This window comes from Ornithorhynchus anatinus, chromosome 12, assembly GCF_004115215.2.
Source record: "Ornithorhynchus anatinus isolate Pmale09 chromosome 12, mOrnAna1.pri.v4, whole genome shotgun sequence".
Lineage (NCBI taxonomy): Eukaryota > Metazoa > Chordata > Mammalia > Monotremata > Ornithorhynchidae > Ornithorhynchus > Ornithorhynchus anatinus.
Window position 1 is genome coordinate 28867624 of NC_041739.1, and position 143466 is coordinate 29011089.

Consider the following 143466-nt stretch of genomic DNA (forward strand, 5'->3'; position numbering starts at 1 on the left):
CAGTGGAAAGAGCACGGGCTTTGGAGTCAGAGGTCATGGGTTCGAATCCCGGCTCTGCCACTGGTCAGCTGTGTGACTGTGGGCAAGTCACTTCACTGCTCTGAGCCTCAGTTACCTCATCTGTAAAATGGGGATTAAGACTGTGAGCCCCACGTGGGACAACCTGATTCCCCTGTGTCTACCCCAGCGCTTAGAACAGTGCTCTGCACATAGTAAGCGCTTAACGAATACCAACATTTTTATTATTATTACACAGTACAGTGCTGTGCATACAGTAAGCACTCAGTAAATACGATCGATAGTTATTACTTTGTTGACATCTATTCACGATTTTCAGCCCTCTCAGTCAGTCTTTTGGCATCTTCCTGCAATTTATTTCCCTTATCATAGTGTTCCACCACACAGAAGAAGGGCTCTGTGGCATCTGCAGACTTGAAGATTTCACTCTGCCTTCATTCTTCCAAATCATTGATAAGTAAACTAACTAAAACTGTTCTTGGGTGACTCTACTAGTTACAGTTTTCACCCAGAAAAGAGTCTGTTCATACCTACTCTTTGTTTTCTCTTGGCATTCTGTCATTCACCCCTTTTTCTATATATTCAAGTTTCCAGGCTCATACTGTACTCTCTCTCTCTCTCTCTCTCTCTCTATTTATATATATGTATGGTATTGGTTAAGCACTTACTATGTGACAGGCACGATACTAAGCACTAGGGGAGATACAAGATAATTGGGTTGGACACAGTCCCTATCCCGCAAGGGGTTCACAGTCTTAACCCCCATTTTACAGGTAAGGTAACTGACACACAGTTAAGTCCTTTTGTTTATTGTGAAGGCATTTGTGGATACATGAATGAAGGCAAAAATGTTCAATAATTAGTCTTTCCATTTAGAAAAGAAAATTATCCATTTAGACACCAGGGGTGAAAAGATGGACCCCAGGCTAAATCCTATTAGGAGACAAGCCAACTTGGGCCAGTGAAGACTACTAAAGTTCCAGAAATTTAAGCAATTTTAAGTAATAATAATAATTGTGGTCTAATAATAATAATGATAATAATTATGGTTTTTGTTAAGTGCTTACTCTGTGCCAGACACTAAGCGCTGGGGTGGAAACGAGCAAATTGTGTGGACACAGGCCCTGTCCCACAGGGGGCTCATAGTTTCAATCGCCATTTTAAAGATGAAGCAACTGAGGCCCAGAGAAGTGAAGTGATTTGCCCAAGGTCACACAGCAGACAAGTGGCAGAGCTGGGATTAGAACCCATGACCTTCTGACTCCCAGACCCGTGATCTATCCACTACGCCATGTTGCTTCTTCACAGAACAATTAAAGGGTAAATGAGAGTACAACCCATGCAATTTCCAATTGGCACTGCCATTTGCTTTTTAGGCTGCTTCAGATTCCCTTAAATGGCTTTTCAGTAAATCTTCCACAACAACTTCTCACCTGTAAGCAATTCTGTGGTTCTTACTTCTAACAGTTTTAAGCTCCTCTCTTCTTTCTAAGGGAACAAACAATTGGCTCGCCTTGCCCTGTTGGGAAACAAACAATCAAACGGACGACGGTACTAAGTCAGAAAAGGGTTGACAGCTGGTTCTGTGATGTGCAGAAATCATGTATCCTACTCACAGTTAAAGTTGAGCTCTGCAGGGAGGAATGCATTAGGTTTGATCTTGGTGCCCAATTGCAACAGAATCAGAAAAAGCCCAGTCTCATGACAGCTTTCCATGTCCCATTTAACAAAGAGCAACTGGACTTGAGTGAGAAGCATCTGGTTTAGGAATTTGTTAGGCGTAGTGCTAAGTGAAATGGAGCTGTCTTCAAATATTAGAAAACGCAGACTGCGTGTAGTGTATAAATAAAAGTGTAAACAGAGAAGACAAGCACTTAAAAGCATTCCTATTGGGTCTGTCTTTCCTTTCTAAACACTGTACTGAGTGAAATGAATAATGTGAGTCAAATGATGTTCATTTCTGTACTTGGGATTTCACTGCTTTTTCTACTAATTTCAACGTGTTTTCACCCTAGCAAGGTGCAGGCCTAGTCAGTTTCAAAGTTGTTTCTCTGTAGGCAACTGCAACGTTCCTCTCAGCTACTGGCATTGGGTTGCCGGAAGAATCCAGTGTTTAGAAGGATAAGTCTCTTAAAGAGATCTTTTCGTATTCCATGGCAATGACTCTAAGTAAACTGGATCCAAAGTGGGTAATTCTGAAATTTTCCTTCTCTGTTTAAAGCTGTCTGGAGAACCGGGTTTCCTGGGGATGTGCAGACAAGGGTTAAGCTTTTCCTGCTGAAGGAAGGTGGGTGATGACTCCATTGTTTTTCTGTCAGTGAAAAAGGTTGAAGACTCTTCAACATCATTTAAGTAAAGCGAACTTTGCAGTTGGAATACTTTGAACAGGAAAATCGTGCCATGTAACTGGCAATCGAGTGACTAATACTGTACTTGGGAAATTTTTTCTTAGTCATAGCAGGAAGGGGTGGGGGGTGTGTTTTAAGAAAAGAGCAAAGAAAACTGAAAATGCACTGCTCTAGACAAGGTCTAAATTATGTGCTGTATTTTCAGTAATTTAATGTTTGGATGCTATTAGGGCTACTTCCCCTATAATCTTTGTAGAAGCTCAATTTGGGGAATAAAACATTACCTTGGCTTCATTCTCCCCCCGCCCCCCATCATTTAAAGGTTTTCAACAAAAATACTGAGTCACTTTTGAACTTTTTACTGAGTTGCAGTAAAAGTTGGTGAGCTAAATTTAATCTGTTTACGAAATATTTTGACTGGAGGATCAAGGGTGCCCTAGACCAGACCGCTGTGATCCCCACGGCCCTAGGTTTTCTTTTTCTTTTTTTAATGGTATTTGTTAAACACTTACTCTGTGCCAGGTACTCTTTTAAGTACTGGGGTAGATACAAAGTAATCCTGTTGGACACACTCCAGGTCTTAATCCCCCTTTTATAGATGAAGTAACTGAGGCACAGAGAATTTAAGTGAATTGCCCAAAGTCACACAGCAGAGGAGTAGCAGAGTAGGAATTAGAACTCAGGTCCTTCCAACTCCCAGGCCTATACTTTATCCACTAGGCCACGCTGCTCCTCAAGAAAACTGTAGCAAAGAGACAGTATTTGAGCATCTGTTATTTGTGGCCAAACAAAACATTTTTTTTTACCAAATATTTTACATCATCATCTTCTCTTTTGTTCATTTGTTCACGGTTTTAAAAATACTAGTTAATACTATCATTAAGTAAAATTGATATTTTGAGCTCTGTTTGGAGAATAAATGCTTGGGCTAGGAAGTAGTGACATTACTGTTTTTTTGATGTGTTTTTTTCAAAAATGTCTTCATTTTCTTCTTATATTGCTGCTGTTCCTGTGTAATGCTTTTTGCCTTACTGCTTTTACCTAGAAGTCTGTGGATTATTCTTTTCATCTATGCGCTCTTTCTTTCTCATCCCAGAACTTTCATTCTTCCTGTATTTTACTGGTTTCAAGATTCCTATGTCAGGATGCCTGAAATCACAATAATTGCTGTTGTGTTTTTTTTTAATGTAAAGATTTCATCATCTAATTAGATTGTTCTGAAAGTAGTTCACTTTTCAAGTTCGAGCAGGAAAAGTAAATAAAATGTCCCATTTTCAAATTCCAAATACGAACAGCAGTTAAATTCTCAAGAATTGCCCAAGTAGTTTTTTCCATGCTGATGTTGTCTATGAAAATAAACATTTGACTGGCTTGTTTAGTTGTTTTCATTTATCTAAAATAGTGTAGGTTTAGGTGGTTGGGTAAGAGGATGTATCTGTCTCCTGCCTTCGTTCCTTTATCTCTCTGTCCCTCAACCCCTTTATTCATCTAAAGTACTTCTTTACTTCTCTTTCATTGGTGTGAAGCATCAAGAGTATCAGGATTTCTGCTATCTTTTAATTTAAATAGGAATTAGATTTCTTTCTTTAATATGTACAAAACTTAGAGGCAATAAAGATTTGAGTCCGTGAAGAGCCATAAACATTAGCCATCGTGGAGGAACTTGGAGTTTTTGATGACAGAGAGCCCAAGTTGAAGATGATAGCAGGCTTGGGGCTGGGAGGACCTAGATTTTAATCACGGCTCCACCACCTGCCTGCTGAGAGACATCGGGTAGGTCCCTTAACTTCTCCGCGCCTCAGTTCTCTCATCTGTAAAATGGATATTCAATACCTGTTCTCCCTTCTTCTTAGATGGTGAGCGCCATATGAGACAGGGCTGTTTCTGACCTGATTATCTTGTACCAACCCCAGCCCTTTGTATAATACTTGGAACGTAGTATGTGCTTAACAATTATTATTATTATCAATTTGGTGAGGGATGAGATAAGAGAGATTGAGAAGAAAGCACTGCTCAGTTTTTGTTATAAACTTAGAGTGCAAAGAGATAATTAGGGAAAGATGAGGTGGAATGACAAAATTAAAGCTATAGATTAGGGAGTTACGAGCGTACAACTGATATCTAAAATGAAATAGCAAATATCAAGTGTAGAAAGAGAAAGAATGACAGGAGGAAGAGAACCCTGCAAACAGTAATAATATACTTCACACAGCTACACATCTTAAAAAAATCAGGATCTGCCCCAGTGACTTCTATTTAAATGAACTAGTCAGGTCTCATGGAATGGAGAGAGTGACACTTTTTTTTAATGGTATTTGTTAAGTGCTTACTATGGGCCAGGCACTGTACTAAGCGCTGGGGTAGATACAGGCTAATCAGGTCGGACACAATCCCATGTCCCACATGGGGCTCCCAGTCTCAGTCTCCATTTTCCAGGTGAGGTAACTGAGGCACAGGGAAGTTGAGTGACTTGCCCTAGGTCACACAGTAGACAAGTGGCAGTGGCAGGATTAGAACCCAGGACCTTCTGACTCCCTGGCCACGCTCCATCCACTAGTCGACACTGCTTCTCATTTTTATTGCCCAGATGGATTCCTTGCTTGCCAAAATTGTTCTCAACCAAAAAGTATTCTTATTTAAATCACCAGTTGTAAATATTTTTCGTACTCCCTCAGTTCACTGGCTCATCATTTCTCCATTTAACATGTGTCAAGTCAGGGGAAGCCTCTGTACTCTACACACGCTAGCAAGGAATTGGAATTCTAGAGCCCAACTCCCAAATTCAGCTTCTCATAATTGGCTTTGGCTATAGATTTCCAATTGAAAATAAACTCAGATGAGCAAAGGGCATGTTTGCAGTCGGTGTTGGAGTAAGAGAACATCAGCCCACAAAGAAACAGTTGGGGGTTCAACCCTGAAGGGTCAGCCGAGAAGTTTGAAGGAAGAATTCCTCTCGGTTTATATGACAGTCTCTAGAAAACTCTTCTCATCCTTTAGAAAGAAACTTTGGCAAGGGGGTTGCGATTTCTGGGAGGAAATAGCATGACATTTTAGTTAGGCAAATAGAAGTGATGCTGTGGTGCTGGAATAAATGGAAGGATTACAAAAATAGATGATTTCAAAAATAGAAGGGGGCAAGAGTGTGAGAATCCATTGGATTTCCTGTGGTTAACATGTCCTACCCCTCTTCTGTACTTACGGTGATATCTCAAAAGAGCCAATAAGAGAAAAAAGAAGCAGGCAAGCAAAGGTACCAAAGCCAGCCCGCTGCAGCTTAAAGGCAGTTGAAAAATACTGCTAGTAAAGGCTACTTATACCAGACTCGGACTGCCAAAGTCCTCTTGTCTCTCACTGCTGCAAGATGTGATAGGCAATTCGAAATTGAAGTCCCAGGAACTTTAACCAGAATTTTCACTCCTAGCAAAGCTAGAAAATGGGAATGCTCCACTCATGAAAAAAACAAAAACAAAACAAAAATCATGGCTTTAAATTTTATAGACTTTATCAATAAATCAAACAAATCAATCATATTTATTGAGCGCTTACTGTGTACAGAACACTGTTCTAAGCGCTTGAGAGAGTTCAATATAACAGAAATACATGGAATAAATGAACCAATAGAGAAGAAGTGTGGCCTAGTGGATAGACCACAGGCCTGGGAGTAAAAAGGGCCTGAGTTCCAATCCCACCTCCACTACTTGTCTTCTGGGTGACCTTGGGCAAGTCACTTAACTTCTCTGTGCCTCAGTTACCTCATCTGTAAAATGGGGATTAAGACTGTGAGCCCCATGTGGGACATGGACTGTATCTAACCTGATTAGCTTTTATCTACCCCAGTGCTTAGTATAGTTGTGGCACATAGTAAGTGCTTAACAAATACCTTTAAAAACAAGCAAAAAGCAATATACCAGTATACCTTAAGTGCTACAGGTGGTCGTTGGGGTGATAGGTTTAGGAAGATGAGACAGACACTAAAATCTCAAACTAGGGACCCCCTCCGCCCCCCACCTCCCCGGAGGAGGACACCACAAAGTGATCCAGAAATAAACAGGGACACAGACACAAACATATTTACACCACACAAAGATGAACACACTGGGAAAAAAAAACAACTGTAGAGAAAATGACACAAAAGTCCAGGGCCAGAGGAGGGCAGTGGTAGAGAAAGAACATGAGGAGAAAGACAGAGGAGGAAATCAGCTAGGGAAGAGGAAAATGCCTTCCTAATGACTTCAACATCAAGACATATCCGCTACTGAATAGTACTTTAGCAAGGGATGAAAGCAATAAGGAATCCAATACAAAAGATGTTTTCCCCATATCCCTACAATTAAAGTCTCTAAAATTCTATCATCACCTCAGTCATTCGAGTGACTCAAGTGTCGTTGAGGGAATGGAGAACTGTATTTCTATGATAAATGTAGGTGCAGTATGTTGATACAGTCCTACGGGGGGTGTTTCCAAAATGCCTGCGATACCTGGAAATAGTAATGTACTTCAAAACCAGGCCTTTTTTGCCAGCACCTTCAGAAAGCACATGCGGTCGTCTTTCTTCATTTTAAAATCCACATGCAAAAACGGTTCCCAGCGTTGCCCAAAGCATAGCTGCCGTTCCAGAAGACCCTTCCCCCACTCGAGGAGGGAGAGGGGAAGTCAAGTTTGCATCAGAGCACAGCCTGCATGTGGAAACACAGCATGGCCTAGCTTCTTCCTGAGCTTTTAAGGAGAGCCTCGGGGTTGTGGGGAGGGACAGCTGGAGGAGCTAAATGTGGAAGCCAACTCCCGGTCGGCTGGTTTCCTGGCTGCCTGATACAGACCAGGCCGAGAACTGCAGTGAGAGAGCCTGGGCCTAGAAAACAGCCCTCAGCCAGGCTGTGGTTTACTATCGGCCAAGCACCGTGCTAAGCGCTGGGGTAAGTATAAGGTAATCAAGTCCCAGATGAGGCTCACAGTCTCAGTAGGAGAGACATCAGGTATTGAATCCCCATTTTGCAGATGAGGAAACTGAGGCACAGGGAAACAAAGTGAGTTGCCTAAGGGTCACACAGCCGCTAGGTAACAATCCAGTAAGAGAGAGTGTTGGAATTAAAGAGATCACCTGCCGAAGGATACTGCTGCTTTGGCCGAGACTATTTCTGATACTACTGAGTGATACTACTGATAATAGTGAGTGAAAACGGGACTGGTGTAAGCAAAGCCCTCCCGAAAGGGGTTGGCAATTGAAGGGATCCACCACTTGTCAGATGTGTGTCTTTGGGCAAGTCAATTAACTTCTCTGTGCCTCAGTTCCCTCATCTGTAAAATGGGGATGAAGACTGTGAGCCTCACATGGGACAACCAGGTTACCTTCTATCTACTCCAGCGCTTTGAACAGCGCTTGGCACATAGTAAGTGCATAACAAATACCATTATCATTATCTCTTTGCCTCTGCTTAATAATAATAATGTTGGTATTTGTTAAGCGCTTACTATGTGCAGAGCACTGTTCTAAGCGCTGGGGTAGACATAGGGGAATCAGGTTGTCCCACGTGGGGCTCACAGTCTTAATCCCCATTTTACAGATGAGGTAACTGAGGCCCAGAGAAGTTAAGTGACTTGCCCACAGTCACACAGTGACAAGTGGCAGAGCTGGGATTTGAACTCATGACCTCTGACTCCAAAGCCTGTGAGCTTTCCACTGAGCCACGCTGCTTCTCATTGAGAGCTTGCCTTGTACAGAGCCTGGTTTTAAACGCTTATAAGAGTTCAATACAATAGAGTTGTCAGAAATGAACCTTCCCCAAAAGGAGCTTACAGTCCGGAGGGAAAGAGAGACATTAAATGTCAGACAGGGGAAGTGGTAGAATGCAAGGATAAGTACTTAGGAGCAGCATGGTCTAGTGGATAGAGCACAGGCCTGGGAGTCAGAATGTCATGGGTTCTAATCCCCGCTCTGCCGCTTGTCTGCTGTGTGACCTTGGGCAAGCCACTTTGCTTCTCTGTGCCTCAGTTACCTCATTTGGAAAATGGGGATTGAGACTGTGAGCCTTATATGGGACCGGGACTTTTTCTAACCTGATTTGCTTGTATCCACCCCGGTGCTTAGAACAGCGCCTGGCACCCAGTAAGCACTTAAATACCATCATAATTATTATTAAATGCTGTGGGGCTGGTGGAATGATTGATTTTAATTAGTCCCACAGAGAGTTTGAATTGGTTTTGAGAATTAAGAGTTTATCGGTCAACGTATTTATGGAGCGCTTACTGTGGGCAGAGCACTGTACTAAGCGCTTGGAAAGTACAATTTGGCAACAGAGACAATCCCTACCCAACAACGGGCTCATGATTTGCTGGTGGAAGCCCAAATCTCCTCTGCAAACAATAGACCACCACTCCATCTTCGAAGCCCAAGTTAAATCATATCTCCTCCAAGAGACCTTCCCCGACTAAACCCCAACTTCCTATTTTTGCCCTCCCGCCTGTTGCCTATGTACTTCGGACTGTACCCCTTAAGTGCTTTGATTTTTCACCCCACTCCCAGGGCACTAATGTACCTATCCATCTGTAATTTATTTGAGTGTTTGTCTCGCCCTCTACTCTGTAAACCGTCTACCTACTCAAATCCGTAGCACGGTTTTCTTCAAACAGAAACCCCTCAGTAAGTACCACTGATTGGTTAGGTGATGGCTAGCAGGGAAATACCACATGGAAAAATCTAACTGAAATTCTGTAGAATGAGAGAGGATGGGGCTACATCAGGCATGCAACTTTAATAACCCTAAGGAGTGAGAAGATGCTGCAGAAGTTATGGTAGAGAATGTAGGCACACGGTGAATATAGGAATGAACAAAAGTCTTCAACAAGGTATCCAAGATTTTTTGAAAGATGGTATTTGTTAAGCGCTCTGTGCCACACCGGGGTAATAATAATAATAACAATGGTATTTGTTAAGCGCTTCCTAGGTGCCTAGCACTGTTCTAAGCACTGGGGTAGATAGAAGGTAGTCAGGTTGTCACACGTGGTGGCTCACAATCTTAGTCCCCATTTTACAGATAAGGCCCAGAGAAGTAAGGTGACTTGCCCAGACTCACACAGCAGCTAAGTGGCAGAGGCCGGATTAGAACCCACGTCCTCTGACTCTCAAGCCCCCGCTCTTTCTACTACGCCACGCTGCTTGGACCCAATAAATCCATTCTATTTATTGAGCACTTACTGTGTGCAAAGGGAGGGTACGACACAACAGTATTACAGACGACATTTCCTGCCATGTTCTCTTCGGGAGACTCCTTCCATTTCCATCCCAGTCACTGCTGTTGGCCAACGAAATGTGTCATGGCTTGGGGTTATTGTGTATTACCAGGGATGACTGTGCTTTGCACCCAGCGAGGCCTCAATAAAAACGATTAATGAAAATAATCATTCAATTGGCTATGAATATTAGCGCAGCTCTATCCCCTGTATCCTAACTTCTGAGGGGCAAATGTGGACTTAAATATCCATCCAACCCCAATCATTTCTTTTTTTTCCGGGAAAAGGTATTGGCTTTTCCAGTGGTATTTACTCTAATGGTTTTTCAGTGGTATTTAGAGCGCTTACCCAGTGCAGCGCACTGTACTGAGCGCCCGGGAGAGTACAAACAGAGTTGTTAGACGCGTTGCCCGTCCACAGCGAGATTACGGTCTCGGGGCAGGGGAGACGGACATTAGTTGAGGTGACAGTGAGGCGATGAGGAGACTTTGCAGGGGTGCAGTTGAGTCTCAGTGGGGCTGCGGGGTGCGGTGTAATCATTCAATAGTATTTATTGAGCGCTTACTATGTGCAGAGCACTGTACTAAGCACTTTGCACTGTAACAGTCGAAGCCCGGCTCCTCAGGGAGCGGATTTACCTCAGAAAAAATGAGCATTTGAGGCCTGGGTGGACGGGGCCCTGGGTATCTCTGCGGGGCCAATGGGCACGACAACTGCACCGGACGGAAACCCAACGAGGACACTTCCCCCCTTCAAAGCCCCTCCTGAGAGCCCACCTCCTCCAGGAGGCCTTCCCAGACTGAGCCCCCCCTTTTCCCTCTGCTCCTCCTCCCTCCCCAGAGCATGGGGGCATATATTGTTCTGTTTATTTTATGAGTGTGGTGCATCTCTCTCTACTCCTATTGATGCATATAAAGAGAAGCAGCGTGGCTCAGTGGAAAGAGGCCGGGCTTGGGAGTCGGAGGTCGTGGGTTCCAATCCCAGTTCCGCTGCTTGCCGGCTGTGTGACTTTGGGCGAGTCACTTCACTTCTCTGGGCCTCAGTGACCTCATCTGCAGCGTGGCTCAATGGCAAGAGCCCGGGCTTGGGAGTCATAGGTCATGGGTTCGAATCTCAGCTCTGCCACTTGTCAGTTGGGGGACCGTGGGCAAGTCACTTCACTTCTTAGAGAAGCAGCGTGGCTCAGTGGAAAGAGCCCGGGCTTGGGAGCTAGATGTCATGGGTTCGAATCCCGCCCCTGTCACCTGTCAGCTGTGTGACTGTGGGCAAGTCACTGTACTTCTCTGTGCCTCAGTTCCCTCATCTGTAAAACGGGGATGAAGACTGTGAGCTTCATGTGGGACAACCTGATTACCCTGTATCTACCCCAGCGCTTAGAACAGTGCTCTGCATATAGTCAGCGCTTAACAAATACCAACATTATCATTATTATTATTATTCTTGGTGCTTCAGTGACCTCATCTGTCAAATGGGCATGAAGACTGTGAACCCCACGGGGGCCAACCTGATGACCCTGTATCACCTCCAGCACTTAGAAGAGTGCTCTGCACATAGTAAGTGCTTAACAGATACCACCATTATTATTATTATTATTAAAATGGGGATGAAAACTGTAAGCCCCACGGGGGACAACCTGATCACCTTGCATCCCCCAGCGCTTAAAACAGTGCTCTGCACATAGTAAGCGCTTAACCAATACCAACATTATTATTATTATTGCCCTGTATCTCCCCCAGCGCTTAGAACAGTGCTCTGCACATAGTAAGCGCTTAACAAATACCAACGTTATTATTACTACCCTGTATCTCCCCCAGCGCTTACAACAGTGCCCTGCACATAGTAAGTGCTTAACCAATACCAACATTATTCTTATTACCCTGTACTTCCCCCAGCGCTTAGAACAGTGCTCTGCACATAGTAAGCGCTTAACAAATACCAACATTATTATTAAAATGGGGGATGAAAACTGCAAGCCCCACGTGGGACAACCTGATCACCTTGCATCCCCCAGCGCTTAGAACAGGGCTTTGCACATAGTAAGTGCTTAACGAATATTCATTCATTCAATAGTATTTATTGAGCGCTTACTATGTGCAGAGCCCTGTACTAAGCGCTTGGAATGGACAAATCGGCAACTGATAGAGACAGTCCCTGCCCACTGACGGGCTGACAGTCTAATCGGGAGAGACGGACAGACAAGAACAATAGCAATAAATAGAATCAAGATAAATACCATTATTATTATCATTATTATTATTATTCTATCGCTGCCCTGGCTGCCTACTGAAAAGAGCCCGGGCTTTGGAGTCAGAGGTCATGGGTTCGAATCCCGGCTCTGCCCTTTGTCAGCTGGGTGACTGCGGGCCGGTGGCTTCACTTCTCTGGGCCTCAGTTCCCTCATCTGCAAAATGGGGATGAAGCCCGGGAGCCTCCCGTGGGACCACCTGATTCCCCTGTGTCTCCCCCAGCGCTTAGAACAGCGCTCCGCACCTAGGAAGCGCTTAACAGATATCCACAGTATCACTATTATTACTGGTCTTGTCGCCCGTCCCGTCCCTGCTAGACTGTGAGCCCGTGGTTGGGTAAGGGCGGTCTCTCTCGGTGGCCTAGAGCGGTGCTCCGCGTTCGGGAAATACGACTGAATGAATGAATGAATGAATGAAACCGGCGGGGGGAGGGCCTATCGCGACAGACTATCGCGACAGACTATCGCGACAGACTATCGCGGGGGGGGTATATCGCGACGGTCTATCGCGATAGTCCTCTGTGCTCAGGGGGCTGACAGGCCCCGCCCCCCCCCCCGGGCCCCGCGGCTGCTCACTAGCGCCCCACGCGGCGCAATCCCCAACGGCCGCGCCGGCCCGCGGTCGGCGCCGCGGGTCATTTCGGGCAAGTGGGCGGGGCCGGGTGACGTCAGAGAGCCGCGCACGCGCGGAGAGGGGGCGGAGCTTCGGGGGAGGGGGATGGAGAGAGGGCGGAGCCTGGGGGGGAAGGGAAAGGGGGCGGAGCCTCGGGGGTGGGGGGGGGAAAGGGGCGGGGCCTCCGAAGGTGGGGGAGAAAGGGGAGGGGCTTCTGAGGGCGGAGGGGAGGGAGAGGGGGCAGGGCCTGGGGGGCGGGGGGGAGAAAGGGGCGGAGCCTCGGGTGGGGAGGAGCCTCTGCAGGAGGGAGGAGGGAAAGGGGGCGGAGCCTCGGAGGGTGGGGGGGAAAGGGGCGGGGTCTCGAGGGCGGGGGAGGGAAAGGGGCGGAGCCTCGGAGGATGGGGGGAAGGGGCGGGGCCTCGAGGGCGGGGGAGGGAAAAGGGGCGGAGCCTCGGAGGGTGGGGGGAAAGGGGCGGGGCCTCGAGGGTGGGGAGGGAAAGGGGGCGGAGCTTCGGAGGGTGGGGGAAAGGGGCGGGGTCTCGAGGGCGGGCGAGGGAAAAGGGGCGGAGCCTCGGAGGGTGGGGAGAAAGGGGCGGAGCCTCGAGGGCGGGGAGGGGCCTCTGCAGGCAGAGGGGAGGGAGAGGGGGCAGGGCCTCGGAGGGTGGGGAGAGAAAGGGGCGGAGGGGAAAAGGGGCGGAGCCTCGGAGGGTGGGGGGGAAAGGGGCGGAGCCTCGGAGGGTGGGGGGAGGGAGAGCCCGCTCTCTGCCCTCCCCCCCTTTCCCTCCCCGCGTTGCGCGGGGGCCACGGGCGCCCGCAACTGTCAAAGTGCGAGCAGAGACTGAGCGATGGAGGCCGGGGGGGAAGGGAAGGGGAGGGGAGGGAAGGGGAGGGGAGGGGGGGCGGCGCTGCCTGTTGTCCCGGGGAGGGCGGGAGGTGGGGGCGCAGGTGCGGGGGAGGGAGGGAGGGAGGGAGGGGCGGCTTTGACAGGCCCCGCTCCCCGCCCCCCGCCCCCCGGCCCGGGAGGAGGCGCGCGCCTTCGGCGCTGCGGGGGGAGGGGAGAGGGAGGGGGCGGGGCGGAGCGTGGGGGGCGACCATCGCGGGCCGGGCCGGGCCGAGCTGGGGGCTGTGTCGTAGCCGCCGCCGGAGCTCGGGCCGCTCTGTCTGGACGTCTCCCCTCGGAGCCGCGGGTGGGGTCCGGCCCCTCCCCCCCCCCTTGGGCGGACACGGCAGGTAGGAAGGACCGGCCGCTGCCGGGGGGCTCCTCGTTGTCTGCTCCCTCCGGGAACGGGACCCCCGGCCAAGGGCCCCGGCGGACGGGCGGACAATAACCGGCGCTCTTCCCCGGACCCCCGGACCCCCGGACCCCCGGACCCCCGGACGGAAAGACGGACAGGCAGCCGCCCCGAAGCCCCGCATGGCCGCCCGGCCCGGCCCGGTCCGGCCCGGCAGGTTGCGCCGGCCGCCCCGCGGCCTCCCCGAGGGGTCCGCCTGCCTGCCTGTCTGTCTGTCTGTCTGTCTGTCTGTCTGTCTTCTCTCTCAACAAAACAAAAACAGAAAACAGACCCCCGCCCCCCCCCCCCCCCCCGGCCTCCCCTTTACACGCACATCACCCGCCTCCAGAAACCGCCAGGCCCCTGTCTCTTTCCTCCGCCCCACCGTCTGAAATCCCCCGGCCTCCCTTCCCTTTTTTCTTTTTTTTCCCTTCCCATTTTTCTTTTTTTCCCCCTTCTCTTTCCTCTTCTTTCCCCCGCCTTCCCTTTCCATTTTTCTTCCCCCCCCCTTTCCTCCCCTTCCCTTTCCCTTCCTATTTTCCTTCCCCCCCTCCCCTTTCCTCTTCCTCCCTTTCCCTTCCCATTTTTCTTTTTTTGCCCCCCTTCCCTTCCCTCTTCTTTCTCCCCTCCCCTTTCCTCCCCTTCCCATTTTTCTTCCCCCCCTTCCCTTCCCTCTTCTTTCCCCCCTCCCCTTTCCTCCCCTTCCCTTTCCCTTCCCATTTTTCTTTTTTCCCCCCTTCCCTCTTCTTCCCCCCCATTCCCCTTTCCTCCCCTTCCCTTTCTTTTACCCATTTTTCTTCCCCCCCTTCCTTCTTTTCCCCCTTTCCTCCCCTTCCCCTTCCCATTTTTATTTTTTTCCCCTCCTTCCCTTCCCTCTTTTTCCCCTTTCCTCCCCTTCCTTTTCGCTTCCCCTTTTTCTCCCCCCCCTTCCTTTCCCTCTTTTTCCCCTTTCCCTTCCCATTTTTCTTTTTTTTCCCCCTTCCCTTCCCTGTTTTTCCCCTTTCCTCCCCTTTCCCTTCCCCTTCCCGGCGGGATGCGGGGATGATTGTCCCGTGGGGTTGGCGGGGGGCAGCTGGCAGAGGTGCGGGGCTTCCTCGGCCGAGGCCGCTTTGTCGGAGGGAGAAGAAGAAGAAGAAGAAGAAAAGGTTTTCTCCTCTGGGGCGTCACGGTTTTTATCCCAACCCAGGATGGTGGGGGGGCGACTGGCGTTGTCAGGAGCCGAGGAGAGGCTTCCTTGTCCCTCCCCTCCCCTCCGGAGGTTCTCGTCGTGTTTTTCTGCCCCCCTCCCCGGCGATGCTGGGCAGCCTTCGAAGGGGTTAAATTTCCAAATTAAATTTCCAATCGTCGATGAGGTGGCCGCGATCAGTGGGTGGGATCAGCTTTGCCCTCCTTTATGGTCCCTGTTGGCCTGCGGCGGTGGTCCCGGCTAGTCCGGGAGCCTGTCAGACCCGGTGGGCCGGACCGTGTTGCTTAGGGTGCCGGTGGACAAAAGTACGCTTTTAAAGAAAAGAATAAGGAACCACTCATTTTATGGGGGTCTCGGAGGACTTACTGTGTGCTGAGCGCTGGGGTGGGTTCCTAGTCGGGCCTGGTACTGTGCCCGTCCCACCGGGCTAAGCGAAATAAGAGGGGCTTGAAGCCGTCCTAGCCGGGATCCGGCCGGTTAAATCGCTCCCTGCTCTTTGCCCCTTGATAGTAGATCTGTTATTGACCACGTAAATGCAGAAACGGAAGGGTTCCTTCCCAGGGGTGCGGGGATGTTGACAGATTTAGGTCCCGGGGAGAAGCGGTGACCAAAATCGCACCCCCGCCCCTGATCTCTCTGCTTTTAATTTGTGTTTTTCTGTTTTGAATCAAGTTCACACCCGCTTGTTCTTCCCTGTTGTATCTGCTTGTAGGGTACGGTCAAGTTGTATTTAGAGTAGTTGGAGAGTCGTCGCTCTACATGTTTGTACATCAGAACGGAAGAGGGCCTGAAAAGCAGTTGAGAGATTTGGAAAAATTCATCCCCGGACTCGTTTACACAAGCCCGGGGACGAGATGTTTGCTGGGACGCAGCTATTTGACTTGGGATATTGAAAGGAAGAGGAGGCAGCAATCAGAACTAAGTTCTTCGGCTTAAGACGGTCTTCCCCGGGACATTCATTTGTCATGAGGGGAAACCCAGAGGATGCACTTCCATCGTTGGATTCGGGATTTCGGTTGCTAAATTATGTGGTGGGCTCTGGGAATTTCAGTAACTCTGGAATTTTAACTTCTTATCCGTCATTGAAATCGGTAAGCCCTAGCTCCCTCGGTTCAGGACAAAAATGGTTTTACTGTTGGTTTATGTGACTGACCGGCAGACCTTCAAGGAGTACCTAGGAAGCCCGTCTTCCGGTTAGTGGCTGTGTCCACTGGTTGCAGAACTTGGTCAGAACCTTTCTCCTTGCCCTCACGTGTTTGCCCAAAATGAGCCATCTAATTAATCTCCAGTTCCTGCCAGCCACACCCATCTGGTTATTGCTGTTTCCCATGGAGCTTAGGCTCAGACCCCCTGCATTTTGGAACGGCTTCAAGATTCCCTAACTCCCGTCTCCTCAATTTTGAAACTCCACCCAGTCAATCAGTGGAAGTCGAGTGCCTGATGAATACCAAGCGCTGTGCTAAGCCCTTGGCCAGAGTACATCAGAAGCTAGAAAGGTGCTTTCGTTCATGTCCCGAAACTCGGGTTCTTCTCTTACCTGTCATTTATTTTAAAGCGACCTCTCCACTCAATCGTAAATAGGGGCAGGGATCATGTCCAATAACTAATGCCGCCTCCCAGGCACTTGATATAGTGCTCTGCTCCGAGAAGGCGCTCCCTAAAAACTTCCTTGGGCTGTGAAGTTGGACTGGGACTTTCAGAAGAGCAGTAATGGGGTTGTATTCCTGCCCCGCGCTTAAGGAAGCCAGTGGCTCTCTAGCACCGTGGGGTTGGGGATCAGGGGGTGGAGAAGGCTGGAATCCCTGATGTGGTTTGGGGTGGCTAGCCAAAGGTGCGAGTCTCTCCCATGAGACATAGTTTTGGCAGGGCTCATTTTGGGTTTCCTTTGACCAGTCAGGGGCCTCAGGGGCCAGAGGCACATACGTGTGTGATGACAGGAAGCTTGGGGAGGGATGTGTATGTCACAAATGCTGCTGAGCCTTGTTAGGGCCGAATGACCTAGTAACCCGTAGCTAGCTATTTCTGCATTTCTTTAGACCCCTGCCATAACTCCTTGAAAAGCCCCCTGTAATCATTTTTATCCGTTACTTGATTAATGGTCGGGCCGAATGTGAGACATTTTGATTCTCTAACGGTGACTATTGCAGTTCAAGCGTGGTCTGTCATACGTGAATTTTTTAGATTGGTTACGAATACTTTCTCAGGAGCTGAACGGCAGTCACACAGCCAGAAAAGTGAACCGTGCCCTGTGAGGAAAGGTATTCAAATTTTGAGAGAAAAGGGACGACTGATAGAGCGACGGTCTCAATTAGCCGTATTCGGGTGAGATGCAGGAGTGTGAGCGAAATCCCCATGTTTGTTCAAGTGGTATTCAGGATGATGTCATCAACACATGAATGCTGTGATGCGTGGACCTGCATATATTCACAATGAAAACCCTGTTCTACATCTTATGAATCGACGTAGTCACTTTAACAAGTAACAATTGATTCGCAGTTATTAAACGTTTATTAAATGACCCATAGAAATGTAGAACCAATGGGAGCCGCAGACGCCACAACCTGAGCCCGATGGACCTCTCCTAAATGACTCCGTTATCATTTGCTCTTCTCCCCATTTCTGAAGGGCTACTCGAGGTGGGACGTGGCGAGAGAGGGGAAAGAGAATGGCTCTCTGAAGTAAGATTATAGTGCAGGGCCTAGACCCTCCATCCGGGAAGATTCATTCCCGTTACGAATCCAAGACGAATGAAGGGATAAAGGTAATTGAAACTAAACAGATTTCACGTTCAGCAGTCACCGAGTTCGAACACTTCTGTGGCCCTCAAAGATGTCCAGAATGGTAATTTCCACTGCAGCGTGTTAGTTGGATGAAAGACTTCCTTCAATTGTTCTCGATTGTCTCTAGAACAGGGCCCGACCATCAGGCGGTGTCTTAAGTTGTTTTGCACTGGAGAGCATGACCCCGCTCACATGTCCCTTTGCCTGCTGCTTTTTTTAGTCAAGTTGCCCAAGCCGGGAACGTGCGTGCCTGAGTTGATGAGATCCACAATCTGTATCCCTAACTCTGAGCAAAACACCCTTTAGCCTCCTACGCTGGTGCTTCCTCTCTGGCTTCTGCCTTTGTGGCTCTCACAGCTACGGGTGTTGGTAGTAGTAGCAGTAATATTTCCTCAGTGCCTGCTGTGGGCAAAGCGCTGGGTTGGGAAGAAATCCCGGGTGAGAAACTCAGTCCCTGGCTCACAGTCTCAAAATAATTATAATTGTGGTATTTGTGAAGCGCTTACTCCGGGCCAAGCAGTGTTACTAAGAGCTGGGACGGATCCGAGAGAGTCGAAATGGAGGAGGGGGGAGGGTCGTGAGGAGTTGGGGGGTTCCTGCGGGCAACCCGATTCATCGTTCATGGGTGGGAAGTCCCGCGAGGAGGCTGCTGCGGTCACCGAGCGAGTCGGGGGCGGAGGCAGGGCAAGGAGCAGGAGCTCTGAGGCAGGGGAACCCCGCTCGCCAGCCAAGTCGGCTCATATTCAGCCATATTTAGAGCGTCTACTGTGCGCAGAGCACTGTTACTGGTGCAGAGCCCTGAACTGGGCACGTGCTAAGTGCAGAGCACTGTACTAAGCACCTCTACTGCTTCCTCTTTCAAGCTCCTCACTTCCCTTCCCACCGCCCCCCAGGAGTGACTGCCGTGGACTGGAGGGCCAATCTGGTATTCGTCTCTTCTGCCAAATGCTTGGAACAGTTAGTTGTGCTGATCGATACTCAGGTGTTTTGGGGTTTTTTGTTTTTGTTTTGTTTTTTGGACATTTCCCTAGCTGTTGAAAAACTAATGTTTTAAAAATTAAGCATACAGTCCTGTCAGAAGAAGGATAGGAATCTTTTGTTCGCACCTTTCTCAAACAGATTTTGCCCAGATTAGACCAATCTGGGTGTCAAACATGAATCTCTTGAGCAGGTTGTTTTATGGACAGAACTGCCAGGTTTTGAGAGAGCTTTCCCAATAGTTTGGCAAATGAACAAAACCTTTCCATTTAAGCGGAAAGTATATATTAAAAAAGTCAAGTTAGCTGTATAAGTACCTAACTTATTTTCTTATTGAAGTAGTGGATCTGGTTTTTTTTCCCCCTAAATTTTGTTGAAATCAAATAATGTAGAATAGTATCTTAGCATGCCCTGTGAAGGACTGGGAAGGATGGAGGTTTCCCAGTTGAATCAGCCTAATGGGATATTTGCTCAGTTCCCTTTTTTTTGTATCTCACTTGTTCTGACACATTCAATTGTCTTCAGAAAAACTCTGAGCCCTAAGGTATCTGACAGCCATCGAAAAAGCTTGAGACTTAATGGGAATATAGGAAAACATTATTTTAACAAATAGATTCCACGGGAATATAGGAAAACATTATTTTAACAAATAGATTTACGGAGACAAATTTCTTCACCTCTGAATGAAAAGGCAGTCGTCTGCATGAAAAGAGCATACGTCTCTAAAATATTTAATGTATTGTGGCGAGTCTCTGGAAGTGAATCACTGTCTCATCCACACACCTAAGACCTAATTCGTTTTAGATCCTGAGTTCCCATTGATGCAAATCTCCAGGAAACCAAAATATGAAGGTCATTTTGAAAAATAGCTTGTTCTTTCTCTCATTTAGTAATATTTAGTAGATTGATGGTTATGCAAACCTTTATTATCCGAGGTGAAATGTATAGTGGAGAGTGAAACAGTGTGAGATGAAATAGTATGCGTCGTCCAAGGCTGTTCACCCGGACCTGCCTTTTACTAGCACCTCAGAGTTGCAACTTATTTAGATTTCCTTAATGCTAATTCATGACCTGTATTTTCCATCTTTCCAAAGAGAATGAGCAAGCAACGTTCTTACCATTCTTCGATAGCCAGGCTTCCAGCTCCCAAGACTTCCCTCGAGTCTAACTTCCCTTGGTTAATGAGACTTTACTGCACTTAATGGCAGAGAGAGATGCAAAGGAGAAGAAAATGTAGTAGGGGGAGGGAGGGAGAGAAAGAGACAGGATGGTGATCAGGGAGCTAAACTGAGGACAGAGGAAGAAGCAGCACTTCTTAAAACTTTGTTTGGCCTACTGCCTCCTGCCTTTTGATATTTTCACATGATTTAGTTTTGGGCAGGCCAAGTTTAATTTCCTTCGACCCAAAATGTGTCCCTTTGCCCTCCCAGATAACTTTTAAAAAATTCATCTAGCTGATGCTCTGCTAAGTGGCCTGGCCTGGGTCTCTTCTGCTTCGCCTCAGCCCCCTGGGGAGTTTGGTGGTGGGAAGATATGAAAGTAGAGAACAGAAATGGCTTACTGGGTTCAGAGCTCAGCTGGAAGGAAGGACGGGGTTTGATTATGGTTCAGCACTGCAAAATATGAGTGAAATTTCTAAGCACATTCCCCCTTTCTCCACGCCAGCGTGCCCCTTTGGCTGGGGGTTATTTTCAGGCTGGATCTGCGGTGGTGGTGGACGGCAGTGCGAGTTAGTGGAAAGAGCAAGGACGTAGGAGTCGGGGGATCTGGGTACTAATCCCAGCTCTGCCATTTTGCCTGTTGTGTGACCTTGGGCAAGTCACATAATTTCCCTCTGCCTTAGTTTCCTCATCTGTAAAATGGGGATTCAATACCTGTTCCTCCTCCCGCATAGACTGTTGAACCCCCCCCCCCCCCCGCCCATATGGGGCAGGGTCAATGCTTGACCTGATTATCTTGTATCTACCCAGCGTTTAGTAGAGTGCTTGGCACATATAAGTGCTCAACAAATGCCACAGTGATTGTTATGATGAAGAGGATTATTAAAAATAGTGGAGAGGAGAGATGATGAAGGGATAGTCATGGCCTGGAGCAAATTGTCCCTTTGACTCAACCATTAAAGGGCCTTGCTGCCTGGCAATTCTAAAAACTCTCTCTCCTTGCGCCGGGACCTGATAGGAAGTGCTTTGGGGTATTAGTCTTCTCCACCCAAGCGGTTGCCATCTTGGTACAAGCTCTGATCATATAGCAACTAGACTATTGTATCAGCCTCCTCATTGGTCTCCTAACCTCTAGCCTCTTGTTCTGCCTCCACTCTGTCCGGCTGAAGCAGCGTTGCTCAGTGGAAAGAGCATGGGCTTTGGAGTCAGGGCTCATGAGTTCGAATCCCAGCTCTGCCACTTGTCGGTTGTGTGACTGTGGGCAAGTCACTTAACTTCTCTGTGCCTCAGTTCCCTCATCTGTAAAATGGGGATGAAGACTGTGAGCCCCACGTGGGACAACCTGATTCCCCTATGTCTACCCCAGCGCTTGAGAAGCAGCGTGGCTCACTGGAAAGAGCACGGGCTTTGGAGTCAGAGGTCATGGGTTCAAACCCCGGCTCTGCCACTTGCCAGCTGTGTGACTTTGGGCAAGTCACTTAACTTCTCGGTGCCTCAGTTCCCTCATCTGTAAAATGGGGATTAAGACTGTGAGCCCCACGTGGGACAACCTGATTCCCCTGTGTCTACCCCAGCGCTTAGAACAGTGCTCGGCACATAGTAAGCGCTTAACAAATCCCAACATTATTATTATTAGAACAGTGCTCGGCACATAGTAAGCACTTAACAAATACCAACATTATTATCATCTTCTTGGAAAGTCTTTGTGCGTTTCTCCTCTCCTCAAAACCTTCCCCTAGCTTCCTGTGCCCCTCTGACTTCAACACACCTCACCACCGACTTTAGCTTGCCCCCCACCCCAACATACCTTTCTCCCCTTAGTCCCCAATTTGCTCTCTTCCATCCTTTCAAGCTGTCTTTTGAAATGTACTTTGCTGTTGATTTTCCAGCCTCTGGGCCCTCAGGACTCATGCCCCTGGCTTGAGACTCCTTCCCTCCTTCCCTCCTTCCCTCCTTATTGAACAGCTTTCAGTTCCCCACCGCTTTCCTCACTGTTCAAAACCAAGCCTTCCCCACTCAATTCCCAGCATCCTAAGTCATATAAACCCCACAGCCATTTATAGCACTTAGGAACTTCTTATGAACCCATCCTTTTGAATGTATGTGTACTCAACTGAACATTTGCTTATTTATTTGACTATTTGTAAATATTATAAACTCAATTGTATTTAAGTACTTATATGTGCCAAACCCTGGAGAAGATGCAAGATAATCAGGTCAGACACAATCGCTGCCCCACATGGGGATGCACATTTGTTTCCCCTGTGAGAATGTAAGCTCCCTGTAGGTAAGGAACATTTCATTTTTTGTTTGTGCATCATCATCAGTGGTGTTAATTGAGCGCTTACTCTATGCAGAGCACTGTACTAGGCGCTTGGGAAAGCACAGTACACAGAGTTGGTAGACATGATCCCCGCCCATAATGAGCTTACAGTTTAAAGATGAGCTCCTCAAGTGCTTAGTTTGTGCATTGACCCAGTGGGTGCTCAATTCATTCATTAAATCATATTTATTGAGCACTTACTGTGTGCGGAGCACTGTACTAAGCACTTGGGAGGGTATAGTACAGCAATAAACAGGCACATTCCCTGCCTACAATGAGCTTACAGTCTGCGAGGGGACGGGGGGAACGACGGGGGTGGGTGGGGACGACGGATGGATGGGGACATTCATGTAAATAAATTACAGATATGTACATAAGTGCTGTAAAAACTACTACTTAATTGTATAGATACTGAAGGTGCATTATTGTTAAGCTTTTTGTACTGTAGAGTACTAGGTTTGGGTTGATTTTCTGTGGGTTTACTTGATAGTTTTTCATTAATGTGAAATAGGCGTTATTGCATAAGTTAGTAAATACTGCATGACTTATTGCCTAAGTTAGAGAAGCACCGTGGCCTAGTAGAGAAGCAGCATGGCCTAGTGGAAAGAGGAGGGGCCTTGGAGTTAGAAGACCCGAGTTCAGATTCCAACTCTGCCACTTATCTGCTGTGTGAACTTGGGCAAATCACTTAACGTCTCTGCGTCAGTTCCCTCATCTACAGAAGGGGGATTCAATCGCTGTTTTCCTACTTAGACTGTGAGCCCCGTGTAGGACCTGATTATCCATCCGGTCTCTACTCCAGGGCCTAGTACAATGCTTGGCACATAGTAAGGACTTAACAAATACAACTGTTTTTATTCAATGTGGATTTCTTTCTCTTTTTTAGTTTAGTAAGGTTATTCAGGTATCAGTTTTCACTGTTCAGTAGAGCCCTGCTGCTGGTCCCTTGGAAAGAGCATTGTTCAGAGTTTCGGGCAACATGGGATCTAGTACTGGATCTGACCGGAACTAGTACATGTAATCAAAAACCATGTACGCGCATGAAGTCAACACCTGCACTGCTGCCCCTCCTATTGGCCTGTTGCACTTCGTGCCTCAGCTGAAACCCAACTCTGGCAAGGACAGAAGAATGCAAGTGACCCGATGCAAACCCCTGGCATTATTATCAGTTTCTCTGTGCAGTTTCTTGGCCCTGAAACTTTAACACTGAGACTCATTTGTCACTCTGAGGGGAGGATTTTAGAAAGCTTAAAAAAAACACACAAAGGCTGAACCTCCAATAGGAATATTGTTTCCTTCCCTCATCCCTTCTCCTGCAATTTTATAAAATAATTGTAATTAATAATCGTTAAGTTGATATACTGTGTAATGATTTCCTACCAGTGCATTTGTGGTTAAAGCAGCGTGGCTCAGTGGAAAGAGCACGGGCTTTGGAGTCAGGGCTCATGAGTTCAAATCCCAGCTCTGCCACTTGTCGGCTGTGTGACTGTGGGCAAGTCACTTAACTTCTCTGTGCCTCAGTTCCCTCATCTGTAAAATGGGGATTAAGACTGTGAGCCCCACGTGGGACAACCTGATTCCCCTATGTCTACCCCAGCGCTTAGAACAGTGCTCGGCACATAGTAAGCGCTTAACAAATACCAACATTATTATTATTATTATTAAAGGAAGAGTGACGGTGTAGAAAGCTCGAGTAGTGCTTTTATGGCAATTTCTCATAAACATGGTGGATTAATAAGCAACTCCCAGTAAGTTCTAATATTTATGAATGTGTTAAGGTTGAATAACCTGGCATTAAATTTATTTTTGTAGGATTTTCTGAATTCTAAATTACAGAACAGCAAGGTTTTTAGAGGCAATAATTTCAATGAATTTAGGATCTGTGGTGGATAATGGCGAGAAGAACATAACCGAATGTAATAAATCGCAAATGATCGAGGCAGTCCATAAATCGAAAGCAATCAAGAGCATCTAAGTCTTGATACTGTAAGGGCTTTTTATACTATAAATCAAATCCAGTGAATTCCTCCTTACTGTGTGTTGAAACTTTTTTTTTAATTTTTGAATCCTAAATTGTACGTGGTAGAGATCACAGGTGGTCAAGTTCATGTGTAATTACAGTGCTAGTAATATGTTAGGGAATTAACTAATTGGGATATTCATTAAGCACTACCTATGTGCCTAAGATCCCACAGGTGTATTATCCCTACTCTGCAGATGAGGAAATTAGGGCTCAGAGAGGTTAAGTGACTTGTCCTAGGTCGTCCGGCAATTCAGTAATTGCTGATTAGAACCCGGTCTTCTGACTGCCAGTCTCATATGTTCCACTAGACCACAATCTCTAGTTAGTCTCTGGCAAATATGTTGAAAACCCCATAGAAAATGCTATACAGTTCTTCAGAAATAATAGTTTGAGAGGAAGAATGCTATTCTGATGCCAGTTTTGGGCTAATGGTAAAGTAAACCAGTGAGCCCCCCGAGGGGAAGAAAGGGCCCTCAAGACCACCAGCTCCCAGATTTAAGAGCTGGGAGCAGTGTGGCCTAGTGAAAAGATCAGGGGCTTGGGAACCAGAGGACCTGGGTTCTAATCCCGGCTCCACCACTTGTCCATTGTGTGACCTGGGGCAAGTGACAAACCTTCTCTGTGCCTCAGTTCCCTCATCTGCAAAAATGGGAATCCAGTTCCTTTCTATCTCCTACTTACTCTGGGAGCCCCACTTGGGGCCTGATTATCCTCTATCTACCCCAGCACTTAGTACAGTGCTTGACATGGAGTAAGCACTTAATGTCAAGCACAGAGTAAGCGCTTCATTCAGTACTCTTATTATTATTAGAAGGTGAGAAGAGAGAGTGTTTTTTCCTCTTGGACGAATGCAAGGATGTGAGGGTCCTTAAGCGAATATGCAGTGATGGGGCAGAACGCTGTTTGGGAGAATGTGTTTTACTGTTGCAAAGGCAGTCAGTCAGCGGTATTTCTTGAGTGCCTACTGTGTGCAGAGCACTGTACTAAACACTTGGGAGAGCACAGTAAAATAGAGCGGTGGCGAGATTATTTTCTGGTAGAGTCTTTAGAATTAATTGAATGGACTTGCGCTTACTAGGGAATATCTTTAGGCAGTGGAAGAAGTGCGGTCAGTAAAAATAGTAACAGTATTTTAATATTGTTCTCCTCTGCTCAGAGCACCCAAAAAACACTCTGGGCAGAGCAGAATGTCACATCGGGGCAGGGGAGTCATTGAGAATTCATAGGTTCAAAGTAATCAGAGAAACACTTATTCATCCATTAGGCGATGAACGTGTGGAATTCATTATCATGGGATACTGTGAAGGTAGGAAATCACAGTACGTTCCAGATGGGTATGGATAAATGCATGAATGAGTGGTCCGTAATGGATTACTAGAAGAGAAGCTGCGTGGCCTAATGGAAAGAACACGGGCCTGGGAGTGAGAGGATTGGGGTCTAATCTCGGTGCCTCCATTTGCTCTGTAACCTTGGATGAGTTACTTGACTTCTCTGTACCAAGTTACCTCACCTGTAAAATGGGGATTAAAACTGAGTCCCATGTGGGACATTGATTCTATCTCTCCTAATTGCCTTGGGTCCACTCCTGTGTTTAGCACAGTCCCTGGCACAGAGTAAGCACTTAAAGAAATATCATTTAAAAAAAACATAAAAAAGTTAGGGATGTTAGCTAGTGTTTCCCTAAATCAATCTACCGATGGTATGTTTGGAGCACTTACTGTATGCAGAGCACTGAACTGAGATCTTGGGAGAATACAATACCATAGAGTTGGTGGGCACACTCCCTCCCCCCAAAGAGCTTATTTTCTAGAGGAGGAGACAGACATTAAAATAAATTCTGGATATGGACAAAAGTGCCATGTAGCTGAGGGTGGGGTGAAGATCAGGTGCTTACAAGGTACAGATCCCGGGTTATAGGTGATGTAGAAGGAAGGGCAAACTGGGGAAAGGAGGGCTTAGTCAGGGAAGGCCTCTTGGAGGAGATGTGATTTTTAACAAGGCTGCTTGGGGGTCGCCTAACTAGGTACTCACCTCCCCTAACCCTCCCAGGGTACCACTTGTGTCTATGTCTTTATGCTCTCTTCCTTCCTCCTAATTGCAAATTATTTTAGTGTCTGTCTCCCCAGCTAAACTGTAAGCCCCTTGAGAGCAGGGGACACCTGGTATGCTTCTGCTGTCCTCTCCCAAACACTTAGTACAGTGCTTGGCACGTAGTAGATGCTCAGTAAATCAGTCTTATTGATTGACTGAACTGGGGGTCCAGAAGGTGGCCCCAGTGTTGTACATCCAGATTGGAATGTTAATTATTACGATCTATTAATCGGTGGTATTTATTGAGCGCTTACTCTATGCTGAGCATCGTGTTGAGTACTTGGGAGAGTACAGTATAACAGAGTTGGCAGACACGTTCCCTGCGCATAATGAGATTTCAGTCTAGAGGGATAATTTAAATAAATTATGATTATGTGCACAAGTATGGTGGGGCTAAGGGAGGGGTGATTAAAGGGAGCAAATCCAAGTGAAAGGGTGATGCAGAGGGGAGTGGGAGAAGAGGAAATGAGGGCTTGGAGGAGATGTGCCTTCAGTAAGGCTTGGAGGGTTTAAATTAATCAGCCCATGGTATTTTTGGAGCAACTCACTGGGTGCAGAGCACTGGACCAGGTGCTATTAAATGGCGTAGCCGCAGGCCACCTACCGCTGCCGGAGCCAGAATCCTGGGCTAGAATTAGTCTGACCATAAGGTGGTGAAGCCATTTAACCCGTATCTAGGGCAGGATCGGTGATAGAGCACTGTACTAAGCATTTGCGAGCACAGAGTAGCCTTAGTAAGATCCAATCCCCGCCTTCAAGGAGGTAGTCTAGTGACAGTGACAGACAGCAACCCAAATGCAGGCGTATCCTAGGCTCTCACAATATTTACAACCAAGAGATACACATAACACTTTGCTGACATACCTCTGACGTACCCGGGATTTGTAAACTTCGCCTCCTGGGTTACGTCTGATGATGGCAGACGGCGAATCCCCTCCCCGTCCCCCCGTGTTCCCTGTGTGCTGAGCCGTGGGGTGCCCTGAATGCTCCTTTCAGCGGCTGCTATAGCAACCACCAGCCCCGCTGCACCTTCCCTCCCATCTGCCTCCCAGCCTCTGACATACCTCCCCGCTCACCCGCCAGGATTGAGAAGCAGAGTCCCAGGTGAACGAGGTAAGTGGCGAGGAGGGGACCGTGTACGTCGTGGCTGCTTGGGTTAGACTGGTGGAGTTTTGATGGCTCAGGTCAGGCCTTAAGACAACGGGGAGGGGGAACTGAAAAGCAGCACCAGAGACTAGGGGAAGCATCAGGGAGTTCCCCGGGTGGAGATTCAGAAGGGTCTTACTGCAGGGGCTGGGCTGAGGCCTTGGGGTCAGTGGGAGTTTTGAGAGCACGTGCCCCTAGGCAGGAAGGTCCGAATTTGCCTCTGCCCGCCTAGAGTGCCGGGCACAGAGGGACCCAGCCCTCAGGGAGGGCGATGCCACTCACCGCCCCACCCTACTGTCTGCCTGCCCAAAGGGAAAGAGCCCAAGACGGAGAGTCAGAGGACCTAGGTCCTACAGCCTGCTGGGTGACCTTGGGCAAGTCACTTCAGTGCCTCAGTTTCCGCATCTGTAAAATGGAGATTAAATCCCTGTTATCCTTTCCCCTTAGACTCTGAGCCCCACAAGGGGCAAGGGATTGTGTCCGATCTAATCACCCTGATTCTACCCCAGCTCTTAAGCACAGTGCTTAGCACGTAGTAATTGCCGAAATATCTCTCCTTCCCCCTCCCACATGCTAGGCAATATGTTCACCTAAGCAGTATCAGCAGAGTCACTGAGCTGTTGGATAACTGCCTCAGTTTATGATTAGGTTGTTGAATCTCTTCGGTTTTTGCGGAATGATACAGGCTTGATTAGTTTTGAGTGGATTTGTTTTTAGAGTTTGTCATAGATAAATTTAACGTGGTGTGCTGAGGTTTACTTTAATTGATTAAATATTTTAGTCATGTTTAATACTGCAGTGTGTAGCACATAGAGAGGAATTTCATATTTTTCTGGAGGTTCTGGAACAGAGCCTAATTTATGACACACGCGTCATGATACAGCCATTTGTGACTCAACTCTGTTTTTCAGGGAACACAATTGGGCCGTATGGCTTTAGCCAATACAGTTCAAACAACGAACGGAAGGCCTCGGTCTCAAAGCCTTTGAGTTTTTGTGATTATTGATTGAATTTCCATTGTTGTGGGCTGCTGGCTACTTAGGTGCTTCTTGTGGGTGAGGGGGGGAACTGACAGTTGATGACAGAGGAAAGGTGAAGGAACCAGATTCAAATCAGTGGTATGCGTTGAGGGCTTCTTTCGGTCTTATTTATTGAGTGCCTTCTGTATTTTAAAGCACTGTACAAAGAGCTTGAAAGAGTACAGTATGACAATAAACAGACACATTCCCTGCCCACAACGAGTAAGCGCTTGGGAAAGAACTATACAACAGAATTGGTGGATACGATCCCTGCCTACAAGGAACGTACAGTCTACAGAGGGAGGCAGGTGGTAAATTGCGGATAGGGGAAATAATAGAGTACGAGGATATTTTAATGTGTCATGGGCCCGGGGTGGGTATCGACATCCTCAAAGGGTACCCAGCCAAGTGCAGAGTCAGTTCAGAGGAAAGCATGGCGAGGGGAAAAGAAGGAAGACCTCTTTGGGAAGATGTGATTTAAGGTGGGTTTTGAAAGCAGGGAGAGTGAGGGGGGCGGGGAGAGGAGTTCCAGGTCCAAGAGAGGAGGAGGGCAAGGGGGCGGTGGCAAGATAGATGAGATTGGGTTTCAGAGAGTAGGTTGGCATCAGAGGTGTGGAGTGTAGGGGTTGTAGGCAGAGGTCATTGAAGTCAGGTAGAGGAAGAGCCGATTGAGTGTTTGCAGGCAGGTCAGAGGTGAAAACTGTAGGATGAGCCAAAAAGGATGGGAAATCCAAAAGAGTCATAAAGACACAATGCTCCCGCCAGGTTCCAGAGGTGCCTCCACACCTCTCCCTCTCTGCAAGCAGAGTCCCTCTCCATCCAGTGCCCTGCGAGGGCAGAGGGAAGGGAAACCTTTCACCTATCAGTCGGTCGGCCTCCATTTCTCCCCCAGCCCAGACCCTTTGGCAAGACCCAGCTGAGTCTTGCCATTTCTCCCTCCCCACCTCCCCTCTTTCCACACTTTCCCAAGAGGTGAGCTGTCCCAGGTGGAACCCTTCATTCTAGCCCTTTAAACTGCTGTTCCTGCTGCTGCCGTGCTTCCTCCCTCCCACTACTCACCGCTTGCAGCCCTCTTCCCCCACCTGATCAGGGCCACGGGAATGAAGGCTTCACCAGATTGGAGTGGCGGTGGTTTGGGAACCGCTGGCCCCTCCTCTCATCCTACTACAGTCAGTACCTGGCCCACTCTGGGAAAAGTGGGAAAAGTTTTCCACCACAGTGGTAAAACGGGCCACAAGCCAGGGAATGGGCAGGAGCAGAGCTGAGATGGGGGAGGCAGTAGCTGAGATGGTTGTCGTAGCAGCAGCTAAGGGGTGAGTAGTAAAGAAAGGCCCCACGCAGCATAACTCAGCTCCGGGGAAAGCAGGGAAACCCGATAAACTCAGGAATAGGGAGAGGAGAAGAGGATGAAGGAGGGGGAGGTGTGGAATGGGATTTATTGGCAGTGATTAGATGTGATGTCACGGCTGGAGCTCATGAAACCCGAGGAACCTCTGCTCACAGTGTTGCGCGTATTTCCCGAGTGTCTTGTGTGATGCTCAGATCCTAGGGCGTACTTTTATTTGCTGCTTGCACGGTTCTCCTTAAGGACCTTCATTCATTGAATTCAGTGGTATTTATTGAGTCCTTTCTGCATGCAGAGCATTGTACTAAGCACTTAGGAAAGTACAATACAACAATAAACACACATACCCTGCCCGCAAGGAGCATAGTCTAGAGAGGGGGAGACAGACATCATTACAAATAACTAAATTACATATATACATAGTGCTGTGGGGCTGGGAGGGGGGAAGAGCAAAGGGAGCAAGTCAGGGTTATGCGGAAAGGAGTGGGAGAAGAGGAAAGCGGTGGGAGGCTTAGTCTGGGAAGGCCTCTAGGAGGAGAGAACTGGATATTCGGCCCACAGCACTTAAGTACATATTCCTACAATCTCTCATTCCCCCATCAGCAATTTCTTTTAACGTCTGACTCTGTAGCAGCGTGGCTCAGTGGAAAGAGCCCGGGCTTTGGAGTCAGAGATCGTGAGTTCGAATCCCAGCTCTGCCACTTGTCAGCTGTGTGACTGTGGGCAAGTCACTTCACTTCTCTGTGCCTCAGTTACCTCATTTGTAAAATGGGGATTAAGACTGTGAGCCCCACGTGGGACAACCTGAATCTGTAAAATGGGGATTAAGACTGTGAGCCCCACGTGGGACAACCTGATTCCCCTGTGTCTACCCCAGCGCTTAGAACAGTGCTCGGCACATAGTAAGCGCTTAACAAATACCAACATTATTAGGCAGTGAGCTCCTTGAGGGCAACTCTACTGTATTCTTTACCAAATGCTTATGAAGCGCTCAGTAAATACCACTGGTTGATATTTGTTTTAGTAGGTAATTCAAACTATGAACCTTGCTGATCATGTTGGATGTGTTTCTGGAGAATGTTGCGAACCTCAAAAGGATGAAATGTTGAAGAAGTTACACTCCTAATTCTGCTTGAACTCTTGTTTTCATTGCATAATTTGGGCATAGGAGGATGGGAAAAATAGCAGACATTCTTCCCACAACAAGAATCTGTTGTGTTATAACAATCCTCAAGTTGGTTCAAGTAGATTGAGTTTGGAAAGAAATCGTTGTATAAAGATGTGTGGCATTGGTCTAGGTGTGTGACCGATGTCTTCGATCTTCATGTAGGACAGGGACTCTGTCCAACCTGATTGATTTGCTTCTTCTCCACCCTTTGGAACGGTGCTTGATACATAGTAAGCGCTTGACAGACTCCATCAGAAAAAAAAGTGTGATAGTGCTTTGCATTTGGGGCAACAGCCTGAATAAATTAGTCTGTTTTCAATCAAGAGTTTGGTATTGTAATCCAAATACTAATGAAAGTGAAAAGTCAGTGTTTATTAGGTATGCATTCAGCATTTAAGAGTTATAGTGATCTTTCTTCCATTTTTATGTGGACCAAGAGTTCTGAAGAGGGGAGGAAGTTATTTTGTATTACTTGCTTATTTTTGTAACTTTAAGATCCATAAGATCAAAGACCATTTCTTTTGAAAAGTTATATATTTCCTCATGCAGTACACTAAGCTTATAGGTTGTCAGTATTTTATGATGATTGTAAATTTTCAACTGCTTTGTATTAATTTCTGTTTCTGTAATGATTGCCATCAAGAGAAATCTTGATTTTGTTTTGATGGAGTGTTTAAATCCATTAAGTTTGACCAACTTTTACCTTCTTTAATTCTTGTTTTTAGGGCTCAGATAAAGTTGAAGATTTAGCTAAAACTTTCATGTAAAGAATTCTATCAAAAGTGCAATCTCAACTCTTTAAGTTTTCTTTAGAACCAAGGTTTGTTTTGATTCATGCTAAGAAAGCAGAGAGAAATGTGTATTCCAAATAGCTTTCAAATTTCTCCTTTGCTGCTCTAGATTTTTTAAACCGAAGTCAGTCAGTAGGGTTTAGTGAGTGTCTGCCGCATGCAGAGCACTGTTCTAAATACTTGGAGAGTACACTAGAGTAAATAGGTCTGGTACTTGCCCTCCAAGTGTATTCAGTGAGCAGGGAGAAACATGTTAATATAACTTGCTGAGAGGAGGAAGAAAGGAAGAGGGCTAGGCATAAATTAGTGCTACATATATGTATACATATATGTATGTAAGGGTACATATATGTATGTAAGGGCTGGGGAAGATTTTTAAATTCACAAGTGCACATTTGGGTGGTGTGGAATTGGCAGGTGGCAGGCTATAGTCTGTAAACGCTCAATAAACACGATTGAATGAAGGAATAATCTGAAGAGATTAGAAACTAATTGGGGAAGGTCTTCTGGAGGAAATGAGATTTCAGGAGGGCTTTAAAGATGGAGGGCATAGTGATCTGTTAGATTTGAAATAGGAGGGATTTTTTGTTTTATGGTATCTGTTAACCTCTTTCTATATGCCAGGCAGTGTACTAAGCGCACGGGTAGATACAAGGTAATTAAATTGGATACAGTCCATGTCCCCAGTGGGGTTCACAGTCCTAATCCCCATTTTACAGATGAGTTAACTGAGATTTGTCCAAGATCGCACAGCAGACAAGTGGTGGAGCAGGGATTAGAACCCAGATCCTTTTGACTCCCGGGCTGTGCTCTACCCATTAGGTCTCCCAAAGTTTTAGGCAGGGGGAGGTGGGCGAGCAAGAAATCTGTGCTAGGAGAGTTGGGGTACTGTGAATAGGTTCTTTTGAGAGGATCAAAGACAGTAAGCATAAGAGAGAAGAAACATAATCTAATAGAAAGAACACACGCCTGGGAGTCAGAGGACCTGGATTTTAAACCCAGCTCAACCACTTGCCTGCTGTGGGATGATGGGCGAATCACTTCATTTCTCTTTACCTCAGTTTGCTCATCTGTAAAATGGGGATTCAGTACCTGTTCTCCCACCTACTTAGACTGTGAGCCCCATGTGGGACGGGGACCGTTTCCAACCTGATTGTCTTGAATTTACACCCAAGCTTATTACAGTGCATGGCACATAGTAAGTGCTTAGCAAGTACCACACCTATCGTCGACATCATAAGTATTATCGGATAAGTAGGTGGGAGAATATTGATTGCTCTAAAGCCAAGGGCTAAAGAGTTTTGGTTTGACACAGAGAGGAATGAGTAACTGTCACCGTTGTTTTAATGAGAATTGCACATAGTGCTACCATAACATGTATTTTCAACATTTTTTTTTTGGCTGGAGCCTGATGAGGGAACTGAGAAATCTCCTTACAACACTGCAAGTCTGTTTGGGTTCAGCGGATTGCCTTAGCAAAGAAACTGCTCGCGTTTATGTGTGCAACGTTGGGGGTGGAGGTGAGCGTGAGTTTTCCTTTACGTGAGGTTTTGCCAGAACACAAACCTCATGTTCTAGAAGAACTAGGGGTCTGGGTTGGGGGGAGATGTTTGAAGGTAGCACCAAGCAGAGGTGAATGTAAACCGGGCTGGACCACGCGGTGAAACAGGTGTCGGCGTAGCCATTCTGGAAGAAATGATTTTGAAACGAACAGACCCGGGGAGAAAGCCCGTCGACTCTTTAGCAGTTGTCTCACCAGTCTCGGGTGGTGGCCGGCTGGTAGTTTCACTGGACTGGCTCTGAGATGACAGCTTGCCCCGCCAGGTGCCCGGGGCACTGAGCCTCAGTGAGGTCCAGCTGGCCAGCCCTTTGGGGATGGGCACCGAGCCCCACCAGGCTCTTGTCTGGCCCATCTGCACGCTGCTCCTGAAGGGCCTCGCAGCCAAGATGTACGTGCAGATGGTTGGAGACTCCATCGGTGAACTTATTTCTCTGCTGCCTCCCTTGCCCTCTGGGGCTATTGGGAGCAAGCTTGGAATGGGAGTCCAGAGTGGGTCCCCTGATGGCCTTATGGATCTGTTTGTGGACCGGCCTTGATGCAGCCATGGGCTGGTGGAGGCTTTCCCCTTCCTGCTTCTCCCCTTAACCCTTTGACGACCGCCTCCCCCTTTCCACCCTCCCCTCCCCCCCCCGACACACACACATACACACTCCTCTCCTCCTCTCTGCATATACCTGGGCCCTAGAGAAGTTGGAGAGAGTGGTGCTTAGGGGAGGAGGATCTCTCCTCTCGCAGTTTCTCAGTTTGCAGGCTGCAGGGTGGGAGGTAAAGCACAAACCAGCTGAGAGCATCCTGGCTAGCTGGTGGTCGTTAGCTACGTCATATAATTTCATTCCTTAGTTACATCAGTCGATCAGTCAATGGCATTTATTGAGTGCAGAGCAAGGGCCTAAGTGCTTGAGGGAGCACAATACCACAGAATTAGCAGGCACGTTCCCTGCCCCTCATGAGTGTACACTTACTATACGCCAGGCACAGTACTAAGCACTGAGACAGAAACAGATTAATCAGGTTGGACACAGTCCCTGTCCCACATGGGGCTCACAATCTTAATCCGTATTTTATAAATGAGGGAACTGAGGCTCAGAGAAGTGAAGTGATTTACCCAAGGTTGCCCAGCAGCCAGGTGGCGGAGAATCCAGGTCCTTCTAATTCCCAAGCCCACGCTCTCTTCCTTTCCCTTCAGTGGACTCTCCACAGCCTCTACTAGGTCAGGAAGGGTTCATGTCACTCTGTGCCAAGGAATCCAGGCAGTGCACACAGCCTGCAGCTCTCCGAGGTGCACATTGGACTGAGCGGCAGAGAAGTTTCATCCCAACAGATCAGGAAATGAAACCCTTAAGAAGATAAGGGGCAGAAATAGCTGGAAAGTCAAAGAGTTTTGGTTTGCTTTTAAATCCTTCATAGCCCTGCTGTTGATCCGCAGATAGAATGGTGCTTTGGGAATCAGGAGGCCTGGGTTCTAGTTCCGAGTGCTGCCTGTGGCTGGCCCAAGTGGGTGTGAAGGTTGGACATGAACTTTGCAGCATGCGGCAGCACTCCATACCCCAGTGGGAACATGGCTGGAAGGAACAAGAAAGGGTGGAGACCCTGCTTAAGGCACTGACATTATCCACAGTTCCTCTGGGAAGCGTCTCGAGCCTGAGAATTTAGGCCCAAGGCTCATCTGGCATCCCTTCTGGGAGATGCCATCATCGGTCAATCGGTGGTATTTATCGAGGGCTCACTGCAGGCAGAGCATTCTATTAAGGACTTGGGCAAGTACAGTAGAGTTGAAAGACGTGATCCCTGCCTCCAAGGATTGTACAACTTATTGGGGAGTTTACAGTCTATCAAATCAACATTACTTGTCTTTGGGCAGTTTTAAATATCTCCCTCCTGCCCCCAGTCTTCACAAACTGCTCTGTGTGAGTGATGTGGCTGCTCCAACAAGAAATTTTTTTTTTTATTTCATTCCTGCCGCAAAGCCTCCATCTACACCCACTCCCTTGGAAAACTCATTTGCTCCCACAGCTTCAACTACCCTCGCTACGTGGATCAGAGCAAGGGGTTGGAAGTCAAAGGTCATGGGTTCTAATCCTGGCTCCGCCATTTGTCAGCTGTGTGACTTTGGGCAAATCACTTAACTTCTCTGGGCCTGTTACCTCATCTGTAAAATGGGGATTAAGATTGAGAGCCCTAAATGGGACAACCTGATAATCTTGTATCTACCCCAGTGCTTAGAACAGTGCTCTGCACATAGTAAGCACTTAACAAATACCATCATTATTATTATTATTATCTACCTCACCAGTCCCTGACCTTTTTCATTCTCTCCAATCTCTCATTTACTCCTGCCTTCAGGACATCTTTATTTGAATATTCTTCAGACATCTCAAACTTAACATGTCCAAAACAGAACTCATCACCTTCCCACCCAAACCCTGTCCTTCCCCTGTCTCTCCTGTCTCTGTAGACACCACCACCTGATTCACAAGTCCTTAGCTGTGGCATTAATCTCGACTCATCTTTGTCATTCAACCCACATATTCAGTCTGTCACGAATTACCATTAGTTCTACCTCCACATCTCTAGAATCTACCCATTCCTCTCCATTCAAACTGCTACAAACTGCATCAGCCTCCTATTCCTACTATATTTATGAACATAGTATCACCATAATTAAATAACTTCACCATTTGCTTTTAACTCTTAAAAGCAAGTACCCATCAATCATCTAAAACTGGTGTAAAGAACAATTTTATACCGTTGCCTGTTTTTCCATGTCAATCAGTCAGTGGTATTTTGAATGCTTAGCATGTGTAAAGCACTGTACTAAGCACTTGGGAGAGTACAATAAAACAAAGTTGGTATCCATGTTCTTTGTTCACAGTAGCACATTTTGAAATGTTTATTAAGTGCTTATTATGTGCCAGGCATTGTTCTAAGCACTGGGGTAGATACAAGGTGATCAGGATGGGAACAGACCATGTCCCACATGGGTCTCACAATCTTAATCCCCATTTTACAGCTCAGGTAACTGAGGCAGAGAGGTTAAGTGATTTGCACAAGGTCACAGAGCAGAGAAGTTGCGGAGCCAGGATTAGAACGTAGGTCCTTCTGACATCCAGGCCTGTGCTCTAACTAACCACTAGACAGCGCATGTGAATGAAAATCATTTCAATAGTTTGAGCCAAATCACTTTGAAATCATTTTAGTTTTCTCTGCATAGTGGAAGAAGTGTTTTTGTTCCGAAAAATGTTTGGACAGAGAATGAAATGACCACACACATTTCCAAACCCACTTGTTTCTAAATTGTTGTCTTTGAGAGTGTAGTATAGAAATTTCCTAAACAAAATTGCTTTATAGTGTAGGTAGAGAAAAGAAGAGCCAGGAAACTAAAGCATATTAATGTTTAATTCATTTTTCTTTTCCCAAAAGGGGGCAGGTGACGTATGTCTGAGTTAGCTAACTGCAAAGTGTTCCTCATCTGGCAAAATTCAGATTTTAAGCACTCGAGAAAAAATTTAGAAGTTTTTCCCCAAGTGTGAGATAACAGAAAAGTCTACCGTAATTTAAAGGGAAAGGGTTTATGCTTTATTCCTCAGTCATTAAAATGTGGCATTCAACTACTGTTAACAGATTATCCAAAGAAGGCGTGTGCAGTGTAGTATTCCCGCAAGAAATACTTTTGCTCATGAAGTCAGAAGTAGAATGCTCGTTGGTGCCCTCTTTTGACATTTAAGTGTAGTTATTAATGAGACAGTGAAAAGTATCAACTTTGGCCCTTTGCGGGATATTGAACTAGTTTACAATATTTCTGTGTTCTTATAACCATTTTCTCCAAATGTTTTCTATTTTTCAGACTCCTTTGCTAACAGCATTAAGAAGAGTGGATTTTGGGATTCACCCTGTACTCAAGCTCTCTTCTTGGTGTTAAGAATTGCTAATTATCCATGAAGCTGTATTTACGTTGATGTCGGCTCCTAAAGCCCCCCAAAGGGAATGTACAGTGACATCAGCAATGGTAGACAGCGAAGGCTCTGTTTTGGTGTTTTCCAGCAACGGAGTAGAAAATCAGGAGGTTAGAAATCCAGTTTATTTAAATCGCATCTATATTTTGATATGAAAAGCTCATTACTGAACTTATTCATAACGGGGGTATTGATGTTGACTTGAGAGTATAAATATTCTGGCTCAAGTAGAATAAAGGGGAGAATTATGTAGTGAAAACTTGATTCAGTGTGTCTGTCAGGCATCAAAGCACCTATGCTCTATATTATTCAGAATGTACTTGGAGAAGAATGTCAGAGACTTAAGACTGAGGATTTAACTCCAGTCGTAATGAAACAGTGTAGTGATCGTATGATAAATTCCCTAAAGAGTAGTTTTTCAAATATAAAATTGGAGCCCTAGCTGTATAGTACAATCTAATATTTTGGGAAGGTTACTTTTAGAATTAACTTGGACTTGGTAAGTTATCTAAATATGTCTAATTTGACTGTAAGCCCCATGTGGGACAGGGACTGTGTCCAGCCTGATCGTCTTGTATCTCCTCTGGGTTTTAGTTCAGGGCTTGACACTTAGAAAGTGCTTAACAAATACCATTATCATTATTATTATTATTTTCAAAATAATTCTGTAATGCAGCAGTTGAGTTCTTACAGACCCTACATTAAGGAAAGCTTGTTCCCGAGAGCTCAGCTCTTCAGACATGGCACGTGCACAAACCGTTTCTTCCCACAGGGTGATTTACTGTATCCAAACAGGCTTGTTTGTTGGATGAACGTTCCCAATTAGGGAAGATCTTTATTATGGGAGAATTGAGTGTATTCTTGGAAGAAATCTAAGCATCTCTTCTAAATTGTTTTGTTTTCCCTTCCCTCTCCCCTTTTTCCTCCCTCCCAAGCATTCTTGTCTATTAGATGTTTCTAACTGGGGACACAGATGCTATTTAAAAAGGGGGTCATTGGATGTGACAGAAAAATCAGAGATCTTAAAGATTTGCATTTGGACTATGTAAAGTGAGCATAAATCCCACTTTTGGGGGGTAATCCTGCTGTCTCACAAAGGTAGAGTTAGAAGGCTCAAGTAACTTTCACAGCTTTATATTTCATTTGTTTCCTCCCTCTTCTGCTTTTCTCATTTCATATCTTTTCAATACTTTACAGTTGGAAAAATCTTTGGCTCTCAGCATTTGTGGTTATGTTTAAAACTTCTTGAAAGACATGTTTTTAGAACATTGAAATTTCATTAAAAAATGCAACTGACACCGTGTCCTGTAAAACTGAAGTTCTCTTTTAGTTGTGGAATTTGAGGTGGTGGCAGACTATCTACCAGCCATTTTCTTTCTGCCAGGGGAAAATATCTGTGGAGCCTTGAGGGAAAAAGATCCTTTCAAAAATGTCAGTGTTCCTGTCCTGAATTAGGACGACTGAGGCACAAAGCAAGGTTGGGAATGCAATGCTCCTGCTTAGGCAGTCTGCAACTGTGAGGCCACTGGTGTTTCTCATGGCTTCTTCACCGGCCAGTCCGAAAAGCTTTGGAGCTATTTAAAATGATGGTTTGCAGTGGCGATTATATATGACTTAGTGGCTTTGGTGGCCTAAACATCCAACTGAAAGAAATTATCATTTGCACTTGCAGGATGATGACCAGGTTTCCGAATACCCAGCGGTGATTGTGGAGCCAGTCCCGAGTGCTAGACTAGAGCAGGGATATGCAGCCCAAGTCCTAGTTTACGACGATGAGACTTATATGATGCAAGATGTGGCGGAAGAACAAGAAGTTGAAACCGAGACTGTGGAATCAGGTAGACCTGGAAAACTTTTTTTTGTCATTTGCAAGTTTCTCCTTACTGGGTGGTCACCGTTACTGTCCTCAGATGAACAGTACTAAGATAATGTGCATATTGCTTTCTTCCAAGAAGTTGAGACTGAATAGATGTGCTTGCCAACTTTCATATGCTCTTACGATATCAGTGGTATTTATCGAGTGCTTACTGTGTTCAGAGTATTGTACTAAGCACTCGAGAGAGTACAGTACAACAGAGGTGGTAGACAAGCTCCCTTCCCACACCCCTGAACCTCTTTGTGAGGGTTAAATTAGGTGACAAGGCATGGATGATATCAGAAAAAAGCAGTGAATATGATGTTCTAGTTTCAACAGTGGAGCTGTTACGTTGGTAGTTTAGGCAACAAGTTTAATATGCATAATCAGGGAATATATTCCTTGGTGAAACAGCGTGGCCTAGTGGAAATAAAAGAGGCCTGGGAATCGGAGGATCTGGGTTCTAATCCTTGCTGTGGGACCTTGGGCAAGTCACTTAAATTTTCCTACTTAATCTGTGAGCGTAATCTATCCCAGGACTTAGTACAGTGCCTAGCACATAGTAAGCGCTTAACAAATATCATTATTATATTGATCATCGTTACTGCTATTTTAATGGAGCCACTTGGGTCATTTTCTAGGATAGTCCTTTAATAACACCTTGAATTCATATAGACTTTTAAAATTCATTTTACTGTCACAACATCCCCGTGAGGTAAGAAAAGCAGGTAGTATCCCCATTTTATAGTTAAGAAAAGTTTGAAGATAGATATATAAGGAAAGATGAAACAGAAATAAAAGACATGGACAACAGTAAATACTATGGAAGCTAGCAAGATTTCCAGCTCTTCCCACCTCAGACCCATGGTCATTTCGATTCCTGTTCTCCCTCCTACTTAGACCATGACCCCCATTTCGGGGACAGGGACTGTATCTGACCTGATTTGTATGTATCTACCCCAGCGCTTTGAATAGCCCTAGACACATAGTAAGTGCTTAACAAATACCAAAGTAATAGTAATAAGAGAGGTCACAGTGTTTTAACATTTAAAAGTTATTCCTTGTTTGATTCCTTCCTGGGCTGGATCAGGGACCGATGGGAACCTCGGTAACATGGAGGTGGAGCTTCCCTCCCGCATAGTGAGTCTGGAGCTTGGGAGCTTAGGTGTTAGGAGAAGAGCAGTGAGGCCCAGGAGTCAGAGGACCTGAGTTCTAACCCTGGCTCCGCCTCATGCCTGCTGTGTGACCTTGGGTAAGTCCGTTAACTTCTCTGGGCCTCAGGTACTTCATCTGTAAAACGGGTCCAATACCTTTTCTCCTGCCTACTTTGATTGTGAGCCCTGTGTGGGACAGGAACCGTGTCTGACTTGATTAACTTGTATCTACCCTAGTGCTTAGAACAGTGCTGGACACATAGAAAGTGCTTAATAATAAAAAGGTGGTTGGTGGAGGCTAAAAAAGCTATGTGGCCTAGTGGAAAGAGCACCTGACCTGGGCGTCAGAGGACCTGAGTTCTAATCCCGGCTCCTCCACTTGCTTGATGTGTGACTTTGGACAAGTTTCTTAACTTCCTGTACCTCAGTTTTCTCATGTGTAAAATGTAGATTCAGTACCTGTTTTTCCTCTTCCTTAGGCTTTGAGCCCCTGGTTGAGCCCCACGTGACATAGGGACTGTGTCCAACCTGATTATCCTGTATCTAACCTCCTTGTCCCCCTTTGCTGAATATAATGCTTGGCACGTAATAATAGCTTGGCAAATACCACAGTCGTCTTTATTTTTAGGGCTCATGTTGCTGTTGCTAATGGAATCAAATAATGATGTATTGATTAAGTGGTGACTTTAAGCTGCAATAGCTAGTTTTATGCAAGAAAAATATCTGGCTAATTTTAGACCCCCAAAATATACCGTGACCCCAATCCTCCGAAGCCTGAAGTATCTAGATAATGGAAGACATAGTGTATTTTGGGGCCTGCATGTTTCTATTTGAATGACATTTAAGCTGCATTGCAAAACAAAAAAATGAAATAATGATTGTAATTGGGACTAGTAGAAGCCCAATAAAGTGTTGATGACTAGTTTTTTTTTTCCAAAGTTAATGAAAGAAATAGGAGGAGGAGATGCTTAACTTTGCACTTTTATAGTACTGTTTTAAACTGAGTATAGGGCGCATGCTTGGCTAGATCAGGACATCATGCTTGACTACTAAGTAGAATTCCTGGCCTCATGACTGAAGTGATTGGACGAATGGTTGACATTCCTGTGGAATGTTATTTTGGGGTATACGATGGGTCTGGCATCGCAGAAGAGATCTAAAACACAGAAATGGGCAGAGGAAATGCAGGTAACGGCCGGCTGGGGATACGGGTGAAAATAAACGGCAAAGGGTAATAAGATCCCCTATGCTAGACTGTGAACTCATTGTGGAGAGGGAATGTCACTGGTGAATATTGTACTGTACTTTCCCAAATGCTTAGTTCAGTGCCTTGCACATGGTAAGCACTCAATAAATATGATTGAATGAAGGAATGTGAAATTTCCTTGCCACCTAAATATAGGCTTGAAGTGAGAGAGGGAATCTGGAAAAGAGGTTAATAAAAGATTTGGTCAGACTTACAGGGAAAGAGGATTTTGGAAGAATTAGTGAAAACAAAAGGAGTAATTTGTGTTTTGCCATATTTCCTTCTGATGCAGAGGTGTGGATTTTAGATAGAAATGTCCAAGTGGATTAAGCAGAAGGCTCACTTTCTTTAGAATGTCTGAAAAATCTTGCCAAAATAGATTGCCCTTGAATATTCTAAAGCTGATGGGTCCTTTGCTGCTCCCTAGGAGCTGGGGTATTGGGATGCAGCAAATCACAGAGAGGTTCCTAAACTGCCTGCAACAGGTGGGAGATTTTCTTAACTCCATCTGCTTCTCCCCAGCAGTTCAGCTAAGGCCACACAACCCTATCTGAAGGATGACCAAGGGTGGCTTTACCAGTCAATAAGCTTGTGCCAGTACTGGCCCCTCCACAGTGTTCTCCGGTGTGCATTCTTTAACCCTTTACTCTGTGGCTTGAGACTTTTTTTTTGGATCACACCAAATATGGACCGAAGATCGTATAAAGACCGAAATTTTAGATTCTGACATATTCCTGCCCAAGTCTGACCAAAGTGTCTTTGACACTGGGCATTTCAGGGTCCAGCCCAACTGAACCGTAACTTAAAAACAAAACAATCAGACACCCCAAAAACAACCGTAAAGACATTGGAAGATTTGTAAAGTGAGGGCAATGCCTTTAAATATTTTCTGGTCAGACAAGGGCTTTCCAAAACCTCCTAAATACTACATCCACACCCCTCTTTTCCACCCTTCTCTTTCCACCCCTCACCCCCCACCCCGTCTCCCTGCAAACAAAGAAAATCAAAGCCCTCTTCTTCCTCCCCCAAAACATCTGGCCCTCCACAGGATGGACTTGGTAGATATTGTAATAAGAAGCTTGAGGAGCGAAAAATAGTGGTGGGCTGCAGTGCATCTGAAGACACGGGTCCTGCAAATTCCAGAATGCGTTGCAGTGCGCCACTTTTCCTGTGTTAAAGGAGCCGCTCGGCTGTTCGTGGTGGAGCGGGGTGCTTTAGAGGAGATCGGCAGGTGCAGCTTGAGTCTGGCCCAGTTGAGGCCAAGTTTTAGATGACTTTTTGCCCAGCCTGACCCAGTTCACAGGCTGATGGGATTCCAAACATGGGAGCAGGTCTAAGCCTATTTTAGGGTTCTAAGATGCCATGGAGTGTATTTTTTACATTGTGCTTCACAGATGGAATGTGGCTTCAGGTGGCAGCCAAGCAATTCTCCAGGTCCTCAAGAGAATGAGAGGGAGCAGAAGGAAGTTCTCCTTTTGCAGTTGCACAGGGAATGTGGTTTCTCTTTCTGGAGTTTTCAAGGGAGAGTATAGATTAAAATGACTAATTTCTGAGTCTTTAGGATAAAAACCGTAATCCCAAATTGTCAAGTTTTATTAACTGGAAGTAATTGGTTTGACTATCACCTGCGATTCATTCCTCCCTACTGCACCCCTCCTTCCCCCTGCCAGTTTTCTCTCAGTAGGGCAATGTTATAAAACATTTGGAACCATTTAGACTTTGGAAAGTCAGATAGAAGAGTTTGGGTAAAAGGTGATGCTTTGTGATGGCTTTTATAAATATTAACGTAACATGCTCTCAGTGTATAACTCTGCAATTAACCTCTCAGAAAAATCACTCTGAAAGTTCACCTAACCTGCTAATTCCAGTTCTGGCCCAACTATTCTCGTGTTACCGTCTAAGAATTTTAGCTAACGTAGATCAGTTTCGAGGTCAGCTAATCTGGGTCTTAATTCATTTCTATTTAAAGAGTCCAGTGCAGCCTTTAAGTGTGTTCAAGGCTGAATAAATGTGCCACTTAATTTGTTCTAAAATTAAGACGTAAATATGAATAGACGGTACACCCAGTTCTAGCATAGCACGTTTTTCCACTATGCGTTTTGGCTAGACGATGGTTAGGAAATGTTCACCTGACAATGCTTGCCTATTTGAGTACAGCTGTATTGGAAGAAGCAAATTGTGTGCATGCACATGGCTTTGGAAGAGGTGAGTACTATAGTACAGAGGTTCTTTAATGTAGGGTTTCGCATGGATGCAACCCTTACATTATAGAAGAAGTGAGTGAATTTGCTGCAGTAGAATTTAATCTGATACCTTCCTGTGGTAGGGCTGTAGTCATGTCTTGTGATGATTTTGGTAAATTAAAAGTTACAGACTGCAGTTTGAAATTATTATTTGTATTTGCGTTTAAGGAAATGAAAACAAGAGGTTCAAGATTAAGTCATCTCTTGTATGTCTTGAACGTTCCCACTGTGTTATTCAACTAGTGCTGCGTAGGATGATGGGAAGTAGAGCTTTGCTAATTATTCAAAGGATAATCTAGATAATTGGTGATAAAAGTAATAGCACAAATCTAGTTTTTAGGTAAACACAAAGCACTCTTTCTTCATAATTTCTCTGCATCAGACAATTCAAATTGACCCGAAAACTGTCAACTTGCCTTTCCACTTTCTCCTCTGTAGTCATACATTCACCAATGAAAGCTCTGCATGCTCAAATAAGAAACATTTTGTTTTTTTCCTTTTTCTTCTTTTCTTGCATTTCTAAACCCCTGTCTAGAGCGGTTGAGATGCGATGCTGGTTTAGGAATCAGGACTGAATGTTCCTTGAAAGATTCAGGTTGTTGTTCTTATTTTGGGAAGACATTATGATAGTGGCAGTTTAATTATTACTGGCAATCATGGACTGGGTGACTATAAATGTAGAAGGAGCCACTTTGGACCCAGAACTCCCTGAAACATGGCTTGTAACTGGGACTATGAAATACCTCTATCTTTATGCCAAGTTCATTTTTAGTTTAAGCCTATTATTTTATATGCTGTGATGTGGTATTCTAGGTTCTAGTGAGCATCATCAGGGTGCTATGGGACCAGTGGCAAGGGAGAATGAGTGTTCCCTCTCTGACTGCATCATGTCCCTCTTTGAGTTTTAGAGGGTAATTATTACCTCATTTTTTAAAGTAAATTTCATATTCTTTTTATCTTCGGGGAATGAACAAATCAGCTTGATAGTTTTAGCCTAACCAACGCAACTCAACAGTATGTTGCATCATCTTTCAGTTGTGCTAATTAAAGCTTTCGTAGATTCATTTGAACTGAACAGTACCACTCTTTTGAAATAGTAGTATCTGATCCTAACTACACTTTCTTGCCTTAAAATTGTAATTTGAATATTTCAACGTGCAGTTATGGAAATATCCATTTGGAAATTGAGTTTGTGTGTGATATCAAATCCTACTCTGTAAGCTTTTCATTTACTTTACCTTAGCTTTGAAAATCAGCATTCATCAATGCGTTAGAATTCCCACCACCAGAATCTTTTGCTTGGCCAGACTAGTAGGATGCCTGTTGGAGGATCCACATTAGATTCTTGCATGAGTTGGATTTTGGGTTTTAACTTCCATCATCTCCCCGCAAGTTTAGCCCAAGCCTGTCATAGGGGTTGACCACTCCAAAGCTTGAATTTTAAAGTTAGCAATTGTGGCAGAACAGACATCTTGAAGAGGATGCATTCTCTTTCAGCGGCTCTGGCTGCCCACAAAATATGCAGGGTGTCTACTTTAGCCAACATTCTCCAAAGCAAAAACCATCCATGCATTCAACCCCTTTTCTCTCATCCGTATCCTCTCAGTCCCTTCGTCTCCTTCTGCCTATCTTGCATTGGTACAGGAGGTGGATATCCGAGCTCACCCAAAGCTAACGGGGGTTGGCTTGGTGTCAGTCTGATCTAGCCCCATAGTCGCGGGACTCGTAGCTGGTGGAATTTTATCCAGTGCTCCAAATCCCACTGTTGGAGGATCTTGCTCCAGCCTAGAAAGACACTTGGGGTTTGCCAAGAGGGAACCAGCAGCTGAGGAAAAAGCCAGCTGCAGTCTCACTTCAATATTCTGAACTTTGTGCTGTTATTTAAAGCCATTCTGCTATTGTCAGTCGCCTGGGGACCGGAAGGTCCACCTCTCCATCTTCCCGTTGGCACCAAAGCCACGTTAGGGTTGGGATTGGTTACCCGAACCCCAATTCATTGTACAAACCTCCCATGGCACATTCTATGGGGAAGTCAAGTAATAGGGGATGAAGGGAGGTCGAGATTTAGGAGTGGGATGTAGTGAGCAGTGGGTGGATTTGAAAAAAAAAAAAAGGATTTCCTTGGCCCTCTTTTTTAAAAATTTTTAAATTCTATCGTCCAAACATGTATTGGCAGAATAGAAAGAAAGAGATCCAAATGTGATAACACAAGAAGCACTGTTGAAAACTTCAAGAATAAATTTGATAAACGTGGCAATATATCAAGGGAACTTTAAAAAAAATTCTCATCTGTGTGTATACTGTGCAAAATTGGGTAATATCCTTCCATTCTCATCAAAGTTGTCCTAACACGCAGTTTTGAGCAAAATGTGTAAATTGACTTAACCTTCTTTATGCAAGATGTTTTCACTTAGCCTAGGCGTATGTCACAATGCTGGTTACTCATTAGGTCTGCTGGACTACTGGAGTCTTTGTGAACAGTGCGCTTTAGAAAAACAATGACAGCCCAGGCAATTCTGCATAGCTCATTGATTCAAAAAGTAGTTTTGAAAACATTTCTTATAGCTATTAAAGATTTAAAAGATTGATAAGTTGAATCGAACCAGGAGGAGTGCCTTTTCTTCGGTCAACCAAGTATGCTTTTCTCTTATTAGACTGGGAACCACATTGTTTGATTAAAATCTGTTTGGTTTATTTTTGGAAAAGTTTAGAATTATCATCATCACATTTATTGAGCGTCACTGAGTTCAAAGCACTGTACCGAAGGCTGGTGAGAATACGAAAGAGTTAGAAAACCAGATCCCTCAAGGCTCTAAACAGTAAAGCGGACGAGATCCATCAAGTAGTGGTATTGAATGCTCTCTGTGTGCAGAGCACTGTACTAAGCACTTGGGAGGGAACAATACAACAGAAATAGGAGATCTAGTAGAATGTGTAAGATAACGGACAAACATAAGTAGTAACTTTAAGTGGTGGCATGGAAGAGCTGAGGGCATAGTTGGGAGAAGCGAGATGGGAAGATTTGAGATTGGTTGGTGATGGCTTCCTGGAGGAGCTGAGACCTTAGAAGGTCTTTGAAGATGAGAAGAGCCGTGGTCTGTTGGATATGGAGGGGGAGGGTGTGAGCACGAGGTTGGCCATTGGAGAGAGAAGAGGCAAAGTGAGTAGGTTAGGCTGACGGGAACAAAGGTTGTAAACTAGCATATAATTGAAAGAGGAACAAGGGTAAGTGGGGGAGAGAACTGATGTGACTGCAAATGGTCAGGAGTTTTTCCTTGATATGGAGTCAAATGGGCAGCTAATGGAGGCTTTTGAGGTGTGGGGAGATGGAAGCAGTACTTTTTAGATCTGGGCAACAGAGAGAAGTTTGGACTGGATAGGGGAAAAATTGGAGGCTGAGAGAACAGCAAGGTGGCTGATAAAGTAGTCAAACTGGACCAGTGCCAGCACCAGCATACCAAACATTTGAATGGATTCTGGAAATGTCGTGGAGGAAGAACTGAAAGGATTTGGTGAGAGTTGAAAATGGGAATTGAAAGAGCAGGTAGGGCTCAAGAAAATGCCCAAGTGTAGTGGACTTTGTAGACAGGAAGGATGATTGGGTTGTTGAATTTGATGGGAAAGTGAGGTTGAGGAAAGGATTCGTGAGAGGGAGATGAGTTCAATTTTAGACATCTTCAGCATGCTGGGGGTAAGGGAGCAGTGGGACATTCAGGTAGCAGTGTCCTTAAAGCCAAAGTCAATGTGAGATTGCAAAAGAGAAAGATTGCAAAAGGAGTAGGGAGATAAATTTGGAAATCATCCTCATCCATGCTGAGAAGCATGGCCTAGTGACATCAATGTGTTGCATTTCCCACCACCATATGGGTCTGGGAGTCAGAGGACTCTTGGCTCCACCACTTGTTCGTGGTGTGACCTTGGGCAAGTCACTTAACTTCTCTGTGCATCAGTTCACTCATCTGCAAAATGGGGGTTCAACACCTGTCCTCTCTCATTTGGACTGTGAGCCCCACATGGGACCTGATTGTCTTGTATCTACCCCAGTGGTTGGTACAATGCTTGACACATTGTGAGCGCTTAATACCACAATTATTATAATAATATTAGTAATAATGATTAGACGTGGTGGTTGAAGTCATGGGAGTGTAAATTGAGAAGAGAAGGGGACCCTGAATGGAGCCATAAGGCACACCGCAGGTAGGGGCTGGGAGGCAGAAGAGCTGATAAAAGCAGCTAAGCTTGCTAAGCCAGAGAGGTAAAAGGAGAACCTGGAAAGAACTATCAGAAAAAGCAAGATCAGATGGAGAGTGTTTCTAGCAGAAAGAATTGGTCCATGGTGTTATATAGCAGAAGAGAAGTCAAGCAGGATTAGCACAGAATAGAACGTTTGATTTGACAGGAAGGAGGCAATTGTGAACCTTGAAGAAGGCAGTCTCAGTGGAGTGAAAGGGGTGGAAATCCAGAATATAAGAGCAAGAGAGAAGTTGAAGGAGAGGAAATAGAGGCAGCAACTGTATAAAAGCTGTTTAGAGAATTTAGACAGGAATGGAAGGAGGAAGAGAGGGCGATAGTAGGATGGTGCGGAAGTGGGGTTTTTTTTGTTTGTTTTTTGAGATCGGAAAGACATGAGTGAGTTTGAAAGCAGAGGGGAAGGTGCCAACAGAGAGTGAGCAGTTGAGATGATGGTCAAAGAGAACAGAGTTGGGGCAAGTGTTTTGATAAGGTGGGAAGAGATGGGGTCAGAAGCGTAAATGGGGTGGCTCAATTTTGAACGCAGACAGATTTCCTCCTGAGAGATTGCCAGAAGGTTGAGGCAGTGGGGTGGGAGTGAGCTAGGTAGGTGAGTGGAGCTCATGCCTAATGGCTTCAGTTTTGTCAACAAAGAAATTGGCAAGAGTATGATAGGCAAGCAGTGAGGGAGGTATGATCACTGAGGGTTTTGAGGAGAGAGTTACAGGTCTGCAGCAGTGGATGGGGGTAGGGGGCATGGGAGTCACGAGGGAGGGGAATTAATGTATTCGAGCAGAAGAGAGGGCCCAAGTTTAGTAGGTAAGGGTGAATTTGAAGCTCCTGAAGTTGGTCCGATGCCTGGATTTCTGCCAAAAGTGCTCAGCCGTACCAGCACAGGAGCGGAGGAAGCGTGCTGTGTAGACGACTCAGGACTAGGAATTGGTGGTGTGCGTTTGACTGAAGGACAGGAGAATAAGGGAGTTGAATATGGCAGAGAGGGCAGAGTCGAGGGGGTGTTGGGTCTGGGATAAGTGGCGGGGGGTGTCTAGGGTCCGGAGGTTGCAATGCAGGTGGTGGAACAATTTGTGGAGAGGGTTGGGATGGGAGAGAAGGCAGGTGAGAAGGTTGTGTTCAAGAGACAGGGTTTAACTTTATTATGAGCTGTGATAACTTTTTGTGTTTGCTGTATCATCAGAAATCCTCCCTGTGGCACAAAAGGACTGTTTTAATTAGAAAATATTGTTGCCACAGGGAGGTAGAAGACCGTCATGAAAAATTGGGGATTTGAAAAGGAGTCCCCACCTTTGAAGAACCTGAAGGTGAAACACATTGTGCCGGAAAGAAGACAGTGCCGGTATGTTGATTTATAATTTATTCAAATTGCTTAATTTATTTACATTTAATTTCTATATAACTGTTAGAAATTACTTTTGTTTAAAAGGTGGCAATGATGCCTCCTGAATGGAGGATAAAGTACAGTTAAACTAATCTTAAGTAAAATTTTTAAAATGGAAATCCTTTCCCCTAACAATTTACTATACAGGCTTTTTTCCCCCAATATGCCTAATCTTTGTTTCTTTTTATAGATAAATAAAACTTCAGGGTGTGTCATGCCTGCACCCCCCTGAGAACCACTCCTGAGAATCTTCAAGTGTTTATTCATTCCCCAAATTTATTTTTGTGTACCGACTTGCTCCTGCATATTTATATAAAGTTTCTTCCATTTGATTATTTCATCTTCTTGAGTTGATCCTGCTCACGAGTAATCTAGAGGCAGAAATGTCTGTGGCAGTTCTGCCGTGTTCACTCTGGAATTGTTAGAATTGTAATTGCAGAGTTAGATTATTTTTTTTTCCCATTTCCCTCAGCTATCAGTCATATTATACAGAGAAGGCCTTAAGCTTAATCGTGAAACGTTATTGGCGACAAGGATGAATTCCTTAGTTTAATTCATTCAGTCGTATTTATTGAGTGCTTACTGTGTGCAGAGCGCTGTACTAAGCACTTGGGAGAGAACAGTACAACAGTAGTTTTAATACCAGTTGTCACAATGTATCAGAATCGATTTACCATCAGGAAAACCCACTCTTTGGGATGTTGCTATAAAAGCAGACATATGAAAAATGGAGGCGAGCTGTTGGTTGAGGAAGATACTCTTGTAGGTGGAATAATAACAGGTTTTAACAAATACATATGTACAAGTATAAATACATTTATACAAATATAAATGTATAACAAATACAGGCTTTAAGATCTTGGAAAGGAAGTTGGAAAAATACGGTATGGTCCATATATTTAAATAAATGAATTATGAACTTTTAATTGTGTGTGAATGTTTAATTGGATTTTTACAACTCTACAGTTTTGGAGTATTGTACTAATTTTAGTGTCTCTTTAAAATTTGGTAATATAAGGATAAAGCCTTGTGTACTATACTAGCTGTCATATCAACCGTGTGTAACGGTGCTAGATTTTTGCATTTAGTAGCAAGTGGAGCCTATATCGTATGGGTCACAGAAAATGAGGCACTGGAAGATATCTACTTTGCATTTAGGACCCGACAATCTTTGTCTCTTGGAAACAACATCTATTCTGAATGCCTGTCTTTTGTACTAGTCAGTTATTTTTCCTCTGAGGCCACTTCGGCTCAGAACCACCAATTTCATGATGATGATGATGGTGGTGATGATGTGTGTGCATGTGTGTTTTTCAAAAAGCTGGGGCAATGCAGAGAAAGGGTTGCCCCATTCAGACAAGATAAACATTTTTAAGGCCACATACCCCGGACCTCTGATTTCAGCTTGTGTGTCTGTTTTAATGTTGGGGTATTCTAGGGTTTCGCATCCTCTCCAGTGCTAACATCCCATTCCACTGTCACCCAAGCTAGAATCCAAGGAGGCTGGTAGCGGTGCCACAGCAAACTGTTCACATTTTGACAGGAAGGGTCCGTTGGGAAAACTCCCAGGCCGCTCAGGGGACTCCCACAAAGACCCCATCCAGAATCTATTGCATTTCAGTTCTGCATCAGGACAGAAAGTCATAATGCAGTGTGACCTAGTGGAAAAAGCATGGGCCTGGGAGTCAGAGGACCTGGATTCTAATTTATTCTAATCTATTCTAATTCTAATCAGGGATGTAACATTTATTAAGTTAGAGGAATTATTAATTTAGAGGATTTTGCAGCAACGTTTGTGGATATATATGTATGTATATGTGTAAATATAAATAATCCATTTGGGGATGGAAAAATTAAGACAATTTATTGGTTTGATTTCACTCCAACCTAGAATATTTAAGGCAAAAAATTGGAAGTCGTGGTTTTTTGTGTTTTTTGTTTGTATTGCCTCTTCTTTTAATGAAGAACTGAGTCCAAATTTGGGGCAGATAACATGTTAACATGACTTTGGATGTTTAAAAAAGTCTCCATTTAGAGTAGCTGAGATTTTTCTAGGAGGCTTATCCATCATTTGCTTACACTCGGTTGATAGGTGTCAACTTTTCATTGTGAATGTGGGGGTGATGAGGGATTTTAGTGAAGATTCCTGGGAAGAGACAGACCACAAAGAGCAAATTGGGCAGAAAGGCACCTTTTGGGATTTGTTTTGAGGTCATGATGTTCATGAGATGCTTCATTTCTGTGGTAACTCCAGTGCAAAACACAACGGCTGTGTGTGTGTTTTTTCACGGTGATTGCTTAGTGGACTAGTCTATGCCCAACACTCAGAAAACACATTTTCTGCTCACGATTCATATGTGGCAAAAGCAGATTGCTATTGCAAATAGCTAGGGCATTGTAAGACATTCTGTCATTAAAATCCAATAGTGCTATCATGGAAAAGCACTAAAGGAAGAGCATTTTAATGGGGGCAAACCCAATAGCTAAGGAATTCTAACTTAGCCAAAATTGCAATTCCTAAGGCAGCCATTCGTCTAGCTTGCAGCTGGTTTGTTCTCTGGTTCGGATAACATTAGCAAATGCTTTTATGACTTTTTAAAAAAATTTGTTTTAATCCCTAGCTTCCTTCCTTCTACTTAGACTGTGAGCCCCGTGTGGGACGGGAACCATGTCCAACCTGATTAACTTGTATCTACCCCAGCACTCAGAACAGTGCTTGACACATAGTAAGCACTTAACAAATAACTATTACTACTACTAATAATAATCTGTAGCTCCTGCTGCTGATTTCTGTGGCTGTCAAGTGCCAGACTTTACACTGACCAGGGAGGTGAACACAATAGCTCTGTAGCAAGTGTGTACAGGGATCAGGAGTCCCCTGGAGAAGTCTCCAAGGAGCAGGTGTTGGTGACTTCTTTATGGTACTACACAACAGACCTGGCAAGGGTTGCCTGTGGGCCACCCTCTGAGAGGGCTTTTAGGGTTCTGGGTCATCCTGATCAGAACTAAGGTGAATGGCCCCCAGACCACTCTGGACTGGCAGGGATACCCACAGGGCCCACGTGGCCACCTCCCCACATTCTTGGGGCAATTTAGTGGAGAGCAGGCCAGAGCGGCTTCCCCAGCTGTTGGCTACCAGGTGGAGAAGCTTCTGTCATCCTCCTCTCCCTCCTCCCCAGTTTTCTGTGGAAGGCTAGTATGGACCCGCTTCCACTAGCCTCACCTTTCTGCAGTGGGCCACTCTGGGCCTGGGAGTGCCAAGGCAAATCAGTTCAGCCACTGCTCCTGCTTGGGCTCTGACATTGGCTCACAGCCAAGACCACATCCATTCAATCAAAGGTATTTATTGAGTGCTTACTATGCGCGGGGCACGTAGTACTTCCCTGCCCATAATGACCTTATAGTCTAGAGACTACTTGGTCTATAGACCAAGTCTATAGTCTACTTGGATTCTATTTCCCACTGGCCCGAGACCCTTCTGTATGACCTGTTCCACCTGGACGCAGAGCCCAAGACACTTTCTTTCTTCCTCCCCATCCCCGTGCTATCAGTGTCATTCCCTGAGGAAAGGGAGAGCTGAGGTCAGTCAGAAATGAACGGAAGTAAAAATGCTTCTCAGTTCAGGTACGTGCTTTGTAATTGCTTTTACAGGTAAATTGACGCAGGCTTTTACTTTGATTTTTGATACTTTTTGTAATTTATTTTCTTCATGGTTATTGTGACTACTATTATTTTGTAAATAACTGGGAGCTCTAAGCACTTTAAGGATCGTTTGCAAAGAAAGGACATTTAAGCATTGGGAATTGGCAAAAGGGTGTCCTGCATTCTTGGGGAGGCGGTTGGCAAAGGAGCATCATTAGTGGCTACCCTGGGTATTCTTGTACCCCTGAATCCTGTTGTAAAATATAAGGAAGACCGCGTTAGAAAATATCATTTCCTTAACTTTCAGAAAACTTCTAGTAACTGTTAACCAGGATTTAGTCACTTTCCATCAGAGCCTTTGGGGCCTGACAGACAGGATTCCAACTTCCTCCTTCCTTAGGCATTCTGAATATTGAGTTCTCGATCGAGTTATTGAGTTCAGTCAATCAGTGGTATTTATGGCGTGCTTACTAAGTGCAGAGCAATGTACTAACTGCTTGGGAGAGTATACTACAACAGTATATGTAGTCACGGTTTAATTTACAGTATTGAAGAGGATAGAATGAGTGGGTGGCGAGCGGGTGTTAACTAAAGAAGGGAACCTGGATGCGTGAAGGGACTAAGAAATTTCTTTAATATTCCATTTGCTACTCTGCTTCCGTTCCCCGACCTGTGGATTGTAGTCAACAGGCCAAGTTTGCTGTCTCTGGGCTGGTATTCTGCCTCGTGAACAAATGGTTTTATACCTAATGGGAGCTGAATAAGTGTCTGATATTTTATTTCAACATTTTGTTTCTTAGTTTTTTTAGCACATTGTATCCAAAATGTGTTTCTAACTTAACTTTGGCTGTTATCACTAAACAGTGGCAAATATTTGCTCTGGTCAACAGACCTAAGCAAATATTCAGATTCATTATTTATTTCTAAACTGACACAATACTAGTCCTCAACACATTTATGAAAAGAAATGAATACATGAGTATATATGTAGGTTGATATAAAAAAGCAAACTACTGCCATATGAGCAACAGACTCTTCAGTTATATTGAGGTTATTTCCATATTTCCTCTTGGCATTTAATTAATTGAATTAAAGACCCATTGCAAAGTTCAACTTTTCCCAATACCTCTACAGTATTCCTAGACTTCTTGCCAGGATAGTGCCTTCTCATCAACTCTCATTTATGAATAATCCAGGATCTTCTCGTCCCATCTCCTGGCAGCAGAATGGAGAGGGGAAAAACATAATGGAATCAGGAATGGGGAAGGGGGGAAAGAAGAGGAGAATGAACTCTAACTCAGCATGTCTTGCCTGTAACTAGAATGCAGAGTTAAATAAGCAGAGCCATGAGAGAAGACTCAGAGCAGCCAAGGTGATGAGAAAGTGGACCACAGGGAGATTATTTGTATGTGTGGTTGGGGGGGGTGGGTGGGCAGGGGAGTGGGCCGTGGAGAGAAGGGGGGACCGGATAGGGCGATGTCTATAAGTGGAGAGGACTGAACAGAATAAAAGACGGAGAGGGATGCAGAAGATGAAGTAGTAGGAGAAGAAAAATCCAGTATTTTTAATTCGCCCACAGTCTTTTGGGACTTCAGCTACTCTGATATTTTTCAATCCAATTAGGTTGCCATGGGTCGAGAGGAAAGAGCACTTTTTTGGGAATCAGGAGACCTGAATTGTAGCCCTGGTCATGTCTGCTGGGGCTACGCCAACAGTGATGGAGTTTCCATGAAGAGAACAGTCCCAGCCAGAATCCTGGAAAAAAATACTGTCTGATGTGGACAGCAGAGAGCACAGCGACTGTCCCGATACCCTTCCCGCTGGGGTGGGTCATGGTGCAGTGGCCCAGCGTCGGCACGATGCTTCCAGCCCTTTGGCTATTAAGCGGGTCTTGTATGTAGAAAAGTTCTGTGTGTTGTGCAGTGTGCTGCACCCATGCCTGCCCGCACACCCATTGACCTCTGGGCCCCAGCGGGAGCATGACTGGCAGAAGCGAGGCACCAAGTGGAGCTGGCCGAAGAGCGCTCTAATCAGGTTCCCCGTCCCGACGTCCAGGACCGAGGGGAGGCCGTTGGTCCCGATGAGAGACTCCATCCTCAGTTGTCCTCATCCTCAATGACAAATTTATAAAATCAGAATTTTATGGTAGATAGTGTGTATTTACTATACTTGAGAAGATGGGAGATGAATGGTTTTTATTTAGGATATTTTTCGTTGAAGGGAATTGGCTAAATTAGATTTTTTTAATATAGTTTTGTATATTTGCGATTTATGACCCAGAAAACTTGAATCTATGTCAAGACCAGCAAATTTTTCTACTTTAGTACTTATTAATAAAGTACTAGTCTCCTAATTCTTAATTATGATAGGTAAGTTATTGAAAAATCATGTAAATGATCAGTTTTTCTTCTCCCTGGAACCAGTGTACACTTCCTCATTTATAATGAGGTTTTTAGAGATTGGATTATTTCGGTTAGAGCATATTTACTCTTAGGAAACCCATATCCATATGCTATCTTCCATCTCAGTTTCTTGATTAGAGCTTTCTGCTGAAAAGTGATTTTTTTTCTCTCTATGATTCCTTGGGAATCCGTAGCAAGGATCTGCAAATTCAAGCCTCCAGGTATACCTTGAACTCCATTATTCAGGGGATTTTGGTTTGAATCTAAGGTATTAAGTGCTCACTGTACACTATACTAAGTGTTTAAACACATGGATAATGAAGCCAAAAGAGCCACTTTGATTTTTTATCCAAGTAATTTTCTCATTTGGACCCAATCCATGTGATGTGTCTGTGGTTTTTGTTTTTTTTTTAAAGCAATCATTCAATTCATTTTTTCCCCTCCTAATGCTGCCTGTTTGGATGTGTACACTAGTATTAAGTGTTTGGTTGTGAGCATCATCTACAACTGTCATTTACAATTAGGTTTAGCACAGCAAGATTGAGTCTGGAGACAAGCTTAGATATTTTGCTACCGTGGCAAATTTTTGCCAAGAGTACCCCCTAGCTGGCTGATGCAGGGCATCTGGCTCTGAGTTCTCTTCCCTGCAGTCCTTAAACTGAGAGAATAAACAGATTATGGGAGGGGTTTTGCATAGGCCTGCAGAATCAGACCTCCCCACCATTCTGGAGCAAGGTTTAGTGAAGTTTGGGCTAAGCTCAAAGGACCTGAATTTCTCCCTCTACTTACGACCCACGGAGCACTGTGGGTAGGCTGTCAGAGTGACAAGTGGAGTGGAACTAAAGAACACTTAAAGTTGCTCTCTTTCTGGCTTTTTCTTCTGCTCAGTAGGACGAGGCAACATTTAAAGGTTTGTTGCCCTGCCCCAGAGTGGGTGCAGACGGGGAGCAACCTGGTTCAGGCTGCACCTGGACCCCCACTTAGGCCATTTAAAGGTCCTGGGAGAACTAGATCTGGTTGTACCTCAACTTTGCTTTTCCTTGTTAGGTTAAGGCTGGACTTGAACCAGGTCAGGTCAAGTCTTGAACATTTCGCTTATGCAGAGCTCTACACAGATACGCTTGCCGTTAGGTCTGTAGGCCCTCAACGGGCCAAATAACCAAGTTGAGATTCCAGCCATCTAGAGAGAGCTCAGAACTGCCTCAGGTGTCCCACGAATTGGACTCTTCTGGGCACTGGAGTGCCAACTCAGTGGTATGGTAACTCTGAACGGGGGGAACCGTTATTATGCTTTTGCCACTTTGGGGTCCTTTGAGTCATCAAGGCAGATTGTCGCATTGTCAAGATATACTCCATTAACCAAGGTCTCCGGAGTAATTAAAAACACCAACTTTCACATTTCAAGATGTTATAAATGATGGTAGTCTTTTTTTTAAATTGCCTAAAGGAAAACAATGACTGATTTAAAATACCAGACTGGTGCAAAATAATGTAATATTTCATTCAATGAGGGTATTTAATTTATTTTTTATTATAAGCTTCCCTGTTGCTTATTCACATCCTTACCCATTCCCAAAATGGTCTTTCAAAAGGATTAGATGTTAGCCTCATAAAATGAGTGCTTGGGTTGTCAGAAGTCAGTCAGTAAGTGAGTGGTATTCATTGAGTGCTTACTTTGTGCAGAGCACTGTACTAAGCATTTGGGAGAGCACAGTACAACAGAGTTAGCAGATATGTTCTCTGCCCAGAACAAGCTAACATCAGAAAGTGCTTCCTTAAAACAATACAAGTTCCCTTTCTTGAAGGAATGCTGACCAATTAACATAAATTCTTGGCTGGAAGAAAGTATTTGTGTTCCTTTTGCAGTTTCAGGAAATTCGAGTTCAAGTAAACCAAAATAAAGAGACTACCATCAAAAGCAATTACGTTTTCACCGTGCCGCGTTTCACTTAAGGGCAAGTTTGAAGTAAGGCTGTTTAGAGCATTGAAGACAGGTGCTGAATCCAGAAATGGAGTCACATTAGCAGTGACCTGGAAAATCATTAGTAATGTCCTCTAGACTGTGAGCTCACTGTGGGCAGGGAATGTGTTTCCACACTCTGTGGTATTGTGCCCTTCCAAGCACTTTGTACAATACTCTGTAAGCATTCAATAAATATGATTGATTCATGTGCTTTCTGGGTATAGCCATCAGTGCTGTTTATAAAATGCTTACAGTGGGCGGAACCTCTTGGGAGAGTATCATTCAACAGAATTAGGAGACCTGTTCCCTGCTTTTAACTAGCTTATAGTCTAGAGGAGGGAGAAATCTCTCACTTCCACTTCTTTCCTAAGCGCGTCCTTAAATAGAGAGAGAATCCCTTCCCTGGTACCAGCTGTGTGGGTGGACAGTGGTGAGAAGCTACTTTACACCATTTCAAAAATAGCATAATAATGCTGCTAGGTTTTACACAGTGGCAGTCCTTATGATATGCTTATTATAGGAATAATAAATATTTAATGTGTTCTAAGCTCTGAGGTATCATCAGTGCAATCAGGTCACATATAGTCCCAGTCCCGCGTGGGGCTCACAGTCTAAATTGGAGGGGGAATAGGTATTTAATTCCCATTTTACAGATGAGGAAACTGAAGCAGAGAGAAGTTAAGTGATTTTCCCAAGGTCACTCAGCAGGTCTGCTGACTCCCAGGCCCCTGCTCTAATCTACTAGGCCACACTGCCTCTCTAGCCCAATGAAACAAGAAGAGGTCCAGATGGGTATTCTAATACTTGATTTATGTATGTGGAAACAAGTTTTGCGCTCAAGCGAAGCTAAGAATAGAATCCAAGTCTCCTGACTTTTATATCATATGTTCAGTATTGGAAACACATGGACAAGGCTTGATATTAAACCAGAACTGAGTTCTTCAATCCGTGTATTCTTCGAAACAGAGTGGCCTAGTGGAAAGACCACGGGCCTGGAACTCAGAGGACTTGGGTTCTAATCCTGACTCCATCACTTGTCCACTCTGTGACCTTGGGCAAGTCACTTACTTCTCTGTGCTTCAGTTACCTCGTCTGTAAAATGGGGATTAAGACTGTGAACCCCATGTGGGGACAGGGATAGCGTCCAACCCGGTTATCTTGTGTCTGCCCCAGTACTTAGTACAGTGCCTGGTGCATAATAAGCAGTTAACAAATACCAGTGAAAAAAAATGGTAAGCACAATTGAAGCACACTCTTCTGACAGTAAGCCAGTGTCCAGGGCAGCAACCACTCAGTCTGTGTTTTTCAGCTATTGAAGACTTCCTGTTAGGGAAGAGCTCCTTCTACGTGATTATTCTTCACCTGACGTGACCATATAACTCTTCTTCTCCAAACATCTAAATGGACGTCAGAGCGTGGAGGACAAGAAATTAGGTTCAAGATCATTTCAACTGTAATGGAGGTGGAATGATGAGTCTCCCACATTCCTTTTGCTCTTCTTTTCGTCTTCTCCCCCTCCCCCCTTGCAAGCTTCTGTGAGGAAGCTATTTCGGCTAATCAAGTTAAGGAACTTGTGTGACAGGTGATGATACGCTAAAGTGGAAGAGATCTAGAGCAATGTTGACCTCCGTGAAACCAAGAACTTCTGTACAGTCATTAAGAACGGCATGCACAGGGCCACGGTACATCACGGCACCTCTGATAAAAAGGAATCCTGAGGAGATGGCAGTGTTTCAACAAGCTCCACTGGTTGCGCTTTTGGAGATAAGATTCTTTGAAACATAGAAAATCTCCAAACATGCAAATTCATGACATTTGTTCCAGCTTTTGAAAGGCACCATAGAAACCGGAACTCTAAAAAAAAAAAAATGGCAAAACACCCATGCCTGATGGCACATACAAATCTATAGGTGATTTTTACTGCCAGTGGTGCCTTTGTGAAGGCGAATATATATATAGATATATTTGTATCAGTGATATTTTGTCGCTTCTTTACTTGAACTCTGCTGTGGGTGTCTAGTCAGAGTGATTATCCAGACAAATCAAGAATTTAACAAGCGAATCATTTTCTGGGTAATTGTGTCTATGTGTAAAGATGATGTTATAGATGGAGAATATCATCTGTGCAAAGTGTGGCATAAATGATACCCCTAAGTGACTGGCAGTGACCCTCTCACCCTGGGCATACATAAAAATGGAGTTCAGTTCTCCCGTCTGCACCTTCCAGGGCACTACAGCACACCCCAGGAGCATGGAAATGAAGGCAACTGTTCTCCACTTCTCCTTTATGTTCCGCTCGAAGCAAGTATCTATTACCTTGAAACAGAGAATTGCTTTAAGATTTATGGAGGCAGTGTGGGAATGGAAATGGAGTAAGAGCAGCTCTGACTGAATCATCAGATTACATGCCTCCTTGGTATATTGCATATTTACTAAGCAGGACTTCACAAGGGGGCTGCTTCGTCACTTTGCTTTGTGTCGAGGGTAGAGGGCATATTTTCCCCTGTTCTGTTTAAGCCTGGGGAGGGACTGTTTTCATACTTAAGACTGCCTTTCTTTCACCGTGTGAGGGGCGGGATCGGTGTTATTCTCATTCGTGCCGTTGGATTTTCAATTCTCCCTGTTGGTAACGTGATGTTCCTGAAGTCGCTCTCCAAGTAAAGCTGTCCTGCTTTTGATTGTCGCACACCAGGTCGGTCTGTCCGGCACCGTTTCTTTCCGTTGTCTGGGTCATATCGTTTGAGGTTGTGCTAAGTTCAAACTTTTAAAACATTCCTTCGATCTTCTCGGTTTGAGATCAGCTCGACACCTAGCAACTACGTGGATGTGTTGCAGCCATTACTTTCTTGACATGTCCCACCTAATGCAGTTTTTAATGGCACTTAAATGCTTACTATATACCAGGCACTGTACTAAGTACCGGGATAGTTACAAGGTAGGCTGGACACTATCCCTGTCCCACATGAGGCTCGCCGACTAAATCGGAGAGGGGAGGCTTTAACCCTCATTTCACAGATGAGGTAACTGAGGCACTGAGAAGTTAAGTGCTCAGTGAAGCAGCTAGAGAAGCAGCGTGGCTCAGTGGAAAGAGCACGGGCTTTGGAGTCAGAGGTCATGGGTTCGAATCCCTGCTCGGCCACTTGTCAGCTGTGTGACTGTGGGCAAGTCACTTAACTTCTCGGTGCCTCAGTTACCTCATCTGTAAAATGGGGAATAAGACTGTGAGCCCCACGTGGGACAACCTGATTCCCCTGTGTCTACCCCAGCGCTTAGAACAGTACTCGGCACATAGTAAGCGCTTAACAAATACCAACATTATTATTAAGTGACCCGCCCAAACAGACCAAGTGGCAGAGCTGGGATTAGAACCCAGGTCCTAAAGCTCCCAGGCCCATTCTCTTTCCTCTAGGCTAGGGTCCTTCTGCAGTTATGTTGGGGTGACCTTCTCTTCTAAACCTGGAGCCAATTTGTGTTCCAGGATCTCCTGACAAGCAGTTCGATTGAAAATATGACCCATGGAACCCAAATAGAATTGTTTTTGAACCTAGAGATCATGGTTTTGATTGGCCCAGGACATTCCACTGTATTGAAGTTTGGCGATCACCCCCACTCTGCAGTACTTGACTCTAAACTGGGGCTCGATACTACATTGTTGACGTATTTTCTGTGACCTAAGGGTTGGTCTCAAGAGCGGAATTTAACAACAGCTTTGTCCAATGGAAAATCTTTAGATAAGTGGTTTTTATGGTGAAGGTGGGTACATAATTTCAGACATCTACAGGCATATACCGACAGTCCACAGTAGCCCTCCGACACGAGGCGGTTTGAAATCATTTGTGTGTCTTGCGTCATTTGTGTGCCTTGTTGCATGTGATGCTCCTGAACATAGTGATCAACCTTTAGTAGGACCTGATTGCTTTCATCTAAGGACATTCATTGATCCTCTTTTGTGGTTGAGTTGGAAGAGTCTTTTCCTTGATGTCCAGAAACGATATGGTATCCTGGAGGGTGAACCACAGTGGTGATTCAGAGAGGCAGGAAAAAATAAGCCAAGAATTTGGAATGAAAATTATGATCCAGAAGTACATTTCAGAACCTTGATGGGGATTACAGTTTTAGGAACTTGAGCTGTGACCTTAATGTAGTTTCCAACTGAAGCAGTAATTACCACCTGTCCTTAACATGAAGGGATGGGAGCAAATGAGGAAGGTGGCTTAGAGTCGGATGTGGCATCACCATGCCTGGAAACTGGAAACTAAGCTCACGCTTAGGGAGAAGATTTTGTTCCAAGAAGCAGCTATTGTGCCGGGAATCTGCAGGACAGTGTAGTTTAGAGTTTGTATTTTCTGGCCTCACTTATCCGTGTAATTTGACCGTATAAATTAGTCGGTGTAGTGACAAGATAGCCATTGCATGTCCTCCAGAATGGGCGATAAGGGGAAATTAATGCTGCCTGGAGGCTGGGAGCCAGTTACTAGGAGAAGGGCCTCAGGAGATCTGGTTGGAAGTCAAAAATAAAAGGGTGGGGTGCTTGGGAATTTCTGAAATTCAGGATTACTAGAAATAGAGTGCTTTTAAAGGCCCTGAGTACAGAGGCTCTGACCTGACAGTCTTGTCGCCATATGAATTGAGTGCTTGCTGCTACTTATTTATCTTTTTTTCTGGGCATGTAGTCCTCTATGTGTTCTATATTCCCTGCCATGGAAGAATGAGATAGCGTTTCCAAGATTAAGGGTTGACGTTCCGGCACAAGACCAGTGTAACAAGCTAATGAGCTTCGAGTCCAAAAGTTCATCTCTTCTTGTTTTCCCTTCTTTCATCTCTGCCTTCTTGTAAACAGAAATTACTTAAAATTACTGTTAAAATTACGGTTAAAATTACTGGGATGCTCATCATGTGCATATTGAAATGTATCTGAATACAGGCATACCCCACAACTCAACCTACGTGTTACTCGAAAATGAGGATGTACTGTGGGTTTCATTGTAGAGTATGTTTTCCCAGAGACTTGCATGCAGTTTGTTTGGTTCCGTCCCCTAACCAGCCTTGACGTAACCCAACCTTCTAAAGTCAGTCAGTATTACACTGTTAATTCCTTTCTTCAATGTTCCCCTTACCTATTCCCTGGGGCTTTCCTGTCTCCCTGGGTTCTAAACTTGGCAGTGGGCTCGCCTGCATCCTCTTTCCCTGCGGTCCAGGGGTTTCTTAATTTTTGGAACTTTGTTCATAGTAACAGTTGGCAGGCTCCATTGTCCCATTCTTCCCGTTCCCTTCCCTCTCCACCTCTCAGCCCCAGCCGGAAGAGGGAAGAGAGCAGAGAGGGAGGGAGAGCCTCGCCATGGCCACAGCAGTTGCCCCCATCCTGCCCAGACTGGGACCAGGAAGGGGAGGCGGAGTTACAAGCAAGAGTGGCCCGGGATGGGATCGCCCCGGCGAGAGAGGCCCTGCCGGGCACACCTAGCATAATGGGGTTGGGGAGGATCCTGATCCATTTGACGGCAGCGAGATCTCCCGCTGGTTTAGTAGCAGTGAGAGAGGTCATTTGGAATTTGGCACCAAAGGTTGTGCCTGTATGTAGAAGACTGGAGGTTCAACGGGTTTAAATAACTTACATTGGAATGGTGAGGAATTTGTAGCTGATTCTAAATCAATAGGTGCATTAATGATTAGCTTCTGAATTGCTGTGTGATCTGGAAAGTGTGGCCTGGAGGTGGGGGGGGGGGGATATACAGACAAGGAGTTAGGAGGTAAGAGTGGATAGCTTGGGAATGAAGCAAAGAATGTGAGCTGTGGTATAGCCGGTAAAATGATGGAGTCAGTTGAGGCCTTGAAATATTGCATATTTCAGGTAAAACCGCCAATAAGTGAATGGATGAACCATACCTTGGATCTCCTGAAACAGGAATCAAAAAAATTTCCCATTACTCACTCTTAATGTACCTCTGAATAACAAGAAAATCACAAGTGCAGTGTATTCGAGATAAAGCTTAAAAGGTAGTGTGTTTTAAGCCGCCCGCCCACGATGTTAAACTTGGCTTTTTGATAAGTAGCAAGTCTCTGAATTGGTTTCCAGAAGCCATGAATGCTCTAAGTATTGCAGGGACTTATTAATTTGCTTGGCAGAATACCACCGGTACTTAATTATTCTATATGATAATGATGCATTGAAGTAACATCTATTAGGAAATAGCTGCAATAATCAGATCCTGCAACTCTCAAGGGTAACTGCAAAGAAATAGAAGCTGACGTTTGGCCCAGCAAAATTATTTCAGTCAAGGTTGATTCCCAAAGGGGGGAAAAGAATATCTCCCAAGGCATTGCGTGTGTGTGTGTGTGTGTGTGTGTCTCCTCTCCCTCCCTCTCCCACCAAATATCTCCCAAAATAGGAAAATCAGAGGTAACATTTTCCAAGATTCTGAAGCATTGGAGAGAAATAACGCTTCCAAAATAGTAATTTCTGTTTTGAAGAGTGAGTCAAATTTAAGATAATTGTAAAATTAGGGGAAAATGAAAAACTTTCAGATTTTTCTCTTCTCTGAAACTGCAAATAATTGGAAGCTTAATTAAAAAAAAAACCTTTCTTTGGTCACCAATCATGACAATTAGATTAATGCCAGTATTTTGAAATGATCTACCAACCACATACTTTTTAATCCTTTTATTTTGCCAAGATCCCAAACAGTAGGATGATTAAATTATCGCACCTTATTTTCACTATGACCATTGTATGTATAATTTAAAGCTAAATGCAGTTTGAGGTCCAGGCAAAGAGAAGCAGCATGGCCTAATGGAAAGAGCATTGGTCTAGGTGTCGAAGGACCTAGGTTCTAATTCTGCCTCTGTCACTTGTCTGCTGTATTACCTTGGTTGGGCAAGTGACTTCATTTTTCTGTCCTTCAGTTACCTCATGAGGTAACTGAAATGAGGCCTAAGACCTTGAGCCCCATGTGAGACATGGACTGTGTCCAACCTGATTAATAATAATAATAATGTTGGCATTTATTAAGCGCTTACTATGTGCAGAGCACTGTTCTAAGCGCTGGGGGAGATACAGGGTAATCAGGTTGTCCTACATGAGGCTCACAGTTAATCCCCATTTTACAGATGAGGTAACTGAGGCACAGAGAAGTTAAGTGACTTGCCCACAGTCACACAGCAGACAAGTGGCAGAGCTGGGAGTCGAACCCATGACCTCTGACTCCGAAGCCCAGGCTCTTTCCACTGAGCCACGCTGCTTATCCTGTATCTACCCCGGCACTCGGTACAGTGCCTGGCACATAGTAAGTGCTTAACAAATAACTTTTTTTTTTAAAAAAAAAAAAAGCATGCTCTTAGGTCCAGAGCTGTACCCCCTACTTTTGGGAGTGATTCAAAGGATTTTTGTTCTTTAGCAAATCAGGCTCCAGATTTTGGAGTTTTTGGAACAGTTAGGGTAGCAAAATGGGTTTGTGGAGGAAGATGTGCTCTACGAGGGACTATAATAGCAAAATGAGTGATCCAGTACCTACCTTCCTCTTACCGCCCATAGCATATTTCCAAGCCCATTTTCTCTGTGCTTTCCAAATCTGAGATCAGATCAGTCTGAACAGTTTCCTGTTTAAGACCCAAATCAATCATTCAATCAGTGGTATTTGTTGAGCACTTTCTGTCAGCACTGCACTGTATTCAGTGTTTGGGAGAGCACAGTAGAGTTGGTAGACTGCAAATACTGAGGAAGATTACATGATTGGTGTAGGTGGGAAAAAAAATCAAGAATTGGAAGAGAAAAAAATACTTCAAATCTTTGGTATTTTGGTTATGTTTGCTGTGTACTTTTGCCCATTAATTGAGGGATGGCGGGTGAAATGTGAATTTGCCATTTTTACTGTATTAAATCTATAGACTCCCATAGTCTTATCTTGTGAAAATTAAGCACAGTTAACTTATACTGACGGGTAAGTCACCTGCATGTTCATGAATATGTACCCAGCCCTGTACTAAGCCCCGGGGTAGATCCAAGATAATCGGGTTGGACACAGTCCCTATCCCAAGGGCATTAAGTTTGGTGGAAAGTATTGGAATGCACCCCCTTTTTTCCTATCGAAAAAGCCGTTCGCAAATGCCAGTTTAACTGTTGAATAGTTTGTTAAGAGGGCGTATATCGGTGTTTGAGCACTGTGTGAACATAGGGTATTCCTTTTTAAGTTTTAATTGGATTTCTCTCCTTGATTTTTTTTTAAATTAAAGATTAGGTACTCAATAAATGCAATGGATTGATTAGGGTTAGAGTTGAAAACACCGAGAAATATTTCATTTGAAATTTAAAAATCCGTTTTGGCAGTGAACATGTTAAGAAAAATTTGTCATTAAGAAGCCATCCTTCTTCTGCCTTGGCAATCTCTAGAAGGTGTGGTGACTCTTTGGTGCACGTTTTTCTTTCTGGGGCTTTTGCTTTCTCACTTCTTTATGGCATAAGTGTATTAGGGTGGACCCAGTCCAGGTCTCCCATGGGGCTCACAGTCTTAAACCCATTTTACAGATGAGGAAACTGAGGCCCAGGGAAATTTAAGTGACTTGCCCAAGGTCACACAGTAGACAAGTAGGCAGAGCTGGGAGTAGAGCCCAGACCCTGTGTAAAGACGTGGACGTTCACTTGGTTTAACTGACAACCGAGGTGAGTTTCTGCTTATCTTTCGTGCGAGTGACATCATTTTTCTCGAATAAATCCAGAGCCGTCGCCCCAAGTCCCGCATGTAAATATTAAATCTGAGATCGATACTTGGAAGCCAATACCATCACGGTTGCCTCGACGCGCCACGCATTAAGGCAGAGTGGCCCGAGGAGCGTTGTGCGTGTCAGCGGGTAGCCGTGGTGAGCATTCGGGTGGATGTGTGCATCGTTGGCAGATGCTGGAAAGGAGTGGTATCCTTTCCAGCCACCTGCCGTGCAAAAGTCACAAGCGAATCTTAAAAACGAAAGCTGAAATCGGACGGGCCCCCTTTGAAGTTGAGCCCAGATTAACAGGAAGAATTCCCCCGAGGTGCCCAGTTTGAGTCACCCCACTCTGCTTCTCGGAAGGTGCCGAACCTAGGCCGAGGTGCTTCAAATCCCCCTATGGTTTTGGAAAAGGGCACAACCCAACTTGCCCTGGTCGGTGTCAAATTCGGGGCCCGTCTCCATGACGCTCGGCCCCCTCCCCGCCCTGGATTTGGGGGAGAAGGAGAGGGGTAGAAGCGGGACAGGTCCCTTAGGGTCCTTTCCAGTTCTCGACCCTGCAGAAAAGCCACGGGCAAGCAGCGTGGCTCAGTGGAAAGAGCCCGGGCTTGGGAATCAGAGGTCATGGGTTCGAATCCCGACTCTGCACTTGTCAGCTGTTTTGAACCGTGGGCAAGTCACTTAACTGCCCTGTGCCTCAGTTCCCTCATCTGTAAAATGGGGATTAAAACTGGGAGCCCCACGTGGGACCACCTGATGACCCTGTATCCCCCCCCCCAGCGCGTAGAACAGTGCTCTGCCCATAGTAAGCGCTGAACCAATACCAACATTATCGTTATTAACGTTATTATTTGCGACCCCCACCGGCCCAACTGCCCGCGCCAACCCGGTGGAACCGGCCAAGTCGTGGGGTGATTTGACAGCAGACGGTGCGTCTGCCGGAAATGAGAGTCCATCCGGCAAGACGCGTCCAAAGAGCCGGGCAACCCCGGGGACCCGCCACGAATGAGCCACGAAAAGGGGGCACGGGTTTCCCCCGCGCGTTGGGGTTCCTGGCAACGGAGACAAAGAAGAGGCCGGTGGCCGGCCTCTTTTGGAAGCCCCTTTCTCCTGCGGGAAGGTGGTGGTCGTGGTGGTGGTTTCAAACGCGGAAAGTTTAGTTCGCTTGACAAGTTCCAAAAAGAGCAACAACAACAAAAAGGCAGCCCCAGATCAAGGGGCGTGGGGTTCCGTCCCCCCATCATTTGCTTATTGCCCAAAGCGATTAAGACCCCCCAAAAGTAAAGTCTTCTCCTTTTCCGGGCAGCAGGAAGGGACCGGCAGGGTGTCCCCAAGGGGGAGAGGGGCACTAGTGGAGCGCCTGCTTCCCCCCTGCTCCGGCGGTCTGCTCCCTGGTCTGCATCGCGGGGAGAAAAGGGGGTCCTGGGCGGCAGTGTGTGTGTGCTTTTGTGTGGGTGGGTGTGATCTGCCGGGGCAGCAGCAATTGGTGTGTGTCCAGAGCGCATTGTGTGTGTGTGTGTGTAACATCTGCCAGGGGCAGCAGCAGTTGGGTGCGTGTGTGTGTGTGTAGAAGAACCTGCCAGGGGCAGCCACAATTGGTGTGTGTCCTGAGCGGCATCGTTTGGGTGTGTGTGTGGGTGTGATCTGCCAGGGGCAGCAGCAGTTGGGTGCATGTGTGTGTGCGCGTGTATAAGAACCTGCCAGGGGCAGCCGCAATTGGTGTGCATCCTGAGCGGCTCTGTGTGTGTGTGTGTGAGAGAGAGATCTGCCAGGGGAGCAGCAGTTGGGTGCATGTGTGTGTGTGTGTGTGAGAGAGAACTTCCAGGGGCAGCAGCAATTGGTGTGTGTCCTGAGCGGCAGTGTGTACGTGTGGCTGTATGTGAGATCTGCCAGGGGCAGCAGCTGTTGGGTGCATGTTTGTGTGTGTGTGTATATATAAGAACCTGCCAGGGGCAGCAGCAATTGGTGTGCATCCTGAGCAGCATCGTGTGTGTGTGTGTGTGTGTGTGTGCTCTGCCAGGGGCAGCCACAGTCAGGTGCATGTGTGTCTGTGTGTGTATAAGAACCTGCCAGGGGCAGCAGCAGCAGTTAGGTGCATGTGTGTGTGCGCTTGTATAAGAAGCTGCCAGGGGCAGCTGCAATTGGTGTGTGTCCTGAGCGCCTGTGTGTGTGTATGTGCGTGGAAGAGTTGCCTGGGGCGAGCAACAGTGTGTGTGTGTGTGTGTGTGTGAACTTCCAGGGGCAGCAGCACTTGGTGTGCGTCCTGAGTGGCATCATGTGTGTGTGTGTCTGTGTGTGTGTGTCTCTGTGTGTGTGTGTCTCTGTGTGTGTGGGTGTGCCCTGCCAGGGGCAACCGCAGTTGGGTGCATGTCTGTGTGAGAGAGAACTTCCAGGGGCAGCAGCAATTGGTGTGTGTCCTGAGCGGCATCGTGTGTGTGTGTGTGTGTGTGTGTGTGTGTGAGAAAACTGCCAGGGGCAGCAGCAGTTGGGTCCGTGTGTGTGTGTGTGTGTGTAGAAGAACCTTCCAGGGGCAGCTGAAATTGGTGTGCGTCCTGAGCGGCTGTGTGTGTGTGTGTGTCTGTGTGTATGCTTTGCCAGGGGCAGCCGCAGTTGGGTGCATGTGTGTGTGTGTCTGTGTGTATGCTTTGCCAGGGGCAGCCGCAGTTGGGTGCATGTGTGTGTGTGTGAGAGAGAGAACTTCCAGGGGCAGCAGCAATTGGTGTGTGACCTGAGCGGCATCATGGGTGTGTGTGTGAGAGAGAGAGAGAACTTCCAGGGGCAGCAGCAGTTGAGTGCATGTGTGTGTGTAGAAGAATCTAGCGGGGCAGCAGCAATTGGTGTGCGTCCTGAGCGGCTGTGTGATTGTGTGTGTGTGTGTATGCTCTGCCAGGGGCAGCCGCAGTTGGGTGCGTGTGTGTGTGTGTGAGAGACCTTCCAGGGGCAGCAGCAGAGTGCATGTGTGTGTGTGTGTGAGAGAGAACTTCCAGGGGCAGCAGCAGTTGAGTGCATGTGTGTGTGTGTGTGTGTAGAAGAACCTGCTAGGGACAGCAGCACTTGGTGTGCGTCCTGAGCGACTGTGTGTGTGTGTGTCTGTGTGCATGCCTTGCCAGGGGCAGCCACAGTCCGGTGCATGTGTGTGTGTGTGTGAGAGAGAACCTCCAAGGGCAGCAGCAGTTGAGTGCATGTGTGTGTGTGTAGAAGAACCTGCCAGGAGCAGCAGCACTTGGTGCGAGTCCTGAGCGGCTGTCTGTGTGTGTGTGTGTGTCTGTGTGCATGCTCTGCCAGGGGCAGCAGCAGTTGGGTGCATGTGCATGTGTGTGTGTGAGAAAACTTCCAGGGGCAGCAGCAGTTGGGTGCATGTGCATGTGTGTGTGTAGAAGAACCTGCCAGGAGCAGCGGCACTTGGTGTGCGTCCTGAGCGGCTGTGTGTGTGTGTGTGTGTGTGTCTGTGTGCATGCTCTGCCAGGGGCAGCAGCAGTTGGGTGCATGTGCATGTGTGTGTGTGAGAAAACTTCCAGGGGCAGCAGCAGTTGGGTGCGTGTGTGTGTGTGTGAAAACTTCCAGGGGCAGCAGCAGTTGGATGCATGTGCATGTGTAGAAGAACCTGCCAGGGGCAGCCGCACTTGGTGCGCGTCCTGAGCGGCTGTGTGTGTGTGTGTGTGTGTGTGTGTGTCTGTGTGCATGCTCTGCCAGGGGCAGCCGCAGTTGGGTGCACGTGTGTGTCTGTGTGTGTGTGTGTGTGAGAGAGAACTTCCAAGGGCAGCAGCAATTGGTGTGCGACCTGAGCGGCATCATGGGGGGGTGTGTGTGTGTGTGAGAAAGAGAGAGAGAGAACTTCCAGGGGCAGCAGCAGTTGGGTGCATGTGCGTGTGTAGAAGAACCTGCCTGGGGCAGCCGCGCTTGGTGCGCGTCCTGAGCGCGCGCGTGTGTGCGTGTGTGTGCGCGCGCGCGCGTGGAAGAGCCACCCGGGGCCGGCCAGCCACACTCTGCGCGCGGCGCGGGGGACTTCCTGCGCGAGGGGGCCGGGCGGAAGGATCGGCCGGGCCGCCGGCGGCCCCCGGGCTCGGCTTCCCCGGCGCGAGCGACGACGCGGAGGGATCGCCCGGCGCGCGCGCGTGCGAGGGCGGCGCGCGCGAGGGGGGGGGGGAGAGCGCGCGAGGGGGGGGAGAGCGCGCGCGCGCGCGCGCCGGCGGCTGCTGGTTCCGCCTCTCCTCGTCGTCGTCGTCGTCGTCGTCGTCGTCCGGCCGCCTCCGCTCGCCCCGTAAGTCAATGTGAAGCGGCGGCGGCGGCGGCGGCGCCTCCGGGCCCCGGGCCCCGGCGGAAACATGGCGACGTCCCTGCATGAGGCGCCCACCAACCAGCTGGATCTGCTCATCCGCGCCGGTGAGGACCAAGCGGCCCCCGCCGCCGCCGCCGCCGCGTCCCCCACACGCTCCCCCTCCCTCCCTCCCTCCCTCCCTCCTAAGTTTCCCGGCCGCGCGCGCGCGGGCCCGGAGGCGTCTTCCCTCCCCCCCTGCCCGACCCAAGCCATGGAGGCGGCGAAGGAGAAGCGATCACCTGACGGCGGGGCCGGGGGGGGATGGGATGGGATGGACCCGGGAAGGCGCGGCCGGGTCGGGGATTCCCGGGGCGGGGAGAGGCGAACCGGCCGCTCGGGAACCAGGAAGTGAAGGAGCCTCCGCTGTCCCCGCCTGCCACGCTGTCTGCCCCCCCCCCCTGCCCCCGGGCCGCCTCCTCCGAGGGGCCCTCCGAGCTGCGCGGCCGCGGGAGTAACGGGACCGGCCCCGTTACCTCGGCCCGGGGAACCGAGGGGGGGTGCCTGGGGCGTGCCCCCCCCCCCCCCCTCCGCCCCCGTTTTAAATCTCTTTTCAGAAACGGAGATGTCGGGCCCGCCCTAGGGCGCCCGGGGAAGGGGCGGCCTCGGGGAGGGCCCGGGTTTTCCCCTCCGTCCCGCTCCCCTTCCGTGCCCCCGTGTCCGTCGGCGGAGAGGGGCGGGCGGCCCTGCCAATGGCAGCCCCCGGGGGCTCCGGGAGGCGGGGCCCCGGCCCGCAGCGGCTCGCACAATGGACGCGGGGAATTGGAGGGAAGACCCACTGTAAACACGGAAGTGCCCGACCGCCACGACCACCACCACCACGACGCCGGTGCACAGTGTGTCGCGTCGCACCGCGGGAGGGTCGCCTCCTCCTCCTCCTCCTCCTCCTCCTCCACCACCTCCTTTTCCTCCTCCTCCTCCACCTCCTCCTCCTCTTCCTCCACTTTCTCCTCCTCTCCTCCACCTCCTCCTCCTCTACCTCCTCTTCCTCCTTCTCCTCCTCCTCTTCCTCCTCCTCCTCCTCCACCACCTCCTTTTCCTCCTCCTCCTCCACCTCCTCCTCCTCCTTCCTCCACTTTCTCCTCCTCCTCCTCCACCTCCTCTACCTCCTCCTCCTTCTCCTCCTCAACCTCCTCCTCCTTCTCTTCCTCCTCCTTTTCTTCCTCCTCCTCCTCCTTTTCTTCCTCCTCCACCTCCTCCTCCTCCACCTCCTCCTCTCCTCCACCTCCTCCTCTCCTCCACCTCCACCACCTCCCCTTCCTCCTCTCTCCTCCACCTCCACCACCTCCCCCTCCTCCTCCTCTCCTCCTCCTCTCCCTCCACCACCTCTTCCTCCTTTTCCTCCTCCTCCCCTCCTCTCCTCCACCTCTTCCTCCTCCTCTCCTCCACCACCTCCTCCTCCTCCCTCCTCCTCTTCCCCCTCCTCCTCCTCCACCACCTCCTCCTCCCTCCTCCTCTTCCCCCTCCCCTCCTCCTCCTCCTCCTCTCCTCCACCTCCTTCATCTCTTCCTCCTCCATCGCGCCACCACCGACCCCACTCCCTTTTGCCGCCGTCCCCGTCCTGTCCCCTTCCCGGTCGATGAGACTGTGAGCCCGCCATTGGGCAGGGATGGTCTCTATCTGTTGCCCAATTGTACATTCCAAGCGCTTAGTACAGGGCTCCGCACGTAGTCAGCGCTCAATCCATACTACTGAATGAATGCGGAGAAAAGGAGAAGCGCAAGGAAACAGAGTTTTTAATAACAATAATAATAATGTGGGCGGCTGTTAGGTGCTTCCCGGGTGCCCAGCACTGTCCTAAGCGCCGGGGTAGGTACCGGGCATTCAGGGTGTCCCGCACAAGGCTTCCCCCTCTTCATCCCCGTTTTACAGATGAGATCCCCGAGGCCCAGAGAAGTGAAGCGCCTTGCCCAGAGTCACCCAGCCGACAGGTGGCGGAGCCGGGATTAGAACCCATGACCTCTGACTCCTAAGGCCGGGCTCTTTCCGCCGAGCCACACTGTTTTAGGGTGGTCAGAGGAAGCACGCGGCCATCCCCAGGCCCTCGACTCTGTAATAATAGGAATTGCGGCATACGAGGCGCCGGGGTGGACGCAAGCCGGTCGGGTCGGACGCAGTCCCTGTCCCACGTGGGGCTCACAGTCTCCATCCCCGTTTTACAGGGGAGGGGACCCCGGAGCAGGGAAGCGACTTTCCCAAGGTCGCTCAGCGGAAAGGTGGAGGAGCTGGGATTAGAACTCACCACCTTCCGACTCCCGGGCCCGGGCTCCTCCCCGCCACGCCCTATGCCGCTTCCCGAGCGTGTCTGTAAAGTTCCAGCCCGTCAGTGGATTTTGAGAGGGACCATTGTGGTCTTTTCAGAGCGCTTCTGCTGTTTGACTGGGACCTGAGCAGAGAACTCACAACTCGAGCCAGTGAGGTAGATGGGCGTAGAGGGATGCCCTACTTCCAGGTGAGCAAACTGAGGCGAAAGGAGCGCCTAGGTCTCTAAGTGACAGGATAGGTTTAAAATTCAGTGACGTCCCAACGTCGGTCGTGTAGCCTCCGCGGACCCCAAGCAGCATAACTGTGCCAGGAGGAAGAGAGTCCGAGGATCTGCGTTCTAAATCTCAGCCCGGCCACTCGCCTGCCCTGTGACCTTGGACGAATCAGTTCATTTCTGTGTCTTACCTCATCTGTAAAACGGGGATCGAGGCTGGGGGACAGGGGCTGGATGCCATCTGATTATCTTGTGTCTACCCCGACGTTTAGTAAGTAGAATGCCTGGCACGTAGCGAGCGCTTAAATAGTATTCAAAAAATTGAGGTGGGAAAGATATTTTAGTTTCATATTAGTGATGCCATATCCGTTACTAACTGCGTTGTGGGGAAACGTCGGTACAGGTAACGGACTGTGCTGTCTGGCAAGATGCGCGCTTAAGGAGCTCCCTGAAGTAGCCCCTGATGAGTTGGAAAGGGAAAAGGAAAAAGACACCTAAAATTCCTTGAAAGGCCGGTGCGGGTGTTAGAAGGGTAGGAGGTGAAAAGGCGGGAAAAGTTGGAGCCAGCAAGAAGCTGTTTAGTGTCAAAAACTTTTTGAAAGAAAGTGGAGACTGAGAAGAGCCGTGATTTTTTGTTGTTGTTGTTGGAAATGTGTAGCTTCATTCATTCGGTCACATTTATTGAGTGCTTACGGGGTGCAGAGCACTGTACTAAGAGAATACTTTTCGTTAGCCTGAGCTTGGAAACAGAGATGTGTGTCCTAGAAGCAGTTACGTTTCCCGGCTTCAGGGCCTTTCATTTCAGTGACTGGGCATCAGCGTTATAATTACAACAATTGTAAGAAGGCAGTTTTAATGATAACGGTTTTCTGAAGAAGAGATCTGCGGTATTTAGAGTGTTGTATTTTTCGAAGCACTGTACTTTGGTTAATTGTTACTTCAGGACCTCTGAGAGTTAGGCATTTCACTTGCCCCCTTTCGACTGGCAGACACTCGAGCCACGGATGCTTACTGCCAAAAGGTTGAAGCAAAATTGGGGAGGTAGAGTTGAGTCTGTGACTCGTAGCCTGAATATAAATGGAAACCCTGCCGTCTGTGACCCCGTGACCTTGGGAAAGTCACTTCACTCTGCTTTGGTATTATCTCCGTCCCATAATTGGAGAAAACGCTCAAGTGAAATCCACCTACCCTCTGGGGTACTATTCGGCAGTCCAACAACTTTTCATCGAGCAACCCCAGGTGGCTAGCACCATGCGAGGGTGCAGGAATGATAAGTCAGAGACTCGGGCCTGAGGGCCATCAGATCAATTAGTAGGTCACCAACAATACAATACAAGAGAACGCCCCAGGGAGGGAAGAGCTGAGGTGGGTGTGATCCTGGGAGGAAGGGGATTGGTGGGTTGGTTGGGGTTCATTGCCGGGAAAGCTTCCTGGAAGAAGATCTGCTTGTCCTGCACGTGGTGAGCATTAACTGTTGTTGAGAGATGATTTGCAGTTAAAAGGATTAACTACCTTAAACCCTTTGATAATAACAGGGAACTTTCTCGATACCGTTTTTTTTTTTGCCTGGATACGGCTTACTTAGTCTTCCAGTTAAACCCCCTCCTTTAGAGTGGGTTGCACCTCCGAGCGTATTAAATCGAGAAAAAGCGTATTCCAGAGGAGTAGAAACTCTAAAGAAGCCGTATTCTAAATTAATGGGTGAAAACGCGATATTAAGGGTTAGAGAAAGCAGCGTGGCTAGTGGATAGAGCATGGGCCCTGGGGAGATAGACCTGGGTCCTAATCCCAGCTGCTTGCCTGCTGAGTGACCTTGGGCGAGTCACTTCAGTTCTCTGGGCCTCAGTTACCTCATCTGTGAAATGGGGATGAAGACCGTGAGTCCCCTGTGGGACACCCACCCGATCGCCTTGTGTCTACTCCAGGGCTTAGAAACAGTGCTGGCACATAGTAAGTGCTTGACAATATCATCAAAAAAAGTATGTGTATGCTTTCTAAAGATACAGTCAGTTGTATATGTGAAAGTTGTATTCCTGAAGAAACTCAGAGTGTGCTCTAGTATTTATGCCTTGCCACACACCTGCACGAAACTCTTGCTCCTGACTCTGCTCCACGTTGTTTCCAGACATACATCCATCAGGGGAAGATTGTTCCTAGTTTCTTGGTTGCATTCTCTCCAGAACACATGACGAAAACGGGTGTGGTAGAAGGACTGACACCTAGCAAGTGCCCAGAATACCTTGTTGAAAATGGAAAATCTGTTTGGAGACTTGTAATTATTAAGCTAGTGAATGTTTCCGTGCACTCTTTGTTGTTGCTATAAAATGGTCGTGCAACTGATGATTTGTAGAATTGTCTGAAATTGGAATTTTACATTTCTGAGTGTAAGATGGAACTGGGTACCCCCTTAGAGGTTGGCGGAATCCTTGTTTTAAAATTCTTTCCCTCAAGAGTATGTTCAGAGTAAATCTGTTTATGTACTGAAAGCATCTTTGTTAAATAGGTAAATGTTTTCAGGTCTTGCTCTGTTAGGGAAAAAAAAATCTAAAGAAATTCCCACTTAAGTGTCTTTCCATCGCCACATCTGTTCATGTATTGTCAGCCGCAAGTATTTATTGAACACCTGCAGAGTGTGTGTGTATACATATAGATCTATGTAGAGGGAGAGATGTATCACAGGTGAGTGTGTTTGGATTTGGTTTTAGTCTTATCAACTTGAAATCATAAGGAAGATAATGGTATTTGTTAAGCGCTTGTAAGTTCCAGGGACTGTTTCAGGCACTAGGGTAGATACAGAATGTGTGGTTCGGACACAAGACCCTATCTCACACGGGGATCAACAGTCCAAGTAGGGAGGGCGACCAGGTATTTAATCCCCATTATATAGATGAGGAAACAGGCACAGAGAAGTAAAGTGATTTTCTCATGGTCACACAGCAGCCAAATGGCTGGATTAAAATACAGATCTTCTGACTCCCGGGTCCATGCTCGCTCCACGAGACCACGCCCACATTTGAAAATGGTTTCAGGTACACCTCTGTGAACTTAAATTCTTATTTCGGTTTGGTTGTATGTCAACATTTCCATTGTTAGCCATTGACCAGTAAAATCCCAGGGAAATTAGGGTAATGAGCTGGAAATGAAGAAGAGAAAATAAAGAGTTTGGGTAAAAAGAAAAAGAAGAAGAAAGAATAGCATTGGTTTTTTGGGTTTGATTTTTTTTTTTTTTTTTTTTTTTGGTATGGTCAGTCAGTTTGTTGGTTTGTGTAACCCACTTTTCAGTCGGGGTTGCAGTATCCGAATTACACTTCATTCTAAGCCTGTGTCTCTAAACAGAGGAAGGGAAGGGCCAAACAGTTCAGAAAGGTGTAAATGAAGGCCTTCCATTTTATGCGATTCTTTTTTCCTTTTTGTTCAGATGAGTAAAATTTTAGCTTTTTCTCGAGAATGGAATATTTCCCCATCTATCGTCAATGTGCATTTTGGTAAAACAATGAAGGGAAACTCTTGATAAGCATTTTCCAATATGTATGTGTTTTTATGGTATTCGTTAAATGCTTACAAAGTGTCAAGGCACCGTACTAAGTCCTGAGGTAGGTACAGCTAAATCGGGTGGGACGGTCAGTCCCTGGCTCACAGAGGGCTCACAGTTTTAATTCATTCAATAGTATTTATTGAGCGCTTACTATGTGCAGAGCACTGTACTAAGCGCTTGGAATGAACAAGTGGGCAACAGATGATTAATTCCCATGAGGTAACTGAGACACAGAGAAGTGAAGCGACTTGCCCAGGGTCACACGGCAGACAAATGGTTGAGCCCAGGTTTGACTCTCAGGCCCGCACTTTTTCCACTAGCCCCTCCCCCTCCCCCCCCCACACCCACCCCGCTTCGTACTGTAATAGAACTTACCTCTGCAAACTCCCTTGAAACTCTCTAAAAGTTTTAAGCATTTCATGTTAACATTAGGAAGCTGTCTATCAGTATTCAATACACTTTGGAGTACTCGAACACGAGGGACTCTATAACTTTGGTTGTCTCCTCTTAAGAGTGTATCGGTTAGATTGAAGGGGCGTCTTTAATTGGAATTGACCTGCGGTTTAAGGATAGTGTTTATTTCTCGCCTAGACTTGGAAGTATAGATCTTCCACCAAGTATCACAGTAGTTGCCTCATGGCATTAAAGGATAAGCCATTGGAAATCAGGTGCTGCAGTTTAGTAATGACCTTGTAATGCTAGCTTATCCCAGGATTTCTCAATGCTGGCGAGAGTGTTGGGGCCTATCGAAGTGCCCTTGTTCCCCTTTTCAAATCCTCTCAGACTAATTTTGCCGCTAAACTTTATTTCCGAACTCAGAACAACTCGACGAACCCGTTAGATGCAGGGCCAGCTCTCTGCGTAAAGTCCGAGGTACGCCTCCGCCAGACCCGATTACCAAGTTTGGTGTTTTGTAACGGTAGGCGAGTGACAGTCTGTTATGATTCCCCCTCTTCGGCGCTGTTTGATTAGAAAGATAGCAGGGGAACAAGGAGACATTCACTAGATAGCGGGTGGTTACGCGGGCCATTTGTATTTTGGGGACTGCGATTAAAACTCTACTCTTTCTTGAATCTTTTCCCTGTTGCATCACTGTGTGCAGAGCAGGCTGTAGCAACACCAACTAGTGGTGGCTAAATGGGAAATGCTGCCCTCAGGCTCGTCATTGTGTTTGATTTGACAAGGACAGTATGGTTTATTTTTCTCCTTAACCATTTCAGATGCATTTCTAGAGAGATGCAAGGGAATGTGTGCTCCTCGATCGTGTTTTGTTTTTTCACAGGCAAAATGCTTTGTTTTCCCCCTTAAACATTCAGATAGATAACTAGGACGCTATTAGGGATCCCAACTTGCGATGAGATTAAAAAAAAAAAATCTGAGAAGCAATAGATGGCGTCATGCTAACTTTATTCACGTTTATACTGCGCAGATCCCAATTTCAGTCCATTTGAGAAGACTGTTGGCCCGCCGGGATTGAACTATGATTTGGGCAAGCGTCATTCGTCACCTTTGGTGCTACAAAGAAATAGTTAAAGCGCTCTGCGCTTCATGACAGCAGTTGTATTTCTTCTTGGTTGATTCATCCGTTTTTGTTATGAGGTGTGGCGCAACTTGGGAGAGTAGAAATAGGTTGTAATTTTTTTCTGAAAAAGCTGGTTTGGGGTTGCTCTTTAAACTGCAAGGATTATCGAGGGCTCAAGGGAATGCAGGTTATAGGTAAAATTGAAGTTTACACCTACTCCAGGCAAGTTTTCTTTAACCGTCTTGCTGAAATTCCTACCTTCGTCTCACCCTTAGAACACTTTACCGCCAGTAAATTGTGCCACGGATCGAAGTCGAGAGCGTGTATCCTCCCCTTGATCCGGAATTGGGAATCGAGTTTTCATTAAAGGTTTTATTTGTGAGCGTCTCCTGCTGGTTGGTTATTAATCTGATATTTCATCATGTTTTAAAAGCGAAGATGGGTTCAAGCGATCCTCCCGTTACTAGAGAATGAAGAGTTTTTGAATGCTTTGTTTTTAACCTCACCTTCACACCAAATTGTGTCCTTTGCTATGCAATTGCAAAGAACGGTTTATATTTTAAATCTGGTAAAATTACGAGTCCGGTGGCCCTTGTTCAATATTTTAAATACAACTCTACGGCGTATTTGATGAATCATAACGTAGGTGTGTAAGAAGCGATTTACCCTGGTAACTTGAATTACCAAAGCACAGAGAGTGAAACTTGGCAGTAGTTTACAGAAGCAATTTCATAGGTTTTTTGGGTTTTTTTAGTTTGATTTCAAATTTGTATCTCTTTTTAAAGTTGGCAACATTTTAAAAGCATTTGTATGGCATTGAGGAAACGGGGGCTATATTTTAATATAACTGCCACCGCTCTCTAAACGCACACTGAGAAATGTAACTGCTTTTAATCGTGACAGTCATTTTCCTTTCTGGATTGAGGGTGCTGTTGCAAATTCGGTGGTTTCTCTGACACCCTCCTCCCCACCAAAAAAAAAAAAAATTAAATCATGGGTTTTAAAAAAAGAAGACTGAATCCTTTGAAATTCCAATAGGAGTCCCAGTTGAATCCTCCTTAATTCACTGAAGCTGCAGATAGTGTAAGCAGGGTCACCTAAAGATAGAATTACTCAGAGGTTGGCTGCCTCTCTGGAACGATTTGACTTTGAGCAGATTTCCATAAATGGAAAGAGCAACTGGAGAGACAGAGTACCTTAGTGAGAGTGTGGTTGATGGGCAACAGGTGCTAATGAGTCACTGGATTTAAAAACGGGACCCCAAAGGGCGGGGGTGGGAGAGGTGTAGGGGGGAGGGAGGGTGAAGGATTTAGGTGCATTTGGGAATCCAGTTCAGTAGCTTCTTTTGAAACTTCGCAATTGCATTTGAAAAATATCAGGCTTTAAAGTTTGATGTTTGTAGTAAATTTGAATGTCTAAAATGTTTTTACTCAATTTTTGTAGGTGTGTTCATAGGTGAAAGGGAACCTTGCAGGTCCATTACAAAGCCCCCTGGATCAGTACCTCGGTAACTTCAGTGCTGTCAAAAAAGCAGATCCTACCAGTTAGATTTGTAACTAGGATTATATAGCTTATATCTGTAATTCTGTATACATCCATAATTTATTTATATTAATGTCTCTATCCCCTTCTGGACCGTAAGCTCATCGTGGGCAGGGAATGTGCCTACCATCCCTGTTATATTGGACTCTCCCAAGCACTTAATAGAGTGCTCTGCACACGGTAAGTGCTCAGTGAATACGATTGATTAATAGATAAACATCTGCTCTTTTCAGTCATATTTAGTGAGCGCTCACTGTATGCAAAGCACTTTATTGAGCACTTGGGGGAGTGCGATATACTAGTAAACAGACACATTCCCTGCCTACAACGAGCTTACAGTCCCCCGTGAGTGGGGCAGCCTGCTCATGAGGGCGTAGAAAAAGCCCAAAAAGCATCCTCACAGGGTCTCTCCTCAGGGAGTGGGGAACGGACAAAGAAAGAGTACTAAACCCAGCGAGGGCACGACTAGCTATTGTGACCACAGTCAGTGTGATCTTGCCCTCTTATGGGCCTCTGCTGTTTGGCAAAGGCAGTAGCCAGTTCCATCTTTGTCCTTCTCCCATCATATGTCACTGACTCTCCTACCAGTGGCTCCTGGGAGGATGCCGGGGGTGGGGGGTGGGGGGAGCTTTTGATGATTGTCCCGGGAGCTAAATGTGAACCTCGATTGGTTCTTCCCGGGCTTGTCCCCCCCACAGAAGTCCTTGGGGTGAGAGCTCTCTCCTGTCCAGAGCCTTTGGAGAAGAATCTGGTCCTGAGGACCCTAGAGTCATTTGTAGCTTGGAGCCTCCCACTGCCTCTTTTCACAAGAGGTATTTGGGTTGTGGCTAAGTGGGTGAAGCCTTGGTGCATCGGTTTCCTCCATCGGTTTTCTTTACTGGCAGATCAATCAGTGGTATTTATTGAGCACTTACCATGTGGAGAGCACTGTACTGAGCACTTGGGAGGGTAGGCTAGAACAGAATCGGTAGATCCATTCCCTGCTCACAACAAGGACGGGGCCGGGGAGACTGCTCAGGTTGAGTTCATTATCCCTGAAGTCTTTAGGCTGAAGAGTTCCCAGCAGCTGCTACAGGGAGAAGAGCCACTGAGAGAGACCCAGATGGCTCATACCTTGGCTTTGGGCAGTCCTGGACCTCCTGGGGAATGCAGGGACATCAACACCCCCTCCCGGCTCACTGCATTTAACTGACTGTGTCACAGTTTGTGGATTTGGCCCGTCACCTGTGCGCTTAAAAGCACAATGTACACGGAGGCAGGGGGACTTGGGCTTATGTCTCAGTGTTACCAAGAAAGCCGCTAGCAGCCCCTCTGGTTTTTTGTGGCACTCCAGAGTAGGTTTTACTCTTCTCACCCCTGAATTGTTAATCTGTAACAGTCTGTATTTTTTTCAGGTTTGTTTTGGCTTGAGATTCATGCAGAGTTCAAATTTCAAGGGGCTCTCTCTCTCTCTTTTTTTCTTTTTTTTGGATGGTATGTATTAAGCACTTACTATGTGCCGGGCACCTGTATTAAGCACTGGGGTAGATACAAGCTAATCTGGTTGGACACAGTTCCTGTCCCACAAAGGGCTCCAAATCCCTATTTTCACATGAGGTAACTGAGGCACAGAGGGAGTGAAATGACTTGCTCAAGGCTATACAACAGATGAGCAGCGGAGCTGGAATTAGTATGGAATTAGTACCTAGGCCGTCTGACTCCCAGGCCCCTTCTCTGTCCAGTAGGCTATGCTGCTATTTCCCTCCAGAGATTTCCTGGGAGCTAGTCAGCTGAGGCTCCCTGAAGACTTGGTCTTGGGGAATTTTGTCTTGTCACTTTTAAACCCTTACTTACCAGTAATACAGTACCGGGTTTGTTTTGGGTTTGTGTGTGGTTTTTTTTTTCTTTAACCTGAAACGGGTATGTAGGTGATTACAAATGGGTTTTGGTGTGAAAGCTGTTTGAATTTACAATGCTTGAGATCCATTTTTAATGATGTGTTTCTCTGATTCTCTCCCCCAGTGGAAGCGTCGGTTCATGGCAGCAATGTTCACTGCCCAGATAAGACTATTGAAGCCGCAGAAGCTCTCCTTCATATGGAGTCTCCTACCAGCTTGAGAGATGTCAGAAGTCCAGGTATGTGAATCACGCAGTTTATTGTTCACAGTCAAGAGGAAGAGAGTGAAAAGCAGCATCTAAACTGCTCATTTGGGAAAACTTAGATTAAAAAAAAATTAAGCTTATTTTTGTATCTCATGCACACTTGAGACTGTTAACTGCTGTTCTGTGCCCATATCTTGAATTCTCGACTAGGTTCCGCTTTGCTTATTTTCTACACCAAATTCAGTACGAATGAGTTGTAGTAAAACATCTCTCTTAACTTTAGCCAGAATAGGAATCCTGCATCTTTATTCTTCAGGCTGGGTGAGAGAAATTGGAGCATCATCTCTTATGATGGATAACCATGAGCTCCATACTTAGTGACAAAGGAAACGATTCTTGGCTCCCAAGGAGTTTTGAGTTCAGTAGGAGGAGTCACGTAGGAGTCGTCGTACGGTTTGAGTAATGGACCGAGTACTTGTCACCTCCCAAGGTTAGAAGAGTGTGAAGCGGTGCCGAACGTAGCCTTCGATGCCAAACCGAAGGGAGCTTTTTTTAGGCCAGCTGCCTATTCCAGGATGCCAGGTGATGCTCAGTGTTCCGTAACTATCAGGTTTTCCCTTGGCACCTTTTAGAGTAAGAGCCATAAGCAGATGGTAGAAAAACTATTAATATTAATGAATTCCCAAATGACCCCTTTAAAAATTAAGCCCATGACCTGCCAGACTGATTCTTAATAAAAGAAAAACCTCTCCTGAGCTTTCAGGCACTTCAATGGTTTGGGGTTTTGGTGTTGTTTTTTTTTTCTTTATCACATTCAGTTAATGGAAGTGGTGTTCTTTGCTTTTTTTCCTCATACTTTTTCTAGTGGAAGTCTTTGTTCCTCCATGTGTGTCAACGCCAGAGTTTATCCATGCTGCTATGAGGCCGGATGTCATCACAGAGACTGTGGTGGAAGTGTCAACCGAGGAATCGGAACCAATGGATGCCTCTCCAGTCCCGACTTCACCCGATAGCCATGAGCCAATGAAAAAGAAGAAAGGTAGGCTGGATTGGTGATTTAGTGGAAGCAGATGTCTTGGTTTCAGAGTTGTTCCCCTAGGGCAAAGGATGGGGAACTGTAAAAGTTCACAACCTAGCCATGTTGTGAAACCTGTGTTCTGGGGGAGTCAGATTGAGTTCAGGGAGAGTTGGTGTCACTCCAAATTGTGACATTAGTTTTATGATTAAACACTCTGTCCATTTGTACTTGAAATGCAAATCCTGGGGATTTTAGCATGAGAGAGAAAGCATTGGGATGAGATTTCCCGGGTTGGAGTCCTAAAAGAGGCTGTACAGGAAGTCAGAAGACAGCAATCCTTCCCCCAACTCCCCCCAACTGTCTTTCCCATCTGAGTTTTCCTGAGATGGCTTTCATTTTGGGGCAGTGAGGCCTCAGTAGCCTTTTCTGTCTTGTTTTTCTCAAGAACAGTATCAGACAGAGTAAGCAGTTTTCCCTGGACTCAAGTGGTGGTGATTTCTAGATGGTCAACTACGCACTTTAGGAGGAGCATTCCTCCATAGGTTATACTGTTGCAGCACACTCAGTCCCTTAATGGTTTGAAAGTTATACTTCTCCTAAAGTGCCCAGCTTACTCCCAGTGAACAAATTTAGATGCTGGGAGAATTGGGCTCCGGGACTTGTGCCTGAAATTGACTAGCTTTGTGACCTTGGGCAGGTTCTTCATTCAACTTCAATAGCAGATGGGAGGATTAGTGGTATTAATCATTAGGAGCGTGCTTAAAAAAAAAGTCTCCCCAAAATGCAATTAAAACTTTTCTCTTCCATTGTCAGAGGGGACAAATCAAATTACAAATCTTCCCCAATTCTGCCAGGGTGGACCTAGTTAACTTTCCTGATAGTGTGATGAATTGTCAATATTTCCACTGTCCACAGTTGAATCAGCATGCATTTTGGAATGGGGTTGTCTGGAAAGTTTGGCCACTTTTAAAGGTCATGAATATTTTTTCCCCTTTGGGGAATTTCCCCTCTCCCTACTCAGTAAAGAGGCTGGGGTTTCCTTGGGCAAATGGCACCTGGGGTAAAGTTTGTTTTAGCTCTTGTGTATCAATCAGTGGTATTTACTGAGCACTTACTATTTGCTGAGCACTGTACAAAGCACTTGTATCATCATTCTTCTTGAGCCTATAATCGAGGCCCCACCCCAAATCCAAGGTTTGAATCTTGTTATATTATGAATTGGTGTTGGATTTATAAGACCCTGAATTAAGCAAAGCACCTGAAGAGTGTTGTGTGGGTCAGCGGGGATCTGTGATGACACCAATGGCTAAACAGATGCTCAATATTAGCAAACACTGAAAAGAGGGAAATATTACCCAAGTAACAGTTGGTATTTTACACGATTCTTGACAGGCTGTCATGACGCCCCCAATTTTTAAAATGAAAACCCAAGTTTGGCCAGGCCTGTTCTAACAGAAACCTATGCCTGGGCCACCTCCCTTTATTGAATTATTTAATTTCAATTATCTAACAGTTCATTTTTAATCTGCCTTGGGTTGGAACAAACACAATGCCCTTTGGAGAGGGGTCAGGTGAAGACTACCTGCTCTCCTGCCCCCCGCCCCTGCAAGCCAGTTCCTAAGGAGTTGAGTCCTTATGACTTGGCTTTGCTCTCAAGGGAGCTTCTGCTCACCCCTATGTGCTCCAGACTCTGCATCAATGTGCCACTCTCACTTCCAGCATGAACAGAAGAGCCCCAGAGATGAGTGGAAGTGAAGCTGGAAGCAGGAAGGCGGGCAGATGTGGCACCACAGGGACTCCCCCCACCCCTCCCCTCTGTCCCAGCCCCGGACCACTGTGGGAGAAGCCCCGCCTATCCAGAAAGGCAGGCAGCGTGAAGACTGACAGAAGCATCACCGTGAGGCCTTGAGGTCCCGCGCCCTGGATCTTGGGGAGCCTGAAGAACGGGGCTCCCTCTCAGCAGCCGTGGCAGGAGACGCCTCACCTGCCTGCTGGACTGGGAACACAGGTGGCAGTGGACCCCCCGGGGGGCCCGGAGTCCCTTAACCCCCCCCCAGTCTCCAGGAACCACCCCCTCCTTCAGAGAGACAGGGCTTCCCCAACTGGCCCCTGAGGAGGGAGGAGGAGGAAGAGGAGGAGGAAGAAGACTATGTAGTCTAGACTGTTCAGAGGTTTTTACTTAGACTTTTTTTTTTTTTTTTTAAATGTGGAGTGAAGGCAGCATGGGCTGGTAAAGAGTGAGGATCTGGCAGTGGGAGACTTCGCTCATGGTCTTGACTCTGCCACTGGATGTTGTACGACCCGAGGCAAGTCACCCTCTTTTGCCCATTCTTCGTCTGTCAAATGGGGATAGTACCAACCCCTGCTAAATTTAGGGAAGTTTTTGGCAGGGCAAAATGAAGTGGTTTAAAGGAGTTTACACTTGAACTCTCCTAAAGCAGCAGATTGTTTTTCAGATATGCAGGTAAAACTTGAGGCAGGGATTATGCTTGTACTTTCTTCCAGTGCTTGGAACAATTTGAGTATTTAGTATGGGCCTGCACCATTGAGATCTGCTGCTGTTTCTCATGTGGAATGGCAGGAGGAATTGGTGTAGCGGGGCTGGGCTGCCTTCAGTAAGTTTCCCCTCACCCTCATCCTCAACTCTGTCCATCCCTGCTCAGGATGCTAGGACTATGATCTGGGCGGTGATCAAATGGGGTCAGGGCCATCTTGAACTGGAAGCCTGAGAACTACTGCCTAGTACTAGAAAAAGGAGAAAATGTGCAACAAAATGAGAAACTTAGGAGTATTTAATGAAAGGGTATTTATTGTGTGGGGAACATCTCAGAGAAACGGCATTAAGTTCTTGGAAGAGGATAATATTATGGATAGATGGAAGATTTAAATTCAGTACATTTAAGGAATTGAAGCTCTCTAAACCTGTGATGAGTAGGTGGTGAGGGAAGCCTAACTCTCCTGGCCCGCCTTTCTTCCTTTCCTTCTTTTAGCTCCATCTCTTTTCTGCCCCATTCTTTACACAATATTCCAAGTAGGCCAGGTCAGTCGGGTGGCTTTCTTAGTCACATCATAGTTCTTTGCCAACACGCCCTGTACTATCCCGGAAAGAGGTACTTATCGTGAGACTGCATCCTTTAATATTATGTTGATCGGTTGTTGCCCTGTGTGCACATTTAAAAAAAAGATATTTAAGTGCTTACTATGTGCCAGGCATCGTACTAAGCGCGAGGGAAGATACAAGCTCATCAGGTTGGACCCAGTCTGGGTCCCACATGGGGCTCACAGTCAATCCTCATTTTAAAGATGAGGAAGCTAGGACAGAGAGAAGTTAGGTGAAGTGTACATGGAGATGGGAGAAAGTGAGAAGACCATCGAGAAGATGTGAAAATGACGCCTTAGGGAAAGAACCCAGCTATGCAGGACGAGGGATGTCATCGTAAAGAGGGACTAAATGAATCAAGTGCCTGCTCAAGTCCCTCAACTGGAGACATGTTGAAACTTAGCCTTCTGACAATTTCATCACTCCTAACAAAAGTTTCTTTACTCCATGTACTGTGAGAACCGTACTTGTGCTGGACTCTTCTGGCAGCAACCCTTATATGCTAAAAGGTCATTGTGTAGGTGCCAGAAGCTTTGCCAAGAGATACACTAAGGAATTGCTTCAAGATTTATAAATTATGGAACTAAAAAAAGTACCCTTCAAAATCCTGGCAGAAAGAGAGACATTAGTCCGCCCTACCCTGCCTTTGTAATACAGCTAAATCAGCCCAGGCGGATGAGAGCCCACCCCTCTTTGACAGGTGGAACCCTTCCCTACCTAATCCAAATCACATTTCCTTTTGCTTTGCCTGTAGTGGAGGTCATCAGCCTCTATCTGAGTAATCTTCTTTTGGTTGAAAACCATGATTCATTTGTTCTTTAGCCTTGCCTTCTCGAGGCCAAATCACAACCAGAGAAAGGCCCCACTGAGACTTGGGGTAGAATGGCAGTGGGGCCAAGAGAGACTGGTAATGGAGGCGGGCAGGGGGCTGTGGGAGCTGAGCCAGGAAAGGAAAAGCAGGAAGGTGGGTGAGAGAACTTGGGCTGGCTGCGCCGGCACCACCCATTTCTTCCCAGCCCTGAGCAGCAGGGTGCCGACTGGTCAAATCCCTTTTTGAACCCCAACCCTTTGTCCTTTCTGGGGTTGGTTGTGTGTTTTTTTTTAAATGGTATTTAAGTACTTCCTATATGCCAGGCACTGTACTAAACTCTGGGATTAGATATAACCTAATCAGGTTGGAAACAGTCCCTGTGGGAGGCTGACAGACTAAATCCCCATTTTACAGATGAGGAAACTGAAGCACAGAGAAGTTAAGTGACTTGCCCAAGGCCCCACAGCAGACAAGTGGCAGAGCTTTATGTATTAGGTCCCAGGCCCATGCTCGGTGACTTTCAGTGTTCCAACAGCTTCCTTTTCAGCCACTGGAATCATTTCCACATCACCTCTCAGTTTGGAGGCTTCACCTAGGGGAAAGGGAGTTTGGACAGAGATGAACCCCATCTGCGTCCACTAGACTGGCTCATGTCCTCAGTCAGTCAGCATGTGTGGACGTGGTGGGCGAGAAATGCCCCCTTCCTGGATAGTCCACCTCTGAAAACGAACTGGCCTACCAGCCTTGCCTTGAAACTACCCCATCAGGAAATTGTGGAGTTCGCATTTTGGAAGGCACTGCCCATTAAGAGTCCTCTTCCTCACATCCTCACACTTCAACGCTTTAAAAAATCAAAGAAGGGTTGAAATGGCAGTTTGAGACGAGGCATTGTTTCGCAGCCCCTCCTTTGACTCGGTGGTAGAACTTGGTTTTAAATCTTGGCCTTTCTCGGGCTCAGGCATTTACACGGGTGCAGAGCCCCATGGTCCCAACCAGTTCCAGGAGTGCCCACACATAGAGGTTTGGGGAGGAAGCAAAATTGACATCCAGTATGTGGTCTAGAGATAACAGCTTCTTCCAGACCAGCACATTTAGTCCCTGCACTCTAGAAACTCTAGAGAGGCTATCAGTCATGTTTTCCTTGTGTAACACCCTGAACTTTGTTTTTCACAGTTGGCCGAAAACCCAAGAGTCAGCAGTCAACTCTTTCCAACGGGTCTCCCGAGTTAGGGGTAAAGAAGAAGCCCAGAGAAGGCAAAGGTAAGGAATGCGAGAGTAGGAGGCTTTTCTCGGTGTAAGAAAGCCATTCATTCATTTTCCATTTTTAAAAAGCGAGTCCTTCGTGCATCATTAACATTGCAGCCAGAGGATGACCCCTGCCAATTCTGCTTTTACATGCTGTGGTGAAGGCCTGGGCCTGTCCCGGTAAAGGGAATCTGACAGTAATAATAATAGTGGCACTTAAGCGCTTGACTATGAGCCATGTACTGGCGTACAGAAAGATAATCAGGTCGGACAGAGTCCCCATCCCACGTGACTCACAGTCCAAGTAGGAGGGAGCCCAAGAATTGGCAGCCCAAAGTATCAAAATCAGTAGTTCCCATCAGAACACTTTATCGGGATGTGGATGAGAGAGAGCAATTACGCCATAGTCTTTGGTGGAACCCTGAGGAGCAATATTGCCTCAGTGGAAAGAGCATGGACCTGGGAATCGGGACCTGAGTTCTAATCCTAGCTTTGCCACTTGTCCACTGTGCCACATTAGACAAGTCACTTCGCCGCTCTGCACCTCAGTTTCATCACTTATAAAAATGGGGATTCAGGATAGACCCTGAACCTGGGAGTCAGAAGGTCATGGGTTCTAATCCATCCTCCACCGCTTGTCTGCTGTGGGACTTTGGGCAAGTCACTTCACTTCTCTAGGCCTGAGTTCCCTCATCTGTAAAATGGGGATTAAGACTGTAAGCCTTATGTGGGACAGGGACTGTCCAACCTGATTTGATTGGATCCACCCCAGCATTTATTAGAGTGCCTGGCACATAGTGAGCACCTGTCAAATACCATAATTAATTAAGTCCTGTTCTCCCCCCACCTTAGACTGTGAGCCCCATGTGGGACAGGGTCAGTGTCCTATCTGATTATTTTACATCTGTCCCCGCGTTTAGTATAGTAGTTGGCACATAGTAAGGACTCGTGCATATCACTTTTTACTATCTGAAGATTAGGGAGACGATCCTCCCCTCCTTAATAGAATTATCATAGTGACCTTATGTCCAAAGTTGCTTTCCGCTGATTTTCTTAACAACTGTAGATCTCTTTCCTCAGTTGGAGGAACTGAGGCTTAGGCCCAGGCTCCCTTAGTGAGGTAATTTGATATAGAAAGTGGGAGTCTGGCCTCCCAGGTCTGTGCTTTTTGCAAAGACACCGAGGTCTCAAGTGCTTGAGTGCTTCCATAGACTAGCCCTATTTCCCTTTACACATTTTGTCAGTTGGATTTGGCACTGGATACTTTGTGTGGTGTATTTTATTTTTAGTTGTAGCATCAAAGTCTAGATGAGTCAATATAAAATACATATGCTACCATGACAGGGCAGTCATCAATATGTGGGTGCCCAATAAAACCTACATCAGCCACGGAAATGCTAATTTACTCTGCCAAGAAAGAAGCCTGAAAACAAGTTTTAATTTTACTCTGGTGACACCTCAAGAGAGGCTTTAAAGGGGTCGTCTTCTCTGGAAAGAAATGAAAAGTGCTTTAACTGTGGTGACTTAGCTTCACTAATGACCAGACCACATTTAGGAAAGGAGCCTATTGAATCTGGAGCAACTACAGACAGACAATCGTATACTTGTAGGCTCCATTCAGAATTAAAGTCTGAGAAGTTGAATGTGAACTCCTAAATACCATATTAGGGTTGATGGTTTTTCTTTCGTGGCTGGTATCTATAGTGGTTAGTACACTGTTTAGGTGATGATGATGATTGTATTTAAGTGCTTATAATGTGTCAAACAGTGTTCTAACCACTGAGGTAGATACAAGTTAATCAGGTTGGACAGTTTCTGTCCCACATGGTGTTTATAGTCGAAGTAGGAGGGAGAACAGGTATGGAATACCCTTTTTACAGTTAAAGAAACTAAGGCACAGAGAAGTTGAGTGACTTGGCCAAGGTTATAAGCAACCAGTCAGCAGATCCAGGATTAGAATTTGGACTCTGACTCCCAGGCCCATGGCTCTTTCTGATAGGCTGTGCTGCTTTTCTTTGTATAGGCACAGGACACTGCAAATTCTGTTAGAAAAACTTGTTGAAATTTCCTGTAAGTCACTACAGTGAGTTTGGTTTGGACCTTGTCTGGCAGCCGTTTTTCCACAGACAGCAAGGCCCTGTTTTCTTGAGGTCTGATTGATTTTGTGGGGCCCCACCTCGCTGAGGGGCAGCGGAGACCAGGTGATTTTTTCAGTGGCCACCATTCTGGATTCTGAGCCTGGAAAGACTCAGGACAAGATTACCCTGAATGTGTTTCCTTCTGGAGAACAAATGGGAAAAAAAAGTATTTGCCTCAAGTTTTTTTGGTGGGGGCGGGGAGGGAATTGAAGTATAATAGTTTTGTGGTTCATGTCTGGGGCTTAGAGAAACACAAGCCCTCAGGATGAGAGCAGGCATGGGGCAGCCTGGCTTTGCGTTGTGGGCTAGGAGGCATGTTTTGATTGAGGAGGCCCACTTTCACCCCTCCTGACACACCTCTGTTGCCTGGAAGATAAACCCTGGTCCCTCCCTGCTTGTGTAAAATGGGCTCCCTTTAGAAATAAGTTAAATTTGTTTAAAAAAAAAAAAATCCCCTCCCCCCCCCCCCAAAGAACTTCTCCCCATTATAGATTATTTCCACACATTTCTACGAAGCCTCCTACTTCCTCCCTTCAGCACAGTAGTCTACAGAATACCTTCGGAAGCTGCCGAGTTGATAAATTGCTGACTAAATCTAGTCATCCCGTTTAATGTCCTCAACACCTACTTCTTGTTAATGGGAATACCGTAGGCCCGTTGTGGGCAGAGAATGTGCCTGCCAACTCTGTTGTAGCAGACTCAAGTGGTCAGTACAGTGCTCAGCACACAAAAAGCACTCAATAAATAACATTGATGATGGGAGATGCCCAGTTTTGAATCGGAAGGAGAAATTGATGAAGCAAGTTAGGTGTTTAAACTTAGGTGCTCAGGTACCGAAGGATAGTAAGCGCTCAAAAAATACTATTGAATGAATGAATTAGCCAGTCTCTTGCCCGTGGACTTTTCAGATATAAACTATGGTAAGAAGCTCTCTCTAAGGAAGGAGACTGCTGAATTACCTGTGGCTGTCAGTTACTCTTGGTATCCCTGCTCTCTGACCTCCCTTCCTCCTCTCTCGCCCCGCTCCGGTCTATTCTTCACTCCGTTGCCCGGCTCATCTTCCTGCAGAAACGATCTGGGCATGTCACTCCCCTTCTTAAACAACTCCAGTGGTTGCCTATCGACCTCCGCTCCAAACAAAAACTCCTCACTCTAGGCTTCAAGGCTCTCCATCACCTTGCCCCTTCCTACCTCTCCTCCCTTCTCTCTTTCTACCGCCCACCCCGCACGCTCCACTCCTCTGCCGCCCACCTCCTCGCCGTCCCTTGGTCTCGCCTATCCCGCCGTCGACCCCTGGGTCACGTCCTCCCGTGGTCCTGGAACGCCCTCCCTCCTCACCTCCGCCAAACTGATTCTCTTTCCCTCTTCAAAACCTTACTTAAAAATCACCTCCTCCAAGAGGTGTTCCCAGACTGAGCTCCTCTTCCCCCTCTACTCCCTCTGCCATCCCCCCTTTACCTCTCCGCAGCTAAAGCCTCATTTTCCCCTTTTCCCTCTGCTCCTCCACCTCTCCCTTCCCATCCCCACAGCACTGTACCCGTCCGCTCAACTGTATATATTTTCGTTACCCCATTTATTTTGTTAATGAATTGTACATCGCCTCGATTCTATTTAGTTGCCATTGTTTTTACGAGATGTTCTTCCCCTTGACGCTGTTTAGTGCCATTGTTCTTGTCTGTCCATCTCCCCCGATTAGACTGTAAAGCCCGTCAAACGGCAGGGACTGTCTCTATCTGTTGCCGACTTGTTCATCCCAAGCGCTTAGTACAGTGCTCTGCACATAGTAAGCGCTCAATAAATACTATTGAATGAATCCCTGTTCTTAATTTCCTGGATGCTAGGTAAATCGCCTTTGACTCTAAGTATATGTTTAACATTAATCTCAATTGAGAGATTTAACTGCAAGTGTTCCAAAAAAAACCCACGTCACCATAACTACAGGTAGTGTTAATTCATTCCTTCATATTTGAGTCCTTCTGTGTGCAGAGCATTGTACTAAGCACCTGAAAAGTACAATTCAGCAACAAAGAGAGACAATCCCTGCCCACCACGGTCATGTTATACTCATGGAAGACCTGGTGGTTTATCCACAGGCACTCCTTCCTACCCATAATTTATTTTATACTCTTCCCCCCTGCTAGATTTTTAAGCTCCGTGAGGGCCAGCGATCGTGACCTGTCATTCATTTTATTGTAACTTTCCAAGTGCTCGAACGTGTTGGCCAATTCTGTTGTATTGCATGCTCCCAGGCGCTTAGTACAGTGCTCTTCACGCAGTAAGTGCTCAATAAACGTGATTGACTAGATTAGCCCAGCCCTGTCTGCATACTACAGGCAATCAGTAGTATTGGTTTTAATGTTTCCTAAATCGGTAGGTCAACCCGACGAATCCGGTATTTCTATTTGAGGGTTTCTGTCTGCATCTGCGTCAGCACCCATAACCCTCACCTTATGCTGCTTCCCTTATGCTCCCATCCTCCCTTCTTCCTCCTTCCCTAGCCCTGCTGGCCTTTCTACTGGCCCCCTGTCAGCTAGTTGTTCCCGGACATCTGGACAAGTAGTGGACCTCCAGGTGGCTGAGCCCTGCTACACCTAAGTCCTGAAGCACTAGAAATGGCTTTGGGGTGGGGGGGCAGGGAGGGACAGGAACAGGCCACACCTTAATAATAATAATAATAATGTTGGTATTTGTTAAATGCTTACTATGTGCAGAGCACTATTCTAAGCACTGGGGGAGATACAGGGTCATCAGGTTGTCCTACGTGAGGCTCATAGTCTTCATCCCCATTTTACAGATGAGGGAACTGAGGCCCAGAGAAGTTAAGTGACTTGCCCACAGTCACACAGCTGCCAAGTGGCAGAGCCAGGATTTGAACTCATGACTTCTGACTCCCAAGCCCGTGGGCCAGGACTATTTTGAGCCCTGGGAGACTTGGGGGGAGGGGGGAGAAACCCTGCCTGGCCAGAAACTGAACTCTGAAGCACTCCCCACCCCCTCTGCTTTGAGCACAACCTTGAGTTGACGTCACGATTCTGTCTTTGAAAGTTAGATTTGCTTATATTTATGAAGAGAAACTGCCTTAAGGTTTTCCGGAGGGGGCTGTGCAGTTTTTCTGGTTAACAGGTGGGAAGAGTCCCTGCAGCACCTGGGCAGGCAGGCTTGTTGCAGTCAGAGACTTGATGTTTACAGAGCATCTGCGCTGCTGTGTCCATCTGCACCGTTTAGTGGTTTTAGGTGGCAGCTTTAAAAGAACGCCTGTGTAAATGCTGGTTTTTTCCTTCTCTTTTCAAGGAAACACAACATACCTGTGGGAGTTTCTTCTAGATCTTCTCCAGGACAAAAATACCTGTCCACGGTATATCAAGTGGACACAGAGAGAGAAGGGCATATTCAAGCTCGTGGATTCGAAGGCCGTCTCCAAACTCTGGGGCAAGCACAAGAACAAACCTGACATGAATTACGAGACTATGGGCAGGGCCCTGAGGTAAGGAGTTGTGGGGTATAGCTGGATTGAGTAACGACCCCCACCCCCTCACCCTTCTGCCAAGATTTATGCCTCAGGGTCTGAAAGGGCCTTTCAAATACCTCTGACAAGCAAGCTTACCAAAAACTCTGTCAAACCAAAGGAAGAATCACAGATTATCAGGTAGGCCCCACCCTACGCTCTCACTTTAAAAAAAACCACACGAAACGGTGCCGGCTTTCCCGGCGGATTCACAAGGCGGAGCGGGCTTACGCGGAACTTTTTCTTGCAGATACTACTACCAAAGGGGGATTCTTGCCAAGGTCGAGGGGCAGAGACTCGTGTACCAATTCAAGGAGATGCCCAAGAACATAGTAGTCATAGATGACGACAAAAGCGAACCCTGCAATGAAGACTTTGCCACGGTTGCTGACGAGAAGTCATTAGAACGGGTCTCGCTGTCCGCGGAGAGCTTTTTGAAAGCCGCCTCGGCTGTACGGAGTGGAAAGAACTCGTCTCCTTTAAACTGTACCAGGACAGAAAAGGCTGTAGCCAGAGTTGTGAATATTACCTCGCCCGGACACGACGCTTCATCTCGGTCTCCCACCACCACCTCCACCTCGGTGTCGGCAACCCCAGCCCCAAGGTCAGTGCTCCTTGTCTTTGTTCCAAGACACTCCCCCCTCCACACACACACACATCACACATACTCCCTCGGGGCAGGGGGAGGCTCGTAGGGTCCTGAAGCCAGGGCCGACAAGCTGATGCTGAGCGATGGTACCAGCCCCAAGTGGGACCTTTTATGAAGCTTCAGGAATTCTGCCTTACCTGAGAGTCCCAGAGGGCCCGTAAAAAATATGCCACTAAGACAGCCATCCGGTCCGGAAGGTGGATTGACACGGAAGGAAAACAGTTAAGGTCACTGGGGAACATTCTTTCAGCAGCGTGGGGAAAAGTGGACAGAGACCGGGGCACCGTGTGCTAGAGCTCACCCTATCCAGGTGTCCCCACATTCAGCCCATCAACTGTATTATTGAGCACTTCCCTGTGCAGAACACTGTATTCTGCACTTGGGAGAATCCACTATAACAGACAGTTTCCCTGCCCACAACGAGCTTCCAGTCTAGGGAGCAGAGATGGAAGCAAGTGTGAGGAGAGACGCCCAACGTCCCGTGATTTAGCAGCGAAGTCGACCCCGAGGAGTGTTACCCGTGCCGCTCCCCAAACGGCAGCCGAGAGAACGTCATCTTTTCCCAGTAGCGGAATGAGGTCCCCCCGTGCCCTCTCCGCGAGGCGGGGGAGCGCTCACTCAGAAGAGCGAGGACCAGCTTGGGTTCTCTACCGGCAGCCTCGACTCGTTCGCCCTTCTGGTCAATGCCAAACGGTGACGTGTCCCCTTCCATCCAACAGGACGGTGCGGGTGGCGATGCAAGTGCCTGTCGTAATGACCTCCTTGGGACAGAAAATTTCCACTGTGGCGGTCCAGTCCGTCAACGCGGGGTCGCCCTTGCTCACCGGCACCAGCCCCACCGCCGCGGGCACCCCAAAGGTCGTCATTCAGACAATCCCCACCGTGCTGCCGGCCTCGGCCGAAAACGGAGACAAGATCACCATGCAGCCCGCCAAAATCATCACCATCCCGGCCACGCAACTCGCCCAGTGCCAACTGCAGACCAAGGCGGGGCTGGCGGGGTCCGGGAGCATTAACATCGTGGGGACCCCCGTGGCCGTGAGGGCCCTCACGCCCGTGTCCCTGGCCCACGGGACCCCGCTGGTGCGGCTGTCGGTGCCCGCTCAGCAGGCCCCGGCCACCCCCGCCCCGGGTCGTCGGAGCCGTCGTCAAGGGGCCGGAGGGCAAGGCGGACCCCGGGGCCCCAAAGCGGGACCACGAAGTGAAAACGTTGCAGCTGGTGCAGGAGGAGAAGCCGGCCGACGGCGGCAAGACCGTGACGCACGTGGTGGTCGTCAGCGCCCCCTCCACCATCGCCCTGCCCGTCACCATGAAGACAGAAGGAATCGTGACGTGTGACAAGTGAGCCCGGGGGCCACGGCGCGGACTTGGGGCGGGGTGGGGGGGCGAGAAGTTCTTTGTTTTTTGGTTGTTTGTTCTGTTTTTTTAACTTTTTAAATACTTATAAGAAAACAATCAGACTTACTGGACTTCAGTTACCTACCCCATGTTTCAGTGGGGAACGAACGAACTCCAGATGGAGATGCTGACAGAAAACTGCCTCTTACAGTAGAAATAACTGCACCCCCCTCCCCCCACAGGGGGAGAAATGAGGGAGGGAAGGAGGGAGGGAGGGAGGAGTCAAAGGGACCAAGCCGTTCACTACAGGATCAAGTTACACTAAGCCTTGGAACACTAATTCTCGAAGGAGGCAAGATCAAGTTTTTTCTTGGGGGGGGTTGTGGGGGGAGGGCAGGACAGGGAAGGGTGGTCTCATTGTTACAAACAGCAACTCTTGATGCATTTTAATATGCAAACCAGCAATTACTACTGTGTACGCACAGTACCCACTTAACTGGTGCTATGTGAAGATTTTTGCTAATCTAGATATTTTAGAATGTGAATTTGAAGGAGAGTCTAAAGAGACAAGAGGAGAGAGAGAGAGACCGAGGGGGGATTTTTTGTATCATACCTTTCGAGATGATTTAAAACGAAAGCCTTAGACTGATTTTCAGTTTTCTTTCTTGAAATAAGCTAATGGCTTGTTTGTGTAAAGCTTTTTTTTTTTTTTATTAAAAGAAAATTTTAAAAAATCTTGTACCTAGCACAGTATTGTTATAGACTTTACATGTAACATATTTTGTACGGTAGTTTAAGTCTGTCATAATTTCTTCATCGTGGACAAGTTAGCAGGTGGCCAGCTCTGGGCCTTTTGCTTTAACATGCCTGTCTCACTCACTTAGCCTCAGCCCTGTGCATCCATTTCAGATTCAGCTCTACCCTGTCACTTGGAAGTTCACGCTAAGCATGAATGGGTCAGGTTAGTCCTTAACCTGTAATTTTTTTTTTTTTTTTTTTTTTATTTTGAGGGAAAGTACCAGTGTTCAGAATGAACTATAATAGTTTGTATATTCAACATTTGAAGTATATTCTATTTTGTTGTACTCTTGTTTCAAAGTGTATTCAAGTAGGTTTTACTGAAATATAGAAAAATTTAATTCAGGCTTTTGGTCTCATTTTGCTCTAGTGCTGTTTGCTCTGGGGAGTGGGGGTGTGTCTCTGCTGCTCAAAGGGATCCGAGCACACCCTGGCTTTCTCTGGGAGCATGCCCACTTTCCCTGTACCTCATTTAACCCTGAGGAAGCCATTACACACAGGTAGCTGATTGGCATGTTGACTGGGGAGGGAGGAGGGCTAAGGGGTGAAAAGAGACCACGCCGGAGGCAAGAGGCAGGGAATGCAGCTTCGTCCAGAGGAGTAAGCATCGAGAACGTGGGCAGTTTCACATCCTCTAAAGCTGCTAGTGCCCACAGCCAGCTCTTCCAAAGTGTTTAAAGAGAAACTTCCAAGTTGTTAGGGCGGTTTAACCTAAAGCCTGGCTGCCCCCAAAGCTTCTTGCTTCAAGCAGACTATTCACACCCAGCCTGGAAACTTCAAAATAGAACTAGTCCCAGAGGTTGGGAGAAGAGATGTTTACCAACTTCGTTGTACTGTCCTCTCCCACGTGCTGAATCGAGTGCTCTGCACACAGGAAGCGCTCAATAAATACCACAGCTGATGATGAGGTGGCAGCAAAACTAGAAAGCACCTGCTCAAGACCATCTCCCTTCAGCCAAGGCACAGCCTCCAGGTGGTTTTTAAGGCTCTGGAGGTGGCACTAGCTTACCACCCCCTTAGACCATGAGATATTCCCAATCTGAGTCCCACTGAAGGACTTGGGCCTGTCTCCTGAAGGTTAGAGGCCATCGGGTTGGAGCAAAGACAATTTTGCCGGCATTGACCTGAAGCTACCTCGTTCTGATTTGTCTCAGGGCAACAGTTAATAGTCCCATGTTGCAGTGGGAACTCTTACACCCTGTGTGGTCCAGGAGTATTTCAGGGTATAGAAAAGACTTGGGAGTCTGATAGTCTTTTGGACCACTGCTTCCCATTTAGTGTGTCAGTGCATTTGCCTTTACTAGACATCTGTCCATATGGGACAGGGACTGTCTCTGACGTGATAAAATCTGTACCTACCCGAGTACTCAGAACAGCGCTTGACACTTAGGAAGCACTTAAATACATTATTATTATTACTGGAATGCCCAGCAGGAAGGCAAGGGCCTACACACTGCCCTCCCGCCCCCCAAGCTGTTGGGGGATGAAGGGCAGGGGGGTTTTGTTTCTGTATGTGTGTGTTGCGGGGACCTGGGTTCTGTGACACTGGGTATGTCACTTGACTTCTCTGTACTTAGGTTACCTCACCTGTAAAATGGGGATGAAGACCCTAAGGGACTGTGTCCAATCTGATCTGCTTGTGTCCACCCCAGCGCTTAATACAGTGCCTGGCCCATAGTAAGCACTTAAATACCATAATTATCATCACCAACCCCAGTGCTTTAATACCTTAAAAAAAACAGACTATCAGAAGCTGCTGTGCTAACCAGGACCAAGGAAGCTGGAGGTTGATGAAAGGGGGTGGTGGAAGCCTAGGGCCTGGGGAGAGGCTAGTGGTCTTTGTAGAGCATACCTGCCCGATTCCAGCTATAGCTGCTCCTTTTCTCCTGTTGTAGATGCATCCAGTTCTGTAGTACCTCTTGCAGACAGCTTCCTGCAAACACTCCCACCCTGTACGCCCCACAGCTGACAGCTTTTGCCTGCGTGCACACCTCACAGTCCGGTATCCAAACAACATTCCAGCCCCAATGCTTAAAAATGCCCCAGGTCACGGGGGAACCACACCTATTCGCTCCCAGCTCACTCGGATGAGCCGCGGCCTCAGAGACCCAAAAGAGGAAGCTGGGCTTATCTGAAGAGTGAAGTCCCGCGGGGGCGTCCGTCGTGGAAACCAAACAGCTTTCTGTTCCCGGAGAGGAAGCCACAGATTCGTTACTGCAGGGTTAAAAACGCATCCGCAGAGCAGCCCAACGTGACTCAAGCCTGGACTAAATCCGCTCGCTAGAGGGCATGCGGGAAAGTCTGTAGGGCAAAAAAGCAGCACGACGGGCAGGTTTAACTTAAGACACTAAAGAAGCGGGTGTGATTTCTACCTTCAGTGGAAGTTAGAGCAGGTCCGGGTCAGCAAGAGTGGCGAACCCTACTTCAGGTAGGGGGCCGTTGGGCTGAGGAGCCGATGTGCCTCGTGGCCCAGTGGCCGACGCATTTGCAAGAAAAAGTCAAGTACCACCAGCGTAACACAAACCACAGTTACCACAATGATCAGGGGAGCCTTAGGGTGGGACTGCAACTGCTTAGCTGGCTAGAGCGCCTGGCTTGTAAACCCCAAAATGCTGGGATTCAAATACCAGTGGAAATTTTTTTTTGAGAAGCAGCATGGTATAGTGGGCTAGAGCACGGGCCTAGGAGGCAGGTGGTCATGGATTCTAATCCCTGCTTCACCACCTGTCTGCAGTGTGACTTTGAGCAAGTCACTTTACTTCTCTGGGCCTCAGTCATCCATCTATAAAATGGGGATTGAGACCATGAGCCCAATGTGTCCATCCCCATTTACTCATATCCACCTTAGCGTTTAGTACAGTGCCCAGCAAAAAGTGTTTAAATACCGTAATTATTATTATTAGAAGTCGAAGAAACAGTCACTCTTCGGTAGTGCCAGTGGATCGGTTTTAACTATCAAAAGATTTGTTTAAATGGTAATTCGGCTATGTAGCCTGGAGCTATGCCCCTGTAATCTAGCGGTATTTATTGAGCGCTTACTATGTGCAGAGCACTGTACTAAGCGCTTGGGAGAGTGCGATCTAACAGTAAACAGACACATTCCTTGGCCACAGCAGAGGATGAGTTTACAGTCATTCCTCCAACCCACCCCCACCATCTGTTCTGGACGCAGCACCCAGCGGGCGTGCTCCGGCTGAGGCGGGGAGGCGGGAAGGAAAGCTCCACTTTGCCATTTCTGTTTCAAGACCGGTCTCCCGCCTAACTTTTCCAGCCCCGACAGTGCCACCCAGCAGGATCGAGCTTATTTTAGAGCTAAAGGATTTGGAAAACAGGGTGCCCCAGAAACATCTTCAACTTTCAGAAGGTCTTTGGGTGCAGACGCACGGTAAAATCTGCTACTCAGAACTGATTTGATAGCGATAAGAGGTACTTACACATCAGACAGTAGAGGCCACACGAAGAGCTGGAGCCGCCCAGGGACGACCGCACAAGGCCCGGATATCACTGGTGCAAAAATCACTCCGGTGTGGAGCCAGAAACCGAGCGGGAACCTCCTTGCGGTCAGAAGCCTTCAGCGTCGCTGCCTCTTTATGCAGCAGTCAGTCCGTGGTCCCAGTCTGACAGAGGGCGGCCTGCTCGACTCTCGAGAAGGCCACAGAAGGCCAGTAAAACGGGTCCTAGGTTATTGCCAAAGGAGTTCAAAGAGGCTTGAATGCGCTGGCTTCCGGTAATCCCCACGTACCCCCCAGTCCCGGCCGGTTTTGCCTTGGCCTGGAGGGTGGGGACCCAGTGTTCACCTTAAGGGAGTTGCTGGTGTGGGAACCACAAGCAGCAGTGTGGCCCGGTGGACAGAACACGGGCCTGGGAGTCAGAAGGGCCTGCATTCTAATCCCTACTCTGCCACTTGTCTGCTGCCTGACCTTGGGCAAGTCACTTCACTTCCCTGTGCCTCAGTCATCTCATCTGTAAAAGGGGGATTAAGACCGTGAGCCCCACGTGGGACATGGACTGTGTCCAACCTGGTTACCTTGTATCTACCCCAGCGCTTAGAACAGTGCCTGGCACATAGTAAGCGCTTAAGTAACAAAAACAAAGAACAACACACCATTTAGCACCCCTGGGCCACAATCTTGGGCTTTTTGCCAGGACCAGAGTAAGGTGGCAGTAGGGAGGCTAAACTCCCTCAAACCGGAGACCCGATCAACACGTGAAATCCATCGCCGTCAAGCCCTGGCGCTTGGAGGACTCCGCTTTCAACAGCTCCTCCTGTGAGCCCGGTTGTGCTGTTTTAGGAGAGCCTCACACCACACCTCCTCTGTCACATGTCTGCAAGCTGTACAAGCTACAACTTCATCCTGCCGCCTCCCCGGACAATCAGAAAACAGAAATGCTCACACGCACAGAAATGCTCAGACTGCCCATACTTTCCTTTTTAGGGTCCAGGAATATCAGATGGAGAACAGTTACGGATGGTTTCATCTACCTTTTTAGCTCACACTTGCCTATGGAACTTTGGTTGGAGTGGAGGATGCTGAGGGGAGGGGGGGTGGAAAAAAAAAAAAAGAGGTCAAGGACACCAAACCCTGTGGTTCCAAGAGGCTTGTTGGGGAGTCCTAAGGCCCCTCAGCAGTGTCGGAGAGAGGGACGGCGGAGAACTAATGATCTCCAGTTGATTATTTCTACACAGGTCAGTTTTGTGGGCTAACCAAGCAAGAATTAAGAAGCTTCAAGCAAAGTAGAAAAGCAGATGTGTGCCCCCACTGAGGAGAATCGACATGCTTTTGTACTGGAGACACAAGATTTAAGAACAGCTTACTTTTAAATGCTATTTATTATTCCTCTTGAATATTTACAACTCGGCAGATCGACACTGTGGGACCCACAACCTTTCCCTCCAGATCAGCCCCTCCTAGCCAGCTCTACCCGGACTCCTCGCTAGTTGAGAGAGGGCGGCCGCAGGCCACCTCCGCCCTCTTTATTACCGTGACCCTGTGCCGACCGGGAGCTCCTCGACTGCTCCAGGCTGGAAGCCGGGGTGAGGGTAAAGGCTACGGCCGAAGCCGCTCGGCGATAGCCCAGCAGACCTACCCGAACAGAGCACACGCGCAAACTCACTGTTGCTTCTCCCCAAATGGTACGCGAGGCCTCTTGGATGAGTTACCTCAAAAACTGGGGAGGGGGTAAAATGGACGAGAAAAAAAAAGGTGGCTTATCAAAAGGGTGGGCGGGGAACATCCAGCACGGAGTGCCTACGCTGGGGGAAGGCAGGACGCTGGGGGAAGGCAGGTGCCCGATGCCGGGGCCACTGGGGCAAGGGGGCAGAGGCGACCGTCGGCACGGACACACCGACCCTGAGCCGCCTGACGATCTGTAAGATAGCGTGGAGGCCGCTGCTCTTCGCTCTCTTCCGAACGTCAGTCGGCCTGTTGCATCAGCACTGTCTGGCCTTTACGACCCCTTCCCGCCCCTCCCCAAACCTTGACTTTATACAGTTACCGCGAAAACCCCCCGATGACGTCACCCAACGTCTCTGAATTGTTCAGAAGCGCTTAGTGATTCCCCAGTGTCAGACGTTTGTCGTTTTCACTGAGATACAAGTTAAACAAAAACACAAACGTTATCCGTGCACATTCCTTTAACGTTCAAGAAAGACCTCAACACAAATGAAGCTGAAGAGTGCCAGCAGGGCCAGTTACTCATACACCCTCCACCTCACCCCCACCCCGAACAGCACACACGCAAAGCGCACCCTCTGCCCGCCGCCCAGCTCACGGCCTACTCCAGCAGGACGAGAACGGAGTCGGGTCCTCCGACACAAACTTTGGGAAGAAAACCGGGGGAGATTTCAAGAAACGCTGAGGGAAAAGAACCCAAACAGAAGCCAGATCCGGGCTGCCGAACCCCTTCCGGGCCGGAGGCTTTAATCAAAAGTCCGCGCCCTCCGCGGAGCGGCCCCTCCCCGGGCCCAGCTCGACCGCGGCGGGACCGCCCGTCGGCTCCGCCTCCCCCAGCCCCGCACCCTCCGGCCACCCTCCCTACTGCGGTTCCCTCGGGCTCCCCCGGTCGGACGTTCGGGCCGGGACCTCGGGAGGGGCCGGGTCCTCCCTGAAGCCGAAGTCGCAGACCAGGGACAGGTGGTCGGAGGGGTAATGGAGGGACGGGAGCCGGTTGGGGCCGATCTGCTCCTCGGTGAGCAGGCCCAGGGCGGACTCCACGCGCAGGGCGCGCTGGGAGTACCAGATGTAGTCGAGAGTGTGCCGGGCCTCGCCCGAGGCCCGCACCTTCCAGGTGGTGTAGGGGGGCTCCGTCTGCCCGTCGGAGCTCAGCAGCTTGTAGGCACTGTTCAGGTTGAGGCTGGAGGTGGCGAAGTGCCGGTAGACCTCCTCCGTGGGCTCCGCGTTGAAGTCCCCGCAGACGATGAGGGGGATCTCGGCCCCCCGCGTGATGGCGCACAGGTTCCGGAGGAGGTCGGAGCCCTGGGCCGAGCGGAGCCGCTCCCAGCCCGTGCGGGCCTTCAGGTGGGTCACGGCCACGCAGAACAGCCGGCCCGTCTCCTGGCAGCGCAGGGTCTGGGCGATGGCCACCTGGTTCGTCTTCAGCGTCAGGGCCATCAGCCGGATGTTGGTGCTCTCCACCAGCTCGAAGCGGTCCCGCAGGAAGAACAGGGCGCAGCCGTCCGGCCCGTTGTTGTGCTCCACGTCCAGGCAGGGGGACCACGGCTTGGGGAAGAAGGTGCCCCGGTAGCCCAGTCGGCTCAGCAGGGGCTGGAAGGTATCAAAGAAGTGGTCCACCTCCTGCAGGCACAGGATGTCCGGCTGGTAGCCCAGGATCTCCTCCAGGATGAGGCACTTCCTCTCTTCCCATTTGAGCGCTTCCGCCGGACACTGCACAAAGTTGTCCTTGCCTTCCCCGAGAGCTGGAAGAGCGGAGCCCAGAGTTAGCGGCTGAGGGGACGGTGCGCCTCACTCTCTCCGCCCCCGAGACGCTGCAGAGGGCAGCGCAGGGGTACCCGGTCCATCCCGTTCCCCGTCCCCACCGCCCGGGTCTCTCCCCAGTCCTCGCTCCCCAGACTTTGGTGGCAATGTAACCGAATGAGATTTTAGCTTCGACGTTGAGCAACCGCCCAGATCCCGGTCAGACCGTTCACCCCATCGGGGCCTCGCGCCGCCCTAAATCGAGCGGAACTGGAAAAGGAAACCTCTCCCTGCCCCGAGGTCCGCGCGGCCGACTTGGCCCACTCCTCACCATCGACGAGTCTGCTGTCGGGCACAGAGATCCTCGCCCGACAAAACCGGGGGGTGCTAAAGACCAGACCTTTGCGGTCTTATAATAAAGGGAGGAGATTGGGCCCCTCTGCTCTACCTTTTCGTGTAATAATAATAATAATAACGTTGGTATTTATTAAGCGCTTACTATGTGCCGAGCACTGTTCTAAGCGCTGGGGTAGATATAGGGGAACCAGGTTGTCCCACGTGGGGCTCACAGTCTTAATCCCTATTTTACAGATGAGGGAACTGAGGCACAGAGAAGTTAAGTGACTTGCCCACAGTCACACAGCCGACAAGTGGCAGAGCTGGGATTCGAACTCATGAGCCCTGACTCCAAAGCCCGTGCTCTTTCCACTGAGCCACGCTGCTTCTCTACACGCTACGTACACGCTGCTGCCGTGTACGTATACGGCAGTCCCGGGGGGGGGGGGGCGGGGTGACCTGCTGAGGGTGGGTAGGGTGGAGACGGGCACTGCCAGCCCACAGGGCAGACTGGGATGGGGCAGTGGAAACGTCAGCAGACTTCACACCAGGTCCCTCCCTGGCTCCGGCTGAGTTCGGGCAGCTGCTGACGACGTGCCCAGGAGATCGGCCTCTCCTATACCGGGCGCTTCCTCCTCGCTAACGTGCCCGGACCTGAGGGCCCGGAGCCCCTGCTCCGAGGGATCCCCTCACCAACGTTCCGTAGAAACCACCCCCCGGCAGGTTCAGGCTCCGCGAGGGCAGGGAGACGTGCTCTGGGGCTCCCCCCTACCATCGGGACCCGGCAGACGAGGCATGGGGCGGGGCCGGCCCCGCTTTCAGTCCATTCGCCAGAGGAATGAGTGCCCGGCCCCGCCCCGGCCCCACGTACCTTGCGCGAGGATGTTCCACTGCATGACCCGGATGGGCCGGTGACTGCTGGTCAGGTCCGTCCTCAGGTCCACGAAGTCCCGCTGGAAGCGAGGGGGCCGGGTCCGCAGCACCGCCCGGCATTCCTCCAGGAGCTCCTGGGGGTCCAGGGAGTCCGGCAGCCCCAGATCCACCGTCAGGTAGCCGGTGCGCTGCGGGCTGGAACCGGGATCGGGGTCGGGGCCCACCGTCTTGGACAGAGTGTCGTACAGCCTGCTCGTGCCGGTGCCCATGGAACAGGCTGCGGGACACAAAGCCCAATTACACATGCCTCCTGCTGACTCCCCGCTGCCCTCCCTCGCTTCCCCTCTATAGGCGGAGAGCGATACGGGCAGTCCCCCACTCCAGAGCTAACTGTCGCCCCTGCCCGTCCCACAAGTGCCGTTTGCTCTTGCGTTTTTGGTGGGTTCGGTGGCCGGCGGCCCCCAGTGCGGCAAGTGATTATGGTGCTTGACTCCAAGGCACTTCCAGGGGCAACAGCCAGCCCCAGAGCTCCCCGGGCCAAATCCCAGGTTTCCTCCCCAAATGCCAGCCTGTGCCAGACCCAGGCTATGCCCTCTGCAGGGTGGAGAAGCACCAGTTTTGAGCCTATGGGGCAGGACGACGGAAAGGAGGGGTGAACTACCAACCAGGAACAGTGTTTACTTTGGGCACCCAGCTGCAGAGCACCTTACTAAATGCTTGGAAGACTACAAGAGAGGGACAAGACATCCCTATCCATAAGGATCTTACAATTTAACCCATCATATTTGAGCCAACATGGCCTACTGGGTAGAACACAGGCCTGGGAATCAGAAGGACCTAAGTTCCAGTCCTGACTCCACCACTTGTCTGCTGTGTAACCTTGGGCATGTCACAACTTCTCTGTGCCTCAGTTTCCTCACCTGTAAATACCTCTTTTCCCTCCCCTTTAGACTCTGGGCCCTTCTGTGTGGAACAAAAGATGGCCGCACCTGGCAGCGCTTGACCTGGCACTCGGCAGATAAGTGCTTAGCAAATTCCACCGTTACTTTTAATGAACACTCCCTGTACCTTTCTCTGCTCCCCAAACCTACGCCACCTTTCCCCCTCCTCGCTTTGCCTCCTTCCCACACTGAGCTCAGCTGGGCTCCTTCAGCTCCATGGCTCCTGAGGCTTCTTTCCCACCAGATTTGAGCCAAGCAGGGATCGAGCACCCTCCATCCCAGGAAAAGGCAGGGCCGGGGTGGGGGAGGGAGAGGGGAAGGGGATCGCCCTGCAACGCAGAGAGGGGCTCGTTCAGACTGAGCCTCTAGTGGAACAAGGACTGTCTCGTCTGATTACCATGTAACTCCTCCAGCACTTAGTGCTTGGCATATATTAAGCACATCATCATCATCATCATCATCATTATTGGAGTTGCTGGCTTATCACTGGCTCCTTACCACTGGCTTTAAAGCTCTCAATCACCTTGCCCCCTCCTACCAGGCCTCTCTCATTTGCTACCAATAACTGTGGTATTTGTTAAGTGCTTACTACGGGCCAGGCACTGTACTAAGCACTAGGGTGGATACAAGCAAATTGGGTTGGACACACTTCCTAACCCTGTCCCATTCATGGGCGCACACTCCTCTCCTCTAATGCCAACCTATTCACTGTATCTCAATCTCATCTACCTCTCCGCCGACCTCTCGGACACGTCCTGCCTCTGGCCTGGAACGCCCTCCCCTTTCACATCCGACTACTCTCCCCACCTTCCAAATCTTATTAACATCACATCTCCTCCAAGAGGCCTTCCTCAACTAAGCCTTCAGTTCCTCTTCTTCCTCTTCTGCATCACCCTCACACTTGAATTTGCAAATCCAAATCTCGTACTATAATTTCCCCTCTCCTTTTCCACCAGCTTCCTGGTCAGAGACTCCACTCCACCTTTAACATCCGGCATTAAAGAGCTCAAAATGGGAAGAGCTACAAGAAGTTGGGCCTCGTCTTATATTCATGTAAAACACCCAAGCCCAACCTCCAAGGACAACCACCTTATAACTTTAACAGGAAGGTGAGACAAGTGAATATCTGGTCCACTGCCAGGGAGAGGCCTTTCCAGGACAGGAAGAAAGCCATCCAACCCCAAATTTCACACACCAATTCACACCATTTAATGCTCCTTCTGGCTCAGAGTCAACAGCCGCTCACCTAGCGCCCATGTTTTCCCCTTAAAGATATGCCATCGGGTAAGATGGCCTAAGGTCAACCACTCTTAGCACTGATGAAGTTTGAGAAAGGAATCAGAAACTTGCCTGGAAAACAAAAACAGTTCCGCAAGTGAGTAGGGCCGTCTGTGTGCTGTGTTCTAACCCCCGACGGGCTCGGCTGAAGGGCACGGCACCAAGCCGACCCAGGCGGGAAGGGTCGTGGTCCTTGCTGGCTAAAAGGGAGCCGTTACATCTCCCCAGCCCTGGCCTGCCCACTCACTTCCTCCCCGCTCAGATGAAGAAATCACAGAGCTGTAATTCATTCTCCACGAGTCATCCCAGCAGATCAACACAGAAGGGAACAAAGCCCAAGGTCAGACTTCCACAAGTTTATATCCCTTCGTCAAGGATATAAAAACCTACTACGTTGGGATGTCATTGTTTTCAGGCTCTGGAAGCCAAACTGTTCTAAAACCACAACAGACCGCAAAAAGGAGAGCAAAGTTCATTTCCCAACATTCAGTAAACTCCCTCTCTCTCTCTCTCTGTGTCTTGGTTAGCTAGCCACTGACCTTTCTTACTTACACTGACCCTTGATACTTGGCAAAACTTTTCACTAAATCTGAGACTTGGCAACCAGTTTTCACCCTTGAAAAGCAATGCCTAAAATATTAACCCAACAGCTGGCTATACAATTTGATAAATGAAAAAAAATCCAAGTTTAGGACTTGCTTACACTGAAGACACTACAAGGGCTTAGAAATACATTTCTGAAAAAGCAGGGGTTTTCTCTAGGCCATAAACTTGTTGTGGGCAGGGAGCATGCCTACCAACTCTGTTATACTGTACTCTCTCCAAAGCGCTCAGTACTGTGCTCCGCACACAGCAAGTGCTCAATAATATGATTGGTTGATTGATTCCTGCTTTCCTGACCTCACTATGTGTATTCGCAAAAGTAAATACACACAAGGACAGGTGGGCTTGGCTGTCTAGATTTTGTCTCTCACTGCCTCTGCCTTTCGCTCTCCTCTCCCTGATTCTTCCTCCAATCCCATCCCTCACCCCTGCTTGAACCCACTGGCTTCTACTGGGAAGAGCACGGGCCTGGGAGGCAGAGGACCTGGGTTCTAATCTCAGCTCCACCACTTGTCTGTTGTGTGACTTTGGGCAAGTCACTCCACTTCTCTGGACCTCAGTTTCCTCATTGGTAAAATGGATTTTCAATTCCCGTTTTCCTTCCTACTTGGACACGACCCCTATCCCACACGGGGCTCACAGTATAACTCGATTACTACCCCAGCGGTCAGGACAGTGCTCGGCACACGGCAAAGTGCTTAACGAATTCTATTACTATTATCATTGATAATAATGATTCTTCCAGACCTGGGTCAGTTATTACCATTTCAACTTAAATCCTTGAACAGAACAAAATCTTTCATGCCTAAGCCTCAGGCAAGAAGGGGGGGAAAACCCCACTTTTTAAAGGTTGAGGCGAGATTATTCAAATAGGCCATGCTGCTTCTTAAACAGCAGAGAAATATGTTTTCGGTGTAAACTTTGTGGTTGTCCACAAGGACTTATCTGGAAAATATTGTGGGTGAACGCTGTGGGTGAGTTTCCTGGATACCTTTGAAGCAGCGTAGCCTAGTGGATAGAGCACGGGGCTGGGAGTTAGAAGTTCCTAGGTTCTACTCTCAGCTCTGCCACTTGTCTGCTGTGAGGCTTGGGCAAGTCGCTTCGCTTCTCTGTGCCTCAGTAACATCATCTGTAAAAAGGGCATTAAGATTGTGAGCCCCAGATGGGACAGGGACTGTGTCCAACCTGATTATCTTGAATCTATCCCAGCACTTAGTACGATGCCTGGCATATAGTAAGCACTTAACCATGAAAGAAGCGGCATGGCACAGTTGATACAGCTCAGGCCCGGGAGTCAGAAGGCGATAGGTTCTAATCCCAGCTCCTCCACTTGTCTGCAGTGTGACCATGGGTAAGTCACTTCACTTCTCTGGGCCTCAGTTCCCTCATCTGTAAAATGGGCATTGACACTGTGAGCCCCACGTGGGACAGGGATTGTGTCCAACCCAATTTGCCTGTATCTACCCCAGCACTCAGTACAGTGCCTGGCACATAGCGCTTAATAAATACCACAACAAGCATTTCATTGAGAATTTATTGTCTCCAGCCCTGAGAGGAGCTGTAAGGAAGCTCTTGGGTAAACCACGGCGCAACTTGGTTCCGAACCAGAAACACAATTTTGCCAGGTGCCGCCTGAAGTCGTCCACCTTAACACAACAGTCGAGTGCCCCTTCACACTACTTCCTTTTCACTCTTTCCCAAGTCAAATCTAAAACGTCTGCCCCACACGTCATTTGGACGTGACATAAACACATTAACCACACTACAGCTAAATGGGAACTTAAATTGCCTTCTATCTTCAAGCTGCTCACCTTCTTTCATTTGCCTGTCGTGTGACTTGGGGCAAGTCACTTAACTTCTCTGAACCTGTTTCCTCATCTGTAAAATGGGGATTCAATACCTGTTGTCCCTCCTGCTTAGACTGTGAACCCCGTGGGGGACCATTAAAAAGAGAAGAGAGGGATGGAGAGGCTGGCCCAGAGAGGGATGAGGAGGTGTTATATTGCCCCTGCCTTTGCCTGCCACTTCAAGAAAGAAGACGTGTTGGTCCACTTTTGTAGAGTGAAAGGGAAGCGGGGAGAAAGGAGGGGGCCGCCTCCTCCTCTCCCTCAGGGACTCACATCTCCTTCAGAGTTGGAGCAAAATACCACATAGGTGGCAAGACCTTGCACCACGAAGACTGACAGGGAAAGTCACCTCCAGACAGGAGGAGCAGAGGTGGCGCACAGCAGCTGATCACTGCCCCCAGCTCCTCACAGTCACCTTGCCATGACCCAGAGAAGCAGCATGGCCTAGTGGATAGAGCACAGGTCTGGGAGGCAGATGGATCTGGGTTCTAATTACGGCTCTGCCACGTGTCTTCTGGGTGACGCTGGGCAAGTCACTTCGCTTCTCTGGGCCTGTTACCTTATCTGTAAAATGGGGATTAAGACTGCGAGCCTAGTGGAAAGAGCAAGGGTCTGGGAGTTAGAGGATGTGGGTTCTAATCCTGGGTCCACTGCTTATCTGCTGTGTGACCTTGGGCAAGTCACTTCGCTGTGTCTCAGTTATCTCATTTGTACAATGGGGATTAAGGCTGTGAGCCCCAGGTGGGACAGGGACTGTGTCCAACCTGATTACCCTGTATCAACCCCAATGCTTAGAACAGTGCTTGGCACATAGTAAGTGCTTAAATACCACAATTATTATTATCATTACTGTTATTATATGGGACAGGGTCTGTGTCCGACCTGATTAGCTTTTAGCTACCTCAGTGCTTGGCACATAGTAAGCATTTAACAAATACCATTTAAAAAAAAAATCCCTGAGGCAAGAACCACTTGGAGGGAATTATGCCAAGGACAGTGAACCTTGTGGCATAAATTCACCCTTCTCTCAAGCAATTCTCCCACGAAAGGACAGCAGTAAAGTGTGAAATTCTAAGTGATGAAATACATATATCCAAGTTCTCTGGGTCAGAAGGGACCCACAGCTTTTCAAATTACCCCCAGTGTTTCATACACTACTTAAAAAATGTTAGTGATAATAATGATGATGACCTGCTGATTTGGGAACATGTAAAAAGGTCACCAAATCAGGAAGAAGAGGGGAAGGAGGTGGCAGGAGAGAGAAGGTGGGGGACTAGCCCAACTAGGCACCCCGCTTCTTTGGACGAAAACGCCTCCAGTTGGGTCTGGCAGAAAGACACCGGGTTGTGCCCGTCTTACCCTGGTGATTGACTGTTCCCCACGGCCGCCCTGGATTTCCCTGGGGACAGTGCACCTGGACGGCCTGCGAGCAAGAACGAGCTGCTGACTCGTGGGGTGCCCGGGGCTGAGGTCAAGCGGGCCTGGGACGGGCGGGGCAGTAACACCCCGTGGGTCCCACAGGCCGTCTCGGTTCGGCCTGGCCCCCAAATGCCCCCTCTGCTTCTCAAGGCCGCCAGTGCCCGCTGGTATCGACGGGCGGCGTGTTGAATCCGCACACTCATCTGGTCTAAATTCTTTAAATAAAAAAGAAGAGGATCCTAGAACTGACTTTGGGGTCCCAGGAAATCAAACCCAATGAAGGCAGTGTGGCATAACTTATCTCTAATTGCAGCAGTAGGAAAAAAGACCTCTGACCTCGGGTTGTATAAATCAATGAGTCATATTGAGTGCTTACTATGTGCAGAGCACTGTATTGAGCGCTTGGGAGAATACAGTATAACAATATAACAGACACACTCCTTGCCCCTGAGCTTATAGCATAGAGGGACAGACCAATTCCTGCAATCAAGTGTTTAAAACCTATTCCAACCGTGTAGCCCCTTGATTTTTTCTCCCAAGTTTCTTTAACCTGAATATCCTAAACACGCACCACACTCCTTCCTCAATGGCTACTAAAAGATATTTCATTAAGCATCTAAGTGCTAAGAGAGCTGGTTACCACAGCCCAGGTGCTGTTTACTGTTCCTAGCTGGGTCCATTACACACCTTGTTTAGCGAGATCCATTCAACTCTGGCCACTGCCCCCAGGCTTGGGTTCCATCGAGCGCTTAGAACAGTGCTTGGGACATAGTAAGTGCTTAACAAATACCATTATTATTATTATTATTATTATTATTATTATTATCCATCTAGGAGGGGCTCCTGGAGGGCTGTCGCGGCCACTTTCCCGGGAGCATCAGGCAGAGCATGCAGGCCACTGTCTCTGGGCCTTGGTCTCCCACCCTCCCCCTGAGCCCGGGCTCTCACGCTACTTCTCTGGGCCCTAGTCTCCTATCCCTCCGGCCCCAGGCTCGCCTTCGAAGGAGGTGCCGGTAATCGCAGAGCTATTTTGGCCGCTGGAACGCCCTGGGTTGCATTTTGCCAGGCAGATACGGATGAACGTTTACAGTCTCCTTGACATTTTCCCTCCTCTGCTTCTTCCCGAGTGACGCCCTAGCCTTTCCTCCTCACCGCCGACCAGCTTTCGACACAAAGCTGCCTCTTCTACTCCCCCGGGTGCCATCTCCACGGCCCCGAGGCCAGCCGCCAGCCTCCCCGGATGGCCGACGCCCGCCAATCACCGTGCCCGCATCCTCGCCGTTTTCCCAACCGCCCCCCCCACACAGCCAACCGCCCCCTGCCCAACACGTGGCGGCCCATCACGAGCTCACGCCCGCGCAGACCGGCACCTCGCAGGGGGCCCGCCGGCGGCCCTGGGCCCGTCTGCTCTTCCTATACCAAGTTCCTGTCAAAAGTTCGGGCCGAGCAGCTGCAGAGTTCATCTAATTTAGAGACGGCCTGGCCTGACACATCCAGAATAGGAAGCCGCCCGCAGGCCTTTTCTTTTTCCTGCGTCACCTTGGGCTCCGGCCACGAGGGAAAGCGTGGCCCCGGGGCCTCTGCCCTTTCGGAGCCACACACTCCACGGAGGTGGGGATTTGTCACGAATACACACCTGAGAGACCGGCACGCCGGGCCGGAACACGACGCCAAGTGAACCCCCAGAGGGGAGGCGGGCAGAAATAGAAAGTGGCCGGGCCTGTCACATGAGCCGTCCGCTGGCACAGCAAATCAAGTGCTTCCACCTTGTGTCTACTTTGCAGAACCACAGCACAAGGCATTCGTTCATTCAATCCTATTTATCCAAGGGTTACCGTGTGCGGAGCACTGTACTGAGCGCCTGGGAGAGCGCAACATAACAATAAGCAGACACGTTCCCCGCCCAGGACGAGCTTACAGTCCGAAGCGCCCAAGAGCTGAGGTGGGCTCCGCAGGGGGCAGAATAGCCCTTCCCGGCCAAGCTTGGACCGGACCCACCGCCAACCCTTCCGGTGCGGAGTCTCGGGGAAGGGAAGCAAGCATCCGGACCGAAGAACCACGGGCGGATTTTGGATCAATGCCAGACGATAAACAGTTCTTCTCAACTTAGCCCTAGGTGGCAAGGAGATAGAACTAAAATAGGTTAATACAGTCACCGCCTGGATTACTGCATCAGACTTCCTGCTGATCTCCCAGCCTCCCGCCTCTCCCCACTCCAGTCCATACTTCACTCTGCTGTCTGGATCATTTTTCTACAAAAACGTTCAGGACATGTCTCCCCCACTCGCTGGTCAAAATACTCCAGTGTTTGCCCATCCACCTCCGCATCAAACAAAAACTCCTCACCACCGGCTTTAAAGCACTCCATCACCTTGCCCCTTCCTACCTCTCCTCGCTACTCTCCTCCTACAATCCAGTTCACACATTTTGCTCCTCGAATGCTAACCTTCTCTCGATCTCTGCCGTCGACCCCTCGCCCACATCCTGCCTCTGGCCCGGAATGCCCTCTCCCCTCAAATCCGACAGACGGTGACTCTCCCCACCTTCAAAGCTTTCTTGAAGGCACATCTCCTCCAGGAGGTCTTCCCTCAGCCCCCCATTTCCTTTTCTCCCCACCGCCTTCGTGTCACCCTGACTTGCTCCCTTTGTTCTTCCTTCCTCTCGGCCCCACAGCACTTATGTACACACCTGTAATTTACTTATATTAATGTCTGTCTCCCCCACTCTAGACTCTAAGGTCGTTGTGGGTAATGGAATGTGTCAGTTTACTGTTGTATTGTACTCTCCCAGGTGCTCAGTACAGTGTGCAGAGCACTGTACTGAGTGCTTGGTAGAGTACAATACGATACTCTCGCAAGCACTCAGTACAGTGCACACATTAAGTGCCCAATAACTACGATTGAATGAAAAGGCATGAAGAATTCCATTTAGGAGCGTTAAGAAATCGTTTCACAATGAACACTTAACCCCATCTGGCCCAGTGCAGTTTTCTAGTTAAAAACCTAAGTCCAGATCCAATTGGTGAGAACACATTGAGGAACAGGGAGGAAGAGGAAAAAAAACCCACCAAACCACGTAAAACCTAAACACTTCGAAGACAGCAAGCAAATTAAAATCTAGTTTGACCTTAAGATAGGAGCATTGGATTTTCAAGAGAGAGAGAGAGACATCACAGACCTTCACCAAGGCCGGTTCATGTGGGGAAGTGGCCTGCCTTTGTGTGCCAGGTCAGGCTCCTGTTTGGAAACAAACCTGGTCCGTTGCTAGCTAACACACTCTTCTGGAAGGGCTCGTGCCCAGGTCAGCTGACCACCGGGAGCCCATTCTAAAGCCGGAGCTGGGTCAGCGTCCCCTACCCCTGTCCCAGCCCATCAGTTCTCGGGATGCTTTAGTTGGGGGAGTGAAGAGGGAGGGTCAGCTTTTCCCCACCATTTTCTGAGGCCTGAGCCTGGAGAAGCATTTGGGGAGACCCAATCCTCCAAAGGCTGGCCACCCTTAACAGACCACAGAGTACCACCGGGAGAAGCAGCGTGGCCAAGTGGATAGAGCACAGGCCTGGGAGTCGGAAGGACCTGGTTCTAATCCCGGCTCTGCCACTCTGCTGTATGACCTTGGACGAGTCGCTTCACTTCTCTGGGCCTCAGTTACCTCATCTGAAAAATGGGGATTAAGACTGTGACCCCTAAGTGGCACATGGACTGTGTCCAGCCTGATTTGCCCACTCTAGCGCTTAATACAGTGCCTGGCACATAGTGAACACTTAATTACTACTACTATCATTATTGTTACTATTATTACTATTACTGTGACTTCCCTGATTTGGGCATTTTGAGAAGCAGTGTGACCTAGTGGAAAGTGCACAGACCTTAGAGTCACAGGAACTGAGTTTTAATTTCAGCTCTACCACTTCCCTGCAAGTCACTAAACTTCTCTGGACCTCAGTCTCCTCAACTGTAAAATGGGGATTCAATATCTGTTCTCCCTTCTGCTTAGGCTGTGAGTCCCAATGTGCGACAGGGACTGTTTTCAACCTGATCATCTTAGGACTCCCCCAGAGCTCGACTCCATGTTAGCGCTTAGCAAATACCCCAGAGAAGAAAGGAACAGCAGCACGGCCTAGAAGGTAGAGCATAGGCCTGGGAGTCAAAAGGACCTGGGCTCTAATCCTGACTCTGCCACATGCCCGCTTTGTGACCATAGGTGAGTCACTTCACTTCTCTGTGCCTCAGTTCCCTCATCTGTAAAATGGGGATAAAGAGTGTGAGCTCCATGTAGGACAGGGACTGTGTCCTACCTGATTAACTTGTATTTACCCCAGAGCTTAAAACAGTGCTTGGCACACCGTGTTTAAGAAGTACCATAATTATCATCACCATCAATGGTATTTACTGAGCGCTTACAGTGTGCAGAGCACCATACTGAGCGCTTGGCACAATACAGTGTAATAGAGTTAAAGAAGCAGCACGGCCTAGTGGATAGGGCACGGACCCAGGAGTCAGAAAGACCTGGATTCTAGCTCCCGCTCTGCCATGTGTCTGCTGTGAGACTTTGGGCAAGCCGCTTCACTTCTCTGTGCCTCAGTTCCCTCATCTGTAAAATGGGGATTAAGGCTGTGAGCCAGACGTAGGACAGTGTCCGGCAGGCAGTAAGTGCTTAAATCCCATTCACAAAAACAGTAACTGCAGTTAGCAGACATCCCCTGCCACTCTTCCTCGGGAGCGGCCCAGCAGGGGAGGGTCCATGTTGGTTCCTGGGTGGGGCCCGTCTGGGGGTGAGCCAAAGCTGGAGACAGAGTTTGGGGCGGGGGCGCAGCGGTTACCACAACACCCTGCCACCTATGGAGAAACGAGAACCTCCTCTTGGGAACCTGAAGGATGCATTAAAAACTTCTGGCTGCAGGGGCCTGAGCAGAAAGGGCTTCACCCCCTGGGACCTGCTGGGGGCTGCCCCATGGGGGTCAGGACTCGGCACTAAACGGGAGAACTGAATGCCTGATGCTGACTCTCACGGTTGTGATAGAAGACAACAGAGAAGGCTTCTAGTCACTCTGGTGCCTTTTGCTTTCATTCCCTCCTCCTTTAAAGTCGCCCCCCCGACCCCCCACACACACGCTCCTCATTGCTAAACTCTTGGCTCTGAACTAGAAGCAACGAACTTCATTTGCTTGAGCATAAACACTGCCGTCGCCCCTGCAGAAGAAACACAGCTGCCAACACCCACGCTGCTTTTTCTAACAGTGTGGTTCCCCAGAATTTGCCTTGGGCCTTACAAAGCCCTACCTCCTCCTCCCCACCCTTCCTGAGCTAAATCATCAATCACCCCCAGCAGTTTTCCCTGAACACCTACACTGCCCTTTGTTTGGGAGACACCACTAGGAGCCCTTCTGTCCCCCACAAGAAGCAGCCCAGCTTCAGGGGAGAACGGGCTCGCTGCTGCTCCGCCCAAACGGTCCCTTTTGTCACTTCAACAGTAGCAGTGTGAAAGCGGATCTGGCACACAAGGTCCAAGCTCCAAGGCACGTGGCCTCCGGCTCCGCGTCAGGCGAGGAAGGAACCCAGGCAGGGACCCTGGGCTGGGCGAGGGGACGGAGCTACCCCTGTTCAACTGGCCAAGGGAAGCAGCGTGACCTAGTGGGAACAGCCTGGGTGTCAGAAGGACCTAGATTCTAATCCCAGCTCTGCCACTTGTCTGCTGTGTGACCTTGGGCAAGTCACTTCACTTCTGTGCCTCAGTTTCCTCTTGTGTAAAATGGGGATTAAGACTGTGAGCCCCAAGTGGGACATGGACAGTATCCAATTTGATTATCTTGTAACTACCCAAGTGCTTACTACAGTGCCTGGCAGAATGTAAGCACTTAACAACCGCCATAAAAATAATAATAATAATAATTAGGTTATTTGTTAAGCGCTTACTATGTGCCATGCACTGTACTAAGCGCTGGGTAGATACAAGGTGATCAAGTTGTCCCACGTGGGGCTCACAGTCTTAACCCCCATTTTTACAGAAAGGGGGTAACTGAGGCATAGAGAAGTTAGGGGTTGTACATCTCTCCCAAAAGCTTAGTCCAGCACTCTGCACACAACAAGCGCTCCTTAAATAATAGTATTCATTCATTCTTTCAATCGCATTTATTGAGGGCTTAGTCTCTGCAGAGCACTGTACTAGGCACTTGGAATTCAGCAATAAAGAGAGACAATCCCTGTCCACAACGGGCTTATAGTCTAGAAGGGGGGAGACAGACATCAAAACAAGTAAACAGGCATCAATAGCATCAATATAAATAGAAGCATATATACAAATCAAAACAAATAGGCATTAATGAAATAAACAGAATTATAGATATGTACATATATACACAAGTGCTATGGGGTTGGGGGGGGGGGTATAGCAAAGGGAGCAAGTCGGGGCAATGGGGAGGGGGAGCTGAGGAAAAGGGGGGATTAGTCTGGGAAGGCCTCTTGGAGGAGGTGAGCCTGCAGGAGGGCTTTGAAGGGGGGGGAAGGGTGATTGGCGGATTTGAGGAGGGAAGGCGTTCAAAGCCAGAGGTAGCACATGGGCCAGGGGTCGACGGCGGGACACATGAGAACGAGGCACAGATAAAAGGTTAGCACCAGACAGGCGGAGTGTGCGGGCTGCAATATAGGAGGAGAGAAGGGAGGTGAGGTAGGAGGGCGCAAGAAGATGGAGAGCTTTGAAGTCAATAGCGTGGAGTTTTTGCTTGATACAGAAGTTGATAGGCAACCGCTGGAGATTTTTGAGGAGGGGGGGGTGACATGCCCAGAACGTTTCTGTAGAAAGACCATCCAGGCAGCAGAGTGAAGTACAGACTGAAGTGGGGAGAGACAGGAGGTTGGGAGGTCAGAAAGGAGGCTGATTCAGTAATCCAATCAGGTTAGGATGAGTGATTGTACTAACATGGTAGCGGTTTGGATGGAGAGGAAAGGGCGGATTTTGACGACGTTGTGAAGGTGAGGCCGGCAGGCTTTGGTGACGGATTGACTAGGTGGGGTCACTGAGAGAGCGGAGTCAAGAATGACACCAAGGTTGCGGGCTTGTAAGACGGGAAGGATGGTAGTGCCGTCCGCAGTGACGGGAAAGTCAGGGAGAGGACAGGGGTTGGGAAGGAAGATAAGGAGTTGTCTTGGACATGTTGAGTTTTAGGTGATAGGAGGACATCCAAGTAGAGATGTCCTGAAGGCAGGAGGAGGTGTAATAGGCACTGAACTAAGTGCTAGGGTGGCAGCGTGGCTTAGTGGAAAGAACATGGGCTGGGGAGTCGGAGGTCATGGGTTCTAATCCTGCCTCCACCATTTGTCTGCTCTGACCTTGGGCAAGTCATTTAACTTCTCTGTGCCTTAGTTACCTCATCTCGAAAATGGGGATAGAGACTGTGAGCCCCCCATGGGACCACCTGATTACCTTGTATCTACCCCAGCGTTTACAGCAGTGCTTGGCACAGAATAAGCGCTTAACAAATACCATCATCATCATTATTATTACGAGATTGGTTGGGTACAGTCCCTATCCCACATGGGACTCACGGTCTTAATCCCCGTTTTACAAATGAGAAAACTGAGGCACAGAAGTTTTTGTCCAAGGACACACGGCAAACTGGTTGGAAGTATTCATTTTGTATTTAAGGCCCTTTGAACCAGCACCTGGCCCAGCCAACCCAGGCTCCCTGGGAAGAATCCGGCACACCCACAAGCTCCACTTCCTCCCTCAGGGACACAAGAGATGGAAGTCCCTGCCTTTCCCAGTATTTCTCCCTCACACGGTAGCGGCCCAGGTGCCGTAAGGGGAGGTTGCTTGCTAAACAAAGCCTCCAGCTTCTTTCAAAAAGCACTGCTTGTGCTTCCATTTGTACAAAAAAACATTTGGCAAGAGCAGTCTGTTCAGTAAGTCCCTCTCTCGGTAATTAGCGGGCAAGAAGAGCACAGATAACCAATCCACAGATAAGGCCGAAACCCAGCTGTAGCGGCCGGATTTAGCTACTTCTGCTACCAAATCCAACCCAGCAGGCAGCAAGACTGATAACTTTGCACCCAAGGGTCCTTTGCTTTCCTCCCTGTAGACGGAGGCGTTTATGAGTAGTGCAATTCCCAAAACTGAAAAGAAAAGAAGCCAGGCAGGCAGAGGGAGAGAAGCCCAAAAAAAATCCACCAGGGTGCAACTAGCCATCAAATAAATGAGTTGTTCCTCTCCTCAACCTCCTCCGATCTGGCTTCCAATCCCTTCACTCCACAGAAGCCACTCTCTCAAAGGTCACAAATGATCTCCTTCCTGTCAAATCCAACGGCCTCCATCCTAGTTTTCCTTGATCTTTCAGCTGCCTTCGACACGGTCCACCACCCCATTCTGGAAACATTATCCAATCTTGGCTTCGCTGACACTGTCCTCTCCTGGTCCTTTTACCTCTGGCCCATCCTTCTCAGTCTCTGTCACGGGCTCCTCCTCTGCCTCCCACCCCCTAACTGTGGGTGTCCCTCAAGGTTGAGTTCTGGGGCCCCTTCTATTCTCCATCTATACCCACTTTCTTGGAGAACTCATTCGCTCACATGGCTTCAACTACCATCTCTATGAGGATGATTCCCAAATCTACATTTCCAGCCCTAATCCCCCTCCTCTCTGCAGTCTATTTCCTCCTGCCTTCAAAACATCTCTGCTTGGATGTCCTGCCGACACCCCAAACTTAATATGTCAAATAGAACTTATCTCCCTCCCAAACCCTGTCCTCCCTTGACTTTCCCATCATTGTAGATGGCACAACCACTCTCCTGTCTCACAAAGCCTTTATCTTGGAAATATCATTGACTCCTCTCCCTTATTCAACCCAAATATTCACTCTTTCACTAAATCCTGTCAGTTCTACCTTCACAACATCGCTAAAATCTGCCCTTTCTTCTCTATCCAAAAATGCTACTTTTCCTATTCCGCTTTCATGACTGCATCAGCCTCCCTGCTGACCTTCCTTGCCTCCGGTCTCCCCACTCCAGCCCATACTTAACGCTGCTTCCCAGATCCTTTTTTTTTTTTTTTTTTTACCAAAACTGTTCATTCCATGTTTCCCCACTCCTCAAGTACTTCTAGGGTTGCCCAACCACCTCTTCAAACAGAAACTTCACCTTGTTCCCTCCCACCTCTCGCTGCTCTCCTACTACAATCCTGCCCACCTATTATGTTCCTCTAATGCCAACCTACTCACTTCACCTCGATCTCCTCTATCTCACCACCGAGCCCTCAATCACATCTCGCCTCTGGCCTGAAATGCCCTCCCTTTTCATATCCGATAGGCAATTACTCTCCCCACCTTCAAAGCCTTATTGCAGGCACATCTCCTCCAAGAGGCCTTCCCTGACTAAGCCCTAGTTTCCACTTCTGCCATTCCTTTCTGTGTCACCCTGATTTGCACCCTTTATAGTCCTTCCTAAGCCCAACAGCACATATCTGTAATTTACTTATATTAATGTCCGTCTCCCCTTCTAGACTGTAAGCTCACTGTGGGCAGGGATTGTGTCTACCAACTCTTATATTGTACTCACCTAAACATTTAGTACAGTGCTCTGCACACAGTAAGCACTCAATATGATTGATTGGTTTGGCCCATTTCTACTTCAAATGAAGGATCCCATTCTTAAGAATGAGAAAAAAGTGACTTTTAGCTCCTGAACAGCATTGCATGCCAAGACGTGACAAGACTCCCCAGACGAGAACCAGGAACAAGTGCTCATTGGGAAGAGTAGACTTCCTGCAAGCCAGCCCAAGATGGATCATTTTCCGGAGAAAGGCATCTCGGGGTCAGAAGGCTTACTTTCTCAAGAGCTTGAATTCATTCCTTTGTTGTCTGTGGGGTGTAATTACACAGCCCTCCCACTGCAAAGCCACTTCACCAATATTCCGTAATCAGCGCAGGGGTGGGAACAGAAGGGAGTGAGGGAAGGAAGGGAGGGCGAGGAGAGAAGCGGGAGACAAATCGGCAGCCTTCGCAGAAAACAGACTGTTAGAGGATGCTCTCATTTGGCTCCTTTAAAATATCCAGCTCATCTACCTCAAAATATCCCTGGGGGTGGGCACCCTAACACAATCCAAGGGTCTCTCAGGAATCTTTTAAACGGTTAAACGTACAGTGCTTAATTGGGTTTTTTGTTACATGATTACTCTATGCTAAGCCCTGGGATAAGTGCTGAGGCTGATGCAAGACAATCAGATCAGGTACAACCCCTATGCCACAACCTAAGAAATGGGAGAGCAGGCATCTTATCTCCATTTTACAGATGAGGCAACTGAGGCCCAGAAAGGTTATGTGACTTGCTCAAGTCATAAAGAAGACCAGTGGCAGAGCCAGGCTCGGAATCTACTTCTCCTGACTCCCAGTCCTTCTGTTCTTTCTACTAGGAGCGTATTAACACCAATAATAATAATAAACACATAAAATGACGATGATATTTAGCACTTACTATGTGTCAAGCACTGTTCCCAAGCACTGGAGTAGATACAATTAATCTGGTCGGGCACAGTCCCCGTCTCATATGGGGTTCAGTCTAAGTAGGAAGAAAAACAGGTATTAAATCCCCATTCTGCAGAGGAGGAAAGCGAGCCAGAAAGGTTACGTGACTTGATCAAGTCATACAGAAGCCAGGTCCAGAAAGCCAGATCTTTCTGATTCCCAGTCCCTGTGCTTTTTTTGACCATGATACTAATAACAACAACAACAACACTAAAATAATAATAATGGTATTTATGTGCTTACTGTTGTGCCAAGCACTTGTTTCTACGTGCATGGAGTAGATACCAGTTAATCACGTCAGGTACAATCCCTTGTCCCACACGAGGTCACAGGCCTAAATAGGAGGGAGAACAGGTATTGAATTCCCCCATTTTTACAGTTGAGGAAACAGGCCCAGAGAAGTTAAGTAACTTGCCCAGGTCACACAGCAGGCAAGGGGGCAGATCGGGATTAGAACAAAGGTCCTCTGACTCCCAAGCCCGTGTCTTTTCCACTAAGTCATGCTGCTTCCTGACCACCAAAGGTGCCTCAATAACTTGACAGCCATATTTCATGCCTAGCAGCACGGCCTAGTGGATAAAGCATGGGCCTGGGAGTCACAATGACCTAGGTTCTAATCCCAGCTCCGCCACTTGTCTACTGTGTGACCTTGGGCAAGTCACTTAACTTCTCTGTTGCCTCATTTACCTCATCTGTAAAATGGGATTGAGACTGGGAGACCCATGTGGGACGGGGACTGCGTCCAACCTGATTACCTTGTATCTAACCCAGCTCTTGGACCAGGGTTTGTCACATAGTAACGGCCTAAATACCATTATTATTAGCCTCAAAATCCCCCACTACCCCAAACATTCCATGCTGGAAGACAGATATTTCAGGGGTATGGGTTAGGCCACAGGTCCTGTGGAATCCCTGGACCAGGCCAGTTCTAAGTCAAACCCAGCTATTTTTCACCATTTCATTCATTCATTCAACAGTATTTATTGAGTGCTTACTATGTGCAGAGCACTGTACTAAGTGCTTGGAACGTACACTTTGGTAATAGAGACAATCCCTGCCCAATGACGGGCTCGCAGTCTAAATGGGGGAGACAGCAAAGCAAAACAAAACAAGACATCATCAAGATAAATAGAATCAAGGGGATGTACAAAATAAATAGGGTAATATATACAAATGAGCACAGTGCTGAGGGGAGGGGAAGGGGAAGGAGGAAAGGTGGGGGGGGGAGGGGGAGCAGATGGAAAGGGGGGGCTCAGTCTGGAAAGGCCTCTTGGAGGAAGTGAGCTCTCAGTAGGGCAGGTAAGCTCTCAAAATTTCTCCTGCACCCCACCTCCCTGCAATTTCCCGGCTCTGCCACTTGTCAGCTGTGTGACTGAGGGCAAGTCACTTCACTTCTCTGTGCCCTCAGTTACCTCATGAGGATGAACTGTGAGCCTCACGTGGGACAACCTATAATAATGTTGGTATTTGTTAAGCGCTTACTATGTGCCGAGCACTGTTCTAAGCGCTGGGGTAGACATAGGGGAATCAGGTTGTCCCACGTGGGGCTCACAGTCCTTAATCCCCATTTTACAGATGAGGGAACTGAGGCACAGAGAAGTTAAGTGACTTGCCCACAGTCACCACAGCTGACAAGTGGCAGAGCTGGGATTCGAACTCATGAACCCTGACTCCAAAGCCCGCGCTCTTTCACTGAGCCACGCTGTTCTCAACCTGAATTACCCTGTATCTACCCCAGCGTTTAGAACAGTGTTCTGCACATAGTAAGTGCTTAACATATTACCAACATTATTATTATTATTCCGCCCAGCCCTGTGCTGCAGCACTGCTGGTCAGAGGTACTCGGGGCAAGATGAAAATGCCCATCCCAGTCTCTCTAGCTTTAATAGTACTGCGGCCTCTGGGCCAGGCCCTGGCACTGGCAGGACCCGGGACAAGTCAGGCTGCACTACAAATTATTGATAATGCCTGTCTCTGGCCCAGGGATTAAAAAACACAGGGTAAGCAGGGCTACCACTTCATGAATCAGCACTCTGATCCAGCAGCCTCCCTTTGATATCGCAAGAAAAAATGTCACAATTTCTCCAGACCTGGGTGGTTACCCATGCTACTGACCCAGGGCTATATAGGCTGCTAGCGAGGAAAGGAAATCTAAGTCTAACCAAGACATCTGACTAATACACTCATCACAGCCTCCCTCAAAAGAACACAAAGTTGAACTCCACTTACAGCTTTCTGCAGTCCTGATTTTTACAACGGCCACACCATCCAGGTCTGAGAAAAGGGTCAAACCTCTCTTCCCTGATTCTCCAAAAATCTATACTCCAAGAGTAAGAGGTTGCGGCATCAGATCTTCGGCTGTGAATTACCACTTTAGTTCTCCACTCATTTAGCCCAATCATTTTTCACTGTCCTTGAGAATTGTCCTGAGAATGCTTCTCAGTAAGTAAGAAGTAACCAAGAATTCCATACACTTTCTACCCATTCTCCATCTCAACTCTCCACTTCAGCATGACCACAGAATTCAGATTCCTGAGGATTCTAGCCCCGGTAGGTAACACCTGATTTAAAATGAGGTTCAGGTGGAAATTTAACAGGCAGTTCCACCGAGCTCACTTTCTGTCCAACGATTTCACCTGTGCTAAAATCTGTTCCAGAGAGTTCTAGATCTCCCACACCTGGGGTCAATGTATTTATTGAGTGCTTACTGGGTGGCAGAATTCTGTACAAAGCCCTTGGGAGACTATGCTATAAACGGAGTTGGTAGACATACTCTCTGTCAACAAGTTTACTCAATTCCGCTCTTGCGAATTTTTAATCCAGAAGTTTGGAATAAACCGGAACGCAGTCCGCAGACTCAACGGCTATAGACGCAAAAGAAAAGTAACCCGCCAACGAGGAAGAGAAAGCCGGTCACAGCTACAGTTATGATAATTACCGTACCGTGGAAACTCTAGCAAGCCATCAGGTTAAAGGGCAGTGGAGCTCTCAAAGTGGAAAGTTTCGAAGGAAAGGATCTTAGGCCGGGGCCTTACGCACCATTTCATTTTGGTTCTATCTTTTGCATTAATGGCACCTTTGGGCATGCCTCGGAAAATCACACCACTAGATTCGTTGTGATGAAAGTGTGGGAATTAAAATGGCCTCGGCGGAAAATGAAATTGGAAGTTTATGGCAGGCAGGGCGGTGGTGAAACCACCCCGCTGCCCAAGAACCCGAGGGTTGGGGACTGAACGCTCCTGTTCTTTACCGGATCCCCGTTGTGATTTTATTCCTATTTCAAGTCCACCGCCCCATTCCAGTCTGTAAACTCGTGAGGGGCAGGGCCCGTGGGTGCTGGTTCTGCTGGCCCTTTCGAGCGCTCACTACAGTGCTCGCCCTAGAAGAGCGTTCCATAAATAGGACCGATAGGTGGAAGGGCCAAGCGTGAGGAGGAAAAGGAGGGTTTGGCGGTGGAGTCCAGGCCGGGCACGTGGGGGGGGGCTTCTTATTCGTTCGGCCGCCTCTACCATTCATCCATTCATATTTACTGAGTGCTGTGTGCAGAGCACTGTACTAAGCGCTTGGAACATTCCCTGGGGAGGCCCGTCCCACCGATAGAACCTTCCAGCAGCGAAAGGCTCGATGCCCTCACCTGGGGGGAGGGGAGCCCCAGCGCCCACTAGGTGAGCAGGGATCAGGTCGGTGTGCCCTCCAGGTGAGCAGGGGGGGCGGAGCGGGGGGCTCTCACCTGGTGGAGAGGGAACGCGCGCGTCCACCAGGTGAGTTGGGGCTGGATGGGGGGGGGTCACTCACCTGGTGGGGGGGAGCCCATGCGTCTACTAGGTGAGCAGAGAACTGGGGGGGTCACTCATGTGGTTGAGAGGGAACCCACGCGTCCACCAGGTGAGTAGGAACCGGAGGTGGGGGTGGTCACTCACCTGGTGTGGGGGGAGCCCAGGCGTCCACCAGGTGAGGACGGGCAGGAGGTGTGGGGGGGTGGGGTCACTCACCTGGTGGTGGGGGGGAGGGAGCCCACGCGTCCACCAGGTGAGCAGGGGCCTGAGGGTGGTGTGGGGGGAATCACTCACCTGGTGGAGAGGGAGCCCACGCGTCCACCGGGTGAGTAGGGGCCGAAGGTGGGGGGTGGGGGGGGGTCACTCACCTGGTGGAGGGGGGAGCCCACGCGTCCACCAGGTGAGTTGGGGCTGGGGAGGGGGGTGTCACCTGGTGGTAGGGGGCAAGCGTCCACCAGGTGAGGAGGGGCCGCAGGTGGGGGGGGGGGTTCACTCACCTGGTGGAGGGGGGAGCCCACGCGTCCACCAGGTGAGTTGGGGCTGGGAGGGGGGTGTCACTCCCCTGGTGGGGGGGGGGGGCAAGCCGTCCACCAGGTGAGGAGGGGCAGGGGGTGTGGGGGGGGTCACTCACGTGATGGGGGGGAGGGAGCCCACGTGCCCTCCAGGTGAGCAGGGAGAGGAGGTGGGGGGGGGGGTCACTCACCTGGTGGGGGGGAGGGAGCCCACGCGCCCTCCAGGTGAGTAGGGAGAGGAGGTGGGGGGGGTCACTCACCTGGTGGGGGGAGGGAGGGAGCCCACGGGTCCACCAGGTGAGCAGGGGCCGGAGGTCGGGATGGAGCCCGCGCGCCCTCCAGGTGAGCAGGGTCCGGGGGTGTGTGTGTGGGGGGGGGAGGTGAGTCACCTGGTGGGGAGCCCCCGGGCCCTCCCCGTCCTGCTCCTCGGGGGCGTCCAGGTGGGCAGGGTCCGGCGGAGAAGGCGGCCGCGACCGGGACAAGCAGCGGGGCTGCAGGAGCTGCAGGGGCCCGGCCGGCCCAACCCGCGGCCGCTACCACGCGTCGGAGGGGGGGGGGTTTGGGGGGGGCGCCCCCCCGACCGGGGCCCGGCCCGCAGTCCGGCCCGCCTCCCGGGCCCGGGAACCGGGGTCCGCACAGCCCCCGACCCTGGCTTCCACCGAGCCCCGTCGGCGACAGCAGAACGTGTCGCCGAGAGAGGCGCACCCTCCCGCTCCCCCCCCCCGGCGGCGGGAATGGGAGCGTCCGACGAGAAGGACTGTTCCACGGCTCGGCGGTGCAGCCGTCGGCATCGGGGGGGGGTTGGCCCGGGCGCCGCTGCTCGGGGCGTCGTCGTTTTCCTTCACTCCATCCCCTTTAGTGAGCGCTTACGCCGTGCACGGCGCTGTGCTAGGCGCTCGGGAGAGTACGCTCCGCCCAGAGGGACAGTCCCTGCCCACCACGGGCTCGCAGGCTGGGTCGGGGGAGACGGACGGCGGTGCAAATAAAGAGGCATCGCCATAAATACCTAAAATGACGGATTTGGAATAGTTATCATTATGGCATTTGTTGTTAAACGCTGTTCTTGGCGCTGGAATGATGATGATGGTATTTGTTAAGCGCTTACTATGGGCCAAGCACTGTTCTGATTGCTGGGGGACGGGTTACAGTAATAATAATCATCATCATCATCATGATATTTCATAAGCACTTACTAATAATAATAATGTTGGTATTTGTTAAGCGCTTACTATGTGCAGAGCACTGTTCTAAGCGCTGGGGTAGACACAGGGGAATCAGGTTGTCCCATGTGCCAAGCACTGTTCTAACTGCTGGGGCGGATACAATAATAATAATAATGTTGGTATTTGTTAAGCGCTTACTATGTGCCAAGCAGTGTTCTAATTGCTGGGGGGGGGGGGACGACAATAATAGTAATAATGTTGGTATTTGTTAAGCGCTTACTATGTGCCAAGCACTCTTCTAATTACTGGGGGGGGGGGGGTTACAGTAATAATAATGTTGATATTTCTTAAGCACTTACTATGTGACAAGCAATGCTCTAAGTGCTGGGGGAGATACAAGGTAATCAGGTTGTCCCATGTAGGGCTCACAGTCTTTAATCCCCATTTTACAGATGAGGGAACTGAGGCACAGAGAAGTTAGGTGACTTGCCCAAGGTCACACAGCTGATAAGCGGCAGAGCCCAGATTGGAACCCAACCCATGACCTCTGACTCCCCAGCCCAGGCTCTTTCCACTGAGCCACGCTGCTGGTAATCAGGTCGTCCCACATGGGGCTCAGTCTTAATCCCCATTTTACAGATGAGGGAACTGAGGCGCAGTGAAGGGACTTGCCCAAAGTCACACAGCTGACAAGTGGCAGAGCCGGAATTGGAACCCATGACCTCTGACTCCCAAGCCCGGGCTCTTTCCACTGAGCCCCGCTGCTTCTCTATACCTAAGTGCTGTGAGGTGGGAAGGGCAAAGGGAGCGAGTCGGGGCGACACAGAAGGGAGGGGAGATGAGGAACAGTGGGGCTTATTCTGGGAAGGCCTCTTGGAGGAGATGGGCCTTCAGTAAGGCTTTGAAGGAGGGGAGAGTAATTGGCAGATTCGAGGTGGGAGGGCATCCGAGTATGTGCCCAGAGATCTCTGAGCCTGCTGATGGGTGTTCATTATAGTCTGTGTGCCCGGGTATACTGGTGGGGGTGCAAAAAAAGTTTCGGAGTGGGTGGGTGTACTTTTGGGTCTTCATATCTAGGTGAAGCAGCATGGCGTAGTGGATAGAGCACAGGCCTGGAAGTCAGAATGTCCTGGGTTCTAATTCTCACTCCTCCACTTGCCTGCTTGTGTGACTTCAGGCAAGTCATTTAACTTCTCTGGGCCTCAGTTACCTCATCTGTAAAATGAGGATTGAGACTGGAAGCCCCACATGAGACAAGAAGCAAACCCAATTTGCTTGTATCCACCCTACTGTTTAGTACACTGCCTGGCACATAGTAAGGGCTTAACAAATACCATTATCATTATTATTATCATTATAAAATGAGTGTGCATAAAAGTCACTGGATGTGCAGGGATGTAATGTGTGGAGATGCTACCCGGTGTGCAGAAACGTCATCAAGTATATACAATTGTGTATGTATGAGGGCCACGTAGTATGAGCGTGTGTTGCCATTTATTCATGTAATTCATTCAGTCATATTTATTGAGCGCTTACTGTGTGCAGAGCACTGTACTAAGTGTTTGGGAGAGTACAGTACTATACTAAACAGACACCTTCCCTGCCCATGCCCATGACAAGCTTACGGTCTAGAGGGGAGACAGACATTAATATAAATGGTGCATGGGCATGAGAAAACGAGAGAAAAAGCAAAAAAAAAAGAAAAACAAGGATTCAACTAAAATAAGTGGCTCTGCACATCATATTCAATTAAAAATGGCTTTGAAATGGATAAGGCCAGTTTGGTGTCTGCTGCTATTGTGGTCTCAGGATATTATGTTCTCTGACTGCATCTGCCGTCTTTGCCAGCTATTTTGCAATGTGTGCTAAAGCGGACAGGGTGGGAGAGTGTGGTTACTTCAGCACAAACTGCCACCACTCCCCCAGAAACAACTCAAGCGTCTGTCCTGCCGTTGGGAAATAAGACTTTCCCCTCTTGTTCACCCAACCCTTGCTTTGTAGGGAAAACAGGCTGCCCCAGGAAGAGACAGTGGCACCATTCAACCACACCCTTGGGTGATGCTCACACCATTTTAGTCCGAGGCTTGCCCCAGATTTGACAGAGGGGCCGAGGCGTACTGCACGCTGCAGCCTCTTGTAGGAGATGCTGATCAGCTCTGTCAGATGTCCCTGGCCCCATCCTGCGTGGAGTCAATCGGGGCACAGTGGAAGATGGTGTAAAGTGGGGAGAACCAACCCCCAAAGCTCCTTGCCCTGTGTCAGACTGCAGTTGTCTGCAGAGTTAGTTTTCCTCAGTCAGAACCTTCTCTGCTGAAAGGACCAGTTGTGGTGGTAGGAGTAATAGAAGCATTTATTGAGTGGAAACTTGCAGCGGTGCACTGTACCGGCTGCTTGGGAAGAACAAAATAATCTATCAATGGGTGGTATTTATTGAGCACTTACTGTGGGCACAGCACTGTATTAAGAATTTGGGAGAATACAACGGAGTTGGTAGTCACATTCCCTGCCCACAAAGAGCTTAGTGTCTAGTGGGGTGGACTGACATTAGATGAAAATAAATACATAAATTATAAATATGTACAGATCCAAGTATATGGTGATGTGTAGGGGGAAAGAGGGCTTAATTGGGAAAGGCCTTTTGGAGGACATATGATTTTACTTGAAGGTGGGGAGAGTGGTGGTCTGTCATATATGGAGGGAGAGGAAGTTCCAGACCAGAGGGTGCACGTGGACAAGGGGTCAGCAGCGAGATAGATGAGATGGAGGTGCAGGGAGTATGTTGGCATTAGAGGAGCAAAGTGTATGGGGTGAGTTTTAGTAGGAAATCATCGAAGGAAGGTAGGAGGGAGTAAACTGAGTGAGTGCTTTAAAGCTGATGGTAAGGAGTTGTTTCTGTTTGATGCAGAGGTGGATGGGCAACCCCTGGAGGTTCTTGAGGAGGGGGTATGTGGACTGAATTTTTTTTTTGGAAAAATGATCCACGGAGCTGAGTTGCAGTATGGGCTGGAGTTGAGAGAGACACATCCCCTGCTCACAGAGATCTTACACACTAACAGGGTGACAAACATAAACATATTACAACTAGAGCGGTCAAAAATACAAAAAAAAAAACCCACCTGTATATACCTGAGTGCCAAAGAAGTGTATAAATAAATTCATAAGGAGGGCTCTTGGTCTGTTCTACTCTCCCTAACTTCCCAGGAAATAGTTCCAGTTGGTGCTCCTTGAATTTGCTGCCACCATATCCCATTACTTGATGGATCTGTAACTCCCAGAGGCACAGGAACCTTTCAGCTCCAGACCTGCACCCTTGGGTTCATTCAGCAGTCGTTTGGGGAAGAAAGTCGACTGCCTCCCCAGAGCAAAAGTGTGGGCTCCCCAAGGTACTGGGATCATACTAAAAAAAAAGTTATGACCTTTAATAAGCACTCAGCATGTTCTAAACCCTGGGGTAGAGCTGAGGTTACGAGATCAGACATAGTCCTTGTCCCATCTGGGGTTCACAATCTCTCTTATTACCATTGTATAGATGAGCAAACTGAGGCCCACTGAGGTTAACTGACTTGCTCAAAGTCACACAGCAAACCAGGGGCAGAGCTCGTACTCAAACTCAGGTCTCCTGACTCCTAATCCCATGCTCTTTCCAATAGACCACACTGCCTATTATGAAATGGGGTAAGAGTGAGGGTGCGCTATTGTGTGTCTCTATCTGTTGCTGAATTGTACATTCCAAGCGCTTAGTACAGTGCTCTGCACATAGTAAGCACTCAATAAATACTACCGAATGAATGAATGAATGGGTGAATAAAAGTTACCATTTTTGAGTTTTCACTATTGTGGGTATAAAAAGGGTTGGAGTATATATAAATCACTAGTGTGTATAACACAGGCCGTATTGTCTGTGAATCACTGTGTATAAATTACCGAGTGCATTGAGGTTGCTGGGGATTGTGGCTGAAAGATGTTAAAATGTGGCAGCTAACTGAAGTAGTTAATTCTGCCGTTAAATGCTCTACGGAGCTGGAGCAATAGCTGATGTCCTTGTTCCATGTAGGTTGAATCCCCTTTGGATGGAACTGACTCTCAAATTTCGTATTTCCTTAAGTCATTTAAGCAGCATATTCTAGTGGGAAGAGCACTGACCTGGAAGTCACAGGAGACGGATTCTAACCCTGGCTCCGCTGCTTGTCTGCTGTGGGACCTTGGACGAGTCACTTCATTTCTGGGCCTCAGTTTCCTCATCTGTACAATGGACTTTAAATCGTACTCTCTTCTACTTAGACTGTGAGTCCCCCTGTGGGACAAGGGAATGTGTCCAACCGAATTGTCTTGTATATACCCCAGCTTTTAATACGGTGAGTGCTTGGTAAATAATAAGCTATTAACAAGTACCATAATTATTAGTAGCAGTAACAGCCATCCAAGGATGCTTTCACTCCAGAGGTGGAATATGCTTGGAAACCAACTGATCTTCCTAACATGCCCTTATCTGAAGTAAACTGTACTTCATATGGGGCAGGCCATATCTTGCACTTCTTGAAACAAATTATGAGGTGCTGTGGATAATGTTATGGTTTCGATAAAATATAATATGATGCAATCCATTATCTACTTCTAATAAGCTAAGGTATTTTGCTTCCCAAATTCCACTGTGACCTCTGGTGTGTTGTGATAGATAACTCAAATTCACCCAACCACTTTTGATTATTAGCTTTTAGGCTAGATCTGCAATGCAGGCATTGAAAACACCTGGGGGGTTTTGTGGTGGTGTTTCTGTTTGGGTTCGTGTAAAGTTGTGTACACTAGTCATAATGACTATAAATATTTGTCAGTACCAATACTGCATTTTGTTTTTTTGTTTGGGTTAGTGTAGAGTTGTGTACACCAGTCAAAATGATTGTTGATACTTGTCGATATCAGTTCTGCATTAGCTGCCAGGCTACACTGCGCTTGGGGAGAAATTCTTTGAGTCAGGTTTACACTCCTTTCAATCCATATATGGAGAGGTGTAGAGCCTTGCCAACTCCCCAGGGCCATCAGTTGGCTGCATCGGGTCACCAGCCTCAATGAGTGACTGAGAACCAGCTCCAGATAATGGTGTCCCTCGTTTCAGTGGAACTTGGGAAGTAGAGGTTTTCTGGAGCCAACTCAGCTCTTCCCGGGTGTCCTCAAAATGAAGGAAGAAAAGTCCAACACAAGTAGTTAGTTTGCCCCGTGGCTGATTTGCTTTCATCTGCCAGGGATCTAACCCCTCAAAACAGTTGTATACTATTTCAGCAGGTCGTCATGCCTCCATTGAAAGGTGGTGGAGTTTGTGTAGCCAAGTTGGAGGCTGTTTCTGGCAATCAAATAGAACTCCCATCATCAAAGGCTATGTCTTGGTCCTTTAAAGCAAGAAGATGCTTATTGCACCAGGCACCTGAAGTTTAGGTCAACTCTGAGGCTCCCTAATACTATCTGCATCTAACCCAAGAGCTGAACATAGTGGACTTCACAGAGGGGAGCACTAGGTCTCATCTTGAGATTCCAATTTTCATTAGGTGGATGACTTGGACATTATTTTGAATAGGACTATTGAACTTGGGCTCATTTAAAACTTTTATTGAACTACACTCTTAGATGAAGAGAAAGCTGGGGATTCAGTGTCAAGAAATCACCCCTTTGGTCAAGAGAAAAATGGCTGTACGTAATGCTACGGTGTTATCTGGGTCACACTTCTTAAAGATTAGGTTCATAAGCCAAGTTCTAGCTAGGCAGGACCTCCTGACTGCACTGGTCTGTACTGAATTTAGTTGTTAGTTCAAAACAGTGGATAGTCTTTTCGTGCTTACTGTTCTAGTAAGCACAACCATGTGCCAAAACCATGATCTCTGCTGTGGGTGTAGCAGGGCATTAGATGTCAATCACGTACGTATAACAGGAGGAAGAACAAGGATGTATTGGTTAGTAACATCAGTACATTGGGGTGAAGTGACCGAATGAATAATTAAATATGTGTATTCGTTAATGCTGAAGGTGGATGGCGAGAGCACGGTCTTGGGAGTCAGAGGATGTGGGTTCTAATCCCTGCTCTGCCATTTGTCTGCTTTGTGATTTTAGGCAAGTCACTTAACTTTTGTGCCTCAGTTACCTCATTTGTAAAATGGGGATCAAGACTGTGAGCCCCATGTGGGACTGTGTCAAACTGACTGTCTTATATCTATCCCAGTACTTAGAACAGTGCTTGGCACATAGTAAGTGCTTAACAAATACCATTATTATTATTACTATTACGTCTAAGTCACTGTGTTGAAGTGTGTAACCTTAAAAATGCATCCATGTGGTGGAGAGTCTGATTGCAATTAATGATTAATTTATTTAAATAAATGTCTGTGTCTCCCTCTAGACCATATGCTTTATGTGGGCAGGAACGTGTCAACCAACTGTTGTACTTTCCCAAGTGCTTAGTATAGTGCTCTGCACACAGTAAGTGCTCACTAAATGCAACTGATTGATTGATGAATTTTAAATGGTTATTATTCTAAGAGTCAATGTAAAGCTTGCTGTTTATGAAACTGCACCCCAGCTGGGGGCTCTATGTACAATGTAGACAACTCACATCCGTGCCGCTTTGGATACAAGTTACCCAGATAATAAAAAAGGCTTGACATTATGTAGCGTCTACTTCTAATTTTTTATTGGGATTTCTGTGCAAGTGCTGGGAATTGGGCGAATTAAAGAATTGGGGTCTCAACATGAAATACGGCTAGAGCCATCTCATCAGAGATGAGCTATGGATGGTGGGGCAGGCAATCCTGTCAGGCTCGTCCAGTCTGTGGAATCTGGAATTCCACAGGTCCTGTAAATTCTTATTTATAACCTAGATCCACAGCAGTGAGGCAGCTGGCCTACCCAAAAGCGGGGAGAAATTCTGATTGTCCTGGATCCTCTTCCACATTAGAAAAAAATAATTTTATGCCTCATTAGCCTCTGCATTTGAATCCTTTCGTGCTTGTTCAGCAAGTATTTGGTATCACCGATACAAGCACAGACACCAGCCCACGTAAACACCCAAACACACACGCTGACTCTCCTTTTCAGTGGAATGAACAGGATTGCAAAAAAGAACTTCCTTTTTCTCTGGAGCAGTGACAGCTACCAGCCCCAAAGTGTTCCTCACTGGACCTTTCTGTGATGTTGATGATAATAATACTAGCGATAGTGTTAAGCACTTACTAAACTCTGGGGTAGACAGAAGATAATCAAGTCCCACATGGGGCCCACAGTCTATGTAGGAAGGAAAACAGGAATTGAATCCCCTCTTTGCTGATGAGGGAACTGAGGCACAGAAAGTGAAATGACTTGCTCAAAGTCCCACAGCAGATAAGTGGTGGCGCTGGGATTGCAGGACCAAGTTTGGACTTTTGTCCTACTGTAGTTTGAATTCCATTCAGACATTGGGCTAAGGGTTGCCCGAGTTCCCTTTTCCAATAGAAAAGGCCATGAAATCTTCCAGTGGTCAAATTACCTTGGAGCCTACCTGATATAAATTGAGAAAGCAGCATGGCTCAGTGGCAAGAGCCCGGGCTTGGGAGTCAGAGGTCGTGGGTTCTAATCCCGGCTCTGCCACTTGCCAGCTGGGTGACTTTGGGCAAGTCACTTAACTTCTCTGTGCTTCAGTGACCTCATCTGTAAAATGGGGATTAAAACCGTGAGCCCCACGTGGGACAACCTGATCACCTTGTATCCCCCAGTGCTCAGAACAGTGCTTTGCACATAGTAAGCGCTTAACAAATATTACCATTTATTTTTTTTTAATTTTGCTTTTTTATATGACCTTATCAATTTGGGTAATATCAAACCAGCTGACAATCTTGGCCTATTTCTGACTGAAAATTTGAAAAAAACATGACATAGCTGACTAAAGATTTAACTATGAGGCTCGGACATAAAGGCAAAATATGTATCTTGTTTTGTTTAAGAGCTGATAAAATGAGCTCAGACTCACAATTCCAGTCTCTCCTTACTCATCTAATAGCACTCCCAAGACTACAAAAGTTTTCCAGTCTTTTCTAAAGATTGTGCGTGATGCGACTACAGTTCTGTGGATGAAACTGTAACCTCTGAATAGAACATTAAAGGATGATTCAGGTACTAACCCATAAATTACGGGGAAGAGATTGGTGACAGAGAGTCAGGAGTAATTAATATCCCCAACTCTACCAGTAATGTGCTTGTGACCATGAGCCAATCTCTTAACTTCCCTGAGTTTCATTATGCCCCTCTGAAAAATGGGGATGGTAGTAATAGCTGCCTGTCTCCTCCTCCCCCAACCCGAAACACCTAGAATGATTAGGCTTATGAGCTCTTAAGCCCTGCTCTTCTCAAGCACTGCAGTTACGGGCGCCTAGAGGCCCAGAAGCTTGAAATGTGCTCCTCGAAAAACAGAAGTGACTTACTAGGGAGGCCAGGGTGGTGCAATCTCTGAACCTCAAAATGGAGAGATATGAGCCAACCCTCCCCTTCCGAATGCCCTCTGGGGGAGAGAAAATGCCTTCCCCATCTTAACAGTTGTAAATACGACAAGCGTGGCTTAATGGATAGAGCATGGGTCTCGGTGTCAGAAGGACCTGGGTTCTAATCCTGGCTCTACCACTTGTCTGCCATGTGACGTTAGGCAAGTCACTTCACGTCTCTTTGCCTCGGTTACCTCATCTGTAAAATGGGGTTTGAGATTGTGAGCGCCCTGTGACATAGTCCAACCTGATTAGATTGTATCTACCCCAGCACTTAGAACAGTGCTTGACGCATAGTAAGTGCTTAGCAAATACCATATTCATTATAATTATATATATTCAATCCATCACTAAATCCCGCCCGTCCCACCTTCCCGACATCGCTAAAATCCACCCTTTCCTCTCCATCCAAACTGCTACCACGTTAATACAATCTATCGTCCTATCCTGCCTGGATTACTGCATCAGCCTCCTTGATGATCTCCCAGCCTCCTGTCTCTCCCCACTCCAGTCTTGACTTCACTCTGCTGCCCGGATCATTTTTCTACAGAAACGTTTAGGACGTGTCACCCCGCCCCACAAAAACTCCAGTGGTTGCCCATCCACCTCCACATCAAACAAAAACTCCTCACAGTTGGATTTAAGGCATTCCATCACCTTGCCCCCTCCTACTTCCTCTCCTCTCTGGAGGGTCTCCCTACCGCTAACCCTACAGCTCTTACATTCATATCTTTCAATTATATATTACTAATTTATTCGTATTAATGTTTGTTTCATTACTCACCCAGTCCGCACCATTTGCTCCTCTAATGTTAACCTTCTCACTGTCCCTCGATCTCTCCCGTCTCACCACTGACCCCACATCCTGCCTCTGGCCTGGAACGCCCTTCCTCCTCAAATCTGACAATTACTCTCGCCCGCTTCAAAGCCTTACTGAAGGTACATCTCCTCCAAGAGACTTTCCCAGACTAAGCCCCACTTTTTCTCCTCTCCTACTCCCTTCTGCGTCACCCTGACTTGATCTCTTTGCTCTTCCACCCTCCCAGTCCCATAGCGCTTAGGTACATATCTATAATTTCACTTATTTGTATTGATGTCTGTCAGCCCCACTCTAGACTGTAAGCTCACTGTGGGCAGGGAATGTGACTGTTTATTATTGTATCGTACTCTCCCAAGCACTTAGTACAATGCTCTGCACAAAGTAAGCACTCAAGAAATACGACTGACTGAATGAATGAATAATTACTATTATTAAACTCCTCTCTAGATTGTAAACTCCTTATGGGCAGAGAACATGTCTACCAACTCTGTTGTATTGCACTCTCCCAAGCTCTCAGTACAGTGCTCGGCACACAGTAAGCGCTCAATAAATACGACTGACTGACTGACAGACTGACAGTATCTAACCTGTACACTGCCCCACCCCGCACGCTCCGCTCCTCTGCCGCCCACCTCCTCGCCGTCCCTCGGTCTCGCCTATCCCGCCGTCGACCCCTGGGTCACGTCCTCCCGTGGTCCCGGAACGCCCTCCCTCCTCACCTCCGCCAAACTGATTCTCTTTCCCTCTTCAAAACCTTACTTAAAAATCACCTCCTCCAAGAGGCCTTCCCAGACTGAGCTCCTCTTCCCCCTCTACTCCCTCTGCCATCCCCCCTTTACCTCTCCGCAGCTAAAGCCTCATTTTCCCCTTTTCCCTCTGCTCCTCCACCTCTCCCTTCCCATCCCCACAGCACTGTACTCGTCCGCTCAACTGTATATATTTTCGTTACCCTATTTATTTTGTTAATGAATTGTACATCGCCTTGATTCTATTTAGTTGCCATTGTTTTTACGAGATGTTTTTCCCCTTGACGCTGTTTAGTGCCATTGTTCTTGTCTGTCCGTCTCCCCCGATTAGACTGTAAGCCCGTCAAACGGCAGGGACCGTCTCTATCTGTTGCCAACTTGTTCATCCCAAGCGCTTAGTACAGTGCTCTGCACATAGTAAGCGCTCAATAAATACTATTGAATGAATGAATGAATACACTGGGCTCTGACAGGGTCGGGACATACTCCCCACTGCCTTTTTAGGCCTGTCAGTCTGCTGTGCAGAGCATCAATCAATCAACCAATCAATCATATTTATTGAACACTTAGGTGCACAGCACTGTACTATGCACTTAGAAGAGTACAGTACAACAGAATAACGAGTTTATTCTGCTGATAACGAGTTTACAGTCCAGAAGGGGAAACAGACATTAATATGAATAAATTAGTAATATATAATTGAAAGATATGAATGTAAGAGCTGTAGGGTTAGGGGTGGGGAGACTATCCAGAGAAAGAAAAGCTAATTTCCATTTCCAAATGGATTAGCTGGCCCCGAACAGTCCTCAGGGTTATGAGCATAGTATCACATGTTTACTCACATTTATAAAGCCAAAGATTTCCCAAATTATTTCTCAGCAGAATTACAGGAAAAAATATTTCCCCAAATTGAACCATTAAAGTATCAAGTAATTCAGGGCCGAACCCGCTTGAAATGAATAGTGACGCAAAGTGTTCCTATCAGGCTAGGCAAAATCTAGCAACTGTGACCCAACACATTCAGCTGCCCATGTAACCATAATACCAAACTAACTGCCCATCCTGAGACTAGTCTAACTGACATATATCCACCTTCAGGCTGAATGATGGCCAGTTGGATAATGTTAGGGAGGCAGAGAAACAGGGCAGCCCAGTCCAAAGATAAGACCCTGGTCTGGAAGTCCTAATCCCAGTTTTGGCAGCTCCTAGCTTTCAGCTTGACTTTGGGTACTCTGCCTCTTGGGGCTTCGGTTTCTAGTTCTTTACAAGAGGCATGATTAAGATTGACTGGTTCTGCCACTTGACTGGTGTGTGACCTTCAGCAAGTTATTGAACTTCTCTATGCCTCAGTTTCTTCATTTGTAAAACGGAGATTAAGACTCTGAGCCCCATATGCGACAGGGGCTGTGCCCAACCCGATTATCTTGTATCTACCCCAGTGCTTAGTACAGTGCCTGGCTTAGTAAGTGCTTAACAAATACCACTATTATTATAATTATTATTGACTACTGACTCCAAATTGAGATTTTTGAAGATTTTGACCACTCTTTAGTCTTGAAGGCAAGATGCTGAGTACAAGGACTAGACTGGGGTACTCAGATATTTAATTCCTGGAGCTGACATTTTGCCAGTCTAAGAGGACGTGATTTCTCCTATGGGTCAACGTGGGTGCTAGAGGGTGGGAAGGTGAGTCGGGGAAGGTGACAGAATCCCTCAAAACTGGGCCTCCCTCTGGGAATCCAGTTCCAAATATCCCACTGGCATGAAACAGGTGAGATGCTAAAGGACTGTGGTTAATCTGACCTTTTTCAAATGAAAAGCTTCTTATGGGCAGGAAACGTCTGCTAATTCTGTTGTACGCTCCCCACTGCTTAGTATGGTGTTCTGCACATAGTAAGCACTCAATAAATACCATTGATTGATTGATTGATGAAAAAGCTTAGCACCTTTTCTAAGCATTTTAGTGTTTTTTCTAACCTACCTATATCTCACACTCCACCGAGAGGCAACACCCTGGGAAATCCAGGATTAAACTCGTGGGAGGCCTAACCTGTTTTTGGACAACTGGCAGGTAAGAGTCCCAGGGCAAAGACTCCCCTGAACACTCCCCTGCCCAGGGCCAGATTCGGGCCCCTGAAACATCCGCTCCTTTCCCTGTAGCCTGGATTCTAGCCAGAGGAGATGTATTTTTAGTCGTCCCTCTGCTTGCTCGAATTTCAGGATCGCATGGGAAGTCTGCAGGTAAGGCCTCCAAGAGGCCTTACCTGATTTAGCCCTCTTTTCCCCGGCTCGTTCTCCCTTCTGTGTCGTTCTATACACTGGGATCTGTGACCTTTGGATATGTGATATTTGCCCCACCCCAACCCCACAGCACTTATGTACATATCTTTAAACTGTTATATTATTAATCACCTATTTATATCTACTTCCGTCTCCCCCTCGAGACTGTAAGTTTGTTAAGGCGGGAACGTGTCCACTAATTCTGTTGTTTTGTGCTCTACGAACTGCTTAATACAGTGCTCTGCACATAGTAAGAACTCAACAAATACCATTGTTTGACTGATTAAGGGTAAGGAGGACAGAGAGGGGATCTGAGCGGGGGAGGTAAAAGCAGAGGGGGTGGGACTGAGAACTGGAGAAGAGAAGGCTCCTGTGTGGCGACTGAAAAGCCTTTTCTTTTGTGTCCCTCTTCCCCTTGGGACACCTAAAGGCCCTCAGGAGCCTCAAAAGGAAGCGGGCTGGGTTGTAATTTGAGAAGAGCTAGGTGAGGTAGGAGGGGGCAAGATGAATGAACGCTTTAAAGCAGATGGGCCATCTCCTTTCAGGTGAGCAGTTTTGCAGATTCCGCCCTATTCCTACTAATTAGCCAGATGATGGTGACCTACCTCTGGGTTCTACTGCCAAATGGATTTTCCTGAGGCTTGCAAGAAGTGCAGGACAGAGCAAATCAGACACCCCCGCGGCCCCCTCCACCCCCCCCCCACCCCCACCCCCAGCCTGGGCTCTGGATAGGGGAGGGGCCTGGGAAATGTGATGGTATTTGAAAAGCACTTACTATCTGCCAGGCACTGTACTAAGTACTGTGGAAGATACAAAATAATCAGGTTGGACACAGTCCCTGTCTCACATGGAGCTCAGAGTCTTAATCCCCATTTTGCAGACGAGGTAACTGAGACCCAGAAAAGTAAAGTGACTTGCTGAAGGTCATACAGCAGATAAGTGGTGGAGCCGGAATTAGAACCAAGTCTTTCTGATTCCTAGGCCCATGCTCTACCCCATGCTGCTTCTTTGGTGGTGGTGGTGTTTCTAGAAGAGCCAGTGCTTTGCACATGTAAGCACTCAATAAATGTGATTGAATAAATGAATCCCGCCACCCACCCAAAGCTGCCTGTCCTGGTAGCAAGGGTCCCCGACCTCTTGGCCCATCAGCAGGGGGCTGCAATCTGTGGTTCAGTCAGCCTGCCAGAAGACCCTCGGCTTTATTCCTCTGAGGTCGGAGGGGGTCTGCCATCTGTCAGCCCTCCTGGAGGAGCCCAAACGTTTCCGGAGCTGGTTTCCGGGATTGCTAAGTGGTTAAAAATGGCAACCGGGGAGTTTGGGAAATGGAAACAGGAATTCCCCTGGGCGGAGCCGTGCTGGGGAGAAGCCTCCATCCAAGCTCTCAGGAACAGAAGTTAGGAGCCCACGCGGTGCATGAAAGGGCAGTTAGGAAGGCCTGCAATTAAGCCCTCATAGCCTCCCCATAGCACTTTGGAACTGCCCTTTATACCCTCTACTATTTAAGAACGTATTTATTCGCCTCCTTATCTTTCCATTCTTTTTTTCTCTGTCACTCCTTGTAAATTATTTAGTGTCTGTTTCTTCCGTTAGACTATAAACTCACCCAAGACAAGGATTGTGCCTTTTGCCTCTATTGTACTCTCCCGGTGCCTGGCACAGTGCTGTCTGCCCAATAGGTGCTCAGCAATACTACTGATCAACTGACTGATTAAATTAGAGAAGTATCATGGCCTAGTGGAAAGAGCACGGGCCTGGGAGTCAAAGGGCCTGGGTTCTAAACCCAGTTTGACCACTTTTCTGCTGTGTGATCTTGGGCTAGTCACTTCACTTCTCTGGACCTCGGTTTCCTCATCTGTAAAATGGGGACTCGATATCTGTTCTCCCTCCTACTCAGACTGTGAACCCCATGTGAGACAAGGATCGGGTCTGACCCGATTATCTTGTCTCTACCCAGCAGTTAGTATAGTGCTTGGTATATAGTAAGTGCTTAACAAATGTCATTAAAAACAAAACAAAAATTAGGAGTTAATTTTCAGACTCTCGAGGATATACATTCTAAAGGAAAAGCTGTGGCAGAAATAGTAACTCCTGACTCTGCTCCATTCTGCTCCTCAAGCTCCCCACCTGCCTCTTCCCTCCATTAATAATAATAATAAAAATAATGGCATTTGTTAAGCGCTTACTATGTACCAGGCACTGTTCTAAGCACTGGGGCGGATACAAGCCAATCAGGTTGGACACAGTCCCTGTCTCATGTGGGGTTCAGTCTCAATCTCCATTTTACAGATGAGGGCACTGAGGCCCAGAGATGTGAAGGGACTTGTCCAAGTGGTGGATCCGGGATTAGAACCCATGATCTTCTGACTCTCAGGATCATGTCTACCCCCATACCATGCTGCTTCCCCCTTTTCTTCTGATGTCCAAGAAGAGGAATCTGCTTTTGGAAGTGATTTTGTGCGAGAAAGTCATCTTGCAGCTCCCTGCTGGGATTGCCTATTCCTCCACTCTCTTTCTGGCTGCTGTTTTTGCACACTGTCTCCGAGCATCACTTTGGTTTGCAAGCTCTAGGCAAATCTGCCCGCAAGGCACCTGTGAGTGGGACGACTATCAGACGGACTAACTGCAGGCCATTTTCTGCCTGTGGGCGGCAGTCCGTCTATTTGTAGTTCATATCTCTGCAGCTTGTGCTGCAGGAAAAATCCATCTACCCCCAGCCCTGACTGCCTCTAGCCGTGCCAACCGACCACTTATCACAGTGCTCTGCACACAGTAAGCACTCAATAGATTCCATCGATTGATCGACTGTATCATGATGCTGACACGATTAAGGGGTGGAACTTGCAAAGTTGAAGACCTGTGAAGTTTTTCACTTGACACAGAATGCTCGCCGCACTGAAAAATGAGATCGGAAAGCTTTAGATGGCAGTCCATCAGCCCGAGATGAAACATGTTATTTGTTATCACATCCACTAAAACACTGACCTGCTCTTTATGCCCGAACACTTACCGGGAAAGAGGGATTTGGCTGCTGAAGACTGAGAGCAAATTTCTGAAAAATTGTAATCCATAAATCCCACCAACGACTGTGCTCCACAGCTTCCGGCTGTAGCTCGACCCGTCCCCGGAGGGCTATCGTCAGGGCAATCAGCCATGATTGCCATGAACGGCAATCAGCTCCAGAACCGGCTTCACTCCGTCCTCCAGGATGTGACCTATTGGGCAGGAAGCACATTAATGTAGAAATGCTGAAGGCTGTGCCAGGCACGGGGTAATGAATGAAACTCCAGGGGACAGTTTCCTTGGGTCATGTGGCTGGCTTTCACCCCCGCTGAGACCCGTACCCATGCCCACATGAAATACGGGTGTTTTCCTTTCTAATGATGTCTGCGGTGGATGGGACGGATGAATCTGAGAGGGACTTCTTGACTGGACCAGACCCTGAAACTGAGCGGAAGCAGCCGTTCTATAATCGCTGCTCAAAGGACGGCCATTGACCGATCAATCGATCAACCAATCTTAGTAGGGACTGTCTGTTTTTGTTGCCGAACTGTACTTTCCAAGTGCTTAGTAAAGTGCTCCCCTACAGGTCTGGAGTTGACTAGAACCAGCCAAATTCGAACTGTATGTGGCTCCTACCTCTCTTCCCTCTTCACCAAGCAATCCTATGATCACGGGCCTAGGAGTCAGAAGGACCTGAGTTCTAATCCTGGCTTTGCCACTTGTCTGCTGCGTGACCTTGGGCAAATCACTTAACTTCTCTGGGCCTTGGTTACCTCATCTGTAAAATGGGGATTGAGACTGTGAACCCCTTGTGGGCCAGGGACTATGTCCAACCTGATTATCTTGGATCTACCCCAGCGCTTAGGACAGTGTCTGGCACATAGTAAGTGCTTAACAAATACCATAAAAAAAGGAATTCAGGTTGGGGAGGTGGGGAGCAGGAAAGGAGGGAGGACCCCCAGCAGATGTTAAAGCACTGCCACCATGAGGTTGATTGATCTTAGTAGCTCATGGATTCCTGTTAGATTGCAAACTCCTTGAGGGCAATAAAACAAGAAAATATTAATAAACCGTAATAAAATAATAAAAATAAAATTATTAATAATAATAACATTTGCTTTTAAAAATGGTATTTGTTAGGGGTTCACTCTATGTCAAGCATTGCTCTAAGGGCTGGGGTGGATACAAGATAATCAGGTCTCACCAGGGGCTCTCAGTCTAAGTCAGGCAGGAGAACAGGTTTCGAATCTCCAATTTGCAGATGAGGGAACTGAGGCCCAGAGAAGCAAAGTGACTTGCCCACGGTCACACAGCAGATAAGTGGTGGAACTAGAATTAGATTCCTCTGGCTCTCAGGCCCAGGTTCTTTCCACTAGACCACACTCCTTCACCTTTACAGAAATTCGCCACCCAAGAACTTAGTTCAGGGATTGGCACCCAGTGGGGGCTCAGTACATCTGAATGACTGTTTGATTGACTGATCGACTGCTTTCCTGTAGCCAGATTATGTAGTTTTCCCCCTCTGGGGAAAGATCGGGGGACACTCCTTTGACACTCTACTAATTCCTTCTAACCTGCTATTAACTGCCACTGCTAGAAGGTCAGAGTGTTGGGAAGACAATGGGTGAGCTCAACAGCTCCACATGTCACTTTTAAGATCTTCATCCCCCTCCACCCCACTCCACTGCCTAAGTCCGACTGGCCAAAGTTTGGTGAGACACGGTCCCTGGTCTCCTCTAACATGGCAGAATCCCCCATTAAGAAAAACTCATGCTGGGTGCCATTCCATCACATCCAACACGATGAAC

General features: G+C 47.8%; 2 protein-coding genes and 1 long non-coding RNA gene across 7 annotated transcripts in view; 2 read left to right on the plus strand and 1 right to left on the minus strand.

The window, feature by feature from the left end:
• Positions 1-13543: 13543 nt before the first annotated feature.
• On the plus strand, positions 13544-18204 carry LOC120638732. Its single transcript, XR_005660623.1, has 3 exons — positions 13544-13681; positions 15621-15999; positions 17113-18204. It is a non-coding gene; the product is annotated as an uncharacterized LOC120638732 (long non-coding RNA).
• Positions 18205-32948: 14744 nt separating this feature from the next.
• Positions 32949-96494, plus strand: ELF2 (E74 like ETS transcription factor 2). The gene is given in 10 exon segments (XM_029076362.2): positions 32949-33252; positions 37138-37356; positions 38919-39084; positions 81466-81579; positions 82412-82585; positions 87649-87735; positions 93150-93342; positions 93614-93967; positions 94732-95130; positions 95132-96494. Coding segments are annotated over 9 exon segments (1821 nt in total). The 5' UTR covers positions 32949-33252; positions 37138-37248; the 3' UTR covers positions 95358-96494.
• A 4466-nt stretch (positions 96495-100960) lies between these two features.
• NOCT (nocturnin) overlaps positions 100961-143466 on the minus strand; it is a 56543-nt gene continuing 14037 nt past the window's right edge. Inside the window, exons 4-6 of one of the 5 annotated variants that reach the window (XM_039913720.1) lie at positions 141666-141870; positions 104270-104548; positions 100961-103064 (exon numbers count right to left, since the gene is read on the minus strand). In XM_039913720.1, the coding sequence (XP_039769654.1) occupies positions 102184-103064; positions 104270-104548; positions 141666-141819 (1314 nt within the window). In that variant the 5' untranslated portion in view covers positions 141820-141870 and the 3' untranslated portion in view covers positions 100961-102183. Of the gene's footprint in view, positions 103065-104269; positions 104549-111995; positions 112190-120816; positions 120850-123095; positions 123621-124661; positions 124826-141665; positions 141871-143466 lie in introns of those variants that run through there. The other 4 variants (XM_039913721.1, XM_039913723.1, XM_039913722.1 and 1 more) reach the window with 4 other exon arrangements.